The sequence below is a fragment of the Perca fluviatilis genome, chromosome 20 (genome assembly GCF_010015445.1).
Source record: "Perca fluviatilis chromosome 20, GENO_Pfluv_1.0, whole genome shotgun sequence".
Taxonomy (NCBI): Eukaryota; Metazoa; Chordata; class Actinopteri; order Perciformes; family Percidae; genus Perca; species Perca fluviatilis.
This window is the reverse complement of record NC_053131.1, coordinates 22,361,319-22,503,049: the sequence shown is the minus strand read 5'-3', so window position 1 is coordinate 22,503,049 and position 141,731 is coordinate 22,361,319. Positions and strand designations below refer to the sequence as shown.

The following is a 141,731-nucleotide window of genomic DNA, read 5'->3' as shown; positions in this document are numbered from 1 at the left end:
TTTGTAAGGCACTCTGTGGGATATGAGCCTAGTGCTGGAAAAGTCCTATTTTAAGCACCAGTTGTAATTTTCCCTCTAAGCTTTCAGGGGCGATTATGAAGCAGAAAGCCAGAGAATTTCTAAATCAACAGCAGCTGGAATAGGTTTTGTCAGTGTGAATGAGGTTCATTCACAAAAGTGCTTCTCTAAAACTAACAAGACTGTGACTGTTCCACTGTTGCCTACACTGTACAATATGATTTACACAGTAGAGTTCAGGGCAGAGAGGGCATGACAGCAACAGGAAAGTATAAGCAGCAACAAATCCACCACCAGCTACATGTACAGAAGTGGCAACTTGGCAAGAAAAACCTGCACACCTTTCTAATTCCTCTATGACACGTGTTGAACCATCACTGCCGTGTTGCAGCACCCCACCTCTTGTCAGCAGTCAGGAATGGCTGTCAGAGATAAGACTGCTTGTCCTTAACTCTTCACCCCTCCGCTTTTCTGGCAAGCTCTTACTCATGTATACTCATTCTGCCAACTCCATGATGTCAAGATCTATGTCTTTACTGACACCATAGGATTGTGGCCTCAGCCTCTCAGCTCACATGGCAGCCTAATCTCACACCAGGGAAGCGCTTAATAAAGGACGCCACAACCGTCTTATCAAGATCTATAGCCAAAGTCATTAAGCACATGGAGACGCAAAGACTTCCTCTTCCTTGCATGTTTGAACATGGTATTCAAATTCACTTTAGTAAGAACAGTTCCTTTCTGGCAACAAGCACAATTAATTTACTTCTGTATTCATAAAACCTGCTGCCTTCCTGCTAATATTTGCTATTACGGAGTATGTGCCGACAGCGTTGTTTACCTGTGAGAGACTGGGCTCTTCGCTTAGCCCTATCCTGCAGTTTGGAAACAGGGCCTTTGCTCTTCTCTGGGCTCTGAAGCTGCTGTTTTTCCTTCACCTTGGCCTGCAGGGCTTTTATGCTAAGCTGCCACTGGCTGGTGTACTTCTCATGCTGCACAAACAGACAGGAGGGAAAGCAGGATGTGAGAAACCTTCTGCCAACAATCAGTACAGATATAGCTGTCCTCAGACATGCACAGTATAAGGAAGAATATCCACCATTGACCTTTGGTCAGTGTTAGCTCCGATTTGTTATTGTTAACAATGAATACTACACACTTACATTTAACAAAACCTGGTAGAAATTAGTGTGTACACTTCAAAGTAAAAAAAAATTAAGATACATTTTTTTTTAAATCTTATTTATCCAACATTAAAATACCAGATAAATAGGTATTTGTACATACAAGTCTTTGTGTAGATGACTTAACCCCTTTGTTAGTATGGAATGGGCTTTTAAACTGTGACATTTTGGGGCGTCGTTCATTTGCTCTAGCTGTAGTCAACGGTTAGCTGGGTTGTGTTCAAGCTGAGGCTAGAGGCTGCACATGGAAGAGTTAACCAGATGACACAGGGACTGGCCATTTAATAGGGCTCGACGATTAATAAAAAATGTATCAACATCGAAATTCTGAAGCTGTTATCGACGTATTTTTCCCATGACGATAATTTATTCCTGTTGATGGGCCTACTTTCTCCTTAAAAACACTACCGCGTGTGTAGTCACGTGACTTCATCCGGACCAGTCAGCCGCATGGAAACCATAATGGAGGATAACTCAAACACAGATTTTGAGTCAACTGAGCAACTTGTGCCCCCCCCCTCAAAAAAAGCGCAGTGTCCGTTGTCTGGAGACATTTTGGCTTCAGAAAAGATGATTTAGAACAATGTGATTAATTATTGTTCATTTATCGTTATCAAGGTAGAATGTGCAATTAATCGTGATTCTGATTTTAGGTCATATCGTGCTGCCCTACCATTTACAGTAGTAAACAAGATCTGTTCCAACAGTCTAACACCAGTTATCTAATTTGTTTCAAAGCACAAAGCTCAAACAGATGACTGACAACTGCTGGCATAGGTACCTGACCAAATAAGGACACACACACAGGGACACACACACAGGGAAACACACACACACACACACTTCGGGTATTTCATTGACTAAGTGATAAAAAATTAATTATTTGACAATAAAAGTAATAGAAGAGCACCCCGCTTTATCAACAAGGATCCATGTCAAGCATTTCAGCACTGCTAGCTTAAAAATGGCACGTTCCGTCAGTATTACTTACTTTAAGAGCTTCCTCTGGGACCTTGTGTTCGCTCTTCTCCAGGATATATACATGAGCATGTGCAGGAAGAGTTAAAGTACGCAAACAATTTGTAAATCAATGTTATCATACATCTACTTGGGACAAGTGTCGTGAATTAGCTTCGGCTAAAAACATTATGATACATACATCAGATGACTGTTGAAGTTTATCTATGTTTTTTTGTATCTATCCCTATCTAAATAAACCTTTAATATTGAAATATTCACAGCTTAGTGTCTGGCTCTCTAGTCAGATGTTTGTTGGCGTAGAGACTTTAAGGAAAACGTACAAACTCCGAATACAAACCTGCTACCTAAAGTATGGTATATGTGCAGTTACTGTAATACTCTTATTGAATTTCCTTTCATGCCTAGTTTTCAACCCCCTCCCCCCCCCAAGACGGTCAAATGTACCTTATCTACTGCTTGCAAGAAGGTGACAAACATAAGCAGTACAGACCTGTTGCAATTCAAACAAACCCATATCTTTGGCGACCCACTCTTTGAAATGTGCAACATCACATGCCACACACCGCTCACAAACATTGCTAGATGTCGTGTCCTCCCCCCGTTATCTTTTACCATTCATGAGTTTTCTGCTCTGGGGGTCAAAGGGTACAGGAGATCTTCTGTCCATTATGGACCATAATCTGAAACCCCTGACTGAAAAACCACAGGAGCTTAACATGCCGAAGTAGCTAAAGACCTCAGAGGGAAAATAAAATGTCAAAAATGTGTGACTGAAACAGCTGCCGGCCACTGGCTCATTTCTGTGTAGGTTGCTAACTGAAGAACAGAAACTCTGTTACATAAATCACACAGGTCCAATCAAAGTTAAGTCAAACATGACTCAAATTTGAATGAATAACACATAAAAAAGGATATCATAGCCAAAGCGAATGACATCAGAGAGCTTAAGGGTGATGTACGTCTGGTCTGGAATTCTTAGGTCATTCACGAATGTCTGCAAAATAGATAAAAAAAAAAAAACAGATTCAAACTCAAATCATTTTCACTGGTCATTATTAAGGTAAATGTGTTGACTCGCAGGTGACAGGCTCTCTAATTCCTTCTGGCACACACCCAGTTACTGTAAGGTGCTTTTGCAACTTTCCCTTTTCCCACTGAAAGTTAATCCACCAGCACATTAAAACTCTGATGAGATTTGTTAAGTAATGGCTGTCTCGCCTTTTGAAAAATGCTTAATGGCCAGGTGAAAAATACATGCAATAGTGCTTAGTTCGCTGATCAATTAGGCTATCTTCTGCCTGAACTAACAACTGGTGAGAGGGATTCCAGAGTTTATCATCAGATCACTGAAGAAAAAAAAAAAAAAAAAAAGATAATGCTGGAAGTGTGCCGAAAAAAAAAATGGAGGAGCAGATCTTATCCTATGCAGACTAAATGAAGATAACTGGGGGGGGGGCATGGACTGTATAAATTAGGGGAAAACATAGCAATGTTGGATTTCAGTTACAGGTCCTTGCACTGTTCTGCTCTGATTAGTTTGGCTGCAGTTACCAAGGCCAAAAGAAACACTCTCTGAGAACAAAGAACGGTTTCTCCCACTGCTCAACTCTGGATTTCATTGGGATAATGGTGCAGTGAAGTGGCAACAGAGCAGTGAAGGGATAGAGGGGGGAGCTGGAGAGTAAGATAGAAAGAAAGGGAGGAAAAAAGGGGGTCCAGAGCAGCAGCAAAATCCAGTCTTCTGATTACTGCTGTTCTACCAACCTTCCCAGTCTCTGGCACACACAGAGAGGTATTTTGTGCTCTGGGAATTGTTTGTGGTGTTGAGGCTGGAGTCTTCAGGGAGCCCAGTGGCTGGCTCCTTTATCACAGGTAGTCTGACACTAAAGATGGACTCACTCACCCCGTTCAAGCTGCCCAGGTCCTTCACCATATGCTCGTCTGTGTTTGGGTCGTGGTTGATCACAGCGTGTTGCTTGTCCACACTGCGAGACTGCAATGAAAGTAATAGTAAAAAGTCGTTAGAACTGAACCGATCGACGTTTAATCGTTTGCACAATTTTTAAGCAAAAACACCAAGCATTCTCAGTTTCTCAAATGTAGGAATTTACTAGTTGACTTATGACAAAACAAGGCATCTGGAAACCTCGGGTGAACTGTAGGGCAATTTATTTGACATGCCAAGGACTAAATGATTAATGGAGCAAATAATTGTTTTTCATCATTATCATTCCTAAACTATGATCCTAAATTAGGACCTGTGAGTGGATGAAAACCTAACATCCAAGCAGAGTCAGATCCCCTGCATACATACACTTCAAACATGCCTTATAAATTGGCAGTAGATTACACAAATAGATGGTCCTCATCGACCCAATTCTGCGTGCGTAGCTCAAGTCTGTGTGCACGTGGTCTACCTGCCATTCACCAGAGGAAAAATGTGCTTACTTCCAAATATGCCTGCCATCAATTATACGCAAACTGCACAAGTGATTCAGACTAATTGACTCTCTCTCTTCTCTGCTCATTAGGCACTCTGGGCCTCCTCATCACAAAATCACAAAGGTTAAAGGTGACTCTTCCCCACAGCCTACTAAGTGGGATAAACGGCATTTACAGGCTGTACTGTCTGTGTTGGCCTATTCACTCAGTGGACTTCCAAATAACTTCTTGTAAATACTGTACTGCATAAAGTACAGGGTTATCAATCAGTTGACCTACTTGATTAGGTTACCTGGGCAGCAGCACTAAGAATTACACATTCCTACTTTGATTACCCTTAGCTTCACTTTGCCCTTTTTAATCACAGAGAAAATGTTTGCTCTGGCGCTAGGAAACAGTAACTACACCATGCAGTCACTACTATTGTATGAGGCGTATGATCTAATTACTGGTCATGGAGATACAAACCTTGATCATCAGAGACAGACATCAGTTTTCATGAAACGTCCAAACATTCAAAGTCAAGGCCTATGTGATACAGCTAAGGGCGCGTTCAAACAACAGTAGGAGTAAGAATTGGTCTTAACTTTTTGGATGTTTTTTTTTTCTGGCTGACCCCTGTGGCCCCTATCACTGCAGTCTAAAGGCACTAGCCCCATTCGAAAGGAATGGGAAGACCTGCATTTTTGTCAGACCGTCTAATGACTGACTGTATGTGAACACAGCCTTACACCTACACTCAATCTCTGCTTTTCACGCAAAACAGGATTCTCGCGTTACAGACATTCAACTGTGGTTTGAAAGGGAAAAATGCATTGAGCTATAAACAGAGTAAGAAAAGATGAAAGTGGTTAATAAAAACAATTTGCAGCAGAAACTGACTGTGTGCCAAGTCATGAAACAGTCCTGAGCACTTACGCAGAGCACCAGAAAAGTCTGCATAATTTCAGACTGGGAGAAGCTGAGGTTTTTTTCTTGGATACGGCAACGCCTAAATGTGGACATGAGCAACTTTTCAATCTAGCCGACGTCTGTGGTTGGCAGGGTTTTTTTTCTGGGCATAAAGCACTGACTAAGGAAAGTATAAACAACTGCTTCTGAGGCAACATTCCTCTTTCACTGGTCTAAATGCAGAGTGAGTAGAAATAGGAGGGAGATAGTATTATACAAAAACCACAAAGGAAATGTGTTTATAATAGACACTGCATTGAAAAACAACACAGTGGAATGCTTTAGCTGTGTTAAAAGTCATTGTTTGAAAAGACTGTCAGGGGCAACGTTGTGTGGAGGCACTGTCACCAGGTTACACGCTCCGAAATGCACACACATGAAGCATGTAGGGAGCCTCCCACTGGTGTTTCACATATTTCTGTGACCAGTGGTCCTGTCAGACTTTCAGTGAAGAATAATAAAACTCATTTTTGACAGACATAAGACACTGCTGGCGTTTGCCGTGTAAACACAAACTCCTCTACAATGTCCCCGCCAAAGAGAGCATGCATGTTCCCTTTCACTTGTGCTTTTAAACATACAAAGTGGCACACACCTGCAGCATTAGCTCGCAGTCATCCCTGCCAACAAAGATCATCTCCCGTGGCAACCGGTGGCGTGTGCCAGAGCTGCTGACCAGGAACCATGATGTCACACTCATGTCGGGGCCACGAGTCAGGATCTTCTTAGCATCCTGGGAAAAGGCAACAATAAAAATATTCAAAAAGACAAAATTATGACATTTTAGTCAAAGAAATCTGATCAGGGTTGAATGAATGAATGACACTAATAGGATGCATTATTAAAATCCAATAGTCCCTGAACAATGTCCTAAATAAAAGCTGTAGTGTAGCTAGAGATTACTGATGGGAAGTAATCATCTCACCTAAGTTAGACCTGTTTATCCAACGAATTCCGGTCTGGCTGTGTTACTATTGAGATAATGCAATTAAATAACACTGACGATATTTTCTACGTTGGTGAGTCAGCCAGCTAGATGCAGATAGGTTTCTATGTTTCAATAGACGATATTCAGCATGTTCCCACAACTCGCAAATTGAGATTTATTTCTTAATTTAAAAAAAAGACCATATATATAACTCCTTTAACAGTTTCATTAAACCTGTTGCAAAGTGGCGCCCGGGAGTGACGTTAGCTAACAACTTTAACTGCTCAGGTGTTTAGCCTACTTCCTGTAACCTTGGCTAACTAAACATTACTACCACAGAAATATTAGCCATATATGGTATTTATATCGTAACTTACAACCTATTTATTGTATCGTAATGGCAGCACCAATATTCTTTTAAATTACACCGCGGAATGTTTGAGCCTGTCGGTGACAGTGAGGTTGTTTAGCTAACGTCAACGTTAACGTTAGTGAGCCTCTGGCTGGACAGAAACAAGCTTTTTTTTTTTCAATGATTTGCTTCCAACAAGGACACAACGTTACCTTTAACGCCTTCTCCGTTTTACTTCTAAGTGAAGCCAGTGTTTAATGTCCTACAGAAGATGAAATTCGACGGTCGACATGTACAACAAGAGCACCAGGTAATTACTGGACAGGTAAATTTCGATCACACCCTCGTCTTCCTCTGGGAACGACAGCCAGGCGAAACTCTCCAACGCCTCTTCTGCCGACACGGTGACGTAGCTTGACAAGTCCATCAAACGCTGTACGAGTTTGAGCTGAGAGGTGGGGGAAGTAAGAGCGCTCACTCTGTTTGTTTTCCGGGTGCAGAAAAAGGGGTGATTAAAAAAGATAGCAACGCCCTCTAGTAGCATAGTTATTATTAATTCATAATTGTATATTATTAATAATAGTATTATTTAATATAAGTATTATGTATCGTATTTCATACTGTAAAAAAATATTGTATAGTCTATGAGTAAAAGTAGCAATACCACACTCTGTTGCATGTGATAAAATTATTTGTTTATGTTATGTATTTATACTTTTAAATGATTTTTGACTGATGTATTGTTATTGAATATTTAACCCCCCAAATATCGGCATCAGCTCAAAGATTCCAGTATCAGTTCTATACTTTATAGACATTTGGATAGTTTCTCATATTTTAGAAGTTTATTATATGTTTTGGAAGAAAATTTGAATCTGCACAGTTGGCTAACTAGTCCATAATGTTGAGAGCCTCCATCTGTTTGTGTGAATGGGTAGAATATGTTAAAAAAAAATGTTAATACCCAAGTAAAGCTCAAGTATATATCAAAACTGTATTTAAGTACAGTGATTGCGTTTAATGTACTTAGTAAATATACTTTATGTAGTAAAGTACACTGTATACTCATGCAAGTAATCTTGTAGAACTCCATTATATCTTGTTTATTCTATTGATATCTGATAAGGAGGCTCTTAAAGTACCCGCATGTGCCGGTCTGATGTATATGGATGTATAATAAGACTGGTGTATGCCTGCTGAGGATACTTTAAGTGCAAATATGGTTCTACTGACAACTAAGGAGATAGGTTTTAAAATGTATGCTGTAATATTTCAAAATCCGTGCACGGATAGCTGCCTGGTAGGCTTTGAGCTCCAGTAGGACTTTATAACATTATTTGGAAAAATAAAATTGCTGATGTAGAGCGCATGCGTACGAATTACGGAACACGTGTTCAGACCGTGCTAGAATTTTAACCATTTGATTCATCAGCTGTATAGACGATCTTCGCCTCTATTCACGGCCATAGGGCTTTGTTTTTGTGTGTTTTGTGTCTCACGCTGGCTCGGCCGAGACAATTGAAAGGGAAATAAATAATCTTTAATTATCATTATCATTTTTATCATGGCAACGAGCTAAAATAGTAATTACTTCGTTAGGAATAGACTTGGCTTTGAGATTCAAAAAAGTTGATTTATTGTTGTTGAAAAAGTGTGTAGAGCCTAGAGCGAATGAGGCATCGGTAGCATAATTACATCCCATTAAAATATCATACCCCAAATTAAATTCAACATGCAGAACGCAGTCTATATAATCATTTGCTCTCAACTATAATCAAACAAAACATCTGGTTATTATGTGTTGGTTAATATGGAATATTAATCCAATGGAAATGCTTTTTTACATAAACCTAATGCCCGCTAGATGGCGCTCTAAGTCCAATTTAACGTAGGCCTACTGCTCTCCAGTAAAACTTCCATTTTTGTCACAAGATTAATTCAGGATATTAAAGGCAATTTCAAGGAAGCCACAATGTCACAATGTTTCCCTGTGCTCATATTAGATACAAACCAGCATCATTCATTCATTTCTCTGAACACACACTGATGTAGTAGGCCTAATAAGTCAAACAGGAGGAGAATGATTACCTCCTGTCAGTAGCCATGTGAGGAAAGGCATCTCTACAACATGTTAAAATATTCTTCCTACATAAAACATGGCTTGTATATTGCTTACAATACATACGAGAACTATTAATTCATAACTATGCCATTCTAAAAAAAAATTAAAAGGTCCTTACACTATGTTTGTGTGTGTGTTTTCCCCTCTACTTCGCCCCTGCTCTAGTGTTGATATGAAGGGGCTTGTAGTCAACAGGTTGAACCGGTTTCCAAGGGCTCTGACCTCTGTCACACCCTCATATGAAGAAAAACACTGCTCCTTTACCCAAATCATGACATCAGTTTCTTCCACCAAGCCCTATAAAACAGCAATAGGACGAAGACACAGACACACTGTGAATAATTTTAGTAACAACTGTGCTTTCCTACTATGAAAATCTATTAAGCCTAGTACTTTTAGTCCATGTTTAGATTTAAAGACAATTGTCTGTCCTGGGACCCCTCTCTCTCTCTCTCTCTCTCTCTCTCTCTCTCTCTCTCTCTCTCTCTCTCTCTCTCTCTCTCTCTCTCTCTCTCTCTCTCTTTCTCTCTCTCTCTCTCTCTCTCTCTCTCTCTCTCTCTCTCTCTCTCTCTCTCTCTCTCTCTCTCTCTCTCTGTCTCCTGGCTGTCGGAGCCTCATTCCAGATGTTTGGATCTGGATGTTCGGCTTTCAGGAGATCCAGCCTCTCCTATTGTCTCTCTTTCTCCTCCCTGTGTGTGTGTGTGTGTGTGTGTGTGTGTGTGTGTGTGTGTGTGTGTGTGTGTGTGTGTGTGTGTGTGTGTGTGTGTGTGTGTGTGTGTGTGTGTGTGTGTGTGTGTGTGTGTGTGTGTGTGTGAGTGTGTCCTCTTCCAGATCTCCATTGTGGAGAGGAGGTTGTGTAGCTCAGGCCTGTTTGGCAACACCTGAAGTTGCTTGACGTCCTCCTGGATACTGGATACGTTTGCAATCAATCTATATTTTTGTTATCGTTCTACAATGTAATTTTACTATGTTGGTCTATTTTGTACACACAACATCTGATTAATTGCATGTCCGTCTTTCCTGGGAGAGGGATCCCTCCTCTGTTGCTCTTCCTGAGGTTTCTTCCTTTCTTTTTCCCTGTTAAAGGTTTTGTTGTTTCTCCTTATCTGAATCGAGGGTCAAAGGACAGAGGGTGTTGTAGATGTACAGATTGTAAAGCCCCTTGAGGCACATTTGGGATTTGTGATATTGGGCTATATACAGGTATATCAAAATTTACTTGACTATCTTCGTCCTCGTGCTTTCACTATATCCTTCAGGTTATTTTTTTTAAATGTGTTGCTATGTTTGTATGCTGTTTCTGTAGTTTCTGCAGTTGCAGATCAGTCAGTAAGGAGAATGCAAGTTCAGGCCTGCCTCTGCAGCTGATTTTGCACTCTCACTACTGAGACATTAAGGGACAAAAAAGAAAATGTCTATATAGTGGTACATATTAATATAGTTTCCAGTAAAGCATCTTATACTGAGAATTTAATAAAGCAAACATTGTCAAAATAGTTTATTAGTATATTGCATTGTAAGTAGAAAGTAGATGTAACATCCTCTTGATTTAGATTTGCAGCTGCTCTTGCATCTCTCATGTCTCTCAAAGCTTCAACATCTTTACATTTGTCTGCCTCGCTACAGCTTCTCATTTATCATTTTGTAAAGATTCTAAAAGCAAAATATATATGAGATAGTGGCTTTATCTGGATTCACTTCATCACTGCCCTCCTAATATCCCATACACTTAGTGAATATCAATGGCAGCCTCCACTGGCTCTATATTTTGACATAAGAGGAAACATGTTTGTCTGTAGTACAAAGAGGAGAGGAGCTCTGGCTTGCATGCTGTTTGAGTGACACTTTCCTCACACAGCACAACACTACATCACCCAGGGGAGGCCTGTGGCAGAGCCACAGCCCCAGCTCTGTGGTGTGTTTTGGGCAGTGCATGCTCGAGTCAGGTGAGGGATGGTTGTCAGGTGGAGCGCCACACTGGGCCAAGCCTCGGTCTCGCTGTGTGGCGCCGTGTATTGCAGCTGGCCAAAAGACAGACTGTGAGCCCTGGCTGTCAACATCTGCTCCAGAGACTGTACCATCTGCCCGAGGCCCGGGGGGACCATCTCTTCTGACTCAGACCAGCTGCAGAGCCCCAGACGTGGACCTGAGCAGTCCTGCAGAGGCAGAGAACACGGCCAAGACACCGTCAGAGCCGCTGTGAGCTGGAACATTTGTCTCACACACTTAGCCATGTTGTATCTGTAGGGTGCGATCACAGTGAGGCTTAGATAAACAACATTGCTGCTATTGAATATTATTTCACTATTTAGTGGCAGAGAGTAAAAGTACAGCCTACTGATGTATTGCAACTTAAAGGAACTCAAAAGTCATATATCTCGGATAGCCAAAACAATCCACATTGATGTGGCAAAATTTTCAATTTTCATGAAACTGAAGTAACCTTTTATGAAAAGTGCAAGATTAAGAAATCAGGGCATGAAAAAACAAGTAATATATGATGATGACAGGGCAGTGGTGGCCTAAAGGTTAACGAAGCAAGCTTGTGACCGGGAGGTCGTCGGTTCAATCCCCAGACCGACAGGATAAAATCTGGGTGGGGAAAGTCAATTACCACCACTGAGGTACCCTTGAGCAAGGCTCTTAACCCCAATGGCCCCAGTGGAGCTGCTCAGGGGCCAGCAGATCAGACTGTGGTTGTACCAGGCAACTTCCAGGTATGAATGTATAACTGTGTGAATGTGATCAGGGCGTCGTTGCAAATGCGAATTTGTTCTCAAATTGACTTACCTGGATAAATAAAGGTTAAATTAAAAATTATGAACATGATCAGGTGCAAACACAAGACTGGAAAGGACATTTGTGTGAAAAACAATATACTTAAAATTGTAATTGTAAGTCATAATAAAGAGTATACATTATAGTATAAAATTAAAATATAAATACTTCTCAACATTGTCATTTCAATAAGAGTGGGAATGTTCAGACACAGTAATCCATATTTCACAACATTGTTTATTTAGCCAAAAATGAGATTAGTTAGTTAATTCTTGAGTTTATTTGTATGCCATTGAGGACAGAGCTATAAGATTTTGTAACAAAAGTCTGAGTCTACACAGCTTTTTGTTAAGACCTTTTATTTCATCAATTTGAAAGAAACAAGTAAAAACAGTGTACAAAGTTTATATTATTTGTTTACTAAAGCTGGTGTCCTCAGTCTCAGGAGTAATGGGAGGGCAGGTACAAAACAAGTTGAAATAAAAAATAAAAAGTATAAAATGAATTTCCCTATTTTCAGAAGGTGACAGCAAAAGGGTGAGCGTGCATAGGAATAAGTAACAATCAAAAACTGAACAAAAAGGTTTGCAAACGATTGAAGTGAAAACAATATCATAAAAACCATTACATTCAATAATGTATGATGCACTTTTGAAAAATGATTATCTGTCTTAAAAAAAAAAAAAAAACTGAAGCGCTTTTGGATACTTCTTAGTACACTTTGAAATAGGAGTTTCAGTTCCCAAGAGTCTCAGTTTAGCCTCAGCTGTCTGTAAAGGTCATTTAAACAAGCAATTCTTGTTTTATTTGTATGCACAAATTGAATTGACATTATAAAATAAGCTAATTTAGTCTTTACCAACCATAAAGTACAAATAAAAGTCCAAATACAATCATTCTGAGGCAGCAAAGTGCACATCATTGGCACAGTAACACTCATTTTAGTCAACGCTGGTCTCATATAAATAACTCAGAAGCTCGTGAACGGACAGAAGTCCCCTAAAGTAGCATATCAAAGATGACTCTGTGTGGGTTTACCCTGAAGCCCAGTTTGTTTGCAAAGTATTCCTAAAGAAGTGTATTATGTTAAAGTGACCTCATTGAGGCTGCAGTGAATGCACTGGGCGGAAAACACCCAATACTGTACTGTACTGTACATGGAGGAAAACCCAGAGGAGAGAAGAGTTTCTGATGGGTCAGCAGTGAATGACCCTGACCAGAGGGAAACCAGGAGGTGTCTGCAGCACAGCATCGAGATAGGAAGGCATCAGGAACTATAAGCACTTACTTCAGGGGAGGGAGGAAAGATGGAGGAGCTATGAATTATCCTGAACAGGAAATTGGTGGTTTCTCAGTGACCCTAATGTACAAGAGAAATCCACTGCAGGCCAGCTTTTACCTTAATGATTAATCGCTCTGCATTTTTGGTTGTTGTTGTTTCCATTCCTTACATCAGACTGTATTGCACAATTGATTCATCACTCATTGTGGTGTAGCATGATAATACAACAGACCGATTTGTGTCAGTTTTGCATCAGGGTAGTAGAAAAGTGATTAAAAAAAATCCTCCAGAGGATGGTATTTCAGTCTTAGGAGAATCAGCCATGTGTTAAAACACGTACATATGCAGAAAGATTGACTTTATTTGATACGGTACATTCACTTTTGAAGCCAAAATTGTCTCGAAGTCTGAATGGTATTTGAATTGTTCAGAAGTCTTGGAGAGGAAAACATGGATTTATTACCCACTCAACAAACAACACACTCTCTGCTCACATGATCTTTTTGGTCCACAGTATGCCTATTTCTATTTGAAATGGTTGATTCATTTTCAGTTGTACGTTTTCACTACAAAATTCACATCAGTGGCCTAATTTGTGCACAACATAACTACATTTCCCCATTCATTATGGTGTATGGATGCCTGCTCAGTATACAACATAACAACTAGGAGGTGCAGGGCAGTGTTAACTCTCTCTCCGTGGTCAGTCTTCAAAGGCCTCACAGAACAACCAAAGTTCTCTTTGTTTTGTCTTGAATTTCCTCCTTCCTGGAAAACACAACTTGCAGATTGGAAATGTTACATCCACCAACGGCATCTGCAGACAATGCTGGGAGGATGGGGCTGTGGCCCCGGTCTTTTGAGAGTGCAGTCGGGTGGGGTGAGGGGAGATGGTGGGACCGGAGGAATGTACGAGAGTCGTTTAGGCCGTCCCACTGGCAGAGTAGGAGAACTGGGGGAAGTGGGGTCTCCGCTCGCTGTCGAATGACTCCATACTGTCATCTGAGGATAGAGGGCAAAGAACTGCTTATTTCTTGTGCAACTTAATGGGTGGGCGTGTGACAATATATACCGTGAGACAAATATACATTTGTCTACTGTCAGAGATTTTGCCACACCACTTATACCTTGGAATCTCCCCCTTTAATATCTCTTGGTGTATTAAAACCATTGTGAGCAATGTTGGTATTTAATTTACTGGACAGACAAAAACAGGCTTTCTTGCCTGGTTATTTTATATATTAACACTCTAGATGTTTCAATTGATTCCAGAAAATTTACAATATTCCAGTAAATGATACATACTCGGATATTGGATACATAATTACATATACCGTTAGGGCTGAGCGATATGACGAGATAGATAGATAGATAGATAGATAGATATATTGTCATTTGGATGTCACTTTACGTTGTGATCCTTGCACGTTATGTTTGTTTGTATGATTTTATACATCGTTATTGAGATATGAAATTACCTATATCATGGATAGAATATTTTAGCTGTATTGCCCAGTCCTATATACAGTATTGTGCCAGAGGATTTTAACAATATCACATACTCCAAGGAGAAGTACATATGAATCTAAGTATTCCTATTGCTGGGAGATATAATGTTGCACTGTAATATCAGACCAGTTATTGTCTTCGATGTTGCTTATTATACTGTTGTAGTAGGATGTTGACTTTTCCTAGTCTGCATTAAAGTAACAGTTAATGCTGCACCGGCTTGGCCTTCATATCCACATCGCTAATCATCATTTCTAAAACTTTTTTTCTCTGTACCTTTTAAAAGCACCACGTTTCCACCTCATAATATCAAAATATTAATTGAAAAATATAATTTTATTTGACTTTGTCAATATCACACAATCCAAATCCTATATACTGTAAATCTATTAGCTTGCTATTTCCCTTATACGGAATCATATTTGCATTTAAACACTGGCTGCAAGTTTGATGATGATTTTGATGACTTTGTGGAGCATGATCATTTTAATGGCACTGGTTCTCCAGGAGAGGGGAGACTCCTCTCAAGGGAGCTCTGTATGCTGGCAGAATGATTTCTCAACTCACATTTATAAACTCCCCAAAACTAACTCAAGCCTCACACCAAGAATGCAGCTAAAGTTCTGTATAAGGGAAAATATTCAAGATAACCTTTCTGAAAAAATCAATTTTTCTCTGATATGAACCTGACAGCTTATGTTTTAAATGAAAATGAAAGTTAGGGTTTTCACATGAAAATGAATTCCGTAACCTTTTTTTCTTTTTTTAAAGGATTAGTAATTCAGTAACCCTTGGGGGGAAAAAAAGTCTGCTTTAATCTTGAGTAAATTAAAGTATAATTCCTCATTCCTAATAAAGTCTCACAGGAGGTGCAGGGAAATTTATTATACAAGTTAAGTGGCAATTCATCTTCTCTCGCACAGTCCACACCTCACATCTGCCTTACTGCCACATTCAAACACTAAAGCTCCACAATAAATGATTTGAAGTAGTGTTATACCACATAAGTAAAGTTGTATCAAGTATACGGTATCTGTGGATGTGTATCGTTTGGTGCTACCTTGTCCAGGTGGCGTAATAGTAATGGTCTGTGCTGTGAACTCCTCGTCAAAATATCGTGTGTCCGTCTCCGAGGTAACTTGGGGCTTAAACGGCGGGACCAGCTGTTGGAAAGGAGAAGAGATACAAACACATCAGCGGCGTCAGTCAGTTTGGTAACAGTTGTCCTGATGACAAACTACATCTTTTCTAGAGTGGCGGCCCTACAACCGACGTAAGTTTATTGAAACCTGGGGGAAGGAGAGAGGGAGAAAGAAAGCAACGTGAACATTTGAGAGAACATTTTAGAAACTGACCTTCTTCTCATAAACATCTTGCCATTCAATTCCTGCAAAGAACTTGTGCTGCATGATTTCCTTGGCATCGTCAGGCCCTCCACCTAACCTGGAAGACAAGTACAAAAGGATGTGTTATGACAGAAAATAAAATTTCTTTCCACTTTTCCGGTTATTATCATAACAAAAGTGCATAAGTTTGTATCTGAAATACATGTTGGCATCATAAACAACTTGAGGACACCCACTTTGAGATTCACTAATGTAGGATAGAGTAAAGGCTCCTCACCTCTGCATTGGTTCTTTCTTTAGAAGGCCAGAGAGCAGCGAGCGTGCCTCGGGGCCCAGTGTCCGAGGAAAGCGGATGTCTTCCATGAGGATGAGCTCGAACAGCTTCTCGTGGTCCTGGTTGTAGAAAGGCAGTCTGCCGCACATCATCTCATACATCACCACCCCCAGACCCCACCAGTCCACAGCACGGCCATAGTCGTTGTCTTCCAGCACCTAGGGGATGATGAAGGGGGGAAACATGTATTTTATGCAGCTGGGGGGATGCTCATGAGCTATTTTAACTCCTTGGAGAAGGGGTATAGTATGTTATATTATTTAATAAGACACTTAACTGTCTTATAATATAGTAAAAAAGTATAATTTATCTACCTTTTTTCACAGAATAATTGTACAACAAGCTAAAGAAAAGTTTAGTTGCTACGGTTGTGTGGCTACAGTTTAGAGTTTTGCACCACCTGCTGGGACTTGCTCTGTAAGTTTGACTGCAGTGCTGCGACTCCAAATGTTTCTTCAAATTTGATGTAGTGTTTTTGTAGCTAGATAGCACTTTGTCGCCACCAGCACAGAGTGTACAACGAACCTTAATATTGCCGTCTTTAGCGGACACAAACTCAAAATAGTGATTGTATTTCCAGCTTGAAAGCGCGCATCTCTCTCCTCCCTCCATTGTTGTTTACGTTTGTGTCGCTGCGTGGTACACGTGAACTGTCCACATGCTGAAAACGTGACTTGTCGCATACGTGACTTCACTCCCCGAGACGCAAAAAGAAAGCAAATATATATATATATATATATTTTTCTTTTTTTTACTAAGGAAAATGACAAAAATAGTAACACAGTGACTTGGAGAAGTAACTTTAATCTGATTACTGGTTTGGAAATAGTAACGCGTTAGATTACTCGTTACTGAAAAAAGTGGTCAGATTAGAGTAACGCGTTACTGGCATCACTGAGACTAGATATCGTCTTAGATTTTGGATATCGTAATATGGCATAAGTGTTGTCTTTTCCTGGTTTTAAAGGCTGCATTACAGTGAAGTTATGTCATTTCCTCAACTTACCAGCTGTTCTATTATTTGCCTTTACCCACTTAGTCATTATATCCACATTACTGATGATTATTAATCAAAAATCTCATTGTGTAAATATTTTGTGAAAGCACCAATAGTCAACACTACAATATCTTTACGGTATCGATATCGAGATGTTTGGTCAAAAATATTGTGATATTTGATTTTCTCCATATCGCCCAGCCCTACCAATAAGGTTGCGTTTGGACATCGGAACAACAGAAGGCTGTGAAGACAGCAACTCTTCAGCCTGTACTGTACATACAGACCCTAAAGCAACTGTCCCCCCATCACCCCACTCTGGTCTGGGCTTTTGAGGCAGGTCCAGCCAGCACTGACTCACATCTCACATTTGGAGCAAGGATAGAGTTTCCCCTGGAGCCCTGCATATTTAATCACCACAGGGCCTTCCACACATACACAAACACACGTACAGATCAACAAGCAGCAGAGGTGTGGGTCGCTTAAATAAGCAAATGTGTGGCAACAAACACAGACCAGTCCTACAAACAAACTGTTCAATGAACACAACCAGAGCCCAACTAGAGAGAGGGAAATATTTAGTCTTATTATTTCCATAGGATGACTTTTCCTGACAGTTCTTAATGAGACAAACTCTTCCAGAGTTGTGCTCACTGAACAGCGCAACCTGTTGCATGAATAATGTGCTGCTGAGCGGAGTTGTTCCAAGGTCTCAGGGGACATGTTCTGGATTCTACCTCGCCAGGCGGATGTTGAAGGTGAAATCAAGACAAGGAGAACAGTCTGTTCTCTCAAACCTCGGGCAGCGTGATGCTAGGCAATTCAGACCTAAGAATAGAAACTTCGGTAAAAAGACGTGGGCGGATTAATAGAATTAGATATGGACACAGCAGTGCACAGGCCGAGAGAGAGTGCCCTGGAAAACAGATGGACGGATGTGTCCGTAAAAGGAACAAAACTACTGTGTGTGTGTGCACGCGCACGCAGCTGCGCATGTGTCTGTGGGCACTCCGCCTGCCGCTGCGGTGAGTGGTGAGCATCGAGGAGGAGGATTGGGAGGGCAGGGGGAGTAACGTGAAGCCGGTGTGGGGCTAGGATTACTGGGCCGTCTCTATTTCCAGCGCCGCTGTCGTGTGATTCACACCGTGCGACAGCTGGGCCCGCAGCTGCCCCATATATGTAGAAGAGCGCCACAGCTGTGAAGCTGCCAGGAGCGCAGGAGCCAAGCTCATCCCTCATATACGTAACCAGGACTGCTGGCCTGCCTGCCTGCCTGGGCCCCAGCCCCAGCCCCAAACTAATACTGTTACACTGCCCCAAAGGAGCGCAGACAGGGGGAGGAGAGAGAGCAGATAAAAGCACAAACACTTGCTGCTTCTCTGGAGCTCTACTCTGTATACTGCTTTTTTTTTGCTCACAAAGTTCTGCACTGACAGCCATTAATCTTCCAAGCTCATGAATCCAAATCAGTTTCAGTGGCTAGATTAAACCTGTCCAGATTCCCTAAAAGCAAATTCCCGCAGCCAATAATGGTTTTCTTCTTGTAACAACTTAATAAAAGTGACAAAGTGAATTTGTCCCACTCCTTACGCCAGAGACAAACTGGTCAGGCAGATTGGGTCTCTCCTCCCTCTCCCTCCCTCCCTCTCCCCCACTGCTCTGGGTGGAATATTCCCAGACGTTACAGCATTCCTGTGCAGCATACACAACAAGGTCATTGTTTACTGCAGAACAACCTGTAACACTGCCTGGCCTGCACTCCATAGGGACACTCGCCAGCGACCCTGTTGCCGTGGTAACGCCCCCTGATGTCTCCCTGCTCTCCACTGCTGAGGCTGGAGCTGTCATAAACCGTGCTACTCTGCGGAGGAGCAAAGTGGGCACGACAGAGTTTAGGGTGGACAGGTGGGGAACTCTATAAAAAGGTTTATAGAAGTACAGAAAATAAACATTTGTCCAGGTGTGAGTAAGTAAATACTCAAATTCTAGCATAGCCCAGTCCTTTGCGTGCGTTGATGCTCATGGTTAAAGGCAGGTTTGGTCTGACTGATGAAGATAACTATGAGGCAGCCTGAAGCATTGTGGGGTAGCGTGCTCATGACAGCTCAGGCTCTCCCCAGGTCAGGCGAGGCATCCAGGTCAGAAGTGGGGCTGTGGCTCCCCTGGTGACACACAACAGCTGTAGCCAATGTGGTCCTTTTTTTTTTTTTTTTTTCCCCAGGGGCGGAAGCTCACGTTTCCTGGGGCGCGCTGCCAATCACCCCCCCCCCCCCACCACCACCAAGCAGAAAATTCCAAATGGAGGCTAAAAACAACGATATGGCAACTGTGTCAACATGGGCACCCTTCTCCCAGAAAACATTTTTATGGCAACAGACGAGGGGCTAGCGCAAACACTCACGTACTTACTCACACACACACACACACACACACACACACACACACACACACACACACACACACACACACACACACACACACACACACACACACACACACACACACACACACACACACACACACACACACACACACACACACACACACACACAATGCAATATCGGGTTACACAGCCCACTCCAACACTTGTCATACCTGCACGCAATAGGGAGCAGCCACACCCCTCCCCATACAGCAAATATGAGAGCAGGCTGCCCAACCCTGGGCACACAGTACACTCATTAACTCACAGACTTCAGCTGGAGATTAGATAGGCATTTTGAGACAGCTGCCCTTTCTTCCACATGCTTTTCATCCACTGATGTCCAACAATACATGTAGCACTTTTGTTTGGAATCTACTCAAAATGACCTCACTTTGTTTTTGTTTATTAAGTAACAGGTAAGGTAAAGAAACATATTGAATGCACATGCTTCCTTGAAGAGCTCAGAGGGTCACTTGATGGTTTGAGCTCAACCAATTCGAAGCCCTATGTTAGACATTGAAGAATAGTGTTCATCCCACCATAGTGTTTCAGAGACTCTGGCAGCTCTAAAGTGACCTGAAAGATTACTTAATGTTTGTTTTTCCTTTAATTTGTCATCCATGTGCCTACATGAAACTGACTTTGTTGCAAGAAAGGGGGAAGTCAATATTTTAGGTAGACAGAATAACTGTAGCGATTACCTCAGGTGCTAGGTACTCCGGCGTCCCACAGAAAGTTTTCATGGTGGCACCATCTTTGATCCCCTCCTTACACAGGCCAAAATCTGTGATCTTTATGTGTCCGTCTTTGTCCAGCATAAGGTTTTCCAGCTGAGGAGTAAACAGAAATAAGACCAATGTTAGCATCATCGTAAAATGACTCAGGAGAGTTAACAAGCCAATAATTCTGGGAGGTGATGGGAATATTAATTCATAAATGAACAAAAATACAGGCATCAGTGTAAGTTATGTTTCTATCAAATTATTGGGCAAGTATTGAGTGAATTTTAGAAAGTAAAATCTGAAATCAGTGCTAGGGCTGGGAAATATATCGATATTATATTGATTTTGTGATAGGAGACTAGATATCGTCTTAGATTTTGGATATCGTAATATAAGTGTTGTCTTTTACTGGTTTTAAAGGCTCTATTACAGTAAAGTGATGTATTTTTCTGAATTTACCAGACTGCTCTCTCATTTGCCTTTTCCCCACTTAGACATTATGTCCACATTACTGATGATTATTTATCTAAAATCTAAGTGTGAAGATATTGTTAAAATACCAATTGTCAACCCTAGAATATTGCCGCAATATCGATGGAGGTATTTGGTCAAGAATATCAGGATATCAGATTTTCTCCCCATCGCCCAGCCCTAATCAGTGCCCGTGCTTCCAAAAATTATCTTTATGCAAGATAACCTAATCAATCGAGCACCAGTAACTTATCTGTTGCTGCTTATCACCCAAGTTGTCGTTTGCGTTTTCTCCCTTTTTTTGTTTTTTTTAAAAGAATGAATTGGTCACTTAATCCATGTGTACATTGTGTTTTTTTCTGCTGCTATGATGATAGAAAGAGGTGAGATGCAAACCCCCCCCCCTCACACCCTCTCACCCCTATTTTGAATTAAAATAACTTCTTTAAACAAGTTCAATTTATTCTTAATTGTATGGGCTTCTTAGTGTAGCTGAGGAATGTAACAATGCCTTTCTGTAGTAGAATAAATTAATGGAATTACAATGACAAAGGTCTATTTAAAAAAATCTGTCTTCATCACATCTTCACTTTTTCAACATGCCAAACTTGTCCACCGCAGTCAAGCTTTTATGCAAAAGTTGAAAATTCCCTAAACACAGGTGCATGGAAACATACCTTGAGATTACATGTACAGGTTGACCTAAAGGCCCTAAGCAAGTGCATCATGCAGTGTCATGACTTAAGGCTACATGGCCTTTTAATATCAGTGTGTCCTCCCTCCCTTTCGGTCTCGCTCTCTCTCAGTTAAAGTCACCTGGCAGCTGTAGCTCACACGTGGCCAACAGTGCCTGGCCAGAGTCAGCACATCCTTCCAATCCTGCTACCCTGGCATTTTCAGGAGAACCCTAGCAGGCTGGGAGCCTGCCTCATAAACCCAAGGGAGAGGGAGGGAAGGAGGGAGGGAAGAGAGTGCTGACCTGGCTGGTATAGTTTTATCAGCTGGAAGTAGTAGGGCTACATATGCCCACTGCAACACCGATAACCCCCCACAGCCATCCTAAACCCAAACATGTCTTAACAGTCTGCAGCATCATTCTCTGATCCCATCTCTGGAGTATTAAACGTTTTGTTTAAACAAAAGGAAAAGGTAAAACCTTGCAGCGCCTTTCCTTTAGGATGATTGACATTTTCTCTTTGTTAACCAATAGTGCTGTACTGCCAGCAAATTACATCAATCACGCACAAAGTGCACATAAATCACCCACTGAGAACACTGTGCTCATACTGTAACAGGAGGCGGTGGCGATGCGTTCAAAGAGACAAAAAAGACTGGTGGTTATTTCTGTCTAGCTGCCTGCAGTAAGCGTATGGACCGAGCCTTCCTCCAGCTGCAGTGAGCTCTGGAGACTGATCTGGGGGAGGCAGATCAATAAGCCCTGGCCACTGCCACTGCTCTCAATAGAGGCAAAAACTATTTATATCCTGCCAGGGGAAAAATTAAGGGAAGGGGGGGAAAGAAGAAAGAGAAAGACAAAAGAGAGGCTGACAGCAAAGATGAGAGAAAGTGAGGACATGTTTCGAAACCTACCTTTAGATCTCGATAGACCACGTTTCTTTCAGCATGCAGGTAGTCCAGCGCTGACACTATCTCTGCACCGTAGAACCGTGCCCGCTCCTCTGAGAATACACGGTCCCTTGACAGGTGGAAGAAAAGCTTAGGGGAAACAGGGGAGATTGACAGTAAGAAAGCAGAGGACAGACAAAGAAAAAGTTGGTTAGTCCAGGGAAAATCAGATCAGTAACACTGTTCAAAAGTATTGTGATTTCCCTACAGGTGCAGATTTTAGTAATGGTTAAAATGGTTTACCTCACCACCGTTTGCATACTCCATGACGAAGCACAAGCGGTCATGTGTCTGGAAGGAGTATTTCAGTCCCTGCAGAAAGAAGCGAGAACGCTCAAAGCAGAACTTGATGTTTCCAGCTAATTCAAGAGGAACCTGGCATTTAAACAGCTGATTGTAACATGAAACATCACTATGTACTTTGCAGCTTTGACCCTTTAGTTACATTTTTAAAAACAAATGTCTAATGAGAAGATAATATAAAAAATATACAGCATAGTGTATCCAGTGTGTTGAGACTATTCAACAACTGTGGAAAACATTGGTCCCATTCATTGTACTGAGCACATCACATTATGTGTTGCCTCCACCCACCACTTAAGCTCCTTTAAAATGTCTTTCACTACAACCCACCTCAGACTTACAGAGAAAGAGTTAACCGATAAAACAAAAAAGAATGTCCAGCGTTGCTATAAAAGGCCCAGCTCGACTGCAGCCTTTGTAAAAACAGCTCTTCAAAACATTCCTGGGAAATTCTGAATGGATGCTGCCGAGTTGGATTGAAGAGGATCTCTGCGAGTTAAAATAAGGTTTGGTTTAGGTATATGGAGGGGCTCCTTACTGTCAAGAACGGATGCTTTGAATTCTGGAGGACTCTGTTCTCTGTGAGTGTGTGTGCCACTTCATCCTGGAAAAAAAAGCCACAAAGAGTGTTTGTGCAACTCTCACAATGGCTAACCATTTAGGTATCAGTCATTGCTCCACTGCCCCCAGTGTCTTCTTCCCCCCCCCCCCCTTTACTTGCTCATTGGCATCCACTCACTTTTGCTACGATGACCTCCTTCTTTAGGATCTTCATGGCGTAGTAGCGTCCTGTGGCCTTCTCCTTTACCAGGATAACTTTGCCAAAAGTGCCTTTTCCCAGGAGTTTGAGGTATTCAAAGTCGTGCATAGTCTGGAGAGCCAGAGTAGAGAAAGTGGCATCTGGTTACAAACAGAAGCATTAACAAACTCATGCTCTAACTAGCCAGGGGACACAATCCTGCTGACAACAACAGAGAAGCATTTAAGGCACTATTTCACCCACCATGCAATTTCCACTCCTCTAATGGTTTGGCCTATATGTGGTTGTGTCTCAGTTAACCTCTGACCCCCGCCCCGGATTGGATGTCCCCCCCAATGGTTGTGTGGGGGACATCCAATCCGGTAGCCTTGGACCTTTATGTCATGACACATGTGGGGGTTGTGAAACCTGGTGGACATACTATCTGGTGCTAAGCCACCCACGGCTGATGTTGGGAAAGTAGAAAGTAGCTTGGAAGTGGCAAAGTAAAGTGGGCTAAAGTGGTGTAAGTGCAGAGCTGCAGGAGCAGAATAATGGTCAACTTGGAAGACCAGGATATAATTAGGGTGGGGAGGAATAAAGGTGGTTGACTTAAAAGTCTATGGTAATGCTGAGGTGTGTCAATGTGAAGACAGCAGAGAGTAGATGATACACAGCAGTGTAAATGGGCCATACCACTTTTTGTCTGGGTTTGGTCAGGTAGACCTCCATGTCCATGGGGTCTGGAGAGGAGTCCATCATCTCCTCCTCTTGTTTCTGCAGGCCTTCAGCCACTGCTTGGATGGCTTTAGTCCATTCTTCCCTGAGGGAGGCACAGGCAGCAGAAAGATTACATCTGCCCATTTGCCATCATGCAAGCCCCGCAGCCCAATCATGTAATTGTCTTCTTATCAACAGGAAGGCAATTTCAAGCACGAGTTCTGCCAATAGCCAGTGGACCTTGTGCGAGTGCAATAACAATGATTAAATGTGTACGTTTGTGTGTGCTTCTTCTACATGTTAGAAAGACCGCTAGACTGCTTTCTAGCAACAGGGGCAAATTCTCGGAATGTGAATGATTTGTGTTTTACTGCTCTGTGAACGGAGAGGTGTGTGCTTGTTGCTTGCCTCTCCTCGGGGGTCTCCACGTGGAAGGTGCGCTCGATGACAGTGGTCCACTGCAGGCAGCGGATGATAAATGTGTTGGGCTTGGGCCGTTCCGTCTTCATCAGCTGGCACTCTGACCACAGCCAGGGAGGGAGGGAGGGAGGTGAGGGAGATGGCGAGAAGGGCCAGTGTGTAGAGGAGCAGAGGAAAGAGACAGACCCACAGTTATAGCCATTTATCTTTATCGCCACCCTAACAGACACTGTCGGCCAATTTGGAAAAGAACAGGTGCACTTTGGTGGAGGAAAACAACTCCAATCATTAACTTGTCAGCTGCTTTAAAACTTAACATTTGCCAATATAGGTTTTGATAATAATTTAGATATTGTGTAGTATGACATGAATCCCAAAACTCCTTAGAATTATTATATCACTTATACATTTGAAATTCTACAATTAAACACTTGTTTTTTCCAAATATGAAATCTAAAAATGTCAGAAAATAATTTAAGTGCTAAATTTCTCAGACCAACACACACAAAACAGCAACATAGAAATGCAGACTGAAAATGTTTGGTGTGTACAAGTTTTACTTATTTTTTTTAAGGATTTATTAAAAAGCAAATCATCACACCCTTTTCCTCCGTTTCACTAAATTCTCACACTTCTGTATTAGGGGTGGGAATCACCAGAGGCCTCACGATACAATATCATCACGATACTTATGTCACGATACAATATTATTACGATTTTAAACATATTGCAATATTCTGCGATATATTGCAATTTATTACCTTTTTTCCAACTTCAAATTTTTCCCAGTTTCAAATGATGTCCCCAAAGGAAAATTTTGTCAACATCTGTTTTATCTAAAAAGATACATTTATCTGTTTGTTCATCTCACTTCAATTGTATTGCTGCAAAAGTGGGATTGTCAAGCAGACAAACTGACCGACACATATATAATAAAAGATCGATACTTGGCTTCTGTGTATCGATACAGTATTGCCACAAAAAATATCGCAATACTATGCTGTATCGATTTTTTGTCGATACATTTTTTTCTATTCTGTATAGGGCTGAACGATTTTGGAAAATAATCTAATTGTGATTTTTTTTTCACCAATATTGAGATTGCGATTTAGAATGCGATTATTTTTTAAGGTCATGATCTGCTGTATTATTTTACAAAGACAAAAAAATTATTGTATGACTAACACAATATTAGATGGATTAAACAAACTGTCCTGTACTGTTATTATATTGATTAAATTAGGTGATGCATGAATTTATATGAACGACATTATTTATTTATAAACTACTTTAATCACAGTGACTGATTTGTTGAACGTGCAGCCTTGTAATAAAATGACATGTAATAATTACCATGACAACATAAAGCACTGACAAATAAGCCTGGTGTAAACATTAATATTAAAGTCAGTAAGAAATCACACTTACTAAAGTGCAGATTGCAGAAAAGCACTTTTTAAACACTGTCCGTGAACTTTACTGGACAGTCTTAAAATATGTATATGTGCGAGTATGGCAGTGCCAGCAGCAGTCATCCTACGGCTCGACCACGTCAGTTGTAGCAGCGGAAAATACTCATTTTTTCAGCTCCGCTGCGACTCTCCGTTTACATTTTTTGTGTAACGTTAGCTTGTATGTGCTAGTATGGCGACCTGGCTAAAATATGTGCGGAGGACATGTTGTACCACTTATCCAGTGTATTTATCAAAGCCGTAAGCCCAGGCTTGGTCACAGTACTGAGGTGCATCCTTTCTTTCGCGATAAACTTACTGCTTGAGTAATTTCCACGTTCTGTATTTCTACATTTCGTATTTCGCTTACTTGATAGTTGACACCCTGGGGTTAGGCTTTTTAGCCATGCAACTATCGTACATGGCTTTGTGGTTTTAAGTGGTGATACAGGTTAGTGGTGTTGCCCCGTGAGGTAGCAACATTAGCAAGGCACGTTTTGCACAATATGTGACAGTTTGCAGAAACTTCCTCTGCCGACTGTTTTACTCTTGCGTGACACGTGACCAGGGTGTAATCGCAGCCTCTGCGATTAGAAAATCTAATTTTAACATATCGCAATTTAATTGCAAATGCAATTAATCGTTCAGCCCTACTTTTGTAGCAAACAACTGTCTTGCAAGCAGTCTGCAAAACAATTACTCACAACAGTCTAATAACTGAATTTAGAAAGCAGAGATTTCCATCTGCACCTCCTTCACATTAACATCTGTTCCCAAATGAAACTTGTCAGCAAATATGTCAGAATGTGACACAAAATGGCCTCTGTCTGATAGATGGAGGACAGGGAAGTGGACCACCACTGAGAGCCAACATGGCTCCATCAGGCTGACTATGTAGTCCAGCTGCAGCAGCCCCGTCAGCAGCAATGCACCATGTGTCCTCTGTGGTGGGGTCGCAGTGGTGACAAAAACCAAAGCCACCGCTGATGGAGACAGAGCCTCAGAGCAGCGCACAGATAAATACTTGAAATCAGGCGGCTAATACCCACGATAAGTCAAGAGTGTCGGAGAGGAAACATTTAGTTAAACAAAACAATATTTTGTCTAATTGCTGTGTTCAGTCATCTGAACACAGCAACAACTTTCTCTGATTTGAGATGGAGTGAGCTGGCTGCTCTTGGCATTTCTTGTTGTTATTTTCTGTCACAGTATTAAAACGGAGTTTGGCGTAGACACACACAGAGAAAAGGAACGGCGTCCGATGTATTAATGTCAGGAGCAAGACATCTTGCATGTTCAGTGGCAGAGCTTGCTTTGCCCTGGAGCAGTGCCCCCATTGAAAGAAACTTGCAGTGAAACTGTTCAGATGATACTAGAGCCAATTTGCTAATGCCTCTATTCACAATCATTTACAGTGACATACAATAAAGGGATACTTGGTTATAATATTAGAGGATTAGAGGATTCGCTTTCATACCTTTACCTCACAGGCACCTGGGCGTGCTTTTTTCCCTGTTAATAATTACTTTTCAGAGAGGATAAGCCAGATACATGTAAAACCAAAACAAGTAGGTGAACATATTTTGTTACAACGCAAGTAAAAACAAGAAAGCAGCAAACAAAAAAGGGTAAAACAAGCTGCCAAGAAACAGGGGGAAAAATGCAGTGTTTTTTTTCTCAAGCAGATACTCACGTGCGACAGAGAAGTTATTTAAGGGGGTTTCCAGCTGGTCAACATCTTGCGGTCGCTCTTTGTAGCCAATAAATGTACCATCACTCTTCAGAAGAAAATACCTAGGCCTCCAAGTCTTGATGTATTCCCCTGATATGAGAAAGAGATTAAAATGACTGCTGAGTTATATGAGACAAGATTAAAAAAAACCAACTTGTGACAAAGTAATAGATATTTTCAGAGGGTTTCTGCTCACTGACAAACCTTGAACGTTCCATGTTTTCACATTCTCAGAATGCTGACCAATGCACAACCAATTTTGTTTACATTGTAGTTTCATGATTATTGACAAAACCGTGTTCTTTCTCTTTTGGTTTTAATTCCCAGAGGTGCAACCCCTTTCCTGCAATCTAATTACTATGCTGTTCACTAGTGCACCTTAAAATGACCACCTTGTCACCATCTTTCTTTTAGTGTAGGTCAGCTGCAGGACAAATGGTGGCTTTAGTAGGAGTCAGGACCCTTTCCCCTGTCCCGTCTGCCTCCTTTCCAGCAGTCACTTGCAATGTAAACTCTTAGGGAACACTCAAACTTCCCAAAAACTTTTCTATCCTCCTACCATTTCTTTGAACTGGCAAGCTAAAATTTAGGCTCTTCGCTCTGTAAAAGGGTTAGTCTACTTTAGACAAAAAACTAAACTTAGTTTATCCTGTATACTTTAAAGAGTACAATTCTCTAAATCAATGCAGCAGAACTAGAGATGGGCTTTTTTTATTTCACACAATCTTATTCCTTGTCATATTATATTCATAACCCCGGTTCTTTGAGTAATATGATTGAGATGTCTCACTATGGGAGCAAGCCTCACTGTGACCCTCACAAGCACTTCTCTCATTACACCAATCCTGATTGGCTGGTGAACGCATGTCTGTCTGCACCACCAGGTAGTGCCACCTACCATAAATACCGGTAGCATGTGCGGATAGCACAGTGTCATTCAAGATGAGCAACCTTTTCTCACCCGCCCAGCAAGAAGGGTTGTCTGGTGGGAGATCTCACTCATATTACTCAAAGAACCGGGGGTTAGGAATATGACCTTAAGTTATTTTTCATAATATTCGTTTTAATGTCTCACTATGGGATATGGTAGCTCCTGAATTGCCAGACAAGCTTGCAAGCACCCTGTTCCAGCTAGGACTCCAACAATGCTTGAACAGACCTAGTAAGGATCTTTGCTCGAGATTTTGTTTCCACAGCGACAGATGTGGGCCCCAGAGTCTCTGTAACCCCTGGCGCGTGGAGTTTTGGTCTCCATCCCAAGCGAGCTGGTGTGCAGGCGGGAGTGGAGCAGCTAGTTGGTATGCTAACTGAACAGTCTAGAGATTAGCTGGGATGCTAACTCTCAGTGACACTCGAGCAACCGTGGAGAGGAGCAGAGATATTAAAAAAAAATAAAAAAGCCGTGTCCGATCTGGTGTGATCGTAGAAGCAGAATCGCAAAGTTGGCTAGCGCCCGGTGACAGAAGCTAGGTAAGATCCGTCTGCGGACATAACCTTGATGCAACATATGCTCCGGGTGAGAAGAGGTTTTTGAATGACGCTGTGCCATCCGCACACACTATTACCCCACAGTCACATTAGCTACAAGAGACAGAGACAAAGCGACAGGCTACCATTCATTTTCAGTGGGAGTGGCCGTTTGCCCACGACAAGCGACGAGCTCGCCGCTGCCATGAGCAAGGCGGGGCCAAAATAGACAAGAAGTCTATTTTATGCAAATACTGAGCGATGCGACAAAAAGACAGCCAATCGGAGCGTGAGGGCAGCGTGAGGTATGTCAGTGGCTGAAAGATGGCGGAAAACTGGTGGAGAATTTCTGTTTACTGTTGCCAAGCAACCAGGAGTAGGCTAGGCACGTCCAGGAGCGCCCACAAGCGAGTGCATGTCGCTCTCTTTTGTAGCTAATGTGACTGTGGGGTTACCCTACAGTCACATTAGCTACAAGAGACAGCGACAAAGCGACAGGCTGTCATATTTTCAATGGGAGTGGTCGCTTGCCAGCGACAAGCGACGAGCTTGCTGCTGCCATGAGCAAGGCGGGGCGGAAATATCGTGCGTTCATGGACAACGGAAAAACGTTGTCACGTTGTCACCATTCACGTAACGTCCTGTGGGAATCAGAGGTGGGAAACTCGGGCTGGATTTTGCAGCAAATCTTTTGTTATTGTGGCCTCCATGTTTTCACACACCTGATGCTCTCGGCTACGGCTAACCGTTGGTGGCAGTCATGCAAAAAGTTGAAGTAGAGCACAGAGGGAGAACATCACTTCTCCCTGACACAACATTCCCCGCTGGACCCGCCCATAGCTGAACCCCCATCAACGGAGGCATCGCGACCGATCGCGACACCACGCGACAGTCGTGTCGCAAAAGTGGATCTGTACTGTCAGGCAGCGTGAGGGCAGCGTGACGTCTGTACGTTGGTTGCTCAAGTCGAAGATTTTGTGCAGCTATATCTGGAGTCACAAAAGGCTTTACACAACTGTAAGCTTTACAAATACTCCCTAAGACCTGTAAAAAGACATGAAATCAGTGGAGTTCCCCTTTGCATTTACTTATGGCATCTATCATTTTATTTAATCGTTTTATAAACCGCAACCACTGTTCTGTCTCTTTCCTATCAATCATTTTGTAACACCAGCATCATGTTTGCCAAAGCCTCAATTCGATTTTCAAATAAATAAATAAAAAAGAAAAATCTATTTCCACAATTCCAATTTTCTGGACAACACCCATAACCTCAAGCCATGCGTGTGCATCCCATTCGCTTAGACACACTAGCATCACACAAATGAATATCTCGTAGGCAGACAAAACTCAATTTATTCCGGTGATGCTTCAGGAAATGTCTCGCCAGATGTTGTGCAGACGGGGGGAAAAAATAGCTTACATACCATAACAAGGCAGTGGCACACAGTGGAGAGGGACTTGAATATTTATACAGGAAAAGTGTAATTTATTTTTAATTACGGAGCTGCATATTAACCCCATGCAGAGCTGTAGCAAGCTGTCCTTAATTGCCCCATTTCCTCTAACAGAAGTGTGGCGTGTGTGTGTGTGTGTGTGTGTGTGTGTGTGTGTGTGTGTGTGTGTGTGTGTGTGTGTGTGTGAGTGAGTGAGAGAGTGAGTGAGTGAGTGAGGGAGTGAGTGGAGAGAGAGAGAGAGAGAGAGAGAGAGAGAGAGAGAGAGAGAGGATGTGTGTGTCTGTAGGGGAGAGGTAGGCAATCTGTCAATATGAGCTTCTGTTACCCTCCTTCAAACAAACACTTTTGACTAATGAAACTGATAACAGATCATGTCTGAGACAGTACAGACCAAACTGCTGCTAGTAATGTCGTCTCTGCTTAGTATGCGTCCTTAAAAAAATATATGAGGGGACAAGAATTTACAACACTGGCTAAATGTCACTTTTCAAGATTTGTCCCTTTTGACACCTCAAAAGTATGAACTTCCTCTTCCTGCTTCTTTTTTTTCAACTTTATTTTAGGAAAGTGATGACATGAGCAGCAAACTTTAATAGGACATTTCCCATATGGCTTTTCTCTGTCAACATAAAAAGGTGAGGAAAAAAGGAAAAGGACACTTTAGAAAAGCACAGTCAGTCATTGTAGTTGACCGCAAACAGCAGGATGAAGCCTTGTAAAGCCGGCTGTCTGTACATCACGTACCAGCAGAGCATCAAGCCCTCAACCCCAGAGCAAACATCTAAGTGTAAAAACACCTGATTTACTGCAACTGTGGTGGTGGTGGCCCCGATCATCACAGTAGAGGAAACATCTGCCCAGAGCACAATATACTGTACTTTAGTCTTCAATCCACAGCAGATGTCCAATATGTTATTACATTTTTCATCATGGCACAGGAGATTTTTCATCTGGTTTTCTGCAGTGCAAGTGTTTTCACACCAAACGTAGCTCATTTAGAAATTAGCTCGACTTTAGATTGCCATTCTTGCCACCTTCCAACAAAGCCACTTGTACTAGCTGGCCTAATTAAAATACACAACGGCAGGGATCCGTTTGGTGGATTTCCCTCATGACTGTTTCAATGTAACCCAATTACCGTGATGAGTCGTTTGTTTTAAACTACAAGCCTCACCAATCAACTTCCACATCAGTCAGCCACACGTTCACGCTGGTCTCCAGAGAATCCACATGCATCGCATTATTTATCACAGGCCTTCAAGAGAACTAGACTTCCATACGTCAGCATAAAATCTAAATAATCAAAGCACAGAAGAGGTGCCATTTAGGAGTACATGTAGCCATACAAGTATCCGCTGCAAGTTACCCCAAGAGCCTGTTCAATCCAAACGTAAGTTGCCTAAATCTTTCACACAGCGGCCAGAAAGTCTCCTGAGCCGTACCGACCCTTGTTTTCCTCAGCTGGGCCCCAGCTGGTGACTCATTCTGTGGTCAGGTTTTGGCTGACCCATAACCCCCAGCTACAGTCCATGCCATCCCACAGTGAGGACAGTAAGTGCACAATGTAGAGACAGCATAATGAGCCCCTAGTCTATATCCACGACCTTCCACTTCCGGAATTGCCCCGTTGACGCCAGAAATACCACCATGTCCTTTTTTTTCGACCGGATTTTCGTTACCTAACGCTTCCTGTTGGTGCGTTGGAATTCTAAACTGCTCCTCAGATGTCTGCAGGGTAAATCGAGACAGCTAGCTAGACTATCGGTCCAATCTGAGTTTTCTGTTGCACGACTAAAACAACTTTTGAACGTACACATGTTCCACCAAAACAAGTTCCTTCCAGAGGCTATTTTCCAGCCGCACGGGGCTCTGTGCAGCAGTTAGCGCTGCCCATGAGGATTTTGATTGGTTTAAAGAAATGCCAATAAACCGGAGCACGTTTTTCTCCCAACCCCGGAATGCTGTGCGGACTAGCCAGACCCTCCTCCGCAGCGCTTTGGAGGAAGGTCTGGCAAAGCGAGACCAATGAGCCCCCTACCTGACACCAGACAAAAGGTGCATGCTTGTCTCGCAGGTGGAGACTCAACTAAGTTTTGAACTTTGGGTTTGGCAGCACAAATGCAGCAAATCACTTCCAGACTGAGTGAAGACATTTCATACATTATAGCATTCAGATCCTGATGGGCAGAGACAGGCGTTTGTGTACGCACGCATGTGCTTGTGTGTAAACACACTTGTCTGTGTACGCTGACCTGTAAGCAGTGAAAGGTATTTGTGTGTTAACAGATTACAACAATATCCAGTTTGGATGGCTCTGAGCTTTCCCTACCAGCTCCACTGACGCACATCACCCACCAGAAGTAGCACGGGTGGTCGTATGTGACGCAGCAGCACATGGCATGGTGTGTGTCAGCAAGACATTCTCCCACACTGAGGTGGTCTTGGTCACATGTTGGGAAGATGACAATGTCAGCTCACCATTCTCAGTCACTAGACTCTAAACAACGGACTTTCTTGAATTATGTAACTGCGATATTAAGGACATCATGACAAGTCTACATGGTCACTAGTAGCCACAGAAAACACACAAAGAGGTAAACAAGCTCATGAAGGAATGCGACACCTGAGTCTAAACCCTTTCTGCGATTAATGAAAACAGCTAATGTAATACTGTAAGTGTAAAAACTTAAATCACACTTTTCACAGGTGGATGTAAAAAACAGAAAACAGAATTGTTTGTGTGAAGCTTTTTGTCATCTTTTTCTAAACTGACACACATCTTTGATAAAGACTGTCACAGAGATGGGGCACCAAGAAATTAAGTAACTTCACATCTGCAATGGACATCCTTAACTAGTAGTACATGCTCTTTCTAGACAGGAGGACACTACAACTTCCTCGTCTGTGACCACAAACCTCGTCACATGACACGAACAGTGGAAGCAGCTATATCCGGTTGTCTGTGTGTGTGTGTGTGTGTGTGTGTGTGTGTGTGTGTGTGTGTGTGTGTGTGTGTGTGTGTGTGTGTGTGTGTGTGTGTCCACCACTCTGCAGCGCAACCCCCCCGCCAACAGTCTGCGCTCAGAGCATAAACAACAAAGATGACCCTTGTCAGCTTCCTATTTACACCCATTTCCCCTTCTACTTTTATTCAGTTCTACTTTCCACACTGTGGCCTTTCTTAAGCACAGACATGACGAGAAAGTGAAACTGACAGCCGTTATGAGCGTAAGTGTGGAAACAGCATATTATACCTGTAATACAGACCAGCAAATTAATCAAGGAAACACTATTCACTAACTAAATATTAGCCCTGCTTTTAATATTTTATATGACTTGACTTTAATGCTTTGCAGAGTAGACCCCAAATACATCCTGTGTACAGTGAGAAACACAGTGCAGACTGCTGACAAAAGACAATGGGCCGCTTAACAACACAGAAGAGCCTTTTGCTTTTAAGTCGGTTCTTCATCATTGATGTAAACTAAACCCTTTTGAAGTCAACATGTTCTCCAAAACAGGAAACTGGCCAACAGACAGACTGACCACAACATAGATAAGTTAAAACCTTCTTCAAATGTCAGGTCCTACTGTAACTACCGAGACAAACAGACACACTTTGCTATGAGGAATCCAGGAACGATCTGCATCCTAGAATCAAAGATTTTCAAGTGTGATAGCAGACATGGGGCTGAACTCAACCAATTTAGGGGAAGGAGTTGACACCAGATGAGAGATGAGGGAACTAGAGGGGATGAGAAAGCTACGCAGTATGCAAAGAGTTGTGCTGATCGGAGTGGTAGTGAGACAGATCACTACATATGTTCCCCACATATGTAGGACTGTGAGTGGGGGTGTGAGCTCAAGTGAAGTGTGTATGAGCCATGCATACTGTGTGCATGGGAGGAGCTGTCAGGGCCTGATAGAGTGTCTTTACATGACAAGCAGCTGCTGAGGTCTGGGATGCGCGCTGGGCAAAGTGGAAAATAATGAACGGAGAACCGCTGCCAAACACAACAGAATTCATCTTTATTTGCCAACTGCTGCATGGCCCTGTGTGTGGACAGCTCCAGCCTGCCGCACACGCACGCACGGACAGCTCTTAAACATATTTGAAAAGTGAATCAAAGTAAATCATTGTATTCCAGTAGCTGTGTGCAACTTTACAAATCTAAAAAGGTTTAACCTGATTGCTCAAGGACTTGTGACTGAAAATGTACATTTGTTTTCTTTCGGCTCGGAAGCCATTTGCAAGACAACTTGGCTTATGAGCCCTGAACTGTAAGGGCTGGCCAGGCTCATTGGAGGTGTCAATAAATAAAAAGAAAAAGAGGAAAGTTTTAGACCGAAGGGGGAGAGAGAGTGACAGAGGTTAGTGGCTGTTTCCGAGGAGCATCCTGTACCGTCCGTCTCTACGTGACAACGACAGGAATGTTGAGGTCCCAGCTGCAGTGGCTTGTTGGCTTTTAATAAGAGACATCATGCAGCATTCATCGTGCTGCCCCCAAAAGGAGAGGCCAGTGTCTTAAAAATGTGTCCAAACTAACAGCTCTGTTGCACGTCCTCCCTTTCTCTCCCCTGTTCTATCTACTTTGTAGGATTTTAATAACATTTCAAGAACAAACCGTGCATTAACATGTTTGAAAACGGATTATATTCGGGTTAAGGCATTACCCCGGTTTCTCAAATGCCATGTAAACACCTCACTCCAGCTAAAATCGGAGTTCTCATACCCCGGTTAACAGACCTAGATAAATCCTTTGGTAACCGGGGTATTCGTACATGTGTACACATTAACCGGGGTAAGATTGGGTTACACGTCTGCGCATAGGTAGGTTATAACTGCCCCTCCCCACTCCACTACAGTGGTTTTTGACCCGGAAGTAGAATGGCGCAGTTGGAAGCAACAACGGCAAAAACAACAGCAACAACACAAACTCCTGTCATTCTTCCCCGCTCATGTATACAGGGAGAACTGGCATAAACTGCTTATTCACTTAACTGGGGTAAGACCATAGCCCTACTGTGCATGTAAAATCAATGACAGAGGCCCACCTTAGTCATCTGGCACTAGATAAACCACACACACACACACACACACACACACACACACACACACACACACACACACACACACACACACACACACACACACACACACACACACACACACACACACACACACACACACACACACACACACACACACACACACACACACACACACACACACACACACACACACACACACACACACACACACACACACACACACACACACACACACACACACACACCAAGAGAGGGTCAGACAAAATGCGCCTCTCAGTGCCCATACCCAGTGGTTGGACTTCCTGAGGGGGCTGCTGTTGGGTTTTGTCCCTGTCTGGCCATTCATGGCTTGGGGATGGGAGGAAGGGAGCCAGTGGTAACTGCATGAACTGTGCATGTGTTTGAGTGGTGAGAATCGGATGAGAACGGGGGTAGGCGGAGGTTGAGGATTAGGGAATTAGAACTCCAAAGCGAGGGAGGAGGGGGGAGTGGGCTGCGCCTTTTGTTGGTTTTTCCTCTGCCCCCCCCGCATCCCTTCAGCCCTTTTCTGCCGGGTTCTGCCTGTAGGTTGCAGCTGCGGCCTGCCACCCTGTGCCCTGCATCTCAATGAGCCATGGGCCGCCCGCTCCAGAGGAGAGGGGGCTCCCTGATGCAGGGGTCACCACTGAGCCCCAGCAACCACAAACCACAAACTCCACCCCACACCATACACTGCTCTGAGCCGCAGAGATCTGGACTAGGCTTCTCGTGCTGCCCGGACACGGATATAACCATTTGCCCCTTTCGCTGTGACCATATAAGGTAGCACAAGGCTCACATGGCATCCTAAAGTGTCCAGGAGTTTGGGCTCCTACATCCCCCCCATCCCTTTCTCTTTATGTCTTCCTGACATCCCCCTCCTCTCAAAACCTCTTTTGTTGGCCCCTCTCTCTCCCATGCAGCTGGATGGGGGACTGCATTGCCAGGGCTTTGGCAACAGCATCAACAGGTTGAAGGGAAGGGCTACCCTGGCCTCCAATGTAGCCCTCTCTGTCTCGTCCCCTTATCCCTCTCTCTCTGTCACTGTGGTTGCCGCTGCTAACCCAACAGGGAAAAAAGCACAGGGTGGGGGTGGGGGTAGCAATGGAGGCAGCCTCTCTTTCTCACGCTCATAAGAAAGCCCTCACTTCTTCTCCATGGTGAGTGACACCTGCTGATTACCATAGAGACACTGTGGGAAGTTCCCCCCTGCCACACTGGGGCTGAGATTTGCCCCCTCTCCCTGGGTAAACAAGCAGTCCATGGATTAGTTAACTGGGTTACTGCATGGCAAACAAATAAACACACATTATTTAGAGCAAATTAGTGCCAATGAACTCTCAATGACCAGCGTAAGATCAAACACCCCCAAACAACCAAGGAGTTAATCCAGAGGATCCATTTTTCCTGGAGATAGGCAGTCTCCAGCTGAGGAAAATTGTCAAGACCAACTTCCTTCTCAAACTATGACAGACCTTTCTGTATGGCATCTGAATAACTTGTGAAATATGTTCTGAGTAGCACAATAAAGCTGATGTGGAGGATATGTGGACATATCTGAGCATCCAGTCAACTCTTAGTCTGCAGACAGCTGAGCATCCCCTTTATTTCTCGGTCTCCCCTGCCCTCCCTAAAACTGGAGAGAGGTGCCAGTTATGTGATTGATGTCGGAGACTGGGAGCTTTTCGCTGGTCCATAGCCGCTTCCGCCATGGGTCCGAGTTGTCAGCAGGGTCATTATCCTAGCAACAGGATAGTGGGGCTGTGGGTGAGCAGTGTGCGCTGGAAGTGGGGGAGGACCAAGAGGGGGTGAGCTAGTGGGGGCAGACAGAGGAACTCAAGGAAGAAGAGGAAGAAGGTGGGAGTAAGAAAGGAAGAGAACAAGGGGAAGGACAGTTGAGAGGAAAGCGTGGAAACAACAAAGACAAAAAGGGGAAGAGAGTAACCGAGATGGAGTGTGCTGCCGAGCACCACAGTTGTGGTGAGCAGGCGGACTCTGCACAGCAAAGTAAGCACACAGCGGGCTTGCCGTGAGAGGAGGCGAGCGGTGGAGGTGCCACCTCCCTCAGCCTCCTGGTCCCCCCCAACCATGCCAGCCAGCCTGCCTGCAGACAGCTGCACCCCAGTAATTTACTTCTCTCCACCACATTTAGCAGGAAGACTGCTTCCCATTACCCAGAGCAGGGGGTCCACGCTGACGGCCAGACACCCAGCCAGAGCGCTGGCTTCCTGGTGTGACACCCTCTGCTGCTGGACGCTGCCTACAGGGGCTCCATTCCCAAATCTGCCTGGCACTGCTACTGCTACAGCTGATGATCAACTAGGTAGTGTCGGAGTATTTAATCACCAAAGTTGGAGTCATCCGTTGTTACTTTTAGTTAATCACAAGAAGTTTATGAAGAGTAAAACATGCTACATCTATTAGTTTCAGTCAAACCACTAAATGACCCATCATCACAGAATTATATCCCCCAGTTTACTCAGTTTTCCCTCTACAGAAATCCCTTTTACTGTATCTCTCACTTAGCTTCTATGGTTTGTTTTCCACACACATTGCCCTTTAAGATTGTTCACTGGTTATAATAAATATTGTATGGAATATGTAAGGCGCTGACCTTTCAGCTCCTAATTTTGAAGAAAAACTATTAAATCTTTAACATGTCTCATAAGTTATATTATTTGTTAGTTATTTAATTTACTGTTATTTAATGTTCAGTGCCCATCTATCAGTTAAAAAATGTGCAGCAGACAAAAGTCTCTTCAATTTGTACTTAACAACATGGAGATACACAATAGGTTTAATTATGCATATAACTTTAACTATATACATAATGCGATCACATTACAACAATTAAGTAGTAAAGCACTGCATAACTTTGTTTCCGATTAAAGTAACTTCCTTATCCACAAGATCCAAGATAAACATTTTGTGACCAATTTAAAAGGATTATAATTGTATGTGCACTCGTCACTCGAGACTCATTTATGTGTAAAAGCCTCACAATATAGGTGAAGATATTTGCAAATTAGATGAGATTTTGCTCTAATTCTGCAGTACGTAATGTGTGGGTTTGTGTGTGCTGCTGCTGCAGCAGTGTGTGGCCCATGACAACCATAATGAGGGGATGTGTAGGAGCCTGGGCGAACCCAGCAGCAGAGCTGGCAGCCAGTCAAAGTCCTGAGACAGTCAGCATTGCAGCATCAGGAGACATTCTTAATCAGGTGGGCCTGCTTCTTTGAAGGGCATTTAACTGCGCAGGAAACACTACATTCCCTTGCTGAGATCACTAATACAGAGGGAAAACTAAAACAAATGTGAGAAAATGTTGGCTGAATTACTGGACGCCTGTTCACCAGATGCACAAGGCACAGATATTCAAAAGATGAAAACATTTTTTTCATCTACACTGACTACTGTGTCTGGTGTTTCACAAAACCCATGCATGCTTTTCTCCTCTCTTCTTCCCCCCCCCGCCCCCCTCTCTCATTCCCACTTTGTGTCTCATGCACTTTCCTGGACCACCAACAAGGTCTCGCTTGGAGGAGCAGCTTATGGGTGTCCTTCAGCCGCACGACCAGCAAAGGAGCCAATCATGAGCTCCAAACCACACTGCGAGAGGGTCTCTGTGGCATGTCACACACATCCATCCATTCCTCCTGAGGCCGCCTAGGTCACTGAGCAATGCTCTCTCTCTCTCTCTCTCTCTCTCTCTCTCTCTCTCTCTCTCTCTCTCTCTCTCTCTCTCTCTCTCTCTCTCTCTCTCTCTCTCTCTCTCTCTCTCTCTCTCTCTCTCTCTCTCTCTCTCTCTCTCTCTCTCTCTCTCTCTCTCTCTCTCTCTCTCTCTCTCTCTCTCTCTCTCTCAACAGTTGTTGCGGCCTTCGTTAGCCTAACGAAGGGGCCAGCTCTTTATACTTGTCAGGGAGCAAATGAGTCAAACAAACAAGGGCCATGAAGAGGGGAGGACAAGCGAGCGCTGTTCTGTTGAGCTTCACTGGGTTCTTGGCCGCAGCACTTCCCTGGAAACTAGGGAACCCACAATCTGCCTCTTTGATGTCTGATGATGCTCTGGCTTTGATGGAAACTTTGGAAAAAAAAAAACACACTTGCAATAAGAAATAACATGCTGCTCGGTCTCTGTGGCCACTAGAGGCCGTAGGCATATTCAAAGTGTGTGGGTGCACTCTGTGAAAGATCTAAAAGGGAAGTACCATTTGGGGACGACGCATAACAACTGGTTATGATAGTAACAACAAAGTTACAGTGTTTTTGCAAGCCTGTACTTGCGATGTGGCCCGTGTATAAGGGCACTGGGTAATGTCCTGCTGGCAACGTAACTTCTGAATAAATATGCTTCACACTGTCCATTCACTCAAACATTTGCATAGCCATGTCCAGACGTATGTACGCACTACTCCCGTCCTACTTGGCTGCTTTGTCTTGCATTCCAAAAGTGTCCTTCTAAAACAGACAACCAAGATAACAGTCACACACCAACACATCTCAGGCAGGGTCGACAATCCAGACACATTACTGCAGCACAAGGCTTAAGGAGAAAGTATGAAGGTGTGCCCTTCAGAATGAGATCATTCCACTGAGTGCAGCCTGTCTGGAACAAATGTACAGAGCACTCCAAGGCTGAGAATTTGCAGCTATAATGACAGATTAACTCTACTGGCGGGTTTACAGGCTACTAAGGCACAATGCTTGCTCTACTTTCATTCAGGAGCCTCCAAATAGTTTACATGTGCATGCTGAACATGACTAATCAGACATGAATCAAGGAGCGAGAGTCAGTGACATTGATGTGTTCAGCTGACGTGCCAGAGTTGCTGTGCTCTGTGCATGTGACTGGCCCACCATGAAATCCATTCATTATGTAGCACCATTAATTGGGCATTACTGGAGGAAAAGGCCACATTTTAACTGTACCTGCTTTTGTCATGTCAAATACAAATGTCGTTTGTTACTAGGCCGTGTCCATGGAACCCACACAAAATGTTGATAGAAATATGGAGGGCTATCTTTTGTAGAACATTAAATTGGTGTTTTGAGTGCACACATGGGAGTAATGAGCATGCTGAACACACTTGGAAGCAGTATAAGCCATTTATTATTACGCCCACATGGAGATGTGAGTCACTTGGGTGGCGCCACCACACAAAAAAGCTCCACTCAAGGTGCAACATGGGATGATAATGGTTGAGTGGGGGTTGCCTGGCTGAAGGTGATGGACAGCAAGACAGGGCTACTGCAGGTTCACCTTCTGTGCAGTGGCTCTGGGGCAAAGACTGCATGACAGTGACGCGACACTAAAAGCCTTCCTGTCAAGGAGGCAGGTGGACGCCCTCCAATCAAAACACAGAGGCTCTGGGTGACATTTCACAGGGCACAGCTGCTGGGCTGCGACAGCATGCCAACTCACTATTCCTGAAGGGTTGTTTGTTTAGTATGTATGTAACAACTATCAGGGTGTCACTGCTACAACTGTGTGTGTGTGTGTATGTATATATATATATGTGTGTGTGTCAACCTGACTGTTTTTCTACCAGTCACTATTTGACTACTTTTAAAGTTATGTTTTACACTGGCTCTCAATCAGAATAGTCCATTCTTATCAGCACTGCTGAAGGTGTGGAAAAATTGACCTGGGCCGTTTTGTGGCACAAATGATATACAGAGAAAGGAACAAACACCAGGAAATAACTGAGTTTACAAATTTACAGAATAAATGACACTGAAGCCCAAACCTTTGACTGTCATGACTAACTAATTTAATTTGACATGTTCCCTTCTCAAGAAAGGACGTTCCTGTTGTCGTTTTTTCCCCTAAAGAGAGACACAAGAACACAGTTTGCCACTACAGCCTCCGACATGTATCAGAAAGCTAATTAATTACAAGAGTTTTGCTTTATAGATTTCAATGAAGAGCTGTAGGAAATCAATTCAAGATTGTGGCTAAGATAAAACTATATTTTTTGTCAACTACTCCCTAACTTTGCTATACTCAGAGCTTCTGTAAATTAAGCACTATTAGCACCCAACATTCCTTCACTCACTGGAAGGACCAGGGTGTGTCTGCCTGAGACCAACTGAGCCAAACCAGGCTGACCCTTTCCTAAAACAGCAGTCTGTTATGCTCTTAGCCCAAGCCTTGAAGAGGGGGAGCGTGGGCTAACACACCACAGCGGCACACTGTTTCCCTCCAAGAGTCCCAGGAACTCTCCTAGTGACCTGCTCCCATCACCTTATCCCCTGAGTCAGAGTCTTGGTTTCCCCTGTTCCAGTAAAAGCCTGGTTCCTTGACACAAGGCCTGGGAGCCTTCAGTGGTTTTGGAGAAGTTCCTTATCCTATTTTGCCCCTGGTGGTGGTGGAGTGGGCTCCATGAGGCAGCCACATTTTGAAGGCAGAGTTAGTATGCACATATAAAGCTGCTCAAAGCCAGCAGGTATGTGAGGAATGCCTCTTCGTCCAAACAACGGGACTCGCGCCCGACACAGAGCCATGCCACGCCACACAGCACTGTCAGAGCAGCTAAATGGGGCCCACTAGGGACTCTGCAACTAGATGGTTCTTTACATTAGATCTGGCATACAGCCTGTTTAAATACAGTTACCCGGTAATCAATCACCTTGCACATATGTCATTCAGTTCAGCCCTTTGTATTTGCAGTATTTAGAAAACAAATCTGTCAATAGTGTACTACAGTAAACTCTTGCTAATCCAAGTACTTCAGGAATGAAGGTAATGCGGATTTGTGAAATATTTGAACCATTGGAGTAAAAATATAATTTTAGTGTACACCATTTATGCCCTCAAACACAAAGTAGTTTGAGTATATGAAAACTGCCATATGCATGTATTCCATGAAACCCACAACTCCATTTATCAGGGGATTTAGAAATATTTGCATAACTAACATATTTGGGGCTTTCGCATAGTTTGTGTTCTTTGCCAGCTTGGTTAACCAGATAGTTTGCACAGTTGGGGTTTCTAGTACATGAGGTGATGATAACTATACAACATCTTAATTCAATTGTAAAAAATACACAAAAGAAACAATAGTACATAAATAATGAGGTGCATACAGAGATGATCTTATTTCACTTTGGTTTTCAGCACAGCAAAGGTTCAAGTGCAGTTACATTTAAAACAATCAAACATTGTACATTTACCTCTTTTATGCAGCCACCCCTCCTTGACAATTACCACATTGGTCATGTTGGTGGGCAGGGTGGAGGATCCAGGTTTCCCACAGGGAGAGAGACAGCTTTGTTTCCGGAGTTTCCTTCTCTTAGCTCTGTGCAGAAGCCTGGAGACAAGGTCCTGGGGTTTACAGCCTCCTTCTCAATGGTGGTTACCTATTAGTTAAAGAAAAAAATTAGCCCCATATTAGTGTGAAAGATTTTTTTTCCACTTATCTTAATATTAACTAGAGATGGTCCGATACCATTTTTTGCTTCCCAATACCGATTCTGATACCTGAACTTGCGTATCGGCCGATACCGAGTACCGGTCCGATACCAGTATGTCATATATTTTATTATGTTTTAACAACTGTATACTACTATCCCTGTATGGATGTGATATTATTTCTATCTTTGTTGTCGGTCTGGCTCAGGTTAAACTCTTTGTGAAACATGAACAAACAATGAATGCCACAGAACTTTTTATTATGAAGTTTGAGTCAGTTATAACGGAAAAAGAACATAAATAAACTACTTTAACGTAGATTTTCTTTAGGGCTTTATTACATGGTATCGGATCGGTGCATAAACTCCAGTACTTCCCGATACCGATACCAGCGTTTTAGGCAGTATCCGAGCCGATACCGATACTGGTACTGGTATCGGTATCGGAACATCTCTAATATTAACCCTCAGGTCAACATAGTAGAGGAGAGGCAGTGGAATCGAGAGGATTCTAGTGTTTTACGGACCAGTTAGTGGAGGAAATGCTCAAACCAACATAGTCCCTTTCACACTACAAAATCGCAAGGTTCATATATCTGTGTAAGGCCGTGGTTTTTGGCATTCACAATGAAGTCTCCCCCCTATTGGAAAATTCCATGCTGTTCACACACAACCATTCCTAAAACAATTCTCACACAGGCTGCCTAAATAAAGGATTTTAAGACTTATTTTGCAGTTGCATGGGCTGTTTATCCTGATGATTTAGCCAAAAGTATGTGTTTGTGTCCCATTTAATCATATGTGCCCATGATGATTTTTGTAACTTCATCCATTTTGCTGGGTTTTTATCCTGTAACAGGTAGCAACAGAGTTCAACATATAAGGGCCCTCATTAAGCAGTTTTTGTTAGTATTATGTTTTTGTTTGTGCTAAGCATACTGTAGGATATGAAATCGTGAGGGTGTGGCAGTGATGGGGGGCAGTAGGAGGGGGTGGCCTTGACCAACTGCCACTTTGCTCGTTTGAAAGCCATGATGTCTCGCTCTCATGGGTGGGCCAAATTCTCTCGGCGGGCAAAACAGAGAACTGGGAGGTAACCTTGCTCCTTATGACCTCATAAGGAGAAGATTCCTGATCAGCCCATCTGAGCTTTCATATTTCTCAAAGGCAGAGCAGGATACCCAGGGCTCGGTTTACACCCATCGCCATTTCTAGCCACTGGGGGACCATAGGCAGGCTGTGGGAACGCATATTAATGTTAAAAAACCTCAAAGTGAAATGTTCATGCCATGGGACCTTTAAGGCCTCCAAACTCCTGTTCTGAAGAGAGCATTCCCTCAGGTGCTCTATTGCCTACCACAGCGATGTTCAGCATGAACGTGGAAGGTGCTTAATAACAATTTCTTATAATAGACACTGATTATTAAATTCCCTATATTATTTATGATGATTTGTAATCATCACAGAAAAACACTTGAGAACCCAACAACAATCAGATACATCAAGGTAAGGCTGGGCGATACAACCAAATTCTTCTATCCCAATATAAGTAATTTCATATCTCGATAACGATAAATATCACAATATAGAATGTTTCTGGTAATTTAATAAACAGTCAATATGAAATAATTACATGGTAAAGCCTATTTTTGTATACCCCCTTACTTCAAGTATTTTCTCATTTTATTAAGAACTTTAGTGCAAAATGGAAGGATCAGAACATAAATGGGCATCCAAATGGTGTAATTATTGCCGTTACGCAGTTGAGCCGCTGGTTTTTCGACATCACAATAGAAACGATATAGAAAAATATATACAAATTTAGGTCTTTTTCCTTTCTTTTTTTAGCCCTACATCAAGGTTATCAACCACTAAAAATATATAAAGAGAGAAAAGATCAGTAAACCAATGGACATCACATGTTTTCACATCTCCTACTACTTAAGATCTACTCTTTACATTATTTTCCTACAAAAGTAATCCAGATTTATTTAATTTCCTTGTGCTTAAGAAATAATTAAATGTGAAATCCATTATAGATTTGCTATCTTGCAGTGATTGTGCCCTCAAAAATCAGTAAAGACCTTTGTGTGTGGCATTATCCAACCAGATTTGTTTGTTTAAAAACACAATACAGTTGAGATTCACATATCATATCACATGTTGAAGACTGATGATTATGCGATATAATCAAAAGCTCCAGACCAGCTACCAAATGGGCCTCGAGTTGAGGTTGTTCTGTTAACAAACTAAATATGTTGTGAGGTGAAGCTGCACTGCATCTGTGAGTGATGCCGTTTTTAGTCACACCTGACCTGTGGTGGAAGCATTAGGGAAATGTTACTAGATCCTGGCAAGGCAAACTGCCAGGCTGATGTTAACAACATGGGCACCTATTTACACATAAAAACAGGCATGAAAAATAGCCTGCTGTCACATACTAAAATATGTGAAAGGGTCCGTAGAAGAATGTATAAGTGCAGCAAAAAAAAAAAAAATATGAGTAAAAGATCAAGCTAAACAATAATCTTACCATGTATGACAGAAGACAGGATAGAGATAAGATAAACCAAATGAGGCCGAATTCCGTCACAGAATTATCCGTAATTCATCAATGGCACATACTAAAAAACTGCCGGCTATCACAACCAAAACACTTGACCTTTTGATTCATACAGTACTTTTTCATTTTATAAAGGCGGCTTTGAATGCAGGGCAGAAGCAAAAGAATGATCAATTGCCATGCTTGTTCACACAAATGTCACATATTGCACCAGGCAATCTCTGACCATCAACTGAAATCAATTTGTCTGCTGCTGCTCCGTCAGAGTAAGGCCATCAAAAGACTGCTCTGTTTGAGTGGCCTCATCCAGCTTACTGGTGGGGACAACAACAGGAAGTGGATGTGACTATTGACAGACTTTGAGTCATATCAGTACAGCCCCAGGCTCAAGTACATCTCTCGGTGCATGTGCAATCAACACGCCTTTTACTGCCATTCTGCTCGCTTCCATCAATGAGCAGAAGTGAGTTTGTGAAAGCACAGTTTATTTTTGCTCAGTGTTTTTGTTTATTGCACTGGGGTTGTGGTGCTTGTGTCACACAGTCGATGTTGGGAGGATCTTGGAGAGGGATTTGAAAAAGCACACTGAGTGCTATTCAAACTAGGGATCACACAAACTGTTGGATCTCTCTGGCATCTTAGTGTGTACTCTGTGACACAGGCACACACACACACACACACACACACACACACACACACACACATACATCACACAAACAAACTTGAGCGCACACACCACAACCAAAAGAGCAACACATGCACAAGACCGGCTCTGGAGCCACAACAGAGCGCTGCTGTTTTAATGGGAGCGACCTGTTGCTACTGCGGCCTGTGTGGAAAAGCTGGGCTGCTGCCAGCGCTGCAGCCAGCAGCCACTGAATGAACCCAGTACCCTGACAGTGGGTCACATGGTCCTCAGGCCTGTGGGCCACCGCCTGCGTGCCTGCCTGCCCTGCTGTCAGGGCGGCTTTCAATCATTCATCTTTCTGGCTCCGGCACCAGGGGCCATCCCATTCAATGCAAATCAGTTTATGCTGCAAAGATGCCACACACTGAGCCTGTCACTGGGCCACAGAGGACAGTCCCATGTGTTTATGGCAGGAAGCAGAAAATCAGGCAGACATCACCACACTACTTCCTTCATCACAGATAGATAGATACAAGTCTGTTTTTGCTCTATTTTCTGCTGCCGGTTGGGTAAACAAGAGAGTCAGCAGCTGATTTTACATTCCTCAAAGATAGAACATCACGCTCAAATATTTAAAATTAAACAACAGAATGGGAACATTGAATACGCTCACCTGGTGCTGGAAAACCGTGAAAGCAAAATTTGTTTGTGTTCAAATGCCACAATGGAACCAGTAGTAGTGTGATCTACTACACAGTGCCAAGTTCCTCTTTCAAGTTCCCTGAAAACACATCACTAATGATAAGAATATTATGGGTAGGTGTAGCGGAGAACCAAACCACAGCTACTGTAATCTTGAAAGCCAAGTAGACTCGCTGCTTTAATCCTGCGATGACATGAACAGCAACTTCTTTTATGACTCATGTTGAAAATGTATTCATTTCCATTCAAGACAAGACAAGACATGAACTAAATTATAGATAGATCACGCAGCTGGATGTATTCAAATATATACCAATCATACTCATTCGGTCCTTAAAAACAATTGTCGATAACACGCAGAATTAAACATTTGGTCGGTTGCAAATCAAATGACCTGGCTGTTGATGTGAGTAACTGACGGGATGAATGAAGCAAAAAGTAAGTTTGTCTGTGTCACGAAACTGAGAGCACTCCAGCCTGAGAGGAGTACTGTCATGTGATGCTGACAGTGGGCTACCATCAATAGAAGCGTACCCTTCTTGATTATAATACAGTACATCTAAACTCCTGCGGTGCAGACAGGCACAATAACTTTGCCTGTGTACAGGGGCAAAATTTCAAACATTCCTCAGATTCTGCATGCAACTGGTGGCCCTTTTGCGTCAACGGGGCTGCGAGGGGATTGGGTGGGAGGTGACTGGTATTTTCTAAATAGAACAGGGAGAGCCAAGTAGTCACTGGCTGCATCATTACGCCAGCTTGTTGCGTCTTCTCCAGTCACATGCCAAGTCCCCCTGCGTACACACACTGGACAGATGTAGTCTCATGACTAGTAAAAACATTTTGACACTAAAAGCGTTACGGGTACAACATGCCTGGGGACAATGTTCTCTTTCCAGACTATACAAGTAACTTCTGGGAAGCAAACAGACAGCAACATCAGTAAAGTGAGACATTTAAGCTTTGCATCTTGCATGTCCATTAAACATGTGCTGACAAACCTTTTCATTTTTGACCCATCAGTATGCTTCACATCACAGACTCTTCAAAAATAAACCTTCTTGACAAAATTACTGTAGTTAACAATGATTAAGTAAATACATGCATAACTTATCATTGTAGGTGGGTTGATAACAGTGAGGACAGAAAAACATATCACCAAAACAGCTACTCAAAAACAGTTTGCAGTTGTACAGATTACAGGGAAGGAAAAATAAGAATATAACTCTATTATACCTTTCCTTCATGACTCCCCTGGTGTGCAAACTGTGGGGAAAAAAGTCCTTGGTTCCCATTTTTAAAACCTCTAAAAAAGGGGGCATCTAATCACAATAAAAATGTACTACTTTGGATCACTGAACGTGAATGCAACAGTTACAACAGAACAGCAACAAGCTAGCAAAGCTAACGACTGTACAATTATTGCCTGGCCATAAAGTCCTCACTCAAACACGTAAACAAACGCAGTGGTAGTTAATAACAATGAATGAGCTGCTCTCCTGTTGAGCTCATTTGTTTTCATTTGCCTCCTGGGTCATTAAGTACAAGCGAAAACAACTTTCTCGTAGAGGTGAACCGTTTAAAGACTCATGACTGCAGATATGTTGGCCTGAGGGCTGTGTCTCAAAAGTGGTCATTGTCAAAAAATGAATGGTTAACTGAAGAACACTGGCTGTTGTTTGTAGAAAAAAAATAACAACGCATTATTTACTACAGGACGTTTATAAGCCCTTGACTTTACGACTAAATAACTTCTACGGCGAAGTGAAGTCAGGAAAGTAGCTCATTTCAGGTTTGCTTTTAGCGATAGAAAGGATATGGGGCCTAGCAGGGCAGCTTGGGTGAGAATAACCGCATCCCATGTAAGTACAATGGGGACCTACCCTGTCTAGCTGTCGACCTCTTGTAGTTAAACATGCGAAGGAAACGCGGACATTTACCTGGGCAGGAATTCAACAATGTGTCCGTCTCATTATAGTGAGCTGTTTCGGCGGTATATTAAGTTGATAAGTCCTTCAACAATCTGGACAAAAGTGCTCTCATTTACTCCGTTTCTTTGCCTTTCTTCCACTACACCTCCCAAACGCGCTGTCTGCAATGCCTCTGTGGCAGCCTGCTCTCCCGGGTCCTAAAGCCGACCATTTTAAGAGTCCCACTCATAGGAGGAGCGGTAGGCTGTCAGCCGTCTCATTGAAAAAAACCCTGCCGTGTTTCTATAGGAGCTTATTTGGGGCTGCGTGGCCTTGCTGAACTCTGCGTTGTTTTATCTGTGCCGGTGCTTTCCAAAATAGGGTGCTGGGACCTACAGAGGTCCCTGTAAGGGTTCCTCAGTACAATAGGGGTATCTGTTTTTTCCTTCCTGAAACATTCAGCATTAGATAATGCTACAAGACTGACTTTTTTGTTACAGCTGTTCATTAGCGATTTAATGTTTGTACTACCTGCTGTAGCCTACAATGAGCTGTAGTTAATTATCAATTCATCTGTAAATTATTTATTTGGTCTATAAAATGTCAGAAAATGTTAAATGGAAAAAATGCTCATCATCATTTCCCAAGGCCCAAGTTGGCATAGGTTATTTATATTATAAATTATTATAAAATCCCAAAATATTCACTTTACTATCATAGGCATAGAAGACCAAGAAAACCAGCAAATATGCACATTTGAGGAGCTGGAACCAGTGAACTTTGGGCATTTTGGCTTTAAGGTATTAGCTAAATTAATTTCCAATACTTTCTGTTAGAGGCTGTAGACAGTTGTGTAATACCCCTTAACATTTTATTATAACAAAATCTTATCCATAGTAATATAATCATGTAAATGTAATTTAATCATGTACAAGTAATGATGTAAAACTACTCCAAGAGCAACACAATTCCCTCAAATTGTACTGAAAGACAAATACATTTAAATACACAAACTAATACAAAATGTCCACCATGAAAAGGGGAATTCCCAAAATGTAAAAAAATAAATACACACACACACACACATATATATATATATATATATATATATATATATATATATATATATATATATATATATATATATATATATATTAAGAGAAGTGTGTATACAGTGGCTATAGATTGGTCAGTGACACTGTACAGACTGCCTAATGTCATTTTTGTGCTATCTGCCTTCAAAGCGTTATTTGTGTGGCTTACCACTTTTTGAAAAATCAACAAAAATTATAAAAAAAATAAAAGATTAAAACTCTAAGTAAATGACAAAGGATAAAGTAAAAAGTGAAATACTCCTGACAAACACTAGGCTAAAAAGGACTTCGAACTCAGATTTAAATAAGGAGGCCTGGCTTTGGTGCTTAAAAGTGTTTCAGACACGTAGCTCTGTAAACTCTAGTAAAATTATTTTGAAATTACTTTGAAAAACTAACAGGTTAGTAGTGTAGCATGGATATGATGCTACTAGTCCAGTTGTTTGTCAGCACGCAAGCAGCAGGCTTCTGGTATTGATTTGTGGCCTATTTTTGGAGACACCTGATTGGATAAAATTACAGTAGTCATGTTAAAAAAAAAGAAGACATTCTTTTACTTTGAAGTGCTGTCAGGTGGAAAAGGCCATTGACATTTGCAATAAAAGGAACATCAGCCATGAAGTGAAGTTCAGATTTGAACATAACCTTTAGATTTCTTTGTGGCCAGAGGTAAATCCTACTGAATGCACTTTTACAACCATTATTTCTTTTTTGGAACCTCAGCACATCAGTTTTATCCTGGTTGAGATGTGAACATGTTTTTTCTGGAGCTTTCTACTGCATCACATGGTCATCATCAGTGAATGGCGTAAAAGCATAACTACTGAGCTTGCATATTTACAGATCCATCTCCATGATAAATGCTCCAACCACTTATGAAAACTGTGTGAAAGCTTAAAAAAAGCTAGCAAGTGGACCTTGAATTATCATGGTTTTGTCAAAGTATTATTTCCAAGGTTAATACTATACTCTGGCTTAATATTTTAAAATGGCATCAGTTTTGTCAACAGGAGATGCAGCATAAACCTTAAGATTTATCTGTGAGGTTATATCAGATTATAACCCTGCTTGTTATACCACATTATATTTACATTCAGTCAAAAAAACTGCCTACCAGAGAGGTAAGAGTCAAATCAGTTTGGTACAGGTACAGACAGGCCAGCTCAGTCAGACTCAAAAGAAGTCAGGGATCCTCTGTATCAAATAAGGCCCTCATCTTACTTGGTCTAATATATTTTTAGATTCACATTAAATGTTTTGATAACCTCTCTCCACCCACACCATGTCTGTAATATTCCTATAACCTTGCTCTATATACAGTTGTATTTGTGATCCTTTGACGGTTTACATTCTTTAAAGACACATTAAATATCTTTGTATCTATAAGCACATCTCTTTTATCAGCTTTGGTACACTTGCAGTGAACTACAAATGTCTGTGATATAAAAAAGCAAGGCAATGCTTTTGAAAGGTTGCGCAATAACCAATAAATAATATTACAAGAACAGGAAAGCAGGGACAGCTGCCAACTTTCTCGCCGTGATGAAAAACGTATTGGCTTCTGCCCTCTGTCTCTCAGCCTCCTCTATTGTCATTTCCCCTCGTTGTCATTTACAATGTAATGTGTTCCTCACTGCTACTATGTGTCAGCCTTGCCAAGCTGTCCCTGTCATACAAATGGAGCTGAGTGAGGGTATGCCATACTTTCTGCTGCTGTTATTCAGTGGTGCCCTCCTCCTCCTCCTCCTCCTCCTCCTCCTCCTCCTCCTCGGCTGTCTCTGGTCTGGTAATGGGAATGCCTAGCCTGTTGTTTGACAGGTTCAAAGTAAAAGTAGCAAAATCAAAGAGTCAAAGTGAGTTAATAATGTTTTTCCTGTTAAAGACTCATCTGATCTCTTTTCTTGTCTGCTTGCAGTATCTGTACAGATTATAACAAACAGAACAGAACTTATTGGGCTGTTGAAGGAGAATACATGCAGCAGCAACAATTAGACACAGAAGGGCAGGAGGGCCATAATAGGGTGAAGTGGTGGGGTGTCTGACCAATACAGCATTTCCTGGCTACAGCAGTGTAATGTTGCTACAACTGTCAAATTATTTTATAAGATGTATTACCACCTGCTATGCAGCTTTGCCTACAGTGCCAAATATTCAAATATGTAATGCATAGAGAGTTTGTTGCATTGTATAATGAATTTCCCAGCTTGCCTTTCTTTAAATTTGCCATACATAAAAGAAAAGTCAGTTTCATTTATATAGCCCAACATCTTTACAATCTGTACAACATATGCCATCTTCTATCCTTTTAGACCCTTAATTCAGATAACTGACGGGGTCCAGTTGGTCGGTTAGGACAGAATTTTTTAAAGGTCCCATATTGTAAAAAGTGTGATTTACATGTCTTTTTTTATTATAAAGCAGGTCAAGATGCTTTAAAAATACTGTAAAAAGTGTCAAAACAATGCTCAGTCCATGAGAAATTGCAGCCCATATTCAGAAACGGTGCCTTTAAACAAGCTGTCAGGACTTCTGTTGTTGTGATGTCATAACTATACTATATATAGGTAGAAAGTGCTGCTACAGTGCCGTTACAGTCATTCCCTGGCTGCAATGATGCTACAGAGACGCAGAGAGCGCAGTTTCGGAAGACCCAAAAACGCTGACCAATGAGAGCAGGCTAGGGTTTTTTGTAAACATATTCTAGTAGAAACCCAAAATACAGTATGAACCTGAAAATGTGTATAATATGGGACCGTTAAATACTTTATAAAAAATGTATTAAAATGTGCAAAGTAGTGTTATATTATAAAGTCCAACAGTTTAAATCTAGCATAAATCGAGTGTGTAACGATGTATGAATACAGTATACAGTATATGTGTGTAAAGAGTGTAAAATACAAAAACAAACCAAGAACGAATATAAAGGGATACTCATTTTATTTAACCTGTATAACAGCTGTTGTGATAAATCAACCCATCTTGTTGAAGATTAAACCCACTGACCGTCAGTCATTATAACCTCATGCTGTGCAGCCAAACATTGTTCAAACTCACAACATTTTATTTCCAATTCTTTTGAAGATCCTAAACTTTTCACGCATACTGAATATGTTCAGCTAATTTTTTGTGGAAAAGTGTATAAAATTATGTTCATGACATCAAAGATATTTCCATTTGATGGAATGGTGCAGCTGTTGGGTTTAAATATTAAGAGCTGGAACAAGCTGATACACAATGCAGTCAGAAAGTGTGGCTTCTTATGACTTTAGGGGGGAAAAAAACAATGGAGGAGCTGCATGTTGAGGGGGTTTAAGATGATTTTCGATGCATAAGGATGCATTACAAGCATCCTCAGACTACACACACTCAAGCCCACCCCTATGGTGAGACTTGGTCCAGTGGGGAGAGTGATGTGGTTCAACTGTGGCTGGATGGCTGGCTGGTTGGCTGGTCAGGCTACACTGGAATGCAGGGTCTTTTGTTTGTCTGAGAGAGGAGTGGGTCAGGGGGAGAATGCCATTGATGATTGCACAGAGGAAGAAAGAACCTCCAGGAAGTGTTTTCTCTCTCCCCTCCCATTTTTTTTTTTTTTTTTTTTTTTTTTTTTTTTTTTTTTTTTTTTTTTGTGTTTTTTTTTTTTGTCAGAACCTTCACCGTGCCGAGCCTCTCTCTCTGAGGCCACGGTCCCCAGGCACAACCGCTGCTTTGTCTTGCCCTGTGAACACACACCCCTCCTCTACTGGGCGCCTACGTTTGCCAGGGAAACACAGGGCCACTGCTCCTATTCTTATCCACATTGCTGCTCCTGCATGTGTGTGCGAATGTGAGTGCTGAATGGTAAATAGTTTTTTTATGTGGCACACTCACCTGATACTTTAGTATAAACATTTAGCTTACTGGTGTTTTGTCAAAAGTTCATCTTTTTGTTTCATGCACAGCACTAATGATTTTTTTAGACCAAATAAAGAGAGTTTTTATTTAGAGAGCATGACACTGTCTTGCTTTGTGATCATCTGAACATGACTAGAGTGCAAATATCCACCCTCTGTAACAGTAACAGCCAGACTAAAAATGGAATAAAGCAGTAAGTGGATAAGAATCTAGCTGGTGGCCCCTTCCGACCAGTGGCTGCCGCCTCCTGTCACATTGCTCATTCCCCTCTGTGTCAGAAGGCTGTGAGGAGCTGCAAATGGCCCTTTCAAAACACACGGCAGCTGGAAGACAGGGCAAAGGTGACTGAAGCAGTTGGGGGAGCACAGGGAGGGACAGGAGGGGGGGCACGGGATGAGCAGCTGCAACCTCGAGCCCCTGTTTCTCCACTGTGCCACCATATACAGAACAGAGTCCGGAGACTGTGTTTTTTTTTTTTTACAATGCCTGATAGTCTAATCAAATGTTTGACTTTTTTCTCCAAACGTAGTTCACATAAACCAGCATAATGTGTATCTTCAGACAATTTAGGCTAAATAAGTCACAGCCTGGAGCTGGTTTGGTCTGAGAAAACAAAGGCACTGGGTTGTGGTGCCAGGGAATTCCACAACCCAAAGCAGGATTAGGGAGAACAGCCCTTAAAAGTTCCCAATAGTCCATTCACCCTCCAAATTAACAAAGCGTGATTTATAATTCTCAGTTTTGGATACTTTCAATATTGATTATTTGTGACAAAAGGGTTTCTTTTATCCACAGCAGACATTAAAAAAAATAAAATTAAAAAAAAAACAGGCAAGCTTTGGGGAAGCTTGTAAATCCAATTTACATTCTGGATTGGAACTTTTTAAATCATATGATCTTCAAACAGATCTGGATAGAAAATGAAAGAGCAGACATGGTGCGTTTTTTTCCCAATCAAATAACACATTTAAACATGCAACTTTAATGATTAGACTGGCTACTTGAAGGCATATTTTACAAAAGTCATCAATTGCTCTATTTGTCCGTTCCTCTACTTTGCGATAGGCTACTTCCGGATTTATCACACTGAAAGTCCCCCCCCCGTTCATGGGACAGGTGTTGTAATAAGACAGCCAATTGATGTTCCCAGTGTACTCTGCTACTTGCTGCCGCTGTGTGAGTTCACGGAGTAGTACAGAACTTATTGTAGTCGCGCGATATCGCGAGACTTGTGCCATTATCAACCTGCTTGACACACAGCAGCGCTGAGTGCAGCCTGCCTTGCCAGGGTCGGACTGAAGCTCAAGAAACGACAAGGAGAAGCGAACATCTGGCCGCACATCATGAAAGGACGTGGGAGCTTCTAGGAAAGAACACGACGAACCGGGCAGAAATAAATGTAAGTACAGTGTTTGTGTGCTTTTAAACGGAGGAAGCGAAAGTTAAAGAGTGTCCCCTCGCCTCTTCGTTCAGCGCAGTTGCTGTGAGTTCCTCTGCTGTTTAAAAGGCTCCTAGCAATGCGTTGCCCAACACGGACATGGAGCTCGGTTTACTGCGTCCTTGGCTCCCCTGTATACTCTTTACACTTTTCTTTCTCTTATTAAAATAACTGCTGCGCGCAAAATTCTACATATGCACATTTTTCTCGACAGCATCAAACTTTAATATTCAATTCACTCGACTTTTTTTTCTTACCATCTGCCTTTTCTGTTTCGAATTAACTCCTTTTAAACAAATATTTCACAGTTGTGCGCGTGTTTCTGATGAGTGCGTAAAAGGGCCACAAAGCGTTTTTATTCTCCTCCGCGGTTGTCGGCTGCATTTCTTTCCCTTTGGTGATAAATTACCCGATTAAAAGAAGTTAGAAATTCCGTGTAATCTTGTGACACTTGTGAGTCCATTCTTTTCTTTTTTACAAGTTGTGTGTGTATGTGTGTGTGTGTGTGTGTGTAGTTTAGACCGCCTAGCACAGAGTTAACATATGGCTTAAAGAGGAGCACAGCTGGAGGTAGCGTTTCCATTGCGGTGATGTCAGAGCAGCTGACTCCACAGCTTGCAGTGTAATTAGCAAACAGAGCACCAGTTTACTCACTCTGCACTGCTCTTATTTTTTCATGTTAGCCTCCTTCCCCCGATGGACGAGTGCTATCATTCCCAGTCCCGCTTGCTTGTTCTGTAAACACCGCTGTTTTCGCGTGCGATTGGGAACGCGCCTGGGCGTCACTTATCGCAAATTTTGGAAGCTCAAGAAGTAGGCTGACTTATAACAAACCCGGAATACTTCGGATAATTTGGAGAGTGGATCCGTTTACACCGTAATACATGGGTGGGTGAGCGCAGCGTAGCGTATCCTGCACCACTGGAAAGAATGTGGGATTTATGTTCTCAAGTTGGATAAAGTTATTGCTGTAGACCTTTAGGGGAATTCATTCTTTCTGAATAAAGTTTTGTATTTGTGAATGATTTCACGAACTTGTATTTTTCTGTTTTTCTTTCTTTCTTTTTTTTACAGGTTTATTGTCTTCCAGCCTATCTTTGCTCATACTTTTAAATGATTTGGCTTACGCTATTCCTCACATTGCCTCTGCTTTTGGTTACTTTGTGTCTGCCTCGCATATGCGACGGCAGCTCCGCTGTGCCCTCTAAATGGCTTCATTTCGTTTATCCAGTATCCTGTTTTTCCTGTTTTTCATCAGGTTATGAAGGAAGAATGGAGTTCCCAGACCATAGCCGCCAGTTGCTGCAGTGTCTGAGTCAGCAGCGTCACCAAGGTTTCCTCTGTGACTGCACTGTTCTTGTCGGGGAGGCTCGATTCAAAGCGCACAGAGCGGTGCTGGCCTCCTGCAGCATGTACTTCCATCTCTTCTACAGGGACCAGCTGGACAAAAGGGACGTTGTGCATCTCAACAGTGACATTGTGACAGCCCCGGCTTTCAGTCTGCTCCTTGAATTTATGTATGAGGGGAAGTTGGAATTCAGCTCTCTCCCGGTGGAGGATGTCCTGGCAGCAGCCAGTTACCTCCACATGTATGATATAGTGAAAGTGTGTAAAGGCAAGCTTAAAGATAAGGAACTCTCCTCTCTGGATGAAAAGATAAGTGAGGGTTTGGGACTCGGCTGTCTGGACAGGGAAAATTCCTCCGAAGGCGAGCTGCACAGTAAGCAGCTCATCCGGCGACAGGCCCAGACACAGTCTCAGGGGCTTCACAGAGCCCCCCCGGCAGACGAGTTTGACATGGACAACAGCGAAGTCAGGCTGGCTGTCACAGATTGTGATAGGTCTGCATGGAGCAGGCAGAAGGCAAACGGTCACTCTGGCAGGTCCCCGGACCTTGTAGGTGTCAATTATTTGTCAGCAGAGGCCGAGCCCTGCGTCCAAACAGCTGGAAAAACAAAAGCTGATGTCAGTAGTTCCACCGTATCGCTGTCCCAGAGGTCCCGGGCTTCAGATGACATGGACTGTGCACTGGATTTGTCTTTCAAGCCTCTGTCTAGCAGAGATCCCTTACACCCCTCCTACGTCTCGGGACAGCTGGCCCTCGACAGCCAGCAGCAGGGCACTGAGCCACTTGTTAAAGACGAACACGACTTGCTGTCAGAGCAGGAGGACAGTGAGCCGATGAGCCCTGAGAGCCAGCGCTTTGGGAATAGTGCCAGGAGCTCAGTGGTGACAGGGTTCGCTGCCCTCTTCCCAGGCAACAACGGCTCCACAGCCGCCCTGCTCTCCCAGGAGGAGGACCTGATGGACGAGGAGGGGGAGGCCTGCAGAGGGAGGGAGGGCGCCCCAGGCAGGGAGGTAGAGGAGAGGAGGGGTAGGCTGCTGGGGGACAGCGAGGAGGAGGAGGAGGACGACTTGGCCTCTTCAGACATCTCCACCTCCAGCGGGGTGCTCCTGCCCCCGGGGCAACAGGTGTGTGTGTGCCCCCTCTGCAGTAAAGTCTTCCCCAGCCCCCATGTGCTGCAACTGCACCTCAGCTCCCACTTCCGTGAGAAGGACGGCGCTCGCTCCAAGTTGTCCCCCGACGGCTCGGTCCCCACTTGCATGCAGTGCAACAAGACCTTCTCTTGCATGTACACCCTCAAGCGTCACGAGCGCACACACTCCGGCGAGAAGCCATACACCTGTGGCCAGTGTGGCAAGAGCTTCCAGTACTCCCATAACTTGAGTCGGCACGCTGTAGTCCACACACGCGAGAAGCCTCACGCTTGTAAGTGGTGCGAACGGCGCTTCACCCAGTCTGGGGACCTCTACCGCCACATCAGGAAGTTTCACTGTGGCCTTGTCAAGACTCTCGCCATTGGATAAAAGACCTCTCACCAGTGCCATGACACAAGACCAAATGTCGTTTCATACACTGAAAACTACTACTGAACACTTTCCCCATTAGTACACACACGTTGGCAGGTTGTTGGAGATGTTTTTGGATTCTACCCCATGTGGCATTTCTCAAGTTAAAGATGTAGCAATGTTAAAAACTGGAGCTGTTTTCTGTGTCACAGGCATACATGATGGTCAGAAGCAGACAGTTGAAGGTGCACAGGCTGTTAGGATAAACATGGGTGCTGTGAAACCCAAGCTGGATCTGTATGGACGAAGGTGAACAAATCAGATGATGCACTTGTTTCTCTTTTGTTTGTGTCAATCTGTTGAGTTAATTTAAGGAGTATATTTGCTGAAAGAAAAAGCATCCTATGTTCGTACCCTATGGGCAAATGGGTGATAGCTAATGCTAACACATGTTAATACAATCGTCAGAGTGAGTGAGACTTTTATTTGTGCACATGGGAGATCAGAACCGTCCGCAAGTAGCAATATATGATTTTAAACTCTTATTATTATTATTATTATTATTATTATTATTATTATTATTATTTATTTTTTGGGATTTGTTTAGTCCTTAACAAGTAAACTACTATAAGGCAGCAAAACTAATGAAGTTTGACTACTGGAAGTATAACTATTTTTTTTCATGGAAGTAGAATTTTTGTTTGGTTGAAATGAAGTTGGTTAGTTTTATGTTGTTTATAACAAGAGGCAAGCAGACCATCATATCACCATATTTCCTTTCTTTTTTTGTTGCCTTGGGGTGAGATACCAGCTCTTTAGTTGCTAATGTATGTGAGCACATATCGATGGAACGGCCTTCTAATTTGCTACTTAAAAATAAGTTGTATAATCAGAGGAAGGATGGAGAGTAGTCAAAAGCTAATGCCTGTAACACTGGTGCCTACTAAAATGCTTATCACTTCACCTAGTGTACTTACTTAGACAAGAATGAGAAATATCACTATGCCTTCTTGTAAAGTTCTGTGAGTTTTCAGGCCTTTAAAAAAAAAAAAAAGAAGAAAAAAATCTGGAGTACACTCCACATACCAGGCGGTAACAAAGGTAATTGTCTACTCTGGAATGCCAATTGATCCATGTGCGACCTTAGTTAAATCATTTACAAGAATGTAATAAAAGTGCGTAAATAAAGCTCTCGTCAATTAAATAGTTATTGACTTGTTTGGGTTAAAAGAAAAACGGTTGCCGGTAAATGACCTTGTTATTTCGTGGTATGGCGTAAAGGGTACACTGACACGGTGTTTAGGGCAAACCCTCAGCAGGCAGGGAGGGAAGGAGGGAGGGAGGGAGACAGGTGGATAGTCAGTACTTTGTTGGTGTCATCAAAGCTGCGCTCCAAGTGCCATTCAGCTGAATCTACTGACTTTTCGTTCTTTGAATTAACCTTTTCACATCATAATATCTTCTTACTGTACGTGTGTACGTTACTACTGATGAAGCTGGAGCCTTTAGAGATGCTTCTCCTTGAAAGAATCTTTGGGCAGGAAATGTATTTCTTGTGTCTGTTCACATAGATGCTATCTGGATTCTTAGCAGGGGGCGTATTTGTCTAATCTGTCCTGAGAAGACTTGACCAGAATTTATTTATTAGTTTGACTTGGTTCAGGGTTTACTGTAGGTGTACTTCTTTTTCTATAAGCTTGAAAGACGCTGCGTCTTGCCTAGCGATCTTGGTACTCATTAACTGGTATTAGGGCTGTCTGTTCGTTTTCTCTGTGCAAATCGAGTTCATGTAATGGTATTTTAATATACCGTGTAGAAATCTCTGCTGGGTGTTCAAGATTTGTCACATGGAACATAGAGAAGCACTTGTTTTAAGCATGCATATAGTTTCAACACTATTGTCTAGGCTGCTATTTCTTACTATATGTATATTTAATGTAAATATATATTCTATTTATCAAACTGTTTTTGTTGTTCCGTGTTACAACATGTGTAAGGTGGAGAGAGTCAGGTGTCTTATCAAGACTGCAGTCTCTTAAAAGTGTCACGTCTTCCCCAAGGAGTTTGGTTCCTTCCCCTAGGAAACAGTTGTTCACAAGCACAGCCACACTGATACGGCACTGGCTACCTATAGAAAGGAGACAATACAGGCATTGTGCCCCCCCCCCCCCCCACCACCACCCAGGTAATTCTTAAGGGATCATTGTGTATCTCTGTGCTAGCTGTGGGGAGAAAAGGCAGTGTAAGTCTCTCTTTGCACTTTTCTGTATTGAATGGAGCCATTGGAATGTGAGAAATGTATTTAGCAAAGGGAGACCAAGGACACTGTAAACAGGTGTATTGTTTTGGAGGCATCAAAGAACAGCCCCACATCCCGGCATGCATTAGATAAATGCTTCATTGTTCATCTACATGGAGGAGATACCACAGTAATTTGATTGCACATCCATCAGGAGCATATCAGAATTATCAGAGAATTGTTTTCCAAGTGCTAGATTTAAAAACACTAAAAAATATGTCTGGCAACTGTGACAATACATGTCAAATGTAAGTGCTGACTACCTATCCATTTCAGTGTAGCCCACCCTAAGGTGTTTTTTTTTTATTTTTTTTATGTTAATTATCAAGACTTCTTTCAGGACGAGTCAAAAGCATTTTCTCTGAGAATGACCGCAATCTGTTTTCATTCTACTCCCTGACCTGCAGTCAGCGATGGGGCTTGAATGTACAAAGCTTGTGCGTTACTTTACAAGAAATGTGATCTGGCTGTTGCACTAACACTCGTGCCGTTCGCATACCCTGAGAGTTTAATCACTTCAGTAAGAACAATACATGTCAGATACATAGCTGTTGTGTAGTGTTAATAATGTCTATTTCAATCAGAACACAGGAATGTAGATTTTGTCACTGTTTTTAGTTTTTTTAAAGGAACGTTTCTTATATGGTGCAAGTTAAATTGCTTGATTCTTTAATGTACATGTGTACAGAGGTAGAAAAACTAACGATATGTGAAGAATTTCTTTTCTTTTTATTGTTTGCCGTCTTTATTTATACCTCCAGAATGATCACCAAATGTGCCTTGTAGACACGACTAGGTGTTGCATCTGGAGAAGCCCTTTTTCTATATTGTACATGTTTGCCCTTGTCTGCGGCGGTAAAGTTCACATCACAGCAACAAAAACCCATTGAAGTGATTCACAAGTGTTGTTCCTGTTTTTTCTATCATGTCAATAATCTGAGTAACGAAGTTTTCAAGTCCATTTCTTTTTTTGCTGCTTTGCAAGAGATTACATTTGAGATTTATTTGACCATTTTTGTGAATAAATCTGTTTGTGTTGAACTGAAGACATGCATTTTTGTGATTTGGCTTTTAGTAGCCAATACTACTGGGAACTAACAGTCTGTTTATTTAGTTAATGTCACTGTTGAATGTGAAACACTTGAGATTTTGACTGTTGACTTGTATGGAAACGGCGCTACTCTTGATCGAGGGCTACGTATGTTTGCCTAACTCATGCTGTATGATCTTTAAGTAAAAAAAAAAAATTACTTTACCAATACTGGAATTTTGTCCTCTGCAGGTTACAACTGTGAAATTGTGTATAATCATGAGAAATATTTATTATTGCATTTGCTTCTTGTGCAACGTTTGACTGTCTCAGTTCTAATTTGGTAAAGGAAAAAAAGCTTCTAAATGTCAAACGAAAGTCTTTTTAATAGAATTTGTAGAAGTGCCATTAGAATTTAATATAATTTTTTAATAAAGGTATATTTTATAGTAATCAACTGCTTCAGTGTTAGTGGTGTAGAGATTAGAGGACAATCTTTATGCAGAATTGACATTGCTTAGATACTGAGGCAATTTACTCTTGATCTATAACTGTATGTGCATTTTCTTTGTTTGCGCTTTTGGAGTGTGCTTGTGTGCGTGTGCTGTGGAAATGTGACAATCTTGATTTAGATCTTTCTTAAGATTATGCATAGAATTAAATGGAACAACTTTCTCTCTTTGTGTGGATTTTATTCATTTACCAATCTTTTTTTTTTGCACTCGCATTAGTTTTCACACAAGTCAATGTATCAATTTCAGACAAAATACTTTAAGCACAAGATGAGCTTTGAATTTAATAAGAAAAGTCAAAGTAGACTGATACACAGCAGCAACAATCGGCCAGATAGCGTGTGTGTGTGTGGGCAGCACTGCAATGTGTACAGAGACAACAGAAAGTGATAATACTGCTGGTCTTACAGGCCCTATCCCTCTGAAACCATAAACTCAGCTCAAGGACAGAGCAATTTCAAGCTGGGCTCCTATTGTTCCTGACCTGTTGCCAATACTCTCCAAAAGAGATAAACCGGAGATAACAAAGCCAGCTGACTTTGTTCTGTAATTATTACTAAAACTTAACTTATATCTTCTACACACACTCACACACACATCTATTTGTAAGTAAACAAACCTACCAAATGTGTGTCTACTTGAGGGATTCATGCCCATTCACTGGACATTTTCAATGGCGAGAACTTTTAATTATTTCCCCGCTGCACCATGAAAGAAATCCAGCTGCTCTGCTACGTGATCCCAATGGGGATGTGCTCGGGTTCCCACCACCCTCCCCCAATCCCAGCTCACCCCTTCTGGGAACGCCATATAGACAAGGGCCGCATCCAACTGCCCCTGCCCCCATTTATCCTACCTCCACCCCCACAGCCCCCCAAACCACGGCCCCAAACCTCGGCCTCATCCCACCACTCTATTGTGTGCATGGGTAGTAGCTCAGCCAGGCTATTGTCTGGCCCAGCTCCACAGCACGTACTTTATGCACAAACAGACGACACAGCGGCGCTAGCCAGGCAGCTCCAACATAAAGAAAACAATGTCCTCCCAAGATCATTCATAAACACCCTGAACAGCCCCAGCCAGCTCACAGTAAATAAGGGCCCTCTGCAATGCTGTGGCCACCTCACACTGTAAACATCCACAGCAGCAGGCCTCAGAGCGCTCGCTGGCACCAACATCTCACATCTGCCTAACGGGATCCAGGGCTTAGACAGCCTGGTGTGTGTGCTTTTCTTTATGGATCCAAACCTTCACATGGAAAGTAGGGGCCATGTGATAGGGCTTAGCTGCAGGGTGACGAGCTGCGATATGTGCAGTGTAACTCGATGGTGTAATAAAACATTCCTCTCAGAGGCTCAAAGCCTGGCTCATTTGGCTGTGAGTGGTTTTGTGTGTGTATGTGTGTGTGTGTGTGTGTGTTTAGAGGTACTTGAGAGAAGTTGAGAGGAAAGTTGTAAGTGTCCACCACCTCAACAAGGCCAGCGGTGGGAGCCCTTGACCTCTGAAGGGACGGACTGCCAGGGACAGCTGGTGTGGCCTGTGTTTATTTATTTATTTCTTAACAAAGGACAGGTGGTCACACTTGAAAAGGGCACACAAACAGTCACACATGCGCTTGTGTACAGATAATGCGCGCGCGCGCACACACACGCACGCACGGGTAGTTTTCTTCTCTCTCCGTATGAACACACATGCATATGGTTATCATCCACTTAATTTTGGAGGTGCAATTCTTTTGACTTTCAGAAAATCACATTGTGTCCAAGAATAATTCCCAATTAATAATATTTAGTGTGGTGTAAAAAAACAACCTCAATATGTGACCATTATTGCGAACTTGTAAGGCTGCGTTCACATTTGAAGCAGTTCTTAATCGCAATCTAAAGCTACAATCAATTGCTACAAGTGCATAAATACATATCAACTAGTGCTCTCACACTGGGTTTGCCTTTTTTGGAGTGGCTCGCCCTAACAGTGCCAAGACAGTGTGTCCTTGGTCCACTATACAGCTGTCACTTACTCACACTCGTTGACGCATATTTATAGCAGCAGCATCACTGGGCTTGACGCTTGCCACACTCAGATCACAGCTGGTCCCCACAAGAATGGGTGAAAGACAAAGCCACGTGCTCCCGCTGGCCGACTGCAGTTGGTCCTGTCTGGAGCGCCGTGGGTGATTATGTGGCCCCCTTCTCATCACAGACACCCAGCCCATACATGCACCAGGGAGAAGATGAGGACCATTCGTGGGAGGGCGGAGGGAAGCACACCGTGACCCTTTTTTTTTTTTTGTGTCTCCTTTCTTTTAATGTCACGGAAGGGGATTGTGCTGAAAACCTTGACAGCTGTGCTATGTTGTTTTGAAGGTACATAAACACATCATTATGGAGTTAACAGAGATCAGGGAGGGGAGCCTGAGCATCAGCATTCTTCCCTCTAATAAGTTAACAATGAATATGATAAATGTTTTGGATGACAGACAGGCGAGTCCTGTCTAAACCACGTCTGTAATGTTCTGTATCTGAAGTCCCAGTGAATTTTTTTTACTCATTTTTTAGATTTGGGAGACATACAAGACAAAGGGATACCTGTATCACCAATACTATTTTCTTTAAATATTGAGGCAATAGCTGAGATTAAACTGTGTGAACGGTGAATGAATGAATCACGAGGTTGTGTTCTTTGCTTTTCTCCCCTTTCTTCTAGATGCAAGGGTACTAAAGGGAGGTCCCATGCAATAATGCATCACAGGAAATTGGCTGAAACAACTTTCTGATGGTCGACACAGGGCTTCAGAACAGCGTTACTCAGCTGGTAAGACAAACTCATCTCCCAGGTCAAACAGGACCAGGGGGATGCTCACTAGACTTTGGAGGAGAGAATAGAGGTGACTAGGAGGTCAGTTCTCAGTGTAACCGTAACCATATGTGTCCATGTACAAAATGTTTGACAGACTGACAAAACAACACATTTAAAGTGAATTTAAAAGTTGGTAGAGCGGGCGCCCACATATAGAGGTTTACTCCTCGATGCAGCGGGCCCGGGTTGGAGTCTGACCTGCGGCCCTTTGCTGCATGTCATTCCCCCTCTCTATCCCCCCTTTCATGTCTTCTGCTGTCCTATCAAAATAAAGGCTGAAAATGCCCCCCAAAAAATCTTTACAAAAAAAAGTGCATGTCTAGCTCTACCTCAAAGTTATCATTAGGCAGCACATCGTAGAATTCTGGATTAAGTCAGAGACAACGGATCATTTCAAACCTTCACTAGTAATATAAGTAGTATAGTATAAGTAATATGAGTAACATATCAATAAATATACACTTGTTGGAAATGTGGGTTACTTGTTGATTTGATATATTTTTAATAAAAAAGTACATTCCTACATTTGAGAAGCCAGAAATAACAAATATTTAATAACTTTACTCAATAAACCTATTATACAAAAAAAAGTCTTCTGTACAAGTGTTTGACAGCCACTTGTGAGTTCCTTAAAGTTTTATCAAGAAATGTGCAGACAACTTGACGCCTTGCCTGCCAGCAGCTGTCTGTTCATTCAGCCAGAAATCAAGTGATGCCCTCTAACGCCAACTGCAGAGCTCCCCAAAGACTGGAGCCACAACTGGCCTGCTGAGCAGGGGATGTGACTCAACAGCTCATCGGCACACTTGCAGTAAGCTCCAGGAAATGCACTCATCCAATCCAACATCTTTAACACAATGTCATGTGATTGATGTCTATAAAGCAGTGTTCGGGACATCTGCCACCAAGAACAATTACTCACAGTGTACAATACCTGACCCTGAAAGCAGCCATCATCAGTGCCTGAGCCAACACAAAGTGATGACTGCCCCTCAAGGTCACATCCAGATGGGATAATTGTGGCCAAACTGTGCTGCAGAAGTCCTGCTACTGTTCAACCTCTGGGTCTTCTTTTTAATAAAAATACATTTGATTTAATAAATACATTTGATAGCAGATTCTCAAGGTCAGTCGTGACATGCTGGATGGGAATTTAATTTTCATTGCCAAGCCAAAACTTTCACACTCAACTAAACGGCTGAAAATATGCTTCTTTAGCATAGTGATAAGTGTGTTCTTCCAGCGAGGAAGCAGGGTTTATGCATTACCCTGAACATGGCCCAGACTGAAAGGAACTCATCCCTCAGCTGATACCTTGAAGTGTGCTGCCACCTGCTGATGTATCTACAAATCATTTGGTTGGTTGGGTAACTTTTTAAGCCAATTGGCTGATTTCCTTTGTTCAGACATCCAATTTTGTTTCCTGCATTATTCAACAATGACCTTACTGTGCGCCTACAGATGACAACATTTAACTGTATACAAAATTGTTTAAGTTTATTTCAGTCACTTTTGGAATGCAATACATAAATACATTGAGATTACATAAAAAAAGAAAGAAAAATCACAGGTATAAAATGCAGTCTAAGTAATATCATGTGAGGCAACTACGTATATTCGAGGATAAACTCCGGATCACTCCGTTGGTCTCTCTTTACGTCGAGCAACTGCAGCACAGTACTTCATCATATTGTCCGCTGTAACTGGGGATCAAAAGAGAAAACATTTTACATACATTTATTTAACAAACACTTTCCTCCCCATACTACTCACATTGTGAGCAGTTTGAGTTTCGGTGTCTTGTTTAAGGCATGAAGTGGAAAGGATATTGAACCACCAACTCTTAATAAGGCTGCGTTCACATACAGTCAGTTGGTCAGGAAAACACAAGTCTTCCCATTCAGGGGAGTGCTGTGGCGGTGTGGCAGCTGAAAAGAAAACGCAGCTTTCTGTGACAAAAAGTTGAGACCGATTCATCTTTTGAGATCCGCTAACCAGACACCACCCTGCAGTGTCTGTTTGGAGGCGGTGTGAGAGTCCCGTACAGTAAACCTCACTGGCTCCATCGCTGCCACAAGAATGCAGTAAACCGCCCAGGAGTTTGTATAACAGCTGACTTTTGCTGCAACAAGCTCCAGCACAAAGCACAGTCGCACGGCTTTTCTTTCCCTCTCTGTCAAAGGAAGCTGCCTTTATTTGCGGTCAGAAAAGTTGAGATCTATGAACGAGCTGACAGAAAGTCTACTTGTGCTACTTTGGGGTTTAAAAAGAACACAGCAGGACATCATACAAATGGGCGGCGAATCACTGGACCGATTGGTCTAGTCCGAGTGAAGCCTAAAACCATTTTACAGTTGTGCGGAGGCTCCACGCAGAGCTCTCGCCGTAGCCTACGTAAGTGGCCTGATGTCTATACTTGTGTGGCGTCGAGCCGGCATGTGTGTTTTGGGAGTGTGTGATAGAGCGAGGGAGAAGTGAGAGAGTGACCGCGATTAGCTTTGGAGCGAGTACCGACTCTAGAGTCCTAGTGAGAGAAACAAAGTATCTCCCCTGTGCTTTCTGACCAAGGTGGGAAATATGTAGCAGGAAAAGTTCACCCTCTCCTTGATTTCACGTAGTTTATGGAGAAGGAGAACCGGGAAATGAGTCGGGGGGGAAATGCAACACTACCAAGCCTCGGCTGAGTGACGTGTCGATGCGACGTGTAGTTCCATTTTTCAAGAGGTGCGCGTCAAGCTACAGCGTAAGGGTCCGGCATAGACGCAGAGGGGTCTGCGGGTCTATGCCGTCGATTTTACGCACGACTATAAAATGGCCTTAATTGCTGACCTGCTCTACCACCTTAGCCACAAAATGTGATGTCTAAAGCAAGGCAAACTATTTAAAAAAGGAACACACACATGCTGCACCAATGCAAAAGGTGCATTCAATGGAATGGTAAACCCTTCAGGGAACAAGGCTTACAATGATAATGGCTCCTGCTCACACACGAGTAACTGAATAGAAACTATTCAGTAATGGCTTACATGTCTGATAAAAATAACTCTTGTACCAATGCCCCCACCAAAAGTTATTTAAAGCATCAAATACTCACCCAGTTGGCTTGAAAGGTGGCTGTAAAAGTGTGTAGTTTGCTTCTTCATACTCAAAGATGAAGAAGCAGCTATTTACCTGCCTGCTTCTGTTGCTTTTTGATGTCTTAGCATCCAGCAAATTCACTTTCGGGAGCTCCGTTTGCAACTTCCTGGCACTACCGCCAAAACTGATTGGAACCCAACAAGGTTCCAGGTTGAGTGGGGTCATGGTTTTGGCCTGTCTACGAGTTATTCAAACATGCGATTTTCTTTGTCAAATACAATAAATCTATGACTTTTTTGGTCCACTGACATGTATGCATAAAACCCTACAGCACTGCAGTCTGCTGCCAGAGAGGAATACCCTTCCCAGAACAGGTTAGAAAGAGCTTGCACCCCAAATCTCATAAGCATGTCTTTAATAACAAAGAAAGCAATTTTCCAAGTGACATCCAATTAACCGCACAATGTACAGTCTGAGTTTAAAAAGGGATCTAAGTATACTTTACGACAACTAGAAAAGAAAGAAAAATACCGCAGCTGAATTCCAGCTAAAGATGCACTGAAATGTCTTTAAGAGCAATATTTTCCTGCCTACATTAGCTGATAAAGATATTGCATTTTAATGACACAATAACACAAATGCAAGTCCAGAAGAGACGAAGCTTTGCAGACATGCCTAGTTTTTAAAATATGAATTCTATAACTAATTTGACAGTTGTATCTAGGGCTGGACGATTAACCAAAAATGTATCGACACTGAAATTCTGAAGCTGTTATGGACGCATTTTTCCCCATGACTATAATTCGATAATCTATTCCTGTTGATGGGCCTATTTTCTCCTTAAAAACATTCTACCGCGGGTGTAGTCACGTGACTTTGCCCGGACCAGTCAGCCGCATGGAAAGCATAATGGAGGATAACTCAAACACAGAGTCCGAGTCAACTGAGCAACTTGTGCCCAAAAGAAACAGTCAGTCGTCTGGAAACATTTTGGCTTCAGAAAATATGATTTAGAACAAAGTGATTAATTATTAATATATGCTGTCACAATTAGCCATACATAAGGATTACCAATAACACTAATGTAGAGACGGCTTTTTAAAAACACATATGCATAATACTGTATACATGTATTATGTCTGTGCATTAGTATGTGAGTGAACTGATAGAAAAAGGAAAATCAAATTTGGACTTACTCTATGATGGTGCAGACAGAGCAGCAGAGGCTGGAGCAGCTGGAGCACTGTCGAGTACAGGAGGAACAGGCTAGACGGTCACATTGGGAGCATGGTGTCCTGGACCCCTGGCTCTTGTGACATACACAGCAGCCTGTAGGAGCCCCTGGTGCACCTAGAAAAAAAGCACACATCCATAAAGCACACTGGGTGAGCATTTAGCATAAAAACATAACCAAACCGAGCATCCAAATCTGTGACAACCCTGACACCTGCTGACGAAACGCATGAACTGAACTATCCATCAGCTTTTGGCCTTAAGAGTAAAGTGACCTCTTGTACTCTAAGACAAAAACACTCCTGTAATTGCAGTTGAGAAGTGATCTCTCTTTCGTCCAGTTCTGAAAAACAAAAACAGTGTGTGTGTGTGTGTGTGTGTGTGTGTGTGTGTGTTTTGCAGCCCTCAGTACCCAATGATTGTGCGTCAGATCCTTATTACCCAGTAAAACAGGGAAATTTGACCCAATTACATTCAGCAAGTATTTAGGTGGTCATTAAAAAGGGTAACTACTGTTTTTTTCAACCCTATTTTTCCTATATATTTGTGTCTAAGTGACTGATGGAACAACAATCTTTGAAATTGGTCTTAAGTATTAAGCAAGATAGCTGCAGTCGGCAGCGGCGAAACGAGCTACAATCAGTGAAGGCTTGTCAATAGAGGGCGCTGCCCCCCATCAGTATGATGGAAATATTTGTATACAAAAATGAAATAAAAAATAAAAGTTTACTCATGCGATGTCCTGGCTGGTAGTAAGAGCCTCAGCATTTAAAGGGATACTTCACCGATTTAGCATTCAGCTTTGTATCAGTAGAAACCCGATAGTATTTCTGAATGACCGTGCCTCCCTCCCTCATGTCCCCCTGAGACGAGAGATCTCTGCATTTGGGGCCTGGAAAAAAAATCTTCCGATGACGTAAAATGACGATTTTTGCGTCATCGGAAGATTTTTGGGCCAGAGGCAAGGACTACAGCCAGTAGTAGGATCTACTTCTGTATGTTTTCAACACGCCCACAGGGGGTTGGACTGCAGAGTCTCGCCGAGGTATTCCGAATGAAAACGACTGTCAGCCATCTTGAATCTTCGCTAAACAGGCTCTCGGTTTTCAGCAGAAAACATTAACAATTATCTGCATTCAAACTACCGGACGTGTGTACCACCGGGATACATCGGTACAGATCGGAGAATATGGAGGAAACGTTATTACAGACGCAATACTCGGCACACTACGCTGAAGCGCTTCGCACGGAGACCAGCGGTGTCGCTCAATGCCGCCGGCGGCTAGGGGACATCCTCATCGGCTAGGTGGAAAGCTAACGCTAGCTGTCCACCTGTCCCATCCATCCTGCTTGCAAGTGTCTGCTCATTAAACAAGCTGGACTACATCCTCCTTCAACGAAACTCCTGCTGTGTTTTTGTTGTTGTGGAAACATGCCTGAACAACAGTGTACCGGAACCGGGACTATCCAGCTACCAGGCTGCTCTCGCCGGCCCGTGGAGGTGGGCTGTGTTAAACGGACTGGTGTAGAAATAAAATCCAACTAGCTACTGCTAACTGCTGGTGGAGCTTGTGACTGTTAAATGCCGACCATTCGACATTCCACGCTAATTCACGCCTGTGTTTATACTCAGTGTTTAGCTACACCAATGCTAGTATGCGTTAGCTGAACTTTACGGATCCTGCTTGCAAGTGTCCGCTCATTTAGACCACAAACTGGACTACATCCAACTTCAACGAAACTCCCAACGTGAGTTGAGAGACTGCTGTGTTTTTGTTGTTGTGGAAACATGCCTGAATAGTGTACTGGACTGTCCAGCTACCAGGCCTGCTAGCCCTCCGAGCTAGAGATGCTCTGTCGCCAGGTAAAAGAGGTGGGCTGTGTTAACACCGAGTGGCGCAGAAATGTGGTGATTTGTATCCATTTAACTGCTAACTGCTGGTGGAGTTTGTGACTGTTAAATGCCGACCATTCTACATTGCACGCTAATTCACGGCTGTGTTTATGCTCGGTGTTTACAGCCCACCAAGCGCTAATGCCAGTATGCGTTAGCTGAACTTTACGGAGCCTATAAAGTGTGTGTACTAAATGTAGCCTGTTTCGTATGTCGTTTTTATATAATCTCGTTGAGTCACGATGAAACGTTGTTTCATGTATATGGTTGAAATAAAACACGCTTGAGTTGAGTTGAATGCCTCGGTCTGTCTGTGAAGCGGTAGGCGTGGCTTGGGAGTGGACTCAAAGCAACGAAGCAGGTGCATTCTGGGATTTGGTGTTTTTCATCCATATAAGACCAAAACACATTTTCTGGCTTTTTTCGGCCTAGAAGGCACCAATTTAAATTTTTTTTTTTTCACATTTCTACTACATAAGTGACCCAATTTAAAGATATATTCAGCTTTCCAGCGGTGAAATATTCCTTTAATAAAAAAAATAAATAAAATGGCTTTAATTAGTTAACTATTCTATGTTTTAATGTGTTTCATGGGCAGGGATGCTGGACAAATGGATGTCTATCTGAGTCCTTAAACTTTTGGCAAGCATGTGATCTGAAGCTGGTCTCTAATTGGTTTCTTAAAAGATTCTCCTCCGGGCGCAGCTTTCCTTGTCGATGTAGACAGAAATTTTGTGGAGCAGACAAAAACAACGTGCAGGAAACATTTTTTTGAGTTCTCTGCAGTCAGCTACAGCTGAGTCCGTTGCTAGTGCATACAAGACTCAGGTGACTTTGACCCCAATACGGTCAGAGAAGAAGGAGCCCTGGCCATGCTACTGGAGGATCAGGATTTTAAGTTCTTTCTGGAACTTCATCACCAAATCATGCCACATGTAGACTTCCTCTATGCCAAGCTCCAGAAGAACATAATTGATTTCGGTCCACATCAAAGGGAGCATCCAACAGGAAATACAAAAAGATCAGGTAACTGTAATATAATTATTTGCTTTCTCTCATTATTAACTCTCTTGCCAATATTATAATAAATTCTTTGTCCATTGCAGAAACTCTCTCCATTCCATTGGAGAGCCAAACAGTGGTTCTCAGGCCAACAAAGAGGCGCCGGGCGCTCAGTCCAGAAGACCGTGAAAGGATCGCAGCGGAGGGGAGTTTGTTATAGAAATCTGTCAAAATACCATTTTATATTGTTGTGCTGCAGAGATGTCCTGCCCACATATCATATTCTACAGACTCAAGAAAACATTTGTTTGGTATAAATACTTATAAAAATCATAAATTTAATATTTTACAACAGCAACCTGAAAAGAATAAATTGGCAACATAAAAGTCACTATCTTCTTAGGTTTGTAACTTGAATCTTGTATCATATTGTCTCTCTTCTTAAATACAAAATACATTAGTTGTTTAATCAAGTGGTGCTGGTTTTGCCCAGTTTCAAAGTACTGCTTTGTATTAATTTGTTCCCCCCCCCTCACCAAAAAAAAATAATCACCAGCTGCCACTGGCTACAATGTATATTAATGGGCAATTGTCCAGCTTGCATTTACCTTCACAAAAGTGCTTGTTTTGTAACTGACAGGCTAAGATGAATATTCTAAGTGTCTGACAACGTTATGGAAAGGATTTCTAAGGAGACAGACCTTTCTGTTAAAGAGGAAGATCCTTTTTTAAAACATTATGCGAAATTACACTCGCTAAACCCACCAGACTCCATGTAAACAGTAATTTTAGCATCGTAAAATACACTTCGAAGTCGACAGAAACTAAATAAAACTATGAAAAGACGTTTTGGGTCTTCTTTCCACTTTTCCAACCATCACAACTGTAGTTCTGGTTGAAATAAACAGTTTACTAATTTACATGTGAAAATAGGTTGCTCTATACACGCTAAAAGTATTGCTTTTTTTTTTTTTTTAAATAGAGTCTGGTGGGTTTAGCGCTAGTGACTTCAGAGCTGTTTCTGGTTAAACAGAAACATCTCAAAGAAGTTTTAAAAAAGGTCCATCTCTGAAGGAATCCTTTCCATGATGTTGTCAGTCACTTAGAATATCGATCTGAGCCTGTCAGTGGTAAAACGAGCACTTTTTTGAAGGTAAATACAAGCTGGACAATTGCCCTATTAACTTACATTATAGCTTGTTTCACCGCTGCCGACTGCAGCAATCTCACTTAATACTGGACCAATTTCAAAGAATGTTGTTCCATCAGTCACTTAGACATACAAAAAAAAAACTTCAAAAAATAATTAGGAAAATAGGGTCCAGGTTAAAAAAAACTAAACAAACAGTTACCCTTTAAAAAGGACAGATTTGATAAAATGTGAACCTATCTTTAATTGATAACGAACCTTCAGTTTTGGACTTTGTAACGGTCTTGTTTGGAGAGGTTCAGTGAGTGCTTCAGGTACTCTAAAAAGATCCACTTTTATTGGTTGCCTTTAGTATGTTTTGGAGGACCAAGGTACTGCTCTGCTTACATCAATAGATGTCACTGTTCTTACATATTTTTAGACTACTATATTAGAGTCAATCCCACCAATGTTTTCTGTTTCAGTGACTACCATCTGCCCTGTCATAGATTGTGGACCTTGCCCAAATGGGTTTACACTAACACCACCAATACCCGCCCTGCATAGCAGCCCAATTGGTTGAGGTTAGGCATTGACTTTGAGTGGTTAAACACAGTATAGTCCATTGGTCAGGGGATAGGACCTGAAAAATTCAGGTTCCGGTACATTGCACAAGCATGGATGCCTGGCCAATCCTAGCGCTTGAATGCTATGCAGGGCAGATCTTGCCAAGAAAGCCAGTGGGATTTAATAATAACTTGTGGCTGGGGGTACCTATTGGAGTAGGGTTGTACAGTGAACTCATGGTCATGTTCAAGGAAAACAGTTTGAGATGATTTAACCTTTTTAACACATCTTGCTGGAAGTAGCCATTAGAAGATGCACTGTGGTCATAAAGAGATGATATGGTCACCAATAATACTCCGGTAGGCTGTGGTGTTTAAACAATGCTCAATTGGCAGTAAGGGGCCCAAAGTGGGCCAAGAAAACATCCCCCAAACATTACACCAGCAGCAGCCTGAACCGTTAACACAAGGCAGGATGGATCCATGCTTTCATGTTTACACCAAACTCTGACCCTACCATCTTCATGTTCAAAAAGTTCCTTAAATCACATTTCTTCCCCGTTCTAATGCTTGGTTTGAACTTCAGCAGGTCATCCTGACCATGTCTACATGCCTAAAGGTATTGAGTTGCTGCCACGTGATTAGCTGTTTAGATATTTGCGTTAATGGGCAGCTTGACAAGTGTACCGAATATATTCCCTGTATACTATTCTTGAAATAGATGGATGAATGTTTGGCTGGCTACTGTGATTGCTGAAGGGGACACACGTATCCTTTTATTTGACACATCAGAAAAGATTTGTCATGCGGTCTTGCAGTGTTGCCATTCCTGAGTGTGACAACATATTTTTCTCAAAATATATCTGGAGTGTAACTTAGTGATCCTTCCACCTGCCTATCCGTTCAGACTCACCTTGTGCAGCGTTTGCTCTTGTCAATCTCCCATCATGTCCAATCAGTGTCTGTCCTCTCAGCAGTGTCTGGCTGCATGCAGGTGTCTCAAAAAGTCCAGTGGGCTGCGGATCGGTGCATCTCTCCTCTCCAGTCCATATTTTGCCCACCACAGCCTTGGCACCGTTGAAGAGCAAGTTCTTTGTCTTTGCTATAAGAAAATATAGACGTGACTAACTAAGCTGACCACTCCGGGGAACCCTAAAAATTATGTTTACGGCACATTAAAGTCAGCCAGGCAGCATTGTAACGTTAGTTGTGTAGCTAACGTTATGGCGACTAAACCAGGAATACAGCTAAGTCTTACCGTAAGTTTTTAATGTCAAAGGCCCAACTAATAAGGTCATCTACTAAGTATAGTAGCTAAACTACTAATCTTTATAGGCACATGAACAAATGCACCAAAAGTGACCACCGCAACCGTTTTATGGTTGCATATGGGTGATTTGTATACAACGACTACAACGCAAGCAACTAACGTTAGCAAATGTGCACAACGATGACGCTAGCATTAGCGTAGAGTAACTTACCGTAGATTTCTTGCCTGTATTTGTTGCCAAACACACCATAATTATTCAGCTCCTGTTGTCCAACATGTATTTTGTATTGGGAAGAGAAGGTTTCCGGAAAAGGACAAGCGCGTTTAGGCATTTTCTCAGCAAAAAAAGTCCCGCTGTGGTACTACGGACTTCCACAATTGTTTGTTGCGGGAAAATTGCAATGGAGACAGCAATGAGCCAATCACACACATCCTTTATTGTCACATGAAAGCTCAGAGCCTATCCGAAAACTGTTCTGCTGTCACGTGATGTTTGGTTCTAAATTGACTACCGTGCTGCCTTCATGGGCTGCCGCGAATTTTGTATATCCTATTTTTAATTAAGAAGAATAAAAAGCTGACGATTGGTGTCCTAATACACACAACTCTGTGTGGTTTACGGATTTTTACATCAACTGATAATGTTTTCCATGGATCTATTAAAATTTATTTGAACGCATTTGTGCTGGTTAAATTAATGATACAGCCATAGATTGAGTTACCTTATAATTAAATCAAATAATTGTAATAAAAAAGAACAAGAATATTTGACTGCAAAAAAAAAACAACCATAGCCAACACTGCTTAAAGGTGACATAGGTCTTTATGTTTTGTTTATTAAACAATGAGGAGAAAATCATTTTAGATGATGAAAAGATGCCACATCATCAGTGCTTCCGTCAAGGAGGGATAAAGGTTTCCCTTTAGAACATCTGGATCATGCACTCTCTGGATTTTCCAACACCAACCCATTTGACTAAAGAGAGACAAAGAAAAAGAGAGAAAGATTAGAAAAGTTGATCAAACCTTAGAAGTAATATCTATCCATATGGGTAAATGGCTATTTGTTAATACATAGTGCCACCTACTGGAATATATGCAGTTTCTGCATTACTATTTATTTTGATTTGGAGACCTTTAATTATCTGAATTCTTTTATATTAATTTGTGTGCTCTGCAAAGTAAAATTACAATATATAAGTTTGTCATTTTGTGTCAAACATACTAGGAACTCCAATGTGGTTCTCAATGAAGCGGATGTAGTTTTGTGCCTTGGCTGGGAGGTCGTTCCACTTCCTGGCTGCAGACGTGTCTGTCTTCCAACCAGGGAAGGTCTCATACTCAACCTCCACTTTGTGCAAAACGTCCATGTTTGCTATGGATTCAAAAAAATCAATGAATACCAATCTTAACTAAATGTTATCTGTCATCAAACACAGCAGATGAGTTTGTGGGTCTTATGGCTTTTTTTGTTGAATTACCTGGGAAATGGGGAATTCTTTTTCCATTGAGTTTGTAGGCGACGCCAACTTTAATTTCATCCAGCACATCCAGAATGTCCAGTTTTGTCAAAGCAATGCTGTTGGACAGGTAATATGCAATAGGGTTTAACATGTGCTGTTTATTATCATTATGACGTGATTTATGATTATATTATGGTGGAGAAAAAAAATGTATGCTTTAAGGGTAAATGTGCTTCAATATTCAAACACAACAACCATAAAACACCTGATGATTTGCTTAAACTGTTCTAGCCACTCACGCAGTGAAGCCATTAATCATATGAGCGTATCTGACAATGACAAGATCCAACCAGCCGCAACGCCGCTTCCTTCCTGTGGTTACACCCACCTCATGACCCCTCGTCTGCAGCAGCTCTCCTACTGCCTGTGGTAAACAGTGGAAAAAAGAAACAGCCCTACATGTGACTTTATTATTCATGAACTTGAATGATGTCAGGAATTTAATAATTCCACAGAAACCTATACATATGCAATCACTGCGCTAGTTATAAACACAGCTGAATACAATAAAACATTACTGGGGCTGGGGGGGATTGACTTTTAACATCTTGACCTATGTCCCTATGGTCAGCTCCCGTGACAAGTAATATAACTCTAGCTCACACAGTAAATATATCCTGAACCCGGACTCTGGTCCTAAATTTATCCCTGTGTGAATGTGAGACCTGAATAGGAGGTAAAGAGTGTTTGAGTCCGTCTCTCACAAAATTTGACAGCTGCACTCAGCCAGGGAACACCCATTCCAGCCCTGTTGCCTGTGTGTCAGCCACATGATCTCAAACAAACTGTACATGTCAAGTTCAACATTAGTGAGTTACATAACACGTCATGTGTCTGTTCTTCATAAAATATGAAGGCCAAGACAGCAAAGACGCGACAACCTCTACATGTCATAGTAATCTTAGTATTTTCCTTAAGTAACATCAATCTTTTACATTGAGTTGTTCTGTTGGGAAGGCTCCAATTCCCACTCGGGTAGTGTAGGCCTTTGATACACCAAACACATCACCAATATTCAGCGGAGGGATGCCAAGACCAGTGCATGCCCCGCCCACGGTGCAGTTTGATGATGTCACAAAAGGATATGTGCCTGAAGAGAAAAATTTAAAGGTCACTATAGCACCGACTCCTTCTCAGATCCATGAACAAAAACACATGCTTTTAAAAAAGCTAAAATCAAAATCCATTTTTTATCGCTGCTGACCGTACCAAAGTCAATGTCGAGGAGAGCCGCATTGGCCCCTTCTACCAAGATTTTCTTTGGAGATCCATGAAGAGCTTCATACATGTAATAAACCCCGTCTCTCACCATCGGCCGCAATCTCTCAGCGTATTCCTGCGCCCAACAGGGAAAACAGAAAGATGTATAGTTGATGGAGGTTATGACAATAATTCCTCACTGTTTCATCAATACCTACCTTGAGTTTTTTCAGTTGGTCCTCAACATCAACTGTCAAGGCTGGATACATGGATTGAAACTGGTGGACAAGGTTCTTGAATCTGAAAAGAAATCATGAATCATGTCACAACTGTACGTTATAGTATTGGTCTCGGTGTTTGGCATAGCCCCATGATCCCTACTTCATAGAGAAGTCCTTAAAGTCACCCAGGAGGTCACACACACGTAGGCCGGTGCGAGATGCTTTGCTGGAGTATGCAGGTCCAATCCCCTTTTTGGTTGTTCCAATGCTGTTATGATGAAACAAAAGCCAAAGTGAGTGATGTAAAAAAAAAAGAAAGAAAGAATGGAATTAAAGTAGAGGAATTTGTTCTGACTGTAGTGTACTGTGGCATAGTATCTTTTGGCAAAATGTTGGCAGGGCTGTCCTCCCCTATCCTTACTTCTTTCCTTCTTGTGCTTGTCTCTCAGTTTCCTGTAAGCCATCGACAACCTGGTGGAAATCAAACACTGCGGAGAGAAAGCAAACAAGGCCTCACGCGCTTAGGCTGTACTTATTTGAATGAAGTAAACCTCTATAAACAATTGCATATACTGTACATACCAAGGTGAGCTCTGTCTGAGACAATTAGTCTCTTCTCCCAGCCTTTCAGACCTGGTTAGAGAATAGAAATGACATCTAGTGTGAGTACACACTAACGTTAATTTACACTAGCGCATTATGTGTGAAGTTCATTCTTTCTTAAAATACCTTTCTTTTCATTTTTATCGCCTTCTTCAAACAGGCCGGGTAGATGTATAACCACTCCATTGCCTACAAGAGCAAGGAAGAGGAATATGTAGACTCAACTGCACTAATATTCTTCATCATGCTGTCTCAGTAAAGCTGAATATTAAAGCCATTACCGATGAGTGATATGCTTTTGGAGTTGATGATTCCACTGGGGAGAAGGTGGAAGTCGTACTCCTTGCCATCCACTACCACTGTGTGCCCTGCATTGTTGCCCCCCTATTAATCAAAACAGCGTTCATATTGTGATACTTTATACTGTCAATGTTTTGATGACGATATAATCAAATACAGTAAGACCTTAACATCCAAGACCGCCACAAAAGATTCAGCCACATACACATGTCTCATCTTATTTTCGTGAGACTATGATAAACCACCCTCTTCCCAATTCACAGAGCTTTTCCAGCACCTATTTTAATAGACTTGGCTGGTGCTGGTGGATTCACCACTCTGTTCCCCCCTGGCTAAGTCCTGGCCTTCTCACATATCAAGCCACCCTGAGAATGTGACCTCTCTCTAGCCCAGTGGGTGGGGCTCTCAAGCCTTCAGAACGCAGGGTGCTAGTCCTGTCAGTTGAGAGAACTCACACACAAACACACACACACACACACACACACACACACACACACACACACACACACACACACACACACACAGCAACCCAGTGCTGGAGTGACCTCTGATTTCTGTCTGGAGTTGTTCTTATTATGAATTCAATGCATCCTACATTCAATCTCTTTGTTATCAGCTGAATGAGTCAGTCAGAGCAACTTTACACTATGTTTAGAGGTGGGTACAATATTTAAAGAGAGAAATCAGGCTCAGAAGTTGTACTTGCACAAAATGATTAAGACATTTGGCATGTGTAAAATCATCCCATCATTCAAATCATTAAGTCCACCATTATTAAACTGCAGTACATACTCAAACAGGTTTTCCAGCTAACAATTTTGCTCAGCAAAATAACAATTTCCAGGAAGTCCCCACTTATTGGACTTATTCTGTTGGGTATTCCCCAGATCACAGAAGAACAAGCGTTTTCAACCTGAGCACCTGTTGCGCTTTAACAAACTGCCAGATACAGTAGTGACAGTTAATGGCATTCAGCACTAATTCAAGGACACGCCCCTGTGAATGCTCATCTGAAATCACGGATCAAAACATTTACCTGACATCTGCAGACAACGTCAGCGTCAGTCGCCAACAAATCGACAACTTTTCCTTTGCCCTCGTCTCCCCACTGCGCACCGAGCACCACCGTCGCTTTGTTCCCCGCGTCGTTGCGCGATCGTTTCTGCCCGGTAGCGGCGGGTTGATTCATATTTTTGTGGTCTTTTGCTGACCAGTTGAGCGACATGACGGTGGTGGCTTTAGTCTGCCCGTCTCAAGACTAAGCGGTCTCCAAGAGGGGCAATGCCATATCTGTAACTTCATAGCCGATGATGTCAGAGCCAGACGCACAGAAGTGCGTAGCTGTGCTTGGGCGACTTGTCTCCAAGGCTGTTTAAGCAAGGAGAAGAAGTCTTTACACAGCACTCACAGGGATGAATGAAGGTAGATTCACCAATTAAAAGCCCATTGTAACATCGCTATCGTACGCAGACTGCATAATAGAGCTTTTCTAATTGTTTGCCTCATTACCGCCATGTGTGTAAATGGGTTGACTGATTTAAAAAAAAAAAAACAGCTGAACAGTAAATTCACTTTTATTAAAATATATTTAACATTAAAAGTTACAATCCATTATATTTTGCCCTTATAGTATCCTCTTAAAGAGCATCTGGATAATATATGAAGAAATTAAGACATGATTTTCAAGCAAGTTAAAGAGTTAAATTAAATATCTTGCACCAACAGCATTGCGTCTTTTTTTACAGGTAAGCATATAGCAAAAACAGTCACTGTATATTACAACAATTGTACAAAACATAAGAAATATTCAACTTTTTTTGAGTAGTTTAGAATCCCAACCATTCATGTACACAAAAAAACTACAACTCACTCCTTTACATAAAGCGACACGTTGACATCCAAGCCTTAGATGCGTTCACCCTTCTTGGATTTAAGACTTCTGCATCCCTTTGAAGGAATCAATGCTCATGTAGTCTCACACAATTAATTATACTGTAGTCCTTCCAGTTCACAACTCCTGCGTGAAAATTAACATTTTCTTTTTCCTCTTGATATCCTTTTTCTGGAGTCACCTATGGAAACAAAGACTAAAATGAATTTATGGAATCAAAATATATCCACATAAAATACTTAAAGTATTTTTTATATTTCCATCAGGATAAAAAGGATTGGCTCAGAAGGCATTTGGGCAGAGACATTTATACAGGATTGTTTGGCTTACAAACATGACTACATCGGTTTTAAAATTTTAAAAGATTTTCTTTTAGTGGTGAAAAACATCTTTAATGCATCACATATAGCGTCCTTCATCAAAGTCAGATTAACAAAGCACATTTTACAGGAAGCACACAAGACTCTTAGTAGGTTAAACAGTCCCAGTTGCAGATTTGGGGAATGGACAAGAAAATATGGAAGAAGAGACACAAAAAGTGGCGGCTTTTCATGAAATAACTCACTTCACAATGACTCCACAAACTGCAAGGCTGCTTGAGATCACAAACTGTGATGGGAGATTAATTAACCACTTATTAAAGAGGATTATTTGCTGTAAATAAATGGTACTTTCAAGGTTAATTTTCCCCAGGTTTGACTGACATTAGAATCACCGCAAGACACATGTGCATTTGGTCAAATACTGTTAAGATTTGGGCCTGATAATAACTGAGTTGGAAAAGTGTTAAAGAGAGCACAAGTGTTAAAAGCTGGACAACAGATACAAATGAAAAATCCAGATTCCAGTTAGACCAACAAATGACACGTTATTTGGGACAAAGCTGCAATGGTGATTGAGTTCATTAGGATGATGTTTCTGCTTACAGTTTTCCATCCCATCGATTTAACCTACCTCACTGCAACACACAGCCGTTTTTATGTTTAGTGTGTCCTTTCCCACTGTTACCTTGTGTTTCAGAGAGTCAGAATGGAAAACAGAGCATTCAAACAAACTGTCCATAGCTTCAAATCCATATTAAATCTGCAAATCAAGTTCTGCACATTGCATCCATACTGTTTAATAAAATGTATGTTGTCATGCAAGAGTACTTACGAATACACACAAAAATACACCAAACATAAAATATAAAATGTTAAATACAGTAAAAACAAAAAATAAGGATTTCCACTTAAGAAACATCAAGAGACTAGCATTCCAAACGTGATCTTTATTTAAGTTAATGGATTGGTTACCTTGATTACTCTTCTTTTTGTTTCGTTTATAGAAGCTCTGCTTTTTCTTTGGTTCGGGTGATGGAGGCACTGCTCCAGACACTGATGGCAGATCTTCTGATTGCAGTCCATCTGGGACGTCGCACCCTTCGATGCCCTCACCGAGTGCGAGTGAAGTCACGGACGTTTTTACAATAATGCATTTCCTCTCTTCTCGACCCTCCTCTTGTCCTACAGTCTCTGCTAAGCGGTTTATTTTATTAGTAGTTTCACCTTTCCCATCTGCCATTATGCTGTCTGCACTACTCTGCGTCACTTTGTCTGCATCAGGTAAAGGACTTTCCTTTATCGGAACATTAACGCTAACATCCGCTGGCTCCTCAGCAGTCAGCTTCTCAGACACCAGGCTGGAAGTGCCATCTAACGCAGCCTCTAGCAGGTCAGAATCAGAGAGGGAAGATGGGCTGAGGGCGCTGGTTTCAGTTGAGTCCAATGAAAAGCCTTTTGTGGGGAGACATGGTTGGTGTTCCGCTATAAGCTGAGGTTGTGTTGAATCTCGGGGCGATACTGCAGGTTTCTGTGAGCGTTGCTCCTCCTGCAGCGACGCAGGTCTTTCCAGGGGTGTCTGCATTGTCATGGCTGGCTCTCCTGGGAGTGCATCGGGGGGTACAGCTGGTCGCTCTTGCATCCCACTCCGGGGTGCTGGCGGAGTGTCTTCTGATGGGCTGACGAAGCCGTTCATTTCGCTTGTGCTGGCCTTGTGACCCTCTGTCTGACGTTTGCTGGATGCGGATATGGCGGCTATTTCTACGGCTTTTTCGTCTACAGGCGTCACACTTGATCCTGAGGGGGAGAGTAGGTACCATTGAGACCAGTTTTAGCTTTGAAATGGGGTGATTTCTTTTTTTTTATAAATAGCGAGCAAAGCTGCATGAAAAGAAAACTGCTCAGCATGCAAACAAATGCTAATATAGCTCGACAAAGCAACTAAGTGACGGAGCTAGCTTAGCAAGGTGGCAGTGTTGTTTGAGCACAAATAAAATAGATAAAGCAGCAAGGCTGTGTTGTGGCTCGCAGTTAAGTGGCTCAGGAGCGGAGCGAGGAACTGCGGATGGAGGCCACAGTCTCTTGTCCTTACCAGATGGGCAGGTATCCCTACGCATTTCACTAGAAGGGAGGCTTGCCGAATCGCACCTTGGCCTGGTCTTTCTTAGGCTGAAACCTTTCCTGATATCCGCCAGGAGGTGGTCGATGATGCAGCCGTCATTTTGTGGTACGAAGCCTTTCTTGACTGTTAACAAAGAGGTTAAAAAAAAAAAAAAAAAACATTAAAACACATGCTATTCCAATGATTGTTTTGGTTAGGAATGTCAAGTACTCTGAAAGAAAGGAGGACTGTTCACAACTTACTGATTTTTCCATTCTCTCCTTTCTGTCTCTTGGACTCCTCCTCTGCCAGCTGCTTCTTCCTCTTCTCAGTCTTAGCTGCCTGCTCTCTCCTAGTTTTGTTTTCCTGTTACCGTGAAAGTAAGGATGACACAAACAAAAAAGTAACACACACACAGTGCCTTGATGAATAGTCCTCTGAAAGACCTGATGGTTCCGAAACACACACACACACACACACACACACACACACACACACACACACACACACACACACACACACACACACACACACACACACACACACACACACACACACACACACAACACACAAACACACACAACAAACACAAAAAAAAAAAAAAAACTTCAGTGCCTTGAGGAATAGTCCTCTGAAAGACCTGATGGTTCCGAAAAGTTCCTCAAGCGACAGCTGATTGGCATCTTCACATAGGTAGACAGCCAGCTCACTCTTCTTCTTCTCAAGTGCAGTGAACCGGTCACTTAAAGCTTGACATGCCTCCAGACTTTCCTGCCACAGAGAAAATGGAGAGGGGGCTTCCAAAACACTATTGAGTTATCACATTTTGGCTCCATTTGTAGGCAAAGCAGAGATTATCATCTTACCTCAAGAACTTTAGCATATTGCTCCTTTATCTCTTCGACAGAGTTGGAAACCTTCTTGGCCGTCTCATTCAGTCGTTTTAGTAAGGCAGTGGCCTCTGACTGAGCAGAGTCCAGATTAACTCTGGATGACAAAGTGTAAAACATCTTCTTATAAAAGATATCCACTAGGAACAAATTTAAAAAAAAAAAAAAAAAAAAAAAAAAGAATGTGAGCTAAATTAGAAATGAAAAGGTTTCTATACCCTGCTGCTTTTTCACAGATCTCTACATCATCTGGCAGGGTCAACAGCTCCGGGTGGTTGGCCTCTGCTTCCTTTGCAAAACAAGCCATGCAGTGGGTAATTAAAACGGGTTCAGAACAGAGGGAGAACAAATAGTTATGGCAGCTGTGTGCCACTTTGTGTACCTCTAGGATGTGATGAAGCAGCGTAATGCGGCTCTTGTTGGCCTTGGTCTCTGTAAGCTTGAGCAAAGAGCTGAGCTTGAACCCCTCTGCATTTCCTGTGTGACTTCCCTGGAAGTAGACTGAGGATTAAAAATGCAAGCTCTGTCTAAATGTCAGCTTAAAAGTAAAATATACATTAGATCGAAAAGGTTCTTACATAGTTGAGAAAATTGCCAACGTCAAGGATGAGCTTGCAGAAACTGGGCACGAGCGTGCTCTTTCTGAGAGCTGTGAGATTTGTTACATGGTGTTAAATTTGATTATATACACACAAGTTGAGAAAGAATGAAGACTGCATGCATGTGAATACAGTTTAAGGTCTAGGGTTTACTTACACTGGCAAGCCTCCTCCACCAGCTTGACTTTAGGTTTGAGCATATCCACCACTGATGAAGTCTCCTCACAGAGCAACATGCACTCAATCCTCAACTCATAACTAGGGAAACAAGCCAGAAAGTAAATAGTAGCAAAGTATGAGAATAGCAAGCACGCACATAATTAAAAAGTTAAAAAACATAACTGGTGCAAAAAAAAAAAAAAAAAAAAAAAACGTTACCATGGCACAGTGATAAGGGAGGTGTAGAAGCGGTCAACATTTGCCAACTTGTCTTTTTCTCCTTGGAAAGACTTCAAATTTTCAATCTATGTGAAAGCACAAGACAGTAACTCAGACATTTGCCATTATAAAGTGGGCCCTTGATAGGAGATATAAGTGCAAACAAGTCTCTAGGTAAAGCTGGAGAATTGTTAAAGAGTACAAACCTCATGCTTCTCTGGTAAGAGCTTAAGAAGCTGTTTTAGCACCTCTACATCAAACCTACTACGATCCCCATTCTGAATCATGGCTACAAAGTCCTCATTTGAGCTGGACAGAGAAAATGAAAAATATTGAGCTGGAAAATGGAACAAACTATATTTAAAAAATAAATAATGATAATAATAAAAAAAATAATGTGCAACATCTTACCATCTGAACTGCTTTAGGAATATGTTCAAATTCAAGTTTTTCTTTGGATCAATGAACGTAATCTATAGGACAAAGAGAGGCATATTGATTATTCAGCTTTGATAATCAGGTGCGTTTGTTCTGAGTGCTACAGCTTTGAGGAGCTGTGTCGAGTGTTGACCAAGCACACCTCTTTAGGCTCCTTCTTGACAGGAGCAGCTGCCCCCTTGTCCTTGTGCTCAGTCACCGGGAGACAGAACAGCTGCTCGATACTGCCGTAGTCTGGCTCCCGAGGATGAGGCGCTTTCTGAACTGATGACCACATGGAGTGACCATCTGTGTGCGCGCAGGAAAAGGAGGAACCTGTTATGAGCTCATGTCGCTCCATTTTGTATCAACATCCTATCATGGCTAAAATTCATTTGACAGTGATGTTCCCTCTCTCAAAAGTCAGGGGAATCCTCTGCCAACACCCACATTAAATAACACCCAAATTTGTAATAATTGTTCTGTTCATATCAATGTTCCATCCCCATCAACTTTTCTCTACACAGATGCCTTCTGCCAATGTCCTCACTCACATTTCCTATAATGTTCCATTTAAAAAACATACAAAATGGCCTGAAGGGGTTAATAATATCTTGACGGATGCAGGCAAAGAAGTGATTTAGCATATTCAAAGTCGGCTTGACACTCTTGAAATTAGATTCAGCCAGGGCTGCTGCCTTTGTCATGTAAATGACAAATTGTGGTTGAATTAATTTCAGCCTTCACAAGAATGTTTTATCCACTCACCAGTAACAGTGCGGAGTTTCTGCCAGTTGAGCTTTTTCATCCTCAGGGTGGGGCATCGGTTTGCCTTTGTGGGTGCAGCGCACCCCAAGGCCTGGCTACTCTGAGCCACTATCATGCCTGGGGGAGGGGGAGGTGGAGGTGGCATGCCAGGTAAGGGAGGTGGTAGTGGTGGTCCGCCACCCATTCCTGGTAGGGGTGGTGGTGGGGGTGGGGGTGGCATGCCTGGACCGCCAGGCAACGGTGGTGGTGGTGGTGGCATTCCAGGCAAGGGAGGAGGTGGAGGGGGTCCACCAAACCCTCCAGGTAGCGGTGGAGGAGGAGGAGGAGGAGGAGGTGGTGAGCACTGGTTAAAAGGTTGGTGCGGGGGACCTGTCATAGGGGGTAGAGGAGGTGGTGGTGGTGGTGGTGGAGGAGAGGCACAAATTGGCTTCAGAGAGGATGTTATGCTTTTCTCTTTCTCCTGATGTTCCAGGTCAGTCTGCACGGCCTTATCTACTTTCACGAGCTGCCCGTCCACCTCATGATGACCGTCACAGCTCTTGCCTTTGGAAAACATCAGCCGCTGCATTATCTTCTCACAGGACTCCATCTGAGCTGGAGCACAAATCCAAAAATAAATTTAAAAAAAACAAACACATACACACATGAATGAACCCCATTTGAAAATACTTCTCTCGCTAAAATAAAAGCTTTCAGCCACCCTGTCAACAGCTGTCTCCATTTCATGGCTGTGGTCGTTTTTTTCCTGGATAAGCACTCCACTTCACACATGAATCACTGAGGAAGCCATTAGCTAGCCATTAGCCTCTCCAGAGAGTTGACCTAAAGCAAATGTATTGCTGCTTCAGTGCTGACTCACAGTCCTGGGCTATCAGTATGGCTCGGTTAGTGATGGCCTCTAGAGCCAGCCAGATATCCGAACGGCCGGGCCCCAGCACCAGCAACGTCTGCAGGATGGACAGCAGCTGGAGAGACGCTGGAGAGCTGCTCACCTGCACATGCACAAATTAAGAGGGCTTGTCATGTTGTAAAAACTTTTCAAATCGGTTTCAAATCAGAAAGACAATAAGGAGGTATTTTCTTTACTGTAACCAGACATTGATTCATGATAATAAAAAGCATTCAGTCAGACAGTCCGGGCTCACCTTGTTAAAGAGCGTAGTGAAAACCTCGAGGTGATCGCTCATGTCAATGCCCCCATAGACCCGCAGCAGCTCCTCCTCATCTTCAGCCATCGTCTCTTCAAAAGTTTCACATTGAATGATCAAGTCTTCATCCTCCTGTTCCCTGCACACCACACACGTACACGTCACTGGTGGGGACATTTCATTGCACTTAAATGCCATTTTCAGTTCTTAAAAAGCAACGACAAGGGTTCCAATTACTGTCATTAATGGACACAAATAGCACCATCCATGATTATGGACTTTAAAATGACCCCAAACTTGAACTTCACTTGTTGCATAAAATCTGCTTTAGAGACTTAAGAAACTGACAAAATGAAATGTGAACAACAGAAGGCTCACCTTAACTTTGGCAGAATATCAAGTAACTGGAGCGCTGCAAGACAACAATAAAACACAGTTGGTTTTGTTTTGTTTAAGAATCTGTAGTTTTAGCTTCCAAATGTGTCACACATCTCTCCACAGTGGCATATGTTAGTTTTTGAAGGAAGTGGCAGGAAGTCCCAGGTGAGCAATCACACAAGAGGCGTGGCCAAACAAATGGCTGATTGGTCCAATGTGGTGGGTGGCAATTTTATTGAATTTATGATGGTTTATATAGCTGCAAATATGACATATTTGTCAAACTATCTTGACTGTGGTGATCGACAGGCAGCTTTGTAGCTCAGTGCTTATCACTGATGCCTCATAGGAAAAGCCTCCAGGGCTGGGACAGACTCCACAGGCCATAAGAAAGAACAATCCACTATAAATAAAAAGGATGGATAGTGACTTTTATTCAAATGGCCAACTTTCATCAAAATCTCATTAGGTCAGTGTGATTTAATTAATGTAAGAGTGATGACATTTTTCTTCTGAAACTTTTGATAGTCACTAGTTATGGTGTAAAATGCATGAATATACAATGTATACACTTAAGGTTTGCTTAGTTCTCAGGCGTTTGGTCAAAGTGAGAATGAGGCCATTAGACCTATTTTTAGACAGACCCAGTGACAGAGATATTTGTAATAGAGCTCCTGCTGATGGCCCGCTTTCCCATCTGCATTTACTTTCAGGGAGACCACAGTGTGACCTTATTTATGATGGGACTCTAGACTCCTGATTCATTGTTAAGTAGCAGCTGAATGGAGAACCAACCGATAAACTGCTTTCTCATCTTATCTCTCTGCCTGAGGTCATCTGTCCCGAAGATGAGGGCGTTGATGACACTGAGGAGTGTGACCATGTAAGGGACGTTATCTGTGGCCTGCAGCTCGTTCATGATCACACTGAAGCGATACTGCTGCGTCTTCACGCCCTGAAGGGGAAATCAAAGTCGGTTTGAGTCATCATCTTCATTGAGGAACATTGTGGTTTCACAGGGTTATGATGCCTGTGAATGCAACCCACCACTAGGGGGCAATGTTATGGTATGTATCATTCAGAGTGATGATGTAGTATCATGTGAGGTAAATACCGCAACAACTTAACTTTTCAAAAAAAAATACACAAATAGTTAGAAGTATGAATTCTACATTTTCATCTACTTGCCTTGTAGTGGTCCAGGGCATCCAGTGCCAGGCGATGACCGTCTGTAGAGAACATGCTGAGGGCAGCAAGTAGCTCAAACACCTGCATTTTCACCATGGTGTTGGAAGTGTCCAAAGCTGCGGAGAATCATGATCACACACATCAGTACAAGTCGAGCGCTCATATTTTCCATCAGTTTCTCTTAAAGCAAAACTCCCTATCTCTATTCTTTCCCCTTTGTGTGTAGACCCAAGCAGGATGCTTTATTTCAGCCACTTAACTTGAACTTTGCCCTCTGAAGATATTGCGTTGTACTGTATAATATAAATATAATGTGTTTTTTTGTGTTTTGTGTGTGTGTGTGTGTGTGTGTGTGTGTGTGTGTGTGTGTGTGTGTATGTGTGTGTGTCAGAGGTGGGGAAATCCAATATTCACAACTGGGAAGCAACCCCTAATGATTCACCTCCGTACATAAAGCTGGAACTGGAAAATTCAGCTCGGCACAGTGAGTCAAAGACTCTTATGTGAGTTAATTGAACAAAACACTGTTCCTTAAACATGGCTTTCTTTTGAAAGAACAGGCTAATTTAAATATCTAGATCAAATTGTTTAGTATACTTAAAGTATTTTCTGAAGCACCTGTGCCACTCTTTTCATGTGTGAGACAACTCTGGGACATAATCATACGAAACACTACATGGGGAAATGAGTGCAGCACATGGATGATTCTTCACAAAAATGAAGGGTGGCCAACCTTGGGAGAGCTTCCGAATGTATCCTTCATTGTCTATAATGAAGTGGATCCCTGCAGAGGAGTTCATGACTGCCCGGACACAGCTGACACAGGTGAGTTGCAGAAGGGCGTCGGCAATGCGAGAGCATCCCCGGCCCGAGAGCCGGTCCAGGGCCTCCAGGAGGAGATCCAACCCACTCAGCTCCAGGAACTGGACCATCCATGTCTGGTCGCTGCCCTCCAGGCGACGCCTTAGCCCGGAGTAGTTGACCACGGTGGGAACTTGGAGCAGTCTGATACACAGCTCTGGATCAGCACTCTCTAGGTTGGCCTCTGGCTGTGTATCTGAGTCCTGCGAGGAGCCCAGGCGTCCCCTGACTGCCGCCCACTTCTTCTTCCCATCTGACTTCCCCGACATGATGGCTGTGGAGGAGAGATGGGAATCATGTTCAGTTTTTTCAGTGTTAGTGTGTATATCTCAGAAAGAAAATTCTGCTTGTTTGGACTGCAGATGGCGTCTGTTTGCAACGATATCCAATGATTTTGCCCAGTATACAGTGTTTTCATTGCTATCCAGACAAGCAGGCCATTATTCATTATATTCATTATCAGAAAGGAAAGCAGAATAGGAAATGATAGCTCTGCACTTTTGTGGAAGAGTAAAAGATATGTCAGTCATCCAGTCACAGCTCTGCCAAACATTCCTATTTAATCCTGCTTGAAAGGGAAGAGACTCGTTGTCAGCTCTCTGCAAAGCCGGGTTCAATGTTGTCTGGACATGTGCGTATTGCAATTTACCATATAAATCCATGTATTTTTAAGCTCATTACTGGGATATAAACACTGGAAAACATGCACAATGCACACTTGTGAAAAACGAATACACAGAAGCAACTGTGCAGGAGAACCATTTCACAAACATCATACCAACATATCTGACATTGACATGATTACACACGTTGATTCCACAAGTGCCCTTTTCTGGCATAACTTAGCACAGTCCCCTCTTTTACCAAGCTGTTTAACAACCGAGCTTCTAAAAACTATCCACTGCTATGCATGTTACTAGTATAAACATGTCCCCACTCTGATAAACAGGATAAGGGTTCAGTCCAAAAAAAGGGGGAATTCTTCTCCAGAAGTCTAAAAATATTTTCTCTCTTTGCTGGAGTTGTGAAATTAGGTGGTTCAGCATAAAAGAACAAGCGTGAGTGGTTCTTTCTGTCTCCTGTTGTTGATTTCACACTTGGCAACGTAAGATACAGATGAGGCATTGAGTGATGAGCATGAACAAACACAATCCTTTGTTCAGTGCATTTGCCAGCCTGGAAGGAATTATAGCTTTTACAAGTCCTCTATTTTACCATCTATAGACAATGTAAGGCCCTGCTCAGAAATCTTGCTTTTTTCCGCTTCATTTTGGTTCTCGTGCTTTAGGAGCTCAGTAAACTAAACACAGTAAAAATCCAATTTTGGAAGTCTCTCTATTTCAAAAGGTAATTCGCAGAAGTAATGACCGTGAAAAATCTGACAAATTGTTTTACTATTCGCTCAACAGACTCAAGGTAAAATTAGGCTTTTTCTTTTCTCACATAATCTGGCAAAGCATTTGTCAGCTCTGACTGCGGCATTTTAGTCCTGCTGCCAGTGTGAGTGTGTTACCGTAGCAGCAAGCAGACAGACAATGGGGTTTTACAATAGGCCTTCTCAAATACTCTTCAAAGAGCTGTGTCAGCCACAAAATGGATGGAATGATCCCTGCCCCCCACAACCCCCTTTCAGGCTAATAAGAGTTGTGGCCAGAAAACCAGTTAAACACTTTCTTCAGGAGTACATTTGGCCTTCATGTACAGTGTGAGTAAGGAACAAAAGTTGCAAGTTGACATTTGTAATCTAGGGAAATTTTTCACAGTCGTGGACACTTGTGAAGCTACTGAGGAAGAATTGGTTCATGCCCTGCAAAGCCATACGTATGACTAAGACATTGTGAGAAAATAGTGTGCATACACTGGACTCTCCAGTTTAGACACTTCATACAGGAACTTTTCATAAGGAAGGAAAGGACTTTCCCAGGACAGGAAACTTGGCATGAGATAAACATGCGGGTGTGACAGCTCATGTTCCTCTTTTGAAATTGAAGTTTCATTTTATCCCAAGGTATTTTGTCCTTGTGGGTTACATGCCAAGCAGCTTCAAAGTTCAACTGTAATGGAAAAAAATAACATTTGCCCATTATTTCGTGCACTCCTCAAATACCTGCAACTTTCATTTCCAATCTTGTCTGCCAGATCTACCCACATTTACCACTAATAGCAGGCTGATTCACTGCAAACAGGACAAACCTACTCATCTGTCCTCTGGTTAAACCGCCCACGCAGCAGCCCACTGTTCCTGTACAGCATCGACACTTGTGAAAATGCAGAAACATCTCCACTGATTTATTTCATCTGAGACATATGCAAAGCTTGCATAATTAATGTTATCTTACTCTCTGCAAATCAGCACTAATAAACAGGTAAAGGGAATAAGTTAAATAGCATTTTTACTGTCGATCTTCTCATGTTGTTTCCACTGAAATACCAGATATAGTTAAGAGATAAAGGATGGGTTGGGTATTATTCAATTATGTTTTTTACAGTGGATTTCATGGTACAACAACACATATGATGCTTGGAGATGCCATAAAGTCTTAGTATTTGCAGAGCAATTAAAACAACATAGAACATCTGGTAACATTTAACTGATATCCTAACCTCCTTCTCTTCTACTCTGCTATTTAAGGGAGTGACCGACATGCCAAAGTCTACAAGCACATTTAGCAGTTGCAGTCATTTTTAGTTGTAGTTTTCTGTATTCCCAGACTGTCTGCGGATTCCTTCAGCCCTTGTCAGAGTGATATAACATCTGCATATTAACAAAACAGTGACAGCACATGTGTTCCAACACACAGACTTAAAACTGGAATCCTCAATTCAAGTGGATTTTGGCAACACAGGTTGTGTTTTTTTCCCCTCACCGCCGTCTTCCTCTTTATTCTGTCCGAGGCAAGGAGGTTTGAGGGAACAGTCTATTACCACCTCCAGGATGGATCCATAAGACTGTGACACTAGAATTGGCGATTTTGTCGTTATGCATTGGTCCATTATGATTAATAAATCGGATCTGAAATAGCGACATTATGAATGCAATATGTTTACTTTGCACTGCGATTTCCCCACATAACGTTACCAGGGGGCATGGCATAACGGGAAGTATAGCCTATACGCTACCGGACTGGTCACCTCACACTGTGGGCGAGTAAAAGACAACAGAAAAACAAAATGATAACGCTTATGATTAAGTACTTTCTCTACTAGACATGTCACATCTTAATGTCCTGTTGCATCGTTATTGATCACCTATTAAGCTGACTATGACACCTTACCTGATTTTATCCCATAAATATGAAGACACGTGAAGAACCGCGTCTTCTGGTGTGTTTCAGATGGGGGAGCGCTTTGCAGTCATCCCTTTTATTCTGCCAACAAATTAAACTTGGACCCCTTCAAATTTAGGCACAGTGTAGCACCTCAGACCCTGTATGGTATGCGGATGGTTCCAATCGATACGGCCCTCTCTAACTCACTTGCGATCTGACCGTGTCAAGACAGCAACATTACTGAGCTAAGACATCCGGTCAGAACTTTCAGAATAAAAGATAGCTTGTGCAGTATGCCGAAAGGATTCATTTATCAAGTAGCCTAGGCCTAAACACAACACAAATGAACAAAAAGCTATTATGAATGGAGTACAGAAAACGCTCCAACGAAGGTAGGCTATGTTAGATGTTAATATTCGCTTATTAGCCTATTCGCTTATTGGTCACATCGGCCTATGCCTTGCTAACAACTACTAGGGCGTTACTAGCAACAGTTAAACTGAAAATAACTGCTGCTGGAGGAATGACATAAATCAAAGTAGATATATCCAAATATGTTCCATTACACGTTCATACTCAAAGGGGTTTCTATGGTCAGCGTTTTATTTTCAAGGCAGTTTTGTCTGATTTCCGGCCTTAATGTTGCTTGCCGTTTTCTGGCTTGTAGCTGTTTGTGATGCTGAATGCAGCCAGTGGTTGTGGGCCCTCCTCCCACACTCCCCATCCCATCAGCTGGATCTGACCTCGGGCGACAGTCCCTGCTGGCGGAAAATTAACTTGGGTCCTTAATTCTCCGAGTCAGTCAAAATCTTTTTGACAGTATACACGATGCCTGTCACAGTGTTATCTGATAACTACAGACACAATGTCCAAACCATCAGGGCGCATGGGTCTGTATGATTGCCCTCAAAAGCCTTGTGGGGCGTTTAGAACATGCTCCCAATTTTTTAGTTAGACTTTAGACTTTTAGTTCTCTACAGTCTAGACTAATTCTCTTTCTTTTTTTCAGTGGATTTTCACATCTGGTCCTAATGATCAGAATCCAAGATCCAGACACAATCTGATTCTAAACACACCCAGGCTTCATCGTTCCTCTGTGATTCATCTACATGGCTTTAGGAGTTCGTTGATAGAAATAGGGGATGAGAGGGCATACAGCAACTTGTAGTATATACAGTACATGACAAACAGACTATGGTAATAATAATTCAGTCATTTCTTAAATATCTTGAATTTAAGAGTCAAAATGAGCCTAAATGTTACTGTGACTAAAAACACTTAAAGAACACACAAGGTAAGCAAGTTGAGATGAAGCAACAAATATAGCATGGCTATTGTGGCTTTTAATTAATTAGCTTTTTATAATTATTTTTATATTTTTTATTTCTCTTATCACTGTTTGGTATATGCATATAGTTATAAATTTAGAAAACCTTTACTGTCAGAGTGACAATACGGCATATTGTTTGGATCTCTGGATATTTTGTTAAGAAATTGTAGTACTGTGACCTGAGGCTATTTAGCTTGCTAGAGTTTCACTACCTCCGAGAAAAGCATAGCTATACGGTAGCTGTATTGTCGTGCTGCTTTAGGTCCCCTGAGCCAAAGATATTTTGTTTATCCAGAGGAAAATGCGGCTTTTACTAGAGTACTGAGAAACAAGCAGCATGGGTACTACTAAGTTACAACACCAAATAATATGCAGGATATATAGCCTACTGTAGCTGCATTTCCAGCATGTCAAAGTGAGAATAATGGCTACACATGAGACTGCTTTGTTTAAATGGAGCAACAAAAGCTATTGACCAAATATCATGCACTCATCAAAGTCCACAACTCTCTTGCTGAGCTAGTTGAACAGGCTCATGTTGGACTCAAGCTCCCAATTCTTAAAAGTCAAAGTCAACATGATTTCCATTAATTGTTCTGTATAATACATTTATACACAACAACGGATTTTTGATTGCTATGGTTTAAGGACAAACTGACCCTTAATCTACTGGTCCGGCTGCGAAACCTTTTACCATATGGACCTCTAGGGTGTGTCGTGATTATAGGATTTAGTTCTATGTTTGTCCAAGGTATCCTGAAATGAGGTCATTACAAATTACCCAATGTTCAGGAGTAATGTGGCCATACAGCTCTTCAGGATGAACATCTTTTTGCCCACACCCTGTAGTAAATGTTTGCAAATTACATAGAGCTTTTTCATAACCTTTAATTTACCAATATATATATATATATATATATATATTAGAAAAGGAGAGCTGTTAAGACATGTCAGGACATGCTCCTGATTCTGCATCACTATAGATCCCACTGCCTACAGGAAATGCTACAACAGGGGCCGAGTTATCACTAAACCACAGACAGTCCCATATCCGGAAAACAAAAACACCAGTTCATCTCTCTTTTGGAAGTCTCATTAGGGTTATTAAATGAAAATAGTATACATTTCATCGCAAGGACCCTTGTGTGAGATACTAGATGTTGATATGCTTTTTGGGCTAGAATGGCTAGCTGTTTGTTCACCACTGCTGTGTAGTGATAACAGTGATGGAAAAAAAGGTGCTTTCATCAGAACAGCTGTGTTGTTCCTTCCTTCAAATCGAAGCAATATTGTTATTAGTATTCAACTAAGCATTCCTTGTCTTACAGGTGATCCCCTGGGCCCAGTTTTTCAAAAGTAATCCAGTGGGATTTTAGATCACAGATTGGATCAAATCTTGGAAATGGGTTTTTCAAAAGCAAAAGAGGGATTCTGAACTAAGATCAGATCACATAATCTGATTTTAAATTTGATCTGGATCAAACCTGCCCTTTGGGTTTTTCAAAACTTTAAACTCGGTTTGGTCATTTGCTTATTTTCTTATTTGATCCAAAAAACAGGATGGATTCAGTTGTGATTTTTCAAACCAAATAAAATCAGAGAGCGTTTTTTTTTAAGTTAATGATAACAAAATCAATGTTTAGCTACTGATGATATATACATTTCTTCATATTTGAAGCATATATGAAGCATGTCACATCTAATGAGATATGGTAAACAAAAAACAAAACAAAATAAAGAATGTAAAATGTTTCTGTTTATTACAGTGTTTCTTAAAATGAAAATAAACATTTGTGGCCATGGTATTTTGCCTAACTGTTGTTCTTTGCTAAGCCAGTAGGCTACACTGTTGAGGCCTGCAGGCCTGTACTATGAAGCAGGATTTGGCGTTAACGAGCTAACTTCAGGTTCAACCCAGGATTTTCTGTATCACGACGGTGCATCAGTTGTTATCGGGTTCAATTGCCGTGGTAACTCATGCTGAACCTGGTCGGGAGCAGGTTAAGTTGGAGATCAGAGATCAACCGGTGTAAAAGCACCGCCTACTGACCAATCAATAGGTCGATTGATAACGGCGTCACCGTTCTTTAGAAGATCAGGGGGAGCTCGGTGCACAGAGAGAGAGAGAGAGAGAGAGAGAGAGAGAGAGAGAGAGAGAGAGAGAGACAAAGAGGTGTACGCTCATAAAAGTTAAAACATTTAGAGACCGACAACCCCGTTAACATTCCCTGATGGGTATTTTTATGAAATATATATATTTTAATGGGAGGGAATTACATATCGGCTATTTGTCGGCTTCTTGAGCTGTGTGTCGCCAATGCGCACATCGGTTTGAATTATGTTTTTATATGTTTTATTTGCTCCCACAATCGCTTCCCACTGCCAGGGCTGCAACTGCAATAATAGGCTATAGCAACAACAGTTTATGGAAGGCACAAGTGTAATTATGGTCAGATCTTGGTCCTGACTGATGGGAAAGTGATTGATAAGAGTAATTTACGCATCTACAGCGTGATCGGCAATTTTTTTTGTGTCAGCTTTCCTTCCTATTTTAGGAAGCAGCGACTGTATTGCGTTTTCCCTGTAAAACCGAGTCTGTGTTCTTCATATTTATGTAGAATTATAATTTGCTCTTTTTATATATGCGGCTCTGGTAGATGTTTGCGATTGGTCGTGGTGCGCAAACACCGCCTCTTTTATGTGAACGCGCGCGGCGCTGGATTAGGAAACCCTGGGTTGATTGAACTAGTTGATAACCAGCGTCGTGATTATGCGGGACCGCGGTTGTTAGGTTAGGTGAAGCCGGATAACTGAGAGAGATCCAGGACATGTTGATCTTGCTTCGTAGGACAGGGGCCTGTTTCACAAAAGCAGAATATATAAATCCAGGATAACTGATAAAGCGAGGCTTGACCTAGTCTAATCTGTGCATCCTGGCTTGGTGCGTTTCACGAAGGCCAAGCCAGGCTGAGGAGGAGCGACTAGGTTGAGCCAGGCTGAAGTAATTCAGATAGATGTGCGTCCACGGCTTTCCTCAAAAGACCGCGAGGTCGATCACAGATTTACTGATGCCAAAATGGAGAATACGCATTGTACATACTTTATACAGAGTGAGCAGCAGCTTCTTGTGGAAGTATGACGACGTGAAACACATTATTTGTATAAAAAGAAAAGAAACACGGCCGCTGTAATGAAACGGCGAGAGAAAGCGTAGCAGACGATCACGGACCGACTGAATGCGTAATTGTAGCCTAAATATATACATTAACTGACCACGGCTCTGAATTGAAGCCGTCATAATCATTCCATTCAAGGATTAGGCTACTAATCATTTGCACACATTAACAGTTGTACTCTTTGCCTTAAAAGTGAGCAGAAGATAATGTTACTCAGGAAATTTACCATGAAGATCAATTTTCTACAACGCCAGAATATGATGCGTAAATATCTCTTTCACTCTGTTCCTCCCTCTCTCTCATGGGCTAAAATATAAGTTTCCATATTAACTTCCACTGCTCGCTTTTAATGCAAAGTGTACAACTGTTCGTTTTTGCAGATGAGAGTGACTCATTGAATGGTTTCAGTTAAGATCAGTAGTTCATAAATGTATATTTTTAGACTATCATTCAGTTGGTCCGCTATTATCTGCCACGCTTTTTCTCGCGTTTCATTTTTTTATTTTTTATAGAGGCCGAATTTCCTTCTCTACATATGCCTTGCTCCCTGTATATATGGACATAGAAAATAAAGACACTGAAGAAATTGGACTCTAAAATCTAGAAACTATGAAGATAATTAAGTGATAAATTCCATGCACACTGTAAACATGAATGGAACAGTGTATTCATCAGTTATATCCCCCCAAATATGAGGTCAAAAACCATTGAGGTGTCCTCTCCCTGTTGTTACATGAGTGTACAGTTACTGTAGCCTACATCACTAGATAGTTACTGGTCCAGTGAACTAAGACTATCATTTGGGAGGATTGTACAATTAGGATATGTTCTTAAATTGTACAATCCTCCCAAATTATATTCCCAGTTTACTGGACAACATAAATTAACATAAAGTGCCAAGAATGCCAAATACAATGCACATGGAAGTGGAACAAACATGATCCTTATTGTTAAAGAATAAAAAAAAAATTAATCAACTAAAATAATTCAAGGTGTATTGGTCAACTATAGAAATGTACAGCATTGTATGTATTGCCCTTAGTAACATTCATTTAAAACACATTTGAAATTTTATCAGCTTTTTCTAATTATCTCAACAACTGCCATAATATGTTCATCAAACTTCTAACAACAATATGAACAGCAGTCTTCATACAGCAATATAACAGTAACAATGACTGTCACATGAATAATTATAAATAAAAAAATAATGGTCACAATAACAGTACTTAAATAAACATCAATATGCACCTGTTGTATTTTAATCCAGGCTGATAATAACAATAGGGTAAAACCACTGCTGGGTGATCAGAAAAGGCTCCAGGATTAAATAAATCCTGACTGTTAGCCGGGTCAGGAGCAGGCTAGCTGTACAGAATAAATCTCCATGGTGATTTATGTGCCTCCGCTTTCGTGAAACCGAATCAAGGCTTAATTCATCCAGGATAACTGGGAAATCCCGGCTTAATCCCTTATCTTGGTTTTGTGAAACAGGCCCCTGGATCCGAAAACGCCCAAAATAAAAACAAAGGTGTAAATTGTTGTAATATTTCCTGTAGAACTAGAACCTGACTGATCCATTGTCATGCTTCTGTTATAAGCTGATATTGGCTTACCACAGATATATAAGAATTGGCGTTTATGTTGGCAGTTTTGCAATACTTACATATATGCAAAATAGCCTACTGAAAGCGTATAGGTCATTTTTAGAGACAGTGCTGCTGTTACATAATTTGTCCACCAGAGAGCACTCTGTATTGCCCTAAATATAGGGCACTACCTATAACTAGTGCCCTTTATATAGATAGAGAAGATATATTAAGGGCGCTATAACATTTCACAACTATTTAATTTGAGGATCCTTAGTAAATATGTGTGTTATTGTAAATGGGTTTATGTGAGAAAAATGTGAGGAAAAAAGCCTAATAATAAAGGCCAATACATAGTCCTTTTTACCCCCAATTATAATTGTTTGTTAACAACTTCAAAAATCAACAGCATCATGATGTTTGATTTTTTTAATAGGCCTACATTTTAGACGACTGGTTCAGAAACACAATGCAGATCTATAAAATCAAAAGATTTGACCTTTAATGGCAGAGATAAAACATACTATAATACAATTTCACACCTGGAACAAATTTGAAGCAGCCCACAAAGACAATACAAATAAGTTAAAACGAGTTAAAAAGGTTAAGACTTACAAAACCTTTTTCGATATAAATGCTATGGTAAATGCTCAAAACAACAGCAACAGCAACAGCAACAGCAACAGCAACAGCAACAGCAACAGCAACAGCAACAGCAACAGCAACAGCAACAGCAACAGCAACAGCAACAGCAACAGCAACAGCAACTACATTTCCCAGGTTGCAGTGGACTTCCTAGTTCAAAGGTCGAAGACGTTAAACGCATGCTGCCTGGAACGGGAACAACAACAAACCGCTGAATTAGCCAAACGTTAACATTTCTTATTTTTCTGTGTTGGTACCGTTGCTCGTTATTGACAGAAATGTCCGGAAAGGCCAAGGATATCCTACAGATGGACCTGTATGGTTTACTTGGTATTGAAAGCACTGCTACAACAAAAGAGGTGTGTAAATAAGCTAGCTGTCAAGCTAGTTAGCTAGCTAGATAACTAATAGTGTAGCTAGCTAAGTATGCCTTTACTTTACAGGCTGGGGGATGTTGTGTTGGCAGATAGTTTATCCGAGTGTTAGCTACCGTTAAATGTTAAAGCAGCTGTGTTTGCACAAGGAGAGACTGTAAGTAACTTAATGTTATGTGTCATTTTGCCTTCAAATAGGCTAACTATATTAGCTAGCTTGCTACCATGGAGCTTGTAGGTGTGTGTGTGTGTGTGTGTGTGTGTGTGTGTGTGTGTGTGTGTGTGTGTGTGTGTGTGTGTGTGTGTGTTTGTATCGTGTATGCGTGTATAATAGCCACCAAGTATTTTTCTCTGTAAGGAGAAACGCCAGGTAAGTAAAGCGAGGACTGACATTCTAGGTCCAGCGAGAACCCAGGTAGCAAAAGACAGAAACACCGGTTGTCTGAATCGCAAAGGTGTGATACACCGAAAAGGCCACTTGGTAGCGACGTTGCGTCAGTCTTCTAGGGCTCCAACTCATTTTAATGATCACTTAATCTGCCAGTTATTTTTCCGAATAACTGATTAATTGTTTGGTTTATGAAATGTCAAATTAAGTGAAAATGGCAGTCACAATTTTGCATATCAAATTGCTTGTTTTGTATTACCAATTATAGTCCAAAAATAAAACTCTAAGATATTCCACTGAAATAATGTAAAACTGAGAAGATCAGCGAACGATCACAATGGAGAAGCTAGGAAATTTAATGTTTGGCATTTTTCTTTAAAATATTACTTAAAACAATGAATGACTTATCACAATGGTAGTCAATAACCTTTCTGTTGATCGCCTAATCTTTTAATAGACTAATTGTGTCCGCTCTAATGAATTCAAAATAGTAAATTAATTTATGGTTTTGAGTCTCCCACCTCAATGTATATTCTTTATCTAAAACTAAATCAACCTATCTGATCGCATATAAGCTCGTAGTGTTAATATGATTACATCTGATGAGGCCTGGAAAATGATGTAATACTATGGACAGCCTATTTACAAAAGGTTACATCTGTTTGCTCACCTCTGCACACTGCAGACAGAATTTTGTGCCTGCATGGATTTTAAATCAACTCTTTTACATTTCATTTCCCAGCCCAGAGCGGTTCACCATGATGTCCTGAATCCTGCCTTTTCCCTACCACCACCTCTCCTCACAGTTTCCAGCATGTAGAATCCACAAGCCCAAAGGGAAATTTAAAATTGCGGCCAAAACGAGGGAAGAAGTTAATTTCTTAATTGGATTTCCAAGTCCTCTCCTCCCCAGAGGATTATCCTAGAGACTTCCTCTTCCTCTAGCAGTTGTGACTTGGGTAGAATTGAGACTCCAACATTTAGATGGCTGGTTCTGTGAGGTCTCTTGATGTTCAAGAGTGATAGCGAGGGTTTGTGTGTGTGTAGTGCATTGAGTCTGGAGGGCTCAAAAATAAATCAAATGTGTGAAGACAGATGTCACCAGCTGGGCTACTTACCTCAGTTGTCTTACCCGCTGCGCCACCACCACTATCCGGCATGTTCTTTATCATAGAAAAAGGGAAGAAGCTCATCCCAGAGCCTCTTTATGTGAGCTAAGCCACATCTGTCCTGCATCTCCTCCTGGTTCTATTTAGCATCTCTTTATCTTATCACTGCTGTTGACCTTCTTTTGAGCTTGGCTGATAAATGCTGGGGGAAATGGCATGTCACAATCTATGATTTAAGGACTATGGATGACTGGGATTTGCTTTATCCTTGTAGTGCTGAGGAAGACTGTTGCGGAAGGCTAGCCACCATTTAACAAGTTATGCATATGCATATCAGCAGGGCTTGGGTAATAACTGCCTTGTGTGTGTTTTACCTACCACAGATTGCTTGGTGAGACAATGTCAACAGTCAAGACCGCACAACATTTCTTGTAGTGTATTCAGCTACTTAAATTGTTTGTGTGTGTGTGTGTGTGTGTGTGTGTGTGTGTGTGTGTGTGTGTGTGTGTGTGTGTGTGTATAATGTGTTGCAGTGTATACAGTAACTACATGCCTGCATGATTTACTTCTGACAGAGCATCCAATGACAGGTCTGGTGATTGCATTACATTGTAAAAGCAATTTTACAATGTAAGCAAAATTATTATCGCACGGGCAACTTACGTTCAATGCATTGATCTGACCAACCTCTTAACATCATGTGACGTAAACCTGAATAACAGATTTGTTAGTTTTCCATTTCAGTAAGCTTGCAGTCATTCATTTGGTCAACAGTATTTCAAAAAAAAAAAAAATTATGTCATCATGAATCAAGATGAGAATATTAACTTTTAATGGAAAGGTATCCAGATTCTTGATACCTTTTCATTACAAGTCAATATAGGATAATACTGAATGAATGCAGAGTTTGACTCAAGGGTTGACTGTCAGGTTCACAAGAGCACATGGGAAGTTAATCACAGTCTCGCTGTTTCTCTTTGTTACATCCAATTTTTCTTCTTACTTTTTGCTCTCCTTTTCTCAGTGTAGTCATGTCCTCATTGCCCCTGTCCTTGCTCCTCTTCTTCCTTTGTGCCTGTTATTATTTCCTCCCGTTGATAATGCCCCGGAAATAGCAGAGCATTGTAATTAAAGAGGATGGACCCATGGCAGATCAGGCAGCTAATCAGCCACACAGGCTAGGGCCCCTACTAGGGCTGTGCCGAGCCTGCACCAGTTTGTCCACTATAATTGGCACCAAAGACTGGTGTAATGAGGAAAAGATGTGGGCATGCAGTTAAGACTGTGGCAGGCAGGGATCAGGGAGGCACAGAGTCTGTTTTCCGCCAGGCACTAACCATTAGGCTACTGTTGGCCTGCTGCTGCATGATCTTTCTTTGATTCCTTGGTTCCTCCTTCTGCAAACTGTAGCGTGGGAAATAGTTAAAATTTCTTCAACTCAGTTTGTCTCGCCTATGAGACAAGAAAAAAAGGCATGGGTCAGTCCAGTTTGCTCATCTCTAAGCACAAGGGACAGCGGTTGGTTTCAGCCCAGGAGTTCTTATGGTTTTCTCTTCACATGGTCTTACTCATAATGGATTCATGAGCCAATCCTAAAAGGTCATGGTGAACTGCACAAAGATAATTGCGACAGTAATTGACTGGATTAGTCCTGATGGAAGATGCCACTCGATCTGAGAGCTCTTATCCACACATGTGCTAACCTCTTCAAAAGTTGGCCTGCGTTGGCTTCTACTTTGTAGGACCAAAGGGCTTCAGGGTTTTCCAGCATCAATTAAGGCTTGCGTGTTACGCCATTGATGGGAGTAATCATGTATTATTTAACAAAACAGCACTGGAGGCTCTGTAGAGATGAGAGGTCTTTAAAGGATGCTAGAGAGTGAAAAGGAAATGCAAGAAACAGGAGCTAGAGAGAAAAAAAGCAGGTAGGATAACTCAAATGTAGATACGTATGTGTGTTAACTAGATCTTTAACTGAACTAAGTAAGACAAAGGACACTATCAATGATGACAGGTTATATTTGTCAAACAGCTTAGCTGTGAGGTAATGTAGTGCACACTGACAACATATAATGCAGACTTGTTCACTTTGATGGACCACACAACTCAAGCAAGCTTTATGGATTTTCTTATAATTCATTTTCATATCATATCTGTAGAAAATCATTGGAAACCAATAGCTGCTTGGAGCGGTAGGGGAAAAAACATTTAAAAAAAATCTTTGTGTAGGGCAGAGAGTTCTCCAACTACCTACCCATTTCTCAGGATGCAATGGCTTTCATAAAGGCCTTTCTTGCCTTTTTGCTTCATCTTGGTCCAAGAGAGGAACCACATTTCGTTCAACTGTACCTGTATACGAATGACAATACATTTGAACTTGAGTTTGACTTTTCATTTCCTTTTTTTGTACTTTATCAAAAGGAGAAAATTGGTCTGAGCTATATTAGCAAGCAAAGACAAAAGAAAAGGGAGAAACAGACAGGAGGAGGATGAAAAGGGGAAGTAGGCTTATGGTGCATTCTTTTTGTCTTGTAATCGCGACTAGTAGCTCGAGCGTGACGTCACATCCGTGTCGAAAAACGAATAACCGCGGGTTGTTGCATTCTTTTTGTCACACAATACTACGAGTCGGAGAAAAGATGGATTTTTGTAACATTTTTAGTAACCTTTAGGATTCTATTCACCCAGTTATTGACATATTACACACATATATTTCACAGTTTGATACATGAAAATTACGTATTTTTTATAAATTAGCCATCTTTGAAAGTGAGCTCGGGTCCTCTGAGTTCAGACGACTTGACGAGTCGTAAATACGACCTCGGGGGCGTTCTTTTTGCAACTTCCGGAAAACAACTCGTAAAATGACTTCGGTGGACAAAAAGAACGCACCATAAGGCCAACAGTAAGCGTATGTGTTTGGCTACAATCCACAGCCTTGTGTGTCAGTCTAGATCTGTTGGAAGGCTCTGTGCGCCAAGCAGCAAGACTTAATATCTCTCAATGATGACTAGTATCTTGGAACCCTCTCAAGGATCCAAGCTCTCATTAACTATTGGAACTACAAACAGAAAAAAAATCTGATGTTGACCAAGAGAGAGAAGAAAAGACTTGTGATATTTAGGAGCTGTCTGAGCCACAATAAGCTCCGGAGGGTTCACTGGAGGCTCGTTGCTTTCATGTAATCATGTGGAGTCTTAGCTCTTGTATCTTGGACAATGGGCATCCAGCCTAATGTGCCTAAGTTGACTGTCATAGAGACTCATTGGAGTTGCTGTTAAAAAGGCTTGGACACTGATGGATTACACCATTCTGCTCAGTTCCCCTTAGAGTTGAGTTTTGTTTCCCCCCAGTAAAGTCAGCTCTGTATGTTTTGGCGCATATTCTACAGATAAAGTTGTGCAAAACAACCCACAGGGAAACATTGACTATGCCAGAGAACAAGGCGTCAGATGCAACTGTTTCCCAGGCATAAAGAAAGGAGCTCCCAAATTCTGTGGCCCGTAGCATACTGGCAGAATATTTGCGCCTAGGTTTAAAAAAAAACAAAAAAACATGCAGAACATTGGCATGGCTGATAAAGACTGGTGAGAAAGTGTATGTCAGTGTGTGTGCTTGTGTCTGTGCTTAGATATATGGGGGATTTCTATGCCCAGTTCTTAGCATGCAATGCATATGAGTGTATGTTTTCGAGGTTGTGTGCCGAAAGCTTCTGCGCCGCACTCTTCAGCCCCCTCTGGTCTCCACCAAATGTTTTCCTGCTTCCCTTCTTTCTCCATAGCAGAGATCTAATGAAAACCACCTTGTCATTAACTGGTACCTAGAAGGACCAATGAATGGTTAACATTCCAATCAGTGACCCAGAGTTAAAAAATCAGCTATAACTAAAACCTCATATGACATTACAATACTCCAAAGTATTGTTTAGTTTTTCCACTCTGGTTCTCTGAACCCCCCAAAAGTTTTGGCTACCTGCCTAAGATATTAATGGCGGCCTTCTCAGATTTGTTACGGACAATGGCACTCTGTTCGTGCATGTTATTGTAAGATAAAAAAAAAGTTTGAATAAAAATGGACTAATACTAGGTTGCAACTCAGGCACATTGGGCAGTGGGCCTGAAAATAGTTATGAATTATTGTGCGGGTAATTCACTATGGAGTATGTGCCGAGGTGGTTAGATTCCATTAACAACATGTCGTAAGGACACGAAGCAGAGGATCAGCTCAGGTGTTGATTTGATCCAAACAATACAATCGCTGATTTTTTTTTTTTATTTGAACGCAGACCTCATTTCACCCCCAGTGCTTTCATGTCAGACTGTTACCATTTGTGCCATTATTTCAGTGGGACCATCATTTTTTTATTCAGACTTTGGTTTTCTGGGCATAGGCTGACAGGATAAAGATAATTGGTACAAAGAGTAAGAATTTAACTTTCACGTGTTCAAAATCTGTGCTTAAGTGGATAATTCGTTCTCTTTGTGTCCTAATCAACATTTTCCACTCTACATAACTCTAGGGGTTCTTCTGTTTTTCTTCTAGATCAAGAAAGCTTATCGACAGAAAGCCTTGACATGCCATCCAGACAAGAACCCAGACAACCCAAAAGCAGGTGAGTGAGCCAGCAAATGTGCTTATCTCTTCAACTTCACTCCATTTTGAGCCACAGACCTCTGTCAGTCACCTAGTAGAACTGGAACAATAATTTATTATTTATTTTATGCAATTTCTGCATTGTTTTCTAAAGAATTAGGGTTAATCATCTGACTGAACGGCCATCAAGCTCCAGAACCAAAAATAAATGCTCTAGAGTAGCGCTCTCAGCAAGTTGTACCCTGCCAGACAGCCGAGCCACAGCACTCTGTAGGGAAGTCTAACTAGCGCCTGTCTCCCGTCGACTTTCTTGCCAGACAGGACCAGCCAAACACCAGCAGCACCATCATCACCACCAGCGTTTACACACTCCATCTTCTTTGGCTTAAGTCCTTCCGCGGCCTGTCGCCAACCAGCATGTCAACAATTAGACCAGGAAATCTTATTGTAGCTTTTTATTGGAAAGGCACCTTGGACAAAAGACTGGTCATGAGGCATATTTTCAAGTGAGGTTTATGTGGTTGCTGGATGGTTCAGACAATTCCTGATTATGTCAGGAAAAAAAAACTGGGAAATTGGTGGGGTTGAGAGGGATAATACAAAAGCAGGGGGTCGGTTTTCCCAGAAATGGAAAAGAAGTGGTTTGGAGGGCCTCAACACTTGAACCCGCACATGTACAGACTTTGCCTCTATCGCACGAGAGCGGAGCAAGTCTTGGGATTTGCTGCTTCTCAGGGAAAGGTTGTATGCATGGAAGAGGTGACTTGGGGGTCATGATTCCTCACTAACTGAAGACGCCCCCTCACTTTCCTCAACCCCCCCCCCCCCATGTTGTGACACTCTGAGCTGCCTAGAGGGCATGGCAGGTCTCCCCCAGTTGGATTTCATTCCAGTCCATTATATGCATGTAGGTAACATGACCGCCTGTGCTGGCAGCATGATCTCCAGAGCCTCCTGTTAGTGTGCACTGCCAGTCCCCACAGGGAGTAACAGTATCGGTCCGTTAGGCTTCCCATCAGTGAATGATTAAGCCTGGCTAGTATAGTGCAGTAGTGTGGTGGTTGTGTGATGTGTGTGTGTGTGTGTGTGTGTGTGTGTGTGTGTGTGTGTGTGTGTGTGTGTTGGATGACAACTGGGGAGGTGGGTTCTTGCGTGGTAGTGGTGATTGCGGCAGTGGCCCCTTGAGGTGCTCTAATGGATAATAGATGGAGAAGCCAAGGGTTTGTGTGGGAATGCACGTCTGTGTCATCAGAGGAAACTGGTTTCGTGAGACCTACGGCACCTTTTTAAAGAATAAAATGTCTGTCTCAGGCCTGTGTCCCAGCTTCAGCTTAGATGTCATGTTCCTTTTACTTTCTTCACGTCACATCACCTTCTACTGTATCTCTTGTGTATAAGGTGCCAAATTGACAAAAATTACCAGTTATATCTTTGTGAAATTTTAGCCACTTTTTTTGTTTTTATATCTCATATTCTACATGTAAAACATTGGTTCCTGAAGCAAAAAGTAAAATTTAATTATTTTTTTTTTAAAGTGTTTCTGTGTGTATCCAGTAGCAGAATGTTCATAGTTTTTGGTTTCTCTTGTCCCTTTCTTCTAGTGGAGCTCTTCCACCAGTTGTCCCAGGCTCTCGAGGTGCTAACTGATGCTGCTGCCAAGGTAAGACGACTGATGCCTCTCAACCTGTCAAGTGGTGATACACACTCACACAGAGACATGATTCATCCTGGTGTCTTAATACTGTTTTTAGGCTGCCTATGACAAGATTTGCACTGCCAAGAAACAGGCAGAAGAAAGAACCAGGAAGCTAGATGATAAGAGAAAAAAAATTAAGCTTGGTGAGTACTTTTCCAAATTGGACAGCATCTCAAGGCTCTTGATTTACTGATTTTAGTGTTTTTGTATTGGTATTGTAAATAGTAATATTAAAATCAGTTTTTTTTTTTTGTCATGCATATTCCAGGATAAACGCAACAGGGGCTAATCATTTTTAAAGTGCTGGGGACTGCTGCATTGACGGTCTAGTATAGAATTAAACAAGAGCAGCTGTTAGAAAATAATCAATTTATTTAGCACAGTTTTGTCTGTTTTCTTCTGGAAAAGAGTTACGTGTGTGTGTGTGTTGTGTGTGTTACTTTGACAGACTTGGAGGCCAGAGAGCAACAAGCAGAAGCTCAGAGTCAGGAAGAGGTGCAAAACACTAGAACACTTGAAGAAGAGGTAAGAGAAGTTATAGAAACCCTATGAGAGATGATACTGTACCAAACGTTGCCTGGAGAGGATGTCGAAAATACAAAATAAAAAGTTCACTATACTACAGGCCTCAGCAGTGATCTGAGAAGAAGGTATTTCAGTGCATCCAGGAAACTCTGAAGCACACCCAGGTGCTTTTCTTCTGTTTTTCATCAAATGCTCACGTCTAAATGAGTTGAAATCTTGGGTCAGGAACAAAGGCTCTTTCTGAGAGAGGCTTTCTTTCACTGCCATATCATAATTATCAGTAAACCCATTAGGTGATATTGCATGACTTGATGCACTTTGTTCAGATAGCCAATGATAAATAAAAATGTTGTGCGTGTTTCCAAGGTGTGTCATGGCATGTGCTCAATGTGCTTAATGCATGTAAAAATGTGGCCAGAGGTGGAGAAGGTAACCAGTAGGTGGCACTGTTCCATTTCTGTCTCATCTCAAGGGCTTATTTTTTCTTAACTGAAGAAACAAGGTGGTCGGAACACTTCTGGAAACACAGAATAGCAGAAAGGGTGTCTTAGAATGTGAGAGTTACACATTACATCAGTGCTTAATGGAAGATGCATACTTTGCTGTCAAAACCAGTATGTCAGTTTGTGCACATTACTGTATTGTATGTGTCTGTTTCTACCAGATAGCCCGTTTGAGAGAGGAGGGATCCAGGCAGCTTGAGGAGGAACAGAGGCTCATCAGAGAGCAGATCCAGAGAGAAAGAGAAGAACAGCAGCTGCAAACAGGAGTCTATAGTATGTCCATACCAATATTTAACCTAGTACACAGTCTGTTCCAGTCCATGTTTACCAAACCAGTTCAGTGCAGTCCTGTTCTACCTGGATAAATCCAGTTTGATCCAGGGAAGTCCTCTTACTATCCTGAAAGCCTCCGCTCGTGAACCCCTATGTTTCCCAACTGTCGTACTGTCAGTCCAATTATAGCCGTCACTAGGTTCCTTGTGGTTCACCAAATATTATGCACATAAAACAATAACTGAATGTATTTTTGAATTAAAGATTTGTACTTTGAAGAGGTCTATTTTAGTTTCTTAGCAGAAAGACAACTTGGCAAGATAACATAGGAATGCCAAGGACCATGCATACACACACACACACACACACACACACACACACACACACACACACACACACACACACACACACACACACACACACACACACACACACACACACACACACACACACACACACACACACACACACACACACACACACACACACACACACAGAGTTATCCATCAAACTTTTAACCTCTTGATAATACTGTTGCTTTAAAACTTCAGTGTCTCTGAAAAAAAGTAAGTCTTGTAAAATAAGACTATAGAAGTTTGGGTATTTAAAGAAAGTACTGGTTCTTGGCCCGAGACTTGGACCCCTTTTTGTTTTACTCATGCATAGTCAGCACGTCTTTTGAGTCTTTCTTTCATTTGCGCGCAGCCAGGCCTCCCCAGCCCTCCCCTGAATCTGTGCTCTGTCTGTTTCATCTCGAGATGCACTCAGTGGATCATCAGACTGTAGCAAGAGCCATACATTTACCATCTGACAGCCAAAAATTGCTGTTCATCTGCATGAGTTGACTGCTATTTTGAGTGATACATTTCTTTCCTTAACAAAACAATTATTTTCTTGTCTTTTCACTTCACTGTCCCATCTCCCCTCCCTCATTTTTTTTTTTGTCAGCCTCAGGAGTGGAGAGATGTTCCAAGAGCAATGTGACCCCCAAATTGAAGGTAAGGCTTGCACCTATGGGGGTTTTAATCAGGGGACGAGACTAGGAAGAGAGGTCAGGATGAGAGTTGCAGTTCTTGGAGAGTAACACAGGGAGATGGAAAAGAGTGAACTGAGTGAAAGTGCTGGCAGAATCTCTGCGGGGATTTTGATAGAACCTTAGACCTTTTGTAATTCATTATTCGGAGACCACATACACTGTCTCACCAGTAAGCGCACATTTAACGCCCATTCCTCCGGAGTAGTTCCAACGTCGTCAGGAGACCTGTAACTATGCCAAGAGAGGGCTTATTATATTTCCTCCTGGAAACTGCCCAGCCTGTGCATATTAACGGACACTGGGGATGTTAGCTAATGTGTTTAGACATTTAAATCTGGTTTTAAAATTTGATAGCCATCTAGTGCATTTGTGTATTCAGTTAGAAAAACAAACAGCAGCCGTAAGACTGACCGTATCACAGGTCACGTTGAAGGACATGGGAACATTACTGCATAAATATATCTCAGAGACTGGCTCTTGTCATGTTGACGTTTAAAAAAATAAAATTCTCTGTTTTAATTGCATCCAATTTTATTTTTTTTAATTAATGTCTGTCTTGTGTTGTCTCTAGACTTGAAAACTGTGTTTTTTATTTGGTTTCTTCTGTCCAGTAAAAGTTATAATATATCTTTAACCTGATTCAAAATGAGCCCTGTATTCAAGATGAAACCCATCTCTGGGACTATTAGACATTTGATGTTCAGCAAAATGATTGACTGCGTTGTGGACATTTGCAATGACTCTGACGTCAATCATTCCTACAAAACTAATTCCAGCGACATTTGACATTATTCCTGTGATATGGTCTGAGATCTAGATTTAGTGATGCAGAAAGCCAATTGGTTTGGTTCCACTAATATCTTTCCTATCTGTATATTTATTTAAACTAGGAGCAAGAGAACACAGCAATGTGTCAGTGTTGTGGGCTGAAACCGCAGACATCACATCATGCAAATACTTTTAACATCTTATTCGAAGATTAATGGGTAAGAAGGTTATCAGTGGGTACAGGAGACTGCTCTTGGAAAGAGAATGTACATTGTCAACCGTAATTGTTGGTAAAAGAACGCTATGTAGACATGGAAATTCCCAGAAATCCTGTTCTCTGACAGTAAGCAGAATGTTGGAGCTGAATCAACACTTAGTGCTTGCCATTTATAATTCTACTTTAAGCAGTCAGTGTGATATATTGGCTAGACTGCTGTTCTTTCTACATGGATAGGAGAAGTTGCACAATATCTCTTTTCTAGGAGTATGGGAACTCGCATCAGTGTTTAGTGACAGGACTCCAAGCAAGTCAAAGAATTTGATAAATGATCTTTCGTGGAGGTTCATTGGAGCTGTTCAGCTCTTATACAGTAAATAGTTGTACTATATGGTAATTTCTAAAACAACATTTACACAGTGCAGTATGGCAAGTGTCATGAACGAAAAATTGTTGCACAATCATCATAAGTTAACCACAGTTCAAACAAAGACACAACACATCTCACATCTTTCTGCCCATTGCAGAGTACCTTAGGCAAGCTGCTTTGGATTACTTGGTCATTATTGTGTCTAGTGTTGTGCTTTTTCTAATAAGGGAAGAAGTTCCACTCTCTCGATACTTCCAGCTTCTGAACTGGTTGCAGTTCCACTCTGGTTCCATATAGCTCACAGGCGAGTGCAGAATGTTCAATCATTTTTTTTGTCTAGTAATTTCAATGTTGCATTTGAAAGGGGAGGCTAAGAAAATACACACAGCTACAGTTATTTTTTTTTAAAGTGGCTTTTTTTTTTTGTTCTAAAAAGCTTTTTAAAATGTCAATGACATCATACACATCGTACAGCCAGAGATGCTGCTTTACGGCAATTTCTGAGTCACTTCCTTTTTCTCTCTCGAGGCATCGACAACACAGCTGACAGGTTAGGCTCTCCCTGTCAATACATGTGCTAGAAAGAGGTTTGCTAATGTTTTAAAGACCAGGCCGAAATATTCACTCTGACATTCTGGTTCTGCTTCGGGTGCCATCAAGCGGGATCTCTGGTCTTAAAGCTGCTGTAGGTAAGATTGTGAAGATCCAGGACTTTGCCAACAAATTTGAACATCGACAACTTCTAAGTCCCTCCCCCTTTCTGCTGCAGCCCAAACTGTCTCCTAAGCCCCTCCCACACAACGGAGTTTGACAGAACTGCCGGCATGTCAGACAACATTTTCAATAACTAAACACTAACGCAACGTTAACTTTACTCACCAACAGTAAAACGATGCTAACTAGCAGGCTACCGTTAGCCATTTCAGCATCATATCAGACCGACCACTGTGCAAACGTTACTATTATCCTCACCAACATAGCTTTGTGGACTTTTCACTACTAATAACCAAGTGAAAGATAAATCATTTACGGTGGAATTTTGCCAATCGCACTAGAGGCTGTAGGTGGTGCCAGAGGAGCTGGATTTTTTTTTTATATAACATAATTCATGTAGTTCTACTGGAATATAGGGTCAGTTTCAGCAACTATGACAGAAAGTTAGTTTTATAAGACTTACCTACTGCATCTTTAATCAGTCCTTCACTGACCAATCAGCATTCATTATCAGAATACTAGCGTGTTATGGGCAACAACGACTCAACCTGCAAGAAATCGAAAGGACATAAGTACTCGTTCATTCAACTTTCGACCTATAATCCATGTTGAACTTGCAAAAACTACAATCAAATCTGAGATTTCTCAACGGCAATCAGGCGACAGAGACAAATTTGGCTGTCTAGCTTCATATTGTCCCATTCATTTTGCACTCGTCTGCGGTCACCCCCAGTAGAACTCTGGTGGAACTGCTACCAAATTCAATACAACTGGGCTAAATAGGGAGTGAAATGGCTCTCCGTAGACTGGCTGTGATACAGGTGAGTCACCATGTATTCCATGGTCCAGGGTTCCATATTTTAATTTTCACCCATTTTAGCAGTCCGGCACCCTCTGTATGAATGGAAATTAACTGCAGGTCTCACAGGTGGTGCCAGGGTGATGTTCCAAGAGTTTAACAGTGTCTCTCTCCTGTTGCTCTTTTCTGTCCTGATGGTTATAATTTGTGTGTCCTCATAGCCAAGCCTACCTGGCATGCTTTGTCTTCTCATCACTTGTATTCTTCTTTCTCATTTCAGTTAAAGTGGAAGTGTAAAAAAGATGACGAGACGAATGGAGGCTACTCTCAAGACATTCTTTTCAGACTTCTACAAAAGGTACACATCCTAAAAATCTAATCATTGTTCCACAATGTTACAAGAGGAATCATTTATACAGCAAAACACTTAACTTGTCTTGCCTTGCGTTTAGAACTCGTTTTACTTTTCACATGACGCATTAACCGTAAGCTACCATTTGGGTTGGGTAATATAATAAAATAAACCTTAAGGCTACTGAGGTTACAATCCTTTTAATATATCTGTATTAGGACATTGCAGGCAATGTTGTAAATTAATGAGCAGGACTGTTTTACAGGAATTTTTAATAATTAATGTGATAAAGTACTATTTATTATTAGTATTGACCGGATTAACCAAAAACAGACACTCCTAAGTGTTTAATCTATATCTAATTGTTTCTCCATGAAATCTATATATATAGCTATCTCAATATAAAAACAAATACATAAATTGTATAATGATAGAATTTGATCTCTTCATCCTCGGTGTCCCAAAGCAGAGCTCCGTGGTAACAAACTTGCCTGCAGAATCCGGCCACTTTTGAGGTCTGCATGACATCAGCGCTGTAGATTGTTTTATTCTTCCCCTTAAACAAGGCTCATTAAGTTTTGTTGCAGTGAAAGTGCTGAGGGCAATGTTGGAGTGCCTTTTTAAAGCCATGCACGACATTGTTTGTGCCCCTCTTACCAGGTGATTAAACAGTGCTGAGGGAGGCATTAGGAAATGTGCTCTTCTCATGCAACCCAGTACCACCTAATGCCATGATCGTCACAAGGGCTTTTGGTAGGGCATAGGTTGGCCTTAAATGAGGATAGGGCAAGTGTCGCTGACGTCAAGATGTCCGTAAAAAGGCGTATGAATTTCTCCTCTGCACGAACTCAATCAATATGGCTCCAGGCAGAAGGGCTGTGTCATAGTGAAGACTGTGGGGGGAAAAAAAGTGTTCTTTCTTTTTTAAATTCTTAAGCAAAGGGAATACATTTTAGAAAAAAGATTTTGTTTGAGATGGCAAGCTCCAATGAGTGACAGTTAATAGTTTGGGCAAGTCAAGCCACCGCTGGGTGGGAAAGTATGGTACGTGTATACTTGTGTATGCATACGTGTGCAGACTTGTGTACTTTGGCCGCTTGAAATAATAAATCTTCGTTTAAGGGGGGAAAAAACATGTTAAGATATTTTTATTCTATGAAACCGAGGCCTTTTGAGAGTCTCCTTTGTCACTGTTGGCTTGCTCCAAACTGTCCTCCGTAGACCTTAGCATTCCTGGACTTTCCCCTTTCCCAGAAAGCTATATTTTCACAGGACGAGATTCTCTAAAGCCACGCCCATCCTCTTTGCTTTCAAGACCCTGCTTTAGGCGGGGAGAGGTTAATGACAAAAGGCCTCAGTTATACATAAAAACCCAGAGGATTTAAAAAAAAAAAATTGCTCTGCTAATGGCTGCCTTTAATAGGGATCCGTTTTTTTTGTGTCATCTGCTGACGTGTTTCTAGCCTTCCTCCTCATCTCTCCATCTTCCTCGGACAGAGATCAGGGAATGTCTAAGATGCTCTTTGCCCTGCTTCCTTTTTTGGCCAACCTATTCTCCCAGTTCTGATTTGTGGCAGGGGGTTGGATGAGAGCCATTTCTAATTTCAGCTCATTGATGCCAAAAATATTGTTTATTAAATGTTGTCATTGCACAAGGACTAACTAAAATGATCCAATATTACCTCTTATCTCTTGAGAAATTACAGTGGTCTCACTTTTGTTCATGATGTTCTTTGCAGTGTTACTGGCTCGGTCCCAAACATATGAACCCTATCATTAGAGATTAAGTTTAATAACCAAACATATTCAATCCTAACTTTTATTCCAGAAGTCTGTTATATTCAGCTGTGTTTTCAGTTCTTCAGTCTGCATAAGCTTTGTGTTTGCATGGTTATGATTTGTGCTGTGAAAGAAAATACTAATTTAATTGTTCCACATCTCTCCTCTTCTTCTATTTGACTTTTCTTTTACTCTCCCATTCCTTACCTTTTTAGTATGGGGATGTTTCAAATGTGATTGTATCAAGAAAGAAGAGAGGAAGCGCTGTGGTTGAATTTGCAACAGTGAGAGCAGCTGTAAGTACCTAACGCTTCCCCGGTCAGCGTCCTCATTCTGTTTGTTCAATAATGGAAATCTTCACCAAAGCAGACATTTGCATAGAGCCACATTTGTTTACCACTCACTTACCTCAAAGTCTCTGGTCACCTGCTGGTCACTATTACTAAGAATGACAGCTGTCATAGACTTCCCAGCCTCAGGACATTTTCGGCGACCTAAACAAATGTTTCAGTCATTCTGTAGTGTAGAGATCTCTGTGCTGATGGGAACCATTGGACGGAAGAACTTGAGCCGCTTCATTGTTCCACACTGTCTGGATCCTCAGGCCCTTTGTCGTGATGTTGTACTATTTTGTTGTGGTTTCCTCCCCACAACGTGTGTTTTCCCTCCAGAGAACATGTCTGCCAGTCTACACGGATCTGGGCACAGGTTCTGTGGTCTCTGCCTGCCCATCTCCAGGTCCCAGCCTAGCTCTGGGAGTTGGCCCAGTTACAATACACCTTTGTCCTCGTCTACACGTGTTTTTCATATGTAGACTATATAATACCCAGGTGTAGGGTGGATACAACACAAATTTTACAGCTTTCAGGACAAGGAGAATGTTTTTTTTCTCCTAATAATATACTGGTAGAGAAACCCTCCGAAGATCCACTAACAAACTGTTTTTTGTTTGTTTGTTTGTTTGTTTTTTTAAGGAGCTGGCAACTAAGAATGAAAGTGGCCTGAGTGAAAATCCTTTGAAGATTTCATGGCTCGAAGGACAGCCCGAGGTTATTGCTCCAGCAGCTCACCCTGGCCAGTTCATGTCTTTACAGGTACCAGTATAACCCAAAAGTGTATTGTTGTAATTCTCTCCCTCTCTTGTAAAGCATATCAGCCGTATGTTACAGAATCTTCCCATGTACACAGCTTCCAACACAAATACTATTGCCTAAACACTGTCCCACAAAGTGAAGTATGTAAACCTTCTGAGGAGTGGTGCTAATATTACCCCAGTGCTTGCACTCCCCTCGCCAGGTCTAGAACAATGTGTTTGGTTAAATGGGCCTCAGTTTATTTTCTTTGGAGTGGTGAGACACTGGCCCAAAGCACCCGGTTGGCCACTCATTAACAGGCCTGACCTGGGAGATCCTAGGAATCCTGTGCTTCACATAACAACCCAGAAGAAGCAGTGTGCAATAATGTTAGCCTGGCACGTAAGACTGACTAAAAACCTGTGTCTCTATATTGCTATTAATAATAAAATAGTATTTTTTTTTTTTTTAACATTTTCTTTTTGATTATTGAACATTTTAACATCTTTCTTCTGAGGGGTGGGGGTCTAATTTTGAATTTGAAGGATTTACCTTCTTCCAAGCCCCAAAATGTTTTATTGAAAAAAATTATCTTAAAACATTTTCCCTCTGATGTGTTACCTCGTGATTCGGAAATCACAGTAGTCCGTACTGCAATCTCGACTTTTTTTTATTGATTTTGCATGCCTAATATTTTGTCTTTTGCTGCCAGACCACATGCAGACACCAAAGGCACACTAACTCTTTCCGTGTCCATGATAATCTCATTTCAACTATATCCACTGAGAATCTACAACGTTTTTCTTTCTTTTCATTATATTAGTATGAAGTAATGTTTTTCACCTGTGATGTCCATTTTACTTCTCCTATATTATGATCTTTACCTGTGAGAGACTGGCGATCGGTAGACTCTCTCCGTCTACTTATCTGGGTCTCGAGAGCTGCTGCTGAACTGGGTTTCACCCCTCAACTCAGTGCGGTGTCTCAGTGACCCCCCCCCCCCCATGTGAGACTCTGCATGCACACTGGGACTTGTCACACTAATCTCTTTAAATGTTATTATGGTAAACCGGGTTGCCTTACAGATATCCAAAGCTGATTGCTTCATCTTTTTTTGTTCTGCACTTTAGAATAAAAACATTACTATGTCTGGGTAATTTTCGCATTAGCTCTCAGCGAGAATACTTATCATTAAAGAGGCCCCACATGACATAATGGGGTGAACCACTGTAGATATTAGTAATGTTGTTGCACATCTGGCCTGGGGTCAGTGGACATGGGAGGCATTTGAGAAAGAGAGATAGAGGTAATAAGAAGCCCAAGCATTGGAGGTCCTTCTCCCCGGACTCTATCTGAAATCTAAAAATCAGATTCCTCTCCTGTCGTCTACCCCTCCATTGCAACCCCACACCATCCAGCTGCAATCACATAGGAGCAACTTGGGTGAGGACTTCACTTCTTTAACCTCATCAATCCAAACAGTACTCAGAGAGTCAGGGTCTCACTACAGGGAGCTCAGAGACACAGATGTATGACTTCAGCCTCAGCTTCAGTTCCAGCACTGCTGTGCTCACTAAATGAATCTGGGGCCTAATTAAGAGTGGGGGGTGGGTGGTTATGACAGCAGATATGACATAATTTATACCAACCCCACTGCATTCACCTAGTTTTAACCACCATGGTTATTAAAAATTTCAAAATAGGGAAGGGCCACATCTTCCACACACCTTGTGGTATTCCTGACTTATTTCAGCCCCATCTTTTGGGAAAGGATCTAGTTTTATCTCCATACTGTTCTTTGTTGGGTCTTTACCCTTTGACAGATGTAAGTGCTTAAGTCATTATTGACACTAGCATTTCTTCTAGCATTGTATTGCTGCAAATCTTTGAATTCTGAATGAGTCAAGGTGCCTGAATGAACCTAAAGTAAAGATAATATTTTTTTTGTAGTGTGTAATTATGGCCTGTTTGGGGTGCAGGGCTCAGATAATGTTTAATGAGAGCTGTGAACGGCTGCTGCATCAAAATATGATTTCACGTGTGTGGCTGATTTCACGGAGTCTGACGAATGATTCATATCTGACCTTCCAGACTGTCTCGGATATAGAATCACTATCTTACCATTTGCTTTGTCTTTGCCAGACGTAATGTTTGTGTTTCCGTAGATGTAATACCATCATTAATCACTGTGTCTTGATTCATGGTTTATTGCGTAGTTTAGCGTACCCACATTTTTAACGGAAATCTATCATAAAGGATTTTAATTTGATCTTTCTACGCCTGCTTCTTCCATCTAGAGCTGAAGAGTAATCGCAGGCTTGTCACGACACAAACCAGATGCAGCAGATCAGCTATTCTGGGATTGTTTTTCCACCCCGCTAGTGTGCTAGTGCTCGAAAAGTGCACTCTCACCTAAAATAGCCCCTAAATGTGGATAGGATGCTCTGTTTGTGGCCATGCTGTTGGCACATTCAACCCTGGCCTAAGTGCAGATAAGGGACTTCTAAAAGCAAGACCTTTTGTATTTTGCTGTGATCAGACCCAAAAGGAGGAAATTATATTAATAATATTGTGTATCACATTTGAATGGATATAGGAGAGAGATGGGCAGTATATCAAATTATGTGCATCTGGAGTTATTGGTGATTTATAGTGTGCATATAGTGGGACACTCAAGGAACAAAAGACCACTGAGTTCATAGAAAAGATACACTGGTTTATGATAGCTATGTGTTTTATCATTTATCATCACTATTTTTTTCATCAGACACAGAATGAATTGGCCTGTGTGATTATAATTTGGTAAGATTTTCATAATTATTGTGTTTACGCCCAGTTCATCATGCGTGTCATGAGAGGGAATAGCTGTTGTGGATTGGCTTGGCCCTCGCCGTCTATAGCCTGATAATACGTGATACGTACACGATACAGACGGCATAAACAATCAGTTTCAAATAAATCCCCTTTTTGTGTGTAAAACCATGCAGCATATTTCAGTAGCATCAGGTTGTACTGGTAGATGCAATTACAGTAGACTTATCACATCTCTTATTTGCCAAAACAATATTTTTAGTTCTTTTAGTCAGTACCTGACAAAATAAATAACTCATAAGTGCAACTCTTTAGTGAGATGACAGAGTTTCTTGGTATTCGGTATGAAGTTTAGATTTTTGGAGGGGGAGAAGTAGTACCAGATGTGATCGGGATACTTCACAGCTCGGGCCAGTTTGTGCTGAGCAGACAAGATAATTTGTCCTCAATTACAGACTCTTTCTTCTCACATCAGTCATGTGGCCGAACACTTGTTGAGCACAAGTGTATGTGATTCTTCGCACTGAGTGCTCTTGTGTAGACAGAGTCATAGCAGCCAAGGTCTATTGTCTGCAGGAATGTTCTTTTTTTCAGAAAAAAACAGACCGGAAAAGTTAATTCTTGAAAGTTATAACGAATAAGGATGGGTTTTCATAAAATGTGTCTGTTTTTTTTTTTATATCAAGAAGGGCTGAAGTGCATTAAAAATACCAACATTTGTTGGTATTGTTTTTTTATTAAATATTATTTTTTATAGGTTAAAGTTTTTTTACCCTTACTTAGTATTCAAAGCGTCTCTCCGACATGGCAAAATTCTTCCTTCTCTTGCAAACAAATGAGGCTTTGATGGTTAAGGGCCATTGTAGCAGACAGGGGAACACTGTCCAATGGAGAGTCCGTGTGACTGAATAGCTCTTTCTCCTGCTTATCTGGAAAAGGCAGGCTGCATAGAAATGTCTGACAAATTGCAAACACACCCTGGTTAACTATTAAATGTCACCTCTTCATGGTACAGGTGTGCCACAGAGCAGGGCATGTCTAACAACTCAGCAGTTGCTTCAAAGCCCAGTTTACTGTGTTACAGTATTTGTGACTAAGTGATATCCTGCTTGACATGTCTGTCTAATTTAGGCGTGTGTGCCTCTCCACCTTGAAATAATGTTGTGGATGGATGTTGTGGTGGATAATCCCACGCTATCTTTTTTCTAGAAACTGTTAGGCAAGGCTAATTGCCTCCACAGTGACAGTTGAAAAGCCAAATAAATGTCTTTCCATCAGGGTGTGTAAACAATCATATATGAGCTTTCTTAAAATGTTGACACGAGCTGTTCTATCCACAAAACCACTAATCGTAGAATGTGAAAGATATTTTTCTTTACTTCCCCCAAATACAAAACGGTACATTTTTCAATGCAAAACAATGTTTCATGATGTGTTATTGTCATAACATATACAAGGAAAATGGTCAGTGATATCCACTTTAAAATGGGAGATGGCAAAACAGATATACAGTGTAGGCGTACCCACAAACATGGCTGTTTCTGTTTAGACATGCATATAATTCTAAATCTATTGCTAGAAGTAGGACACTTGTGGTTCGTATATATTTTTCAGCATGACCCGTGTGGAACTTAGGAATTTGACTGGTTCTGGGTTTGCCCCACAGCTTTTCCTGGCAACCCCCCACTAAGGCACAGACTGAGGCTCTGTCCTGACTCCCCTCTTCAAACCTGAGGAAAGTGGACCTAGATTGTCAAATCTAAATTGCACAAATCTCAGTTTGACGAGCAACTGAGAGTTTTGCGTGCTTACATGTACACACAGTACATATGTGTTTCTCTCTACTTTTGTGCCAGTGTATATGTGAGATTCAAGCGTGCTTTTTTCACGTGTTGGCGGACTGTTTGGTCAGAAGGTAGTGTTTAAACCCTCATCAGTACTTTTGCTGCAGTAATGGATGTCTCTGGTCCTCCTCCCTCGACACCCCCTGCATATGTGGAAGTATCACATTACCCTTTACCACTTTCCTTCTCGTGCGCCACTCACCAGAGCATTGGACTCTGATTTGCAGCTAAGAAAACAGCCTGCTCCGGCTTTTTATTTTTTTCCCGTCTAAGGTCTTAGACCTGTGGCCTGGCTTGGTCTGCAGCCCAACCTGCCACCACTGGCTGGCTTTTATTGGAAGCAGAGCTAAGTGTTTGTTTTCACTGCATTGTTGGGAATGAGAGATGGGGGTACCTCGGTCTACCTTTGAGTGGGGCCTCTGGGATGCGTGCGGAGGAAAAATTGCCCTCTGCACACAATAGATTGGCAAGCACGCCAAGAGCCAAGACATCACAGCTCGAGGACCTTGGATTCCAGCCGCAACTTTTCTTAAACGCAACACTCTTAAGCCTTAACAGCCGTTGTCAGTGCTGTGCTGTGTGGGGGATTACATTAGCAAAGGAAGAACGTTAAAGAAGCTCCAACATATGTCGAGCTTTGAGTTTGACATCCGACAAAGTTCGATTATTAACTTAACCATTGTATCACCTCTGTAAGGGTGATTGTAGGGAGAATATTAACTTTGTGTAGTTGTATTTTTTTTTTGTTTAACTTTTTCAAATAAGATGTTTATTTTGTAAAAAATGCTATGGACCACACAATATCTGTTGCTCTATAAAAGGGTAAGCTTCTTATCCTAGAAAGTTGCTGTATCAGCTACAAAAAGTAACATCTTTTACTGAAATAAACAAAAAAGGCAGAATTTTTAATCCTGTGTATCCGTCTTTTCATAGTAGATTACCTCCATTAAAACTTAGGTGAAGCAAGTTCTCACCAAAGGTTATTTGTTATATATACTTATTGCCCAGGGATCATAAAATCAGATATCTCCAGATTTATTTCCACAATAACCATCGCTTTAGGATATTGGTTTTCCATAAACTCAGGAGTATGTTCCCAAGAAGGGTCTCTTATTGTTCCAAACTTTTAGTAAACCCGTCATCGAACACCTGGCTACTATGCTGTCTAATTGTGGTGTTTGTCCATCACCTGGAGAACATCATCCAGGATGGAAGGGCCCAGGTCGAAGCTGAATGAAAAGCCACTGTCTTCCTCCTTATGCTGTCCAACAGTTTTGTCACAGGTCTCTGTGGAGTCTTCATCCTTGTCTGAATTCAGGCTGCCCCGTCCAAGGCTGTGATCCAGATTTGGAGCGACATTATTCCCTCTTTGGTACCCATCCTCCTTTTCCATCGCCGCTTCCCTTTCCTCACTGTCCAGCAGTGGCATAGAGCTGTATTTCTTTCTCCTCTGGGAGGTGTTGGGCATGTGGCCTATATGCAAGTTGGGGCTCTCTGAGCCCTCGGCCTCATCCAGGTTCAGACGAGGGGGCTTTGGCGGTGGAGGGCAGGCCAGGAAGAGATTCTGCTCGCTCTGGGAGCTTCGTAGAAGCAGATTGTGGCCCATCTTTAAGAAGGAAAGGTCTCCAAAGCTGTCTGTGTGGGCATCGTTACCAATGTGTGAGATGTGGCGGAAATCAGCCAGTGGTAGGCTAATCATATTGACAGACAGCACCTCCCTGCGCTTGAAGGTCCTGCTGGACCAACGACCAGAGGATTGCTTTCTGTACAATGATGTTCTAAGTGGCATCTTGGCAGATCTGGTTGAGATAGACCTAAATGTTTTTATTTATCCTTTTAAACTTATTCTTAGTCTTTGTATCCTTTTATATTTCCTCTTTTGTTTGGCACTGAATCCTTAGTGTTGAAATGTGAAGTGGTAAATGCTGACAAGCATAGTTCCATCTGCATCAAAACACAAGAAAAGAGAAATTATTTAACAAATCCAAGTCTTATACCAACTTTATAACACTGCATTATAAATAAATTTTTCATAATCCAGGCTTCCCTCACATCATGCTAAAATATGGAGCAGGTCTGTAATTCAGCACCAGATGTAAGTATTAGACTCATTCAGTCGGCTTGATGTGAATCGGCAGCCATTGTTTAGAGATTGCACCTGCTCCACTTGATTTTGATTTATTAAAGTTCAATATTATTTGGCAGCAGAGGGATTTTCCAACAATGCTTTGAAGCTTCCATTTCTAAATATTTACTTTTCAAATCCCTGTTTTTTTTCCATAAATGCAGGTGTGGTCTGCTGCCTATCCTCTAAAGGAAGTCTATCAGCCTCCTTAATACTTCCAGTAACAAAAGCAAGTCCCACATGGTAATTGTCCTGCGTGTAAGTGAATCATACCTCTTCACATTTTGTTTTGGGAGAACATGAGGTTTTACCGTAACGTCTGTCAGAAATCATGATAACTTCACTTTGGAACACATGTTTCTGATTCTGTGAAAAATACAAATAGCTGGGGTGCAGTCAGTTTGATTTTGCTGTCGTGTGAGAGTGATGCAGTGATTCTGGATGCGGAAGTTAATAAAATTTGATTTTTATTCAATCACACTACACACTACATCACACTGTAGGCATTCAATTTCAAAATAATTTATTTATTTTTTAATGTAGTTTGGGGATTTCATATAAAAGATTTACATCCACCAAAACACGTCTTGGTCCAAATGAAACAAAATATATATATATATATAAATAAAAAATGTATGCTGAAGTTTGTCAAAAATTAAATAGTAATTTTGCGTTCCGTGACCTGTAATCATTTTATGGAGTAAAACAGAACTCAAGTTCATCAACGCTGGCATGTCGATTAGATAATCTGCCCAGTGTCTGTGATTTTTACGGTCTCTCAAACAGCTTTGCCCACATTAGATCTATGTTCGTGACTTGAAACACTCACTCTGTAAATTTGTATTCCACTACAGCAAACAGGTTTTGTAGGCCTGTAAAGGTTTTATCGGCACTTTAGTAGCAGCGGGAGACTGGAGAGCGTGGACACAACAGCATTCCTTTCCAAACATGTCAGTTTGGCCAAGGAGGAGTCGTAGGATTTCAGCCATGAGTATCATGTTCAGGAAACACTTCATGGCCAAGTAAAAATTAAAGAAGCCCATAAAAACTGATTGGCCAAGAAACAATTTTTAAATGATCTTCCTCATTGCTGCCATAAATGATCCATCTTTGAGACGGATGAGGAATCCGATGGAAACTACAACCACGAGTTAAAACAAAAATGATTCCAAGGATTTTCTTTTCTTGCACTTGTTTGTCTGGTAGGATAAATAACAATGTGATAGATACAGATTGATAAATTCTTACCTGTCTTGCTGAGCAAAAACAGGAAATTTAATCCAACACAGTCCCACACGTCTCTGTCAGGAAACTAGGCAGCGTCTGCCTGCACACCTTGACAAACTCTCCCTCGACATGATAGGGCTTGTTCAAAGGTTACAGAGAAGATCCCATTGCGCAGCCTTGAGACAGAGTAAGTAACTTTTTCAAAGTGACACAACCAAGTCAAATTGTACATTCAGTTGTAGCATTTAGCTGCCAAGTGACTCTTACCTTTTGTGTTTTCAGTCCTTGGACATTGCAATCCTTTTTTTAAGTTAATCCTCCCCAGTGTAAGCTCCCCAGGTGTGTTGCTGGTTAAAAGCCTTCTTTGCCTAAGAGATAAGCCAGGTGAGGTCAGAGTACAAGAGCTTCTCTTCAAAAACAAATCTTATTTTATGTCTGCAGTCATCCCACTGTAGAATGGTTGCCAGCCATCAGATGATATCATCCTGATTCCGGTGTGAGTTGGCCTTTTAGTCATAAGTGTTAAAGTAAGTCCTGCTGGTTGGTTTGCTGCACCCATTACCTGCCTGAGAGTGGGTGCATAACAGGAGCTGCTGATTTAATCCCGATATTGCGAAATGTGGGAGAAACTATGGTGCACAACTCATTCCAAGAGCTGTTTGTGAAGAGGGGAAGAGTAAAAGAGGTTGAGTTTGATTAGGTTAGTGAGTGTACAGCAGGTTGCGTTTTGAGTGTGTGGTTTTTGTAGATTGTGCGCTTATGTCTAAAAGGAAGTCATAGTCAGTGAGCAAACAGGTCAGTCACTCAGAGGAGGGGGTTAACTGATCTCTAATCTCAATGTCATTGTCATTGTGCTTTGCTGATTTCCTTATTTCCTTCCTGCTGTTGGCATGTCTAAAGCCCCAGAGTCAAGCCCACTCCACAGGCCCTTCTGCCTGACTGGAGGCCTATAGCTTCTCTATGTAATCAAAGCACACTATAACACAAAGACATGTATGTACAGGCACACTGGGTTGCACGAGAGATAACTTGTTGCATTTCCAATTCTCACGCTTCCAGCATGTTGTCTTTGTCTTTGGAATGCTATAGCAACACAGGAATGGAAATTGTGTCAGAGCAGCAAACTTTATTTATTTTTATTTTTTTTGCGCTATGGAATTTGTTTGTGTTACAAATGGCAGGGTTAAAGCATTTTGTTGTTCTCTCACAGGCAGTAATTGTTACTTTCGATGATCGTGCCCTTTTGTTTGTGTATCGGTTTGGAAAGATTATTTTTTGAATCATATAATCTTCTGCAACCTGTGTCTCTGTGTTTTTAAGGAGAATATATTAAAACCAACACGCCAGCATGCTTTGGTATCCCAAACACGTCTTATAATGAACATTGTCCCCCAGCAGAAAGGAGGACAGGCTGTGGATCCCTCTGTCCAGAGTCTCAACGCTTCTCCTTGTTCACTGAACATGCATGGTGGAAGGAAATGGACAAATCATATATTTCACTACTCCTCCAGTCCTTTTTAAATTGATCCAATAAACTATAGGCCTGCCGCCTGATCCTCACTTGTTCTCCTGCTGTGCACACCAGTGCCAGAGCAGTCTGCAAGACCAGACACAGTTACTCACGCAAATGAAATTATCATAACATTTACTCAAGACTGAAATGAAACATTTTTGAACATTTCTCTTTTGAGAACCCCCCTCCTTCTTCCACCTACAACCACAAAGTTGCTTTCATGCTAGAAGACAATCAGGGTGAAGAGCGAGTGTTGTACGCGGTATTGGAATGACCTCGCAAGACCTTCAGTCTGACCAAGGTTGGGCTCGCTCTTGTGTTGTCATGCTATGTAGCCTCTGGGCTTATGCGTTTAGCCCTAGCTGGATTTCTGTGTAAGCCTCTTTTCTAAGGCCTGACCATAGCGGGCAGTGTGGTTTGATGCAGCTATGCTGGGCCTAAATTCTGGGATGCTGCATGTTTTTGTTGTTGCAGGATAAAAAGTGTTTCCAGATATTGCTTTGACTGGCGCTAGAAGCCCAAACTGAGGCTTTGGTGGATATTCTTCTGGCCCTTTGTTGTGTGTTCTCCAGCTTCCGCTGTATCACGACCCTCACACAGCCAGCATTTAGACTAGATTTACAGCAAGAACGGTCTGATTCTTTTATATTAAAAACATATTTTGATAATGTAATAATAAAATAATAACGGGACATAATGTACTTTCATGCAATTCAGCTTGTCGTACTTCCATTACACGGAGTATGAAAGGACAAGAGACCGTCAATTCCGTGCTTGAAATTGGGAAGTAATTGAAATGATGTAGTCTACGACTGATGTAGTCTATCTGTCTATAACCGTCTCTAGCAGCTACTCTTTGTAATGCCGTTTCATCAATCTTGGTGAGAACATCAAAGTTTGCATTTGTCATCATCCCGACAGTTGTCGTCACGGTTTGTCTCCAAAGTTATGACTCAATGATGAGCTTTTTGAATGCGCTCCAACTGAAACTGTCTGGCTGCTGAGAGGAAGCGCAGACACTGCATGACTGCCACATGAGAGAGATCTGACACCAGTCAAAGTCCAGGTGGTTTGCTATTGAATACTAAGTGCAGACTCATTAACACATGACAAAGCAAGTAAGGTCATGTGAGGTCCAACACAGTAACGGGCTGTAAATAGGCTGGGTAATTAATGGAGAAACATTGGTGCGAAATACTCTATTATTATTATTAATAATAATAATAATAATAATAATAATAGAGTATTTCAACTGCACTTCTGGTTGGTTTTAGACATAAATGTGATGTCTATTTTTGCTTTCTAGCACCATCCCACAATGTTAACCATTTACAAATGAGCTGAGGACTTTGTACTACAATTGAGTTAAAGCAAGAAATCACAACATCTGTTTATCTACCTGAGCTGTATTATGATTTTTAGAGGAATTCTAGTGGGCAATGGGTGTAACATACATACTATAGAGCTTTAGTGTCTTGCGTTTTTTTAATTGTCCGATAAAGGCAACATTTGCCCTCCAGAAAGTCGGTTGTATTATTGCCATTTTGTTCTGTTATACAGAGAAATCTTGTATTTGTTTTGATCTTTGTGTTACACCAACAGACTTATTAAATGTATTTTGTGTTTCGAGCTGTTAAGAGAGTAGTTTTTGTAGGATTGAGTTAAAAAATGCAATGTACATATGCATAATTCATAACCTACTAATTATTTCCAGTGGATGTAGGTGGTCAGTGTAGGCTGGGAATGTACTGCAGTGTCTCCTGGCCAGACTGATCTCATAAAGTGGCGTATGTATGACACGCCAATTCGTATGCCATTTTGGTGTGTTATCAAGACGCATAATCGCTTTTTAGCATGTTTATCAACGCCGTTTGGCCGCCATTGAGCTACATTACGAGAGCCGGGATCGCGTCCCGCATGTGGCGTTTTTCAGCCGTTTTTTTTTGTGTGTTGCTAAAGCCTTTCCCAATGTTCTTTTCCTAAACCCAACCTTTTTTATTATTTACATGCGTAAAACGTGACGACCTCGCAATAGTACGGCACGTTCTCTTGAAATGTTATCCCCCCCATAATGCCGGAGTTCTTTTTGACATCTTCAAGGTTCAGACTGCATTCTTACCAGTCCTGTGGCCACTTTTGGTTTAATGGGAAATCTGTTGCCAGGATATGAAAGACATAATTCTGCTTTAACAACGATGTATTGTTAGATATTAAAGAGGCCAAAACCCCCACATCTCCTTATTCTAGGATCCCTGAACTCATCCATCATAAAGAGAAGTGCCAGGGCACCAGGAGTTCAGGTCTTTGCTGCCATTTCTCTTTTTCACTGTTTATTTCCTTAACTTTAACAGTTTCGAAAGGCGCTCTCTATCTCCGTCCAACAGGCTTCTATTCTGTCCAATACTGTGACCACACACACACACGCACACACACGCACATGGCACCTCACATCCACTGCTGCCTTTCCCCTCCTTCGCTTTACCTTTGAATGTTATGGCTGAATCTGCAGCCCACACTCAACTACCACTACTGCACAGTGTTCATTCACACTCTGTACTGCATTTTTATTTTGTTGAAACACTTTAGAGGGGCTATTGTCTTTTTAGCTCAAGGCTTTTGTCACAAGGACTATCTGACTTTCATTTGAGAAAATAAGGCAATATGTCTCTTTTCTATTGCAGCTCGACTTTGTGATTTGAATTTAAATAAAATGGCTGTATTTTACATAAAGGAAATATCTTTCCTAGTACAGTTTAAAGGAGGGGTGTGAATTCTGCAGCATTTCTATACAAAAACTGTCGCAGTCAATGATGTGTAGATGTATTCACTACATTCTGTTCTGGCAAAAAACTCCCATTATTTGGCTTTTGCTGTCAAATAAAAGGAGGTCTTGTCTTGGAGTTCCGTTCAAAAACCAGATGTTCACATCACAGTGCATGTACATTAAAGGGGTTAAATCCAGGAAGTAGATTTGGGCCTTAATCTATATGTAGTGTTTGTCCTTCACTAACAAAAACAGTATAATAGACCAGACCTTTGGGGTTGTATGTCTGCTGAGTCTTATAATGGATGATGATTAATCCCCCATCATTTACAAAGTTTGAGTTTTGTCTACAGAGGAATTTCACCTTGGCTCCAGTGTTGCATGTACAGTACCTCTGCCTGTTTGTTTGAGTTAGCAGGAGAGGACACACACACACACACACACACATACATATATATATATACATACATACATGCATACATACATACAGACGTCTCTCACACACACACACACACACACACACACACACACACACACACACACACACACACACACACACGATTTTCTAAATAAGTGTTCGCCTCTCATAAATCACCTACTCCATAGGTCCGTGACAAACACACACACACACACACACACGCTTCAGATAAATAGTTCCTTGATTAACTTCACCAGAGTGCATTAGAGGCAGACATGTTAGTCTGGACCACAGAGCAGGCTTGTTAAGAAGAAACCATTTCTTCCCTTGGCAGCAAAATCTGTAAAGTCTCTTCTTGGCTCAGTGGCCATCTAGTTAGAGATATCTGATGGTGTCATCAGTGAGTAATCCAGTTATCAAATTAGTAACTTCCACACTGCAAGGTTAAGAGACAATAAGCATGAAATGGCATAGAGTGGTAAGCATATCAACTAAACCTATTTAAAAAGTCACTACAGTGTAGTTTAAGTTTCTCGAGTAATAGAATCAGCCAAGAGGCCTCGTTAAACCAAATGTTCTCAGAGTGGTGTTAACTTCAGGCTTTTAATGTCCAGTTAAATACTTTGATGGCTTCCTTGTTTATCCGGTTGCTGCAAAAGCATCTTTGTCTCTTTTTTTTTTTTTTTTTTTTTTTTTTTTTTTTTTCTTTGTGGGTGTGGTGTGGTGTTGATTCACGTTCATATTTTAGGCATAGAGCTGATGCTCCTGGCCAAACTTAGACAAAGTAACGCTTATATTTTAAGGGACAACGTACATATATTGTATGAAATTAAGTTGCATATCAAACTGGGCCTACAATAACGCGTGTGCTGCCTAAAGCCTTTACACATTCCTTTTAAGTGCATAGAATACTAAGCTATTAAAATAATTATTGTTTGCATGATTTTATAAATCCTGTTTTAATGTTGAACATTGAATTAAAGCACTGTAAATCCTCAGGATTAACTGTCTGTGGATGGCTACCTTGGTGACTACCTTACCTTTAGGCCAATAAGCCTGTGTTTTTGTTTCACAGAAAGGCTGATATATATTTGCTAATAATATGTTTGATTCATGGTAAATTGAAAAAAAACAAAAAAACTTTATAATATGGTGGACCCCCTGCTGTAACTCTGAGGACCCCCTAAGGGTCCCGGACCCCCTGTTGAAGATCTCGTATTTACAGTAATCGAGGAGAGGGACGTCAGCTGTACTGATCTGTATGTGTATGCAACAAATTAAATAGAAACCTCTTTAAATAAATGCGTGGAGAAACATGAGGGATGTAGGTTACGAGGGGTCACTGAATGGTTTCATGAGTATGAAAATGATGTGAAGAAAACAGTTCTCGTTGTTCCCAACCCAGTTAAAACATTTTTTGGAAATTTTGACCTGACGTGTTAGACACGTCTCCACCACCATCATCAAAACAAAATATGGGAATATTATGTTCTTCCCTCCAGTAGAGTTCCAGAGACTTGTAGAATCTATGCCAGGAAATACTGAAGCTATCCTGGAGGCGTGAGGCAGACCAACACCTTACTAAGACAATTTATGAAATTTGTCTGCGTTTGTGTTTGTGTCCAAAACCCTTTTTAGAGTTGTGATTTGCTGGAAAAATATCTTTTGTAGAGATAGTGACATCTTATAGCTGCACCAGGTCACACTTTTCCTTTTCTATTGCAAACACACACACACACACACACACACACACACACACACACACACACACACACACACACACACACACACACACACACACACACGTTTCCTCACACATTCATTCACTCCTCCTCACATACTTACACACATGTCTCACACACACACACGTCGAAATAGGAATGGTGTAATGTGCAGCTGATCTGACAACTTGTGCCGGGGGAACACAGTGGCCACCTGCGCCTTGAGATGCCTCCTGCTATGTGTGGGAAGGAGTGTGAGAGAGTGTGTTACACTGCCTGACTCACAGCACTGGTGGTATTCATGATGTCATTACTGGCCTGGGGTCAGGCTGGAGTGTGCTGGTTGGAGGCCTAGTTTGTTTGTTTGTTTGTGTGTGTGTGTGTGTGTGTGTGTGTGTGTGTGTGTGTGTGTGTGTGTGTGTGTGTGTGTGTGTGTGTGTGTGTGTGTGTGTGTGTGTGTGTGTGTGTGTGTGTGTGTGTGTGTGTGTGTGTGTGTGTGTGTGTTTTACTACCATCCTACCTCTGCGGTGGCTCTGTGCCCTTCTCTCTTGGCTTAGTACGGGGGCCAATTGTTTGTGTTCTGTGGTTTCCTACTCACCCTGGGCCCCAGTGTTACTGCAACACACACGCACGCATACATACACAACCAAGTGTTAGTTACAGAGTGATGCACTGGCTAAACATGTACATTTTAAGTTAACACCCCCAGGAAAGGAAACATCCCTCATCCTGAGAAGAAATGCGTCACCCTGCCCATAAAGCACCTGCTAATGCTCAGAATTCCCCTACATAATTAGCCTGGTACAGTCCGCCCTTGACCACACCAGGTGGAGAATAGGTCAGGACCAATTCTGACTTGAAATGTCTTGCTGCACTTCAGTTTATTGGCCAGTAGAGGGCAGGGCAAAGTGCAGATATATTTGCTGAAGAAGAGGGCTTGCTTGTATACTTGCTTGTGTTTTGTTTAATTTGAAGATGTGAGTTGTTTATTTACCTAATGGCGTTTGCGTGATATTTCAGAGTTACGTGTCAGACAAGAGCTTGAGCTCACATTACTGGAATGATAATAGCAGCTTTCCTCAATCCAGGGGGGGGGGGGGCAGGGTAACATCCCCTTACCAACCCTCTTCTCTCTTCTTCCTCCATACTTCCCCTATTTCTCTCAGCACATGGATGCTGGAGTCCCCGTGATGTTTTCCAGATGCTCAGCGAGCGCATTGACAAAAACCTACCTCTCCTCCTGAAATTGCTCTCAATCGCCCAGTCCTTCATGGACACACTTACTCACTCTCTTCTGCAGCTCACGGTCTTGTTAAAGAGACACTTCATTGGCCCCGCAGACTTCCTGGATATAATCCTAGAAAACAATGGCTCACTCTATGGACACATGGCCTCCCTCCGCTTCAAAATGGGAAGACGGTCTCTGCAAGTGCATATTTGTGTTATATGCCTATAAGTATGCACATATAAGCATCATCCTAGGCGCGTGTGTGTGTGTGTGTTTTGTGTGTTTTTGTGTGTGTGTGTGTGTGTGTGTGTGTGTGTGTGTGTGTGTGTGTGTGTGTGTGTGTGTGTGTGTGTGTGTGTGTGTGTGTGTGTGTGTGTGTGTGTGTGTGTGTGTGTGTGTGTGTGTGTGTGTGTGTGTGTGTGTGTGTGTGAGAGAGACGTCTGGCCCGTGTTCCACCCTGCTTGATTAGCCAGTGGGGCTCTCTGATCCCCCCACCCCACAGTAAGTGAATCTCTCGCCATCGTCGTCCAAGCCCAAAGAAATCACACACACACACAGAGGCCGGGCGACTGCCAGGCTTAATCCCAGGCCTCATTTTGGGGTTTAATGACCTAAGGCAGCGGAATTACCCTGTCACAGTTGCTCTGTGGGCTGCTGCCTCATGCATGTTCACCCTGCCGTCATGCTGATGGTAACTGAGATGAGAGCATCTGTACGAGCCCGCCTCTCCTCCGCTGGGCACCCACAGGCCCTGTCGTGAAAGCAAACATACTGTGGACGGTGACAGTGGTGTCATTCGCTCCGTGTGCTGCCCTGAGTCAGTGTTGTCATGATATAAAATACTGGCATGTTTGACTTTGCTATGATTCCCTTTCAGTGTAATTGCTCACTAGAAATGATGAACTATGAATTATGGGGCTGAAATACATCACTATTACATTTTGTCTGTATTAACAGACAGAAATTACACAGATTACTTTATGTTCTTTCAGATTATATACAGTCTTTGTATCATTTTCCATGTTATTATAACCTCTCTCCATGTCTGTCTGTCTCTCCTACAGGGCGCCCTGTCAAATGAGCGCGACTATGAGAGCGTGGTGATGATGAGGATGCGGCAGGCCGCTGAGCGGCAGAAGCTCATAGAACAACTGCAGAGAGAAGATGACGAGGATGCTGCGGGGTCATAGCACAGCAGGACCCAGCTTGGTACCATCCTGCAACTATTAAATTAATACCTATTTCAGGCTTTAGTTTCATAAAGCCTCTTATGTGGTTTGTTAACATTTTGTATGCAATACCCTGTGTGGCAAAATAAGTCTTTTTAGTAATTAAAAAGAAACTTTTTTTTTTTTTTCTTTCCTAATCGGTGGTTTTAATCAGGGTGTCATGTCTTTTCCTTCATTAAGAACAAAGGATGACTGAGGGAGATACAGAGTAGAGAAGAAGTGAGGGCTCCTGCAGTGCGGACCCAGAGGTAGGAGTCCTAATACTCAGGCTACAGGGATGAATTAGTACTGCACACTATATATATATATATATATATATATATATATATATTAGTGCTGTCAAACGATTAAAATATTTAATCGCGATTAATTGCATTAATGTCATAGTTAACCTCGAAATTAATCGCACATTTTTATCTATTTTAAGTGTCCCTTGATTCCTTTTTGTCCCATTATTTTTTTTTTTCTCATTTTAATGCTCTTATCAACATGGAAAAGTGGATCGGCTTGTTTTGTGCTTTTGTCGCCTGGCTTTGACGAGGGGGGCGGAGAATTGGCATCAGCTGTGTGCTTGGCCATCAAGTGGTATTTCAGACTGGACGTGCTGCGATGATAGCTCAGTTCACAACAACAAAACACACAGATCAATTTGGTCTTGTCAATGGAACCATTTGGCCACTTTTTTAAAGTAAACTTTCCATTCAGAATCTTATTGCCATCCATTTCGGCATCTTGCGCTCGCCAGCCACTCAAAACGTAACATTAGCCTACTACTCTTTGGCCGGCTCGCAAGCCCAAACAAGTGTGTGCGGCGTGCCTGTTTTGTTTCTGGTGTGGTGTTGTAGTTTTTCTAACGTTACTAGAAAAAAACTACAAAGTTTGCTAAGCCAAAAAGAACGTTAATCTTGCGCTAAAATGGGTTTCTGTTAACGCGTATATATATATATATATATATATATATATATATATATATATATATATATATATATATTTATTATTATTATTATTATTATTATTATATTTATTTATTTATTGAACTTTCTAAATTTATTCAATTACATTTCCACATGGTGTTATTAGTTTTCTGATGATCTTGGCAATATAATTTGCAGTCATAAAAGGAATAAATTGCAATATATCTTAACACAATCACAAATCTCAAACATATTGTGCCTTAGATGATGCATCATTATAATATTGTACTGTGGTGCATCTGGAGAGTTTAACATCTAATCAATACACCAGCACTAATAAATTAGTTGGTTAATTATTTGAGATTTGAGGCTCCCAGTGAGTATTTAGTCTTTATTCATCGTGTTGTAACCAGTGACTGTAAGTTGTAACAGAGCCAGAGTTAGATTGGCCATGCAACACCACATGTAATCAAAATGGAATAATGATGTAATTTGCATTTGTCTGGTTAGATGTGACAACTCATTATTATTATTATTAACTCATTATTGTAGCCATGAGTGCAATGGGACAATCTTTCTTTTCTGTTGTCTGCAGACTGAAGTACATGTTCAGTAACTCTGTCAAATGAGTTGAGAGTTGCAGCAATCCAAACCGCAGACCGTGCGATGTGACTACGTGGATGTTAAAACCAGTAATCATGCTGAGATAGGAACAGTAGGTCGGCTTTTGTGGGAATTCTTGTGGCCTCACGTGATGAAAAGTGAACATACTCTGAAGGCCCTCCATGATAGATCTGGTGGTTAAGATGATTGTTCCCTGGGCTGTGTATACACTATGTCTAATGCTCTACTCCAGACTGAATAGACCTTGTGGACTACACACTTTCAAAGCATCACAATGCCATTCATTCAGTTTTAGGTTTTTGTTCTGAGGTAGACATGCAATCTAAATGCAAACCATTTATTTCATAATACAACAGGAAGTTGGAGCCAGGAAACGTTTGGTTTAGCTTAGCTTAAAGACTGGAAACTCGGGAAAATGGCAAGCTTGGTTTAAAAAAAAGAAAAAATCCACCTACAGTACCAGCACCTTTTTTAAAGCTCACTAATATGTTTTGTCTAGTTTTTTTTAATCTGTTCAAAAACAAAATTATAAGACACGTTGCGGTTTGACCGGGTGAGGTACCGAACTATTTCTTGGCACGGAGGGGTGACTTTCTGGAGTCTTGTTGTCAGGCAACTAATGTAGACTCCAGGAATTGCTGCTGCCAGCCAAGAAATTGTCTGGCATGTAACCCCCCCATACAACCACATCTGGCTCCGGCTTAAAATTAAAAGGACAGACATGAGAGTAGTCTCGATCTTCTCATCTAACTCTCAGCAAAAAACTATTGCTTTAATCACCAGCTGAAAGACTTTCAATGAAATTATTTCTGAACTTCTACCATGTGATAACTGCTACACTAAGCATGAACAGTGCATAAACAGCCATGTTTGGCTGTTAAATGGCTGTTAAAGGTGTGCTTGTTTTTGTGGCAACCTACCCACCTCAGTGTTTCCTTTTCATACACTTCAGTCCACCCTTGATCCTGATGGATCATGTCACAGGCCATGGACCAGCTTAAATTTAAAAATGCCTCTAGCTTCAAAAACGGTATGTATTCTTTCCCATAATACTGACCACAACAAACTTAAGATGTTATTGTTCTGTTTCACACGGCTTATGTATACCTAGAAGATACTCTGTATTGCTTATTTATGCTCTCTGAAGTGACACGCTACCGCTCTGTGACCCACATTAAGTCAGACATTACATTGCCAAACAGTTGTGGCCACCCTGCGTTTTGTAACAAGGTCCTCTGCCTGTGGAACATCTTTCCATCCAAATAGTGTTTTTTTTTTTTTTTTTTTTTTCTGTCCCTCTGGGGACTATGGCGTAATGCTGTGTCTGTGTTTGTGGGCCTGTGTGGCGATGCTTTCTCCTGTCTTTTTGTTATTTAGGAGCCACATGGCAGCTTTGCACCATCCAACCCAGTCATCCATCTCTTACCACTCCTGCGCTGCCTCACCATGGCTCTGTTACACAATGTCCAGCTGTGGAGCAGAGTGGTGTGGTGGGAGACATCTGCTCCTCTCCTCCTGCAAAATCCCCTCATCACATGGTTTTGTTTATGCGTAGCCTTTTTCATATCCCGGCAATGTGAAAAAAAGGCCCAGAAACACACAGACTCTGTCCAAATGACAACAGAGGAAATACAATTACAGGAAACACATTCACCACCAACCCTGCCATGAGCCTGCAGTGGCTTGTGCTGCATGCAAACCAGGATGGGAGGATGAGCCTGCTGTAAGCTCTGTCCTATCAACAATTACAGCACAGCTTTGGAATCTTCGTAGGATCTTCCTCCGCCCCATTTCTTATTTTTCCTGAGTCCAACATGTCACGTCGGTGCATGCAAACAGCTTCTGGAATATCCGTGGTCACAGAACTGGGAAGCACCAGCACCTTTTGATCTTTAGTGTGGAGATAGAAGCGAAGTCCTGTGTGAGGCAGCAGGACTGGTAAGAGTTTGGCTGTGAGCTGGTTGGCAAAGTTTCTGGTTTGTGGGTTAGTGATCCGGGCTGGCCCCAGACATGTGCTGGCAGACCTGGGGCTGTACTGAAACCACCCAGTGTTTTGGCTCTCACAGGCTGACTGCTGCAATCTGTGTGCCTGCAGTGCTAGTGCCTCATCCCTGCATGCAGCATCCCTGTAAGGTGCCACAGAGCTGCTTTTAAGATAAGAGTTTTCATAGACTGTATGATGTTTACATGTCTGTTTAATGGATCGTCAGAAGAATATATCCTTTGCAGCAGGAATGCAAATTGTTTTCTTTTATTCTTAAGCAGACAATCCACATCATTACACCATTTAATCATAAGCATATGATACACTTAAAAAAACATCTTTACAAGCTGCTGTGAGTACAAAACTATATCTAGCATTGTGTTTTATTTATTGGACAGAAAAGCGGGAGATCTGGGTGAGGTCTTTGCACAGGATGACATGCCTTTTAATTAAGTTGTATTACCAAATGATATATTAACAATTAGACTGGCCCTCACTCCCTACATTCTCACTTGGTCACCTGTAGTAAATAGCAAACAATATGAGCAAAGGATCTTCTAAAATATCTGGAGTTCAGTATGCCCTTGAAATTGGTGACCTGTCACTTATATTATGTAATCTAAAACCTTACGTCTGGGATAATCTAAATTTTAGGACTTTATTTTCACTTGATAAAGGGCTGATTTTGAAGCTGTCAAATGTAGAACTTTAAAGTAAAAAAAACAAAAGAAGTTGAAAAAGTTCTTCAGCACGATTCATTCATCCTTTTAACGGCTTCTAGAGGCATTTTGATGCAGTCACCACTAGTTCCATGACCCATCACTCAGTCTCCTTGTGGAGGCACCACACCAGCGTCTGTCCCACCCCTGTCATTGTCAGCACGCGGAAGCCAATCTGCTCCAGCTTGTCCAACACCAGGCGAGGTGGGTCGTCCACATGGTACTCGGAACTAAATGAGCATAAACACAAAGTCATTCTACTTTCCACAGATGTGGGATTTCTGGGTCTTTTAGTAAACTTTGCTTGGAAAGTAGAATGCTGTTAATTGTTCTGGTGCTTGTTCACTTCCTTCCACACCTTGGTTCATTTCCCAGCAGCATTTGAATCAGATTGCCAATGACAACACTTCCCTGATCTGTATTCCATCAGCTTGAATGGTTTATTCTAAATCTGCAAAGCAGCAGCCTTCCTCCATGTGACCTGATCTCAGCTCTGTCGTCAATATGTACACGATAACTGCCAAAATGAAAGAAACACCAGTGTTAAGTGCCTAAATATGGAAATATGGCCCGGTGTGAGCACATTTACAGTACACCTGGGAGCTGATTCTGCACGTCTGTGCAGAGCTCTGCATCCGAGCGGGGCCATTACAGTTTACTATTCCCTGTTTGTGAGATGGTGGTGGAGATGGTTTCATAAAAAGATGAAAACAGGATAAATCATCCTGTGACATGGAAGTCTAGGTGCTTTTGTGGATGCTGCCCTGAATCGAACTATGCCTGCAAATCTCTCGGGTTACTTTCTATCTTCAGATATTGCCCTAATTTGATTAGTTATGTGCCACATTTACTTTATGTCCACTCTCTGGTCATCCCTATACTCGTCCTATACCCACAATACTCACAAATTGTTTCCCAGCATGGTCGTTTTCCTTGCTCCCAGGTAATTCATCACAGTTGCATCAGAATATTCATCTCCCACATTTGTTGGACCATTCTCCTGTAAGAAGTAATAAAGTGCATTAACTATACAGCTGATAGTTTGCTCAGGATTCATTGAGAAATAGTTATTTTTGCTAAAACAATATCTGCTATTTGTGCTGCTATGGTTTCATATAACTGGCTACACCTGCAGCCCTCTGGCAGGTGCGGATCATAATCTCTAATAACAGACTAAAAATAGATGATCAGATACTCCGAGGCTATAGAATTAGGTTGCTCTAGTCGTGCAGACAACAAAATGAACATGCGCAACAAGAGGCCGACAACTGGCCAACATGTGTTATTCATTTAGGGCACCATGGCAACAACAACAAAAAAAGAACCACAACCACACGCACGTTTCTTGCTCCGCTTGTAGCCTTGACTGTTTGTTGTTTCCAACATGCATACTATTACAGGCCAATGCGTAACTATAATCTGCAAGTGGCGACACTGATTGATTAGTAGTATGCGCTATGTTGCCCTGCCAAATCCCTGAATCTCCAACTCGAGCGCGTCTCTTCTAAATACACGACACGAGTAATTTACAGATGCGAGATACACACCAATCGGATCTGCGTACTGATGAACATGTAGGGCATCCCTGCTTCCTGGCGGTGGACCGCTATTCCTCTGGGAATGACTGAGGAGGCTCCTTCACAGACGCGACGGTCCCCTCTCCAACTCGCGCTTCTGCCGACAGCTCTTTGCAGAATGCGGAAACACCCACCGCGACGGACCAATCGTAGCTCTTCTCTCAGCAGTCAACATCGTTGCTCGCTCAATGCCGGAAGTCTTGCTCAACTGATGTGATCAGTTGTTTGTTGACATGAGAAATGTTGGCTAATGTGCATGGGCGTAAATATCATCTAACAGTTGGGGGGGAGACAACAAACATAACATTTCTCAAGAGCAATTTTTGAAGGGGACACAAATAATACAGCCACAATTATACTTGTAGAGGATATGTGTACTCAGAAAAAAGCCTTAATACTATCATTAGTGTAGCATGGAGACTACCATTATCCTTTAGTGTTTATCTTGATTCAATGAAAAAGCTGACTAAATTGACCAAAATATTCTTCTTTAAAACCATTTATTTATTTTTAAGTTTACAATCAAGCCACAAAAATACCTTAAAACATAATGACTTATTTTGAAAAAGTCAGTCCTTCCAGAAAAATGTGTTAAAATGATTTTTTTTGTGATTGTTGCAGGCAAAAATCATTGATTATGCGGCACGTTTTCTTAAAAAATGCAATGGAATATGCAGGATATTTATACAATTTTATGCAATGAAATTGCGGGAACTTGCAAAATCACGTTTTTCTGGAGGGACTGAAAAGTGTCCCCATATAAAAGAAATACAATGCTTTTGTACACTTGATAAATTAGCTGATCATAATGTTAATTAGTGAGCCACTGGTAAAGAATGTTCTCTCATTCTCTCCCGTGGTCCGTCGCCGGACTTGTGTGTGGGTAAAGCAGGCAGTGGACCAAACCAAGGGAGGGGGGACTAAAAATGTTTCTAAACTTAAAAAGCATTCTTTGGGGTTTGTATTGTTGTACTACTTACACAGATATTTTAAGTATACATTATTATGTTATTTACAATACACAGCATGGTTTTTAATGATATTTCAAGGGGGGGAGGGACAACCTCCCCCTACGCCTATGCCAATGTTCATGTACCACAGGTAATGCGTTTTATGCGGAGTTCACAGTACATAAGTCCCCTAGTAAAATATCATTCTGTGACTGAAGAAAGGAAAGTGTAGATCTTTTGTTTTCACCTGCATTGATGTTGAGTAGGCTACTTTTTTGACTTAAAGGAACACGCCGACTTATTGGGAATTTAGCTTATTCAACGTAACCCCCAGAGTTAGACAAGTCCATACATACCCTTCTCATCTCCGTGCGTGCTGTAAAGCTGTCTGAAAGCTCAAGCGGCAGCAGGCCAGCACACAACATGCAGGTGAATGGTTCCAGTAATCCTACTGCTCCCAATAAGTGACAAAATAACGCCAACATGTTCCTATTTACATGTTGTGATTTGTAGAGTCACAGCATGTACAAAAAACAATGTAACATGAGACACAGCCATCTTCTAACCGTAAACAAATCGGGAACTATATTCTCAGGCGGAAGAATATAGTACTTGGGCGGAATGATTTGCTTTGCATCAAGCCTGTCTGAGAATATATTTCCCGGTTTGTTTACGGTTAGAAGATGGCTGTGTTAATTCGATAACGATCTGACATGAGACAATCTCTCTCTCTCTCTCTCTCCTCCCTCTCTCTCTCTCTCTCTCTCTCTCTCTCTCTCTCTCTCTCTCTCTCTCTCTCTCTCTCTCTCTCTCTCTCTCTCTCTCTCTCTCTCTCTCCCTCCCTCTCCCTCGCCCACACACACGGTCCGGTTCTGGTGGTTGATGAATGCAGATATGTGCTGATTATTTCTCATAACGGGCCGTAGCGCACTGCCCTGAGTCCATGACATTTTAATTGTGATATTTTGTGATTACATTCTGAGTCTGCAGCGTTCTCTGTCAGGTAAATACAGTAGTACAATGTCTTCCTCTGATGTAGACGTAGCCTACACTGTAAGTCAGTAGTAGGCTACAGAGGAGTTGCATATTAAGTGGTTTGAGGTCCTTCTGTAAGTCATTCTGGGGTACAATTTGGTTTTGATGAATTCTACAAGCAGCAATACCACAGGCCAAGTATTCGCCCGTTCCATACAGGCACATTTTCAACGGGCACTGCACTAGTTACACTAAACCCACACTGTCTGCAACTCTAATTTCCTCCTTAGAGATTTATTAATTTCCTCAGCGCAACAATAATAATTTTGGATAAGTCTTGTGACTGAGGTGGGAAATGAAAGACATAGACCCAAGGCAAACAACAATGGTGAGGACTTTGATAAAATCAGCAATATGAATGTCCCACTGAGACAGAAGAGACAGACATTCTTAAGGCCCGTTCACATTGTACGTGCAAACGGCAGCGCTGCGCTATGAAACCCATTATTGTCAATGGCTTGTGCGCGCAAGAACTGGTCTGCTGCTGAGCAAAGCGCAG

At 41.9% G+C, this 141,731-nt stretch overlaps 10 protein-coding genes across 16 annotated transcripts in view; 2 read left to right on the top strand and 8 right to left on the bottom strand.

Moving 5' to 3' along the window:
- cep170b (centrosomal protein 170B) overlaps positions 1 to 7,297 on the bottom strand; it is a 19,699-nt gene extending 12,402 nt beyond the window's left edge. For 2 of the 3 annotated variants that reach the window (XM_039785904.1, XM_039785905.1), the window contains exons 1-6: positions 7,069 to 7,296; positions 6,172 to 6,309; positions 4,087 to 4,176; positions 3,099 to 3,177; positions 2,194 to 2,252; positions 860 to 1,010 (exon numbers count right to left, since the gene is read on the bottom strand). In XM_039785904.1, the coding sequence (XP_039641838.1) occupies positions 860 to 1,010; positions 2,194 to 2,252; positions 3,099 to 3,177; positions 4,087 to 4,176; positions 6,172 to 6,276 (484 nt within the window). In that variant the 5' untranslated portion in view covers positions 6,277 to 6,309; positions 7,069 to 7,296. Of the gene's footprint in view, positions 1 to 859; positions 1,011 to 2,193; positions 2,253 to 3,098; positions 3,178 to 4,086; positions 4,177 to 6,171; positions 6,310 to 7,068 lie in introns of all 3 variants that reach the window. The other variant, XM_039785903.1, reaches the window with a different exon arrangement.
- Positions 7,298 to 13,379: 6,082 nt separating this feature from the next.
- akt1 (v-akt murine thymoma viral oncogene homolog 1) lies at positions 13,380 to 49,315 on the bottom strand. 2 transcript variants are annotated; one of them, XM_039786108.1, is made up of 14 exons: positions 49,071 to 49,315; positions 43,001 to 43,186; positions 27,795 to 27,923; positions 24,639 to 24,750; positions 24,207 to 24,333; positions 23,511 to 23,642; positions 23,310 to 23,375; positions 22,712 to 22,780; positions 22,433 to 22,558; positions 20,351 to 20,479; positions 16,171 to 16,385; positions 15,903 to 15,990; positions 15,608 to 15,710; positions 13,380 to 14,040 (listed from the first exon to the last, which is right to left on the bottom strand). In XM_039786108.1, exons 2-14 carry the CDS (start codon positions 43,044 to 43,046, stop codon positions 13,961 to 13,963), a joined length of 1,422 nt encoding a protein of 473 aa, XP_039642042.1. In that variant the 5' UTR covers positions 43,047 to 43,186; positions 49,071 to 49,315; the 3' UTR covers positions 13,380 to 13,960. The 2 variants fall into 2 exon arrangements, with proteins under 2 accessions (XP_039642042.1, XP_039642043.1); XM_039786109.1 differs by lacking the exon at positions 49,071 to 49,315 and adding an exon at positions 48,367 to 48,385.
- Positions 49,316 to 55,106: 5,791 nt separating this feature from the next.
- zbtb42 (zinc finger and BTB domain containing 42) lies at positions 55,107 to 62,321 on the top strand. Its single transcript, XM_039786593.1, has 2 exons — positions 55,107 to 55,424; positions 56,722 to 62,321. The coding sequence occupies exon 2, from the start codon at positions 56,736 to 56,738 to the stop codon at positions 58,329 to 58,331; it is 1,596 nt and encodes a 531-aa protein (XP_039642527.1). The 5' UTR covers positions 55,107 to 55,424; positions 56,722 to 56,735; the 3' UTR covers positions 58,332 to 62,321.
- Positions 62,322 to 66,483: 4,162 nt separating this feature from the next.
- On the bottom strand, positions 66,484 to 75,607 carry siva1 (SIVA1, apoptosis-inducing factor). Its single transcript, XM_039786827.1, has 4 exons — positions 75,397 to 75,607; positions 74,829 to 75,017; positions 69,288 to 69,441; positions 66,484 to 66,716 (listed from the first exon to the last, which is right to left on the bottom strand). The coding sequence occupies exons 1-4, from the start codon at positions 75,515 to 75,517 to the stop codon at positions 66,668 to 66,670; spliced, it is 513 nt and encodes a 170-aa protein (XP_039642761.1). The 5' UTR covers positions 75,518 to 75,607; the 3' UTR covers positions 66,484 to 66,667.
- Positions 75,608 to 75,986: 379 nt separating this feature from the next.
- adss1 (adenylosuccinate synthase 1) lies at positions 75,987 to 80,330 on the bottom strand. Its single transcript, XM_039786349.1, has 13 exons — positions 80,069 to 80,330; positions 79,014 to 79,116; positions 78,859 to 78,921; positions 78,712 to 78,762; positions 78,551 to 78,617; positions 78,290 to 78,397; positions 78,127 to 78,208; positions 77,918 to 78,044; positions 77,644 to 77,798; positions 76,948 to 77,072; positions 76,667 to 76,764; positions 76,411 to 76,560; positions 75,987 to 76,161 (listed from the first exon to the last, which is right to left on the bottom strand). Exons 1-13 carry the CDS (start codon positions 80,255 to 80,257, stop codon positions 76,109 to 76,111), a joined length of 1,371 nt encoding a protein of 456 aa, XP_039642283.1. The 5' UTR covers positions 80,258 to 80,330; the 3' UTR covers positions 75,987 to 76,108.
- Positions 80,331 to 82,000: 1,670 nt separating this feature from the next.
- On the bottom strand, positions 82,001 to 88,064 carry LOC120549429 (inverted formin-2-like). Of its 3 annotated transcripts, none has more exons than XM_039786347.1 (17): positions 87,923 to 88,064; positions 87,542 to 87,708; positions 87,256 to 87,388; positions 86,397 to 86,990; positions 85,792 to 85,937; positions 85,623 to 85,684; positions 85,418 to 85,520; positions 85,212 to 85,297; positions 84,991 to 85,091; positions 84,813 to 84,883; positions 84,617 to 84,724; positions 84,453 to 84,523; positions 84,211 to 84,331; positions 83,951 to 84,115; positions 83,608 to 83,710; positions 83,336 to 83,488; positions 82,001 to 83,040 (listed from the first exon to the last, which is right to left on the bottom strand). In XM_039786347.1, exons 2-17 carry the CDS (start codon positions 87,629 to 87,631, stop codon positions 82,061 to 82,063), a joined length of 3,087 nt encoding a protein of 1,028 aa, XP_039642281.1. In that variant the 5' UTR covers positions 87,632 to 87,708; positions 87,923 to 88,064; the 3' UTR covers positions 82,001 to 82,060. The 3 variants fall into 3 exon arrangements, with proteins under 3 accessions (XP_039642281.1, XP_039642280.1, XP_039642282.1); XM_039786346.1 differs by having other exon boundaries at positions 87,542 to 87,683; positions 87,923 to 88,062; XM_039786348.1 differs by lacking the exons at positions 87,256 to 87,388; positions 87,542 to 87,708; positions 87,923 to 88,064 and adding an exon at positions 87,097 to 87,235.
- Positions 87,919 to 93,462, bottom strand: inf2 (inverted formin 2). The gene is made up of 5 exons (XM_039786350.1): positions 93,247 to 93,462; positions 89,844 to 90,245; positions 89,111 to 89,226; positions 88,718 to 88,877; positions 87,919 to 87,956 (listed from the first exon to the last, which is right to left on the bottom strand). The coding sequence occupies exons 2-5, from the start codon at positions 90,238 to 90,240 to the stop codon at positions 87,919 to 87,921; spliced, it is 711 nt and encodes a 236-aa protein (XP_039642284.1). The 5' UTR covers positions 90,241 to 90,245; positions 93,247 to 93,462.
- A 6,613-nt stretch (positions 93,463 to 100,075) lies between these two features.
- Positions 100,076 to 133,566, top strand: dnajc17 (DnaJ (Hsp40) homolog, subfamily C, member 17). The gene is made up of 11 exons (XM_039785375.1): positions 100,076 to 100,339; positions 106,394 to 106,463; positions 108,046 to 108,104; positions 108,196 to 108,283; positions 108,589 to 108,665; positions 109,330 to 109,441; positions 110,390 to 110,439; positions 113,626 to 113,703; positions 115,692 to 115,772; positions 116,451 to 116,570; positions 133,265 to 133,566. The coding sequence occupies exons 1-11, from the start codon at positions 100,259 to 100,261 to the stop codon at positions 133,388 to 133,390; spliced, it is 942 nt and encodes a 313-aa protein (XP_039641309.1). The 5' UTR covers positions 100,076 to 100,258; the 3' UTR covers positions 133,391 to 133,566.
- Positions 120,715 to 125,205, bottom strand: LOC120548856 (cdc42 effector protein 3). Of its 2 annotated transcripts, XM_039785376.1 has the most exons (3): positions 124,824 to 125,205; positions 124,578 to 124,732; positions 120,715 to 123,148 (listed from the first exon to the last, which is right to left on the bottom strand). In XM_039785376.1, exon 3 carries the CDS (start codon positions 122,991 to 122,993, stop codon positions 122,370 to 122,372), a length of 624 nt encoding a protein of 207 aa, XP_039641310.1. In that variant the 5' UTR covers positions 122,994 to 123,148; positions 124,578 to 124,732; positions 124,824 to 125,205; the 3' UTR covers positions 120,715 to 122,369. The 2 variants fall into 2 exon arrangements, with proteins under 2 accessions (XP_039641310.1, XP_039641311.1); XM_039785377.1 differs by lacking the exon at positions 124,578 to 124,732.
- A 3,628-nt stretch (positions 133,567 to 137,194) lies between the features above and the next one.
- Positions 137,195 to 139,386, bottom strand: gchfr (GTP cyclohydrolase I feedback regulator). The gene is made up of 3 exons (XM_039785378.1): positions 139,218 to 139,386; positions 138,576 to 138,670; positions 137,195 to 137,900 (listed from the first exon to the last, which is right to left on the bottom strand). The coding sequence occupies exons 1-3, from the start codon at positions 139,251 to 139,253 to the stop codon at positions 137,771 to 137,773; spliced, it is 261 nt and encodes an 86-aa protein (XP_039641312.1). The 5' UTR covers positions 139,254 to 139,386; the 3' UTR covers positions 137,195 to 137,770.
- Positions 139,387 to 141,731: the final 2,345 nt, after the last annotated feature.

What these genes read in the sequence shown, in the direction of transcription:
- akt1 (XM_039786108.1), bottom strand. Translation starts at nt 43,046, where the DNA reads ATGACCAATGTGGTAATTGTCAAGGAGGGGTGGCTGCATAAAAGAG. An exon ending in CCAAACCCAGACAAAAAGTG is followed by an intron (nt 23,643 to 24,206) that starts GTATGGCCCATT and finishes CTGGCTCTCCAG; the next exon opens with ACTATGCACGACTTTGAATA. An exon ending in CGGAGTACCTAGCACCTGAG is followed by an intron (nt 16,386 to 20,350) that starts GTAATCGCTACA and finishes ATCATCCCCTAG; the next exon opens with GTGCTGGAAGACAACGACTA.
- zbtb42 (XM_039786593.1), top strand. Translation starts at nt 56,736, where the DNA reads ATGGAGTTCCCAGACCATAGCCGCCAGTTGCTGCAGTGTCTGAGTCAG.
- siva1 (XM_039786827.1), bottom strand. Translation starts at nt 75,517, where the DNA reads ATGCCTAAACGCGCTTGTCCTTTTCCGGAAACCTTCTCTTCCCAATAC. An exon ending in AAGAGCAAACGCTGCACAAG is followed by an intron (nt 69,442 to 74,828) that starts GTGAGTCTGAAC and finishes CTTTTTTTCTAG; the next exon opens with GTGCACCAGGGGCTCCTACA. An exon ending in TCTGTCTGCACCATCATAGA is followed by an intron (nt 66,717 to 69,287) that starts GTAAGTCCAAAT and finishes TTTGATCCCCAG; the next exon opens with TTACAGCGGACAATATGATG.
- adss1 (XM_039786349.1), bottom strand. Translation starts at nt 80,257, where the DNA reads ATGTCGCTCAACTGGTCAGCAAAAGACCACAAAAATATGAATCAACCC. An exon ending in CAAGCACAAGAAGGAAAGAA is followed by an intron (nt 78,398 to 78,550) that starts GTAAGGATAGGG and finishes TCATCATAACAG; the next exon opens with CATTGGAACAACCAAAAAGG. An exon ending in ATGATTAATGGCTTCACTGC is followed by an intron (nt 76,765 to 76,947) that starts GTGAGTGGCTAG and finishes CCTGTCCAACAG; the next exon opens with CATTGCTTTGACAAAACTGG.
- LOC120549429 (XM_039786347.1), bottom strand. Translation starts at nt 87,631, where the DNA reads ATGGCTGAAGATGAGGAGGAGCTGCTGCGGGTCTATGGGGGCATTGAC. An exon ending in GAAACTCCGCACTGTTACTG is followed by an intron (nt 85,938 to 86,396) that starts GTGAGTGGATAA and finishes GCGCGCACACAG; the next exon opens with ATGGTCACTCCATGTGGTCA. An exon ending in TCCCTTATCACTGTGCCATG is followed by an intron (nt 85,092 to 85,211) that starts GTAACGTTTTTT and finishes TTGTTTCCCTAG; the next exon opens with TTATGAGTTGAGGATTGAGT.
- inf2 (XM_039786350.1), bottom strand. Translation starts at nt 90,240, where the DNA reads ATGTCGGGGAAGTCAGATGGGAAGAAGAAGTGGGCGGCAGTCAGGGGA. An exon ending in ATGCCCTGGACCACTACAAG is followed by an intron (nt 88,878 to 89,110) that starts GCAAGTAGATGA and finishes TTTCCCCTTCAG; the next exon opens with GGCGTGAAGACGCAGCAGTA. An exon ending in GATGAGAAAGCAGTTTATCG is followed by an intron (nt 87,957 to 88,717) that starts GTTGGTTCTCCA and finishes GTTGTCTTGCAG; the next exon opens with CGCTCCAGTTACTTGATATT.
- dnajc17 (XM_039785375.1), top strand. Translation starts at nt 100,259, where the DNA reads ATGTCCGGAAAGGCCAAGGATATCCTACAGATGGACCTGTATGGTTTA. An exon ending in ATGTGACCCCCAAATTGAAG is followed by an intron (nt 110,440 to 113,625) that starts GTAAGGCTTGCA and finishes TTCTCATTTCAG; the next exon opens with TTAAAGTGGAAGTGTAAAAA. An exon ending in TTGCAACAGTGAGAGCAGCT is followed by an intron (nt 115,773 to 116,450) that starts GTAAGTACCTAA and finishes TGTTTTTTTAAG; the next exon opens with GAGCTGGCAACTAAGAATGA.
- LOC120548856 (XM_039785376.1), bottom strand. Translation starts at nt 122,993, where the DNA reads ATGCCACTTAGAACATCATTGTACAGAAAGCAATCCTCTGGTCGTTGG.
- gchfr (XM_039785378.1), bottom strand. Translation starts at nt 139,253, where the DNA reads ATGCCCTACATGTTCATCAGTACGCAGATCCGATTG. An exon ending in TCAGTACGCAGATCCGATTG is followed by an intron (nt 138,671 to 139,217) that starts GTGTGTATCTCG and finishes TACTTCTTACAG; the next exon opens with GAGAATGGTCCAACAAATGT. An exon ending in ACCATGCTGGGAAACAATTT is followed by an intron (nt 137,901 to 138,575) that starts GTGAGTATTGTG and finishes ATGCTCATTTAG; the next exon opens with TTCCGAGTACCATGTGGACG.